Below are 117,046 nucleotides of genomic sequence, written 5' to 3' on the forward strand. Positions count from 1 at the left end.
GTGATATTGTACTACGCACCTTTTTTCTATCGCCTATCAATATCATAAACCTCATCACTATAACCATGCTCTAATAGACATGTTTACACATTGTATATTTCTCTTTCTCTTTTTTCTCTTCCAAATGACAATCATGGTGTAACATAAGTGACCTTAATTATGACTTTAAAAAACATGTATACCGCAGTTCAGCAAGAGCAAGTTTGGTTTAAATTAACAAATTTATTCATATGGTTGTTGACAACCTGTCAGAAAATATAATTCCTAATTTACAAAATAAAATATCAAAATCCATGTCCATGTTCTAGCTTGATAAGAACTGAGACTGTAGTTGCACGGAACAGACATACAATCTACTTTTATTTTTACATAAAATATTTTTAATGATTGACATTTGATATACATATTAACCTTGTAATTATTTTTACTTATATGTATGACATGAAAGGAAAACTATTGGCACTTTTCTATAAGATACAAAAAATATATCAATTACGATGTCATTTTTAATACAATTGCGAACTTGGTATACCTACATGCATAAAAGATAAAATTTTCAACAATATATTTTTCCTGGCCACAAGGCTACAAGTAATTAGGAAACAAATGTTGATGTTCTCAATTTGTTTTTGAGATGGAGTGTTAATTTGGACAGCTAAATAATATTCAATCAGAACACATGCAATTCAGATAATTGTTAATTTAGGAAAATTACTGCATGATGAAAAAAAATCCTAAATGAAGCAAACTAAACTCCATAGGTTTTACTTGATGAAATATCCCTCTTGAAGCTCACAACAGCTAATTATGGGTGAAGACTGAGGATTGTGGAATCTTGAAAAGGCTGGTAAGATGGTTGTTTTCTCCCTAAAATTTGCTTGGAGAGTTTAAATAAGAATCAGGCTCCAAACAACCAGATGTGAGGATGGCATCAAGCACGCTATGCTTTATCTGTTTAAAAAAAAGGAACAAAATATATAGATATGGTTAGAGGAAAAGGATTTAATTCTCTCATCATTCAAAGTCAGAAAATGAGAACTAAAGGGACCACATATAGTTAACAGATTTCATTAGAAAGATATATCCACTGTCAAACAATTAAATTGCTAGCTTACTGAAAATTTAATATCCATTCTCAAACAGGAATACCACAGAATGAATAGGAAGAGAGAGGCATGTTGAAGATACTTACATGAAGGTTTAGCAAGTTGAACCAACTCCAGCTCTTCTGGTTCTGGTGTCTAGGTAGGATACAAAAAAATAATCTTTGGAAATCATGCAATGTTTTTTATTTTAAAATCCCTCGAAGTTGATGCCCCAAATCTACTTAGGGAAAGTCTCCCTAAAAAATCACATACAAAGAAACAAAACAAGTGCTTTTAGGTCAAATGATCAAGTTAATGACCCCTGTAAAATCATTGAAGCAAGTCAAATCACACTCATTGAATAAAATGCGAGTTACATTACTCCTCAGCTCGCCTCTTTTTAGTGTTAAAAAATGCCACCTGAAATGTGCAATAGATCAAATTTTTCATTCAGATGACTTCGTAAAAGCTTTCTAAATTGTTGATTAAGAAAGCTTTTCGGACATCACCTGAAAGAATCCGGTGCAGAGTATTTTGTAAACTTTTCAAATTTAAGAAAAATAGGCATGGCAGATTGGGAGGGGGCTGGACTGTTGCTTTTTCTATTTGTTATGAGCAGCCATGACAAACTATTCTGTACAAGGATCAAACCAACTTACCACTGTTCTAGTTTCTTCAACTTTAGACAATTCCACCTGAAAGTCAGCTCCCATGAAGGCAAGGCGTACCTATGTGGGAAATTCGAACACACGATTACAAATCTCTTCCGTTTGAAATCTATAAAAGGAGCGACAGAATTTTAACAGAATTCAGGAATACATATAGCCATAATTCTTACCAAATTTTCCTGTTCTTGCTGTCTTTAAGGGTCAATTCAGACATAAAATGAACCAATTCATGGAAGTTGGAAATAAAATGTCATGTTCCGACATTTATCACAGTAGTAAATCAGCCAACTGGGCTTCTCAGCCAATTGAAATGATGGATAGTTGTCTGACAACTTACCAGACAACTAATGTTGATGATACACTGCCCTGATCATCAATAAGTAAAGAAGAGCACAAATATGACCCATAACAATTAATTATAATGTAATTATTTAGATCTTTAGTTAAAGTTAAGAAAAAGGATAAGGAGGAGGAGGAAAAGATAAAGAAGAAAAAAAAAATCTTACCTCCGGATTGCAGACACCATAAAATATTGCTATGAATAATCCCTGGAGTAAGAAGAATAAAAAAAAAAAAAATGATGACTTTTAATACATTAAATATGAAAACAATTACTAGGAGAACAAATTATAATTCGCTTCGCAGAGTAATCCTAAACCTCATTAATACTCTATGAGTCTGCTCAAAAGGGGCTTAAAATTTTATTCCAGTGCAAAAAATGACTGCTCTATATTTGAACCCTATTTCAATTGGGCCATTTCAAACCAGGGTTTTATCCCCCTCCCCTCAGATCTTGGTCACTTGCCCCCCCCCCCCCCCATGAGAAGTAAAAAAAGTTTTTCTGTTATTCAAGCTAGACACCAGAATTGAGTCAACAAAAGAAATACATTTGTAGGCCCTATAAACCATTTCAGGCTTTTCAGAGAAATTAATGTGTGATAGGCTAATAAAGTGAAAGACACATGACTACACCCACAGAGCGAGTAAAGAAATGAAATCCGTCTACTGACCTGCAATGCATGCAATGCAGTGAACACATAGGTAAGTTCAATGAGACCATATTTGACTTCAACGACAGACAGTGACCATGTGATACCAAGTAGGGGTAGCACGATGGCTGTGGCTCGTAAGCTTGCCCTGAAAAATAAAACAATAATGACGATAATAAAAGGACATTTTTAATGCACACATGGGTGCATGAGGCACTTTTATATAACTGACTAAGCTAGGTAACTGACTGACTTCCGGTGACCTTTTAACTCATCTGGGTCAAGTGAAGATCGATATGGATGAATTTCTTGCTGAAGGAAATTAACGTACACCATGGCTAGGATTCAAACCCATGGTCCATGAGTCCGAACCACTAGATCACGACACTTCCACAAATGAGTGGTAGATATCAATGTTTGCCCAATTAGATATTAATTTCAATCCATTAACTAGTTTACATTTGACTTTTCAATCAACTTATATGTTTGATGATCAATATTAATTCAACTGACCTCAAAATGAAGGGAGCATAATCATACGAATTGAAGTAATAACTTCCAATCAATACAATCATACAAATCCCAATTTCATTTTCCATTTCTGTATGTGTATTTTAGCAAACTTGCAAATATATGTAACTTCTGAAGGTTTCCATGGCGAAGAAGAAAAGTGTAGTTTTTTTCATGGTACACCATGTATTCTTTCGTTGACATATGTTGGTCCTGAAAAGGACCACCCAAACTTGACGTTTCGACAAGTGTGTTCTTGTCGTCTTCAGGAGAATGAATGTTGAGTTTGGGTGGTCCTTTTCAGGACTAGCGTATGCCCACCAAAGAATACATGGTGTACTGTGAGACAACTACACTCACTTGCAAACATAATTAGCTTGTCTACAATTAATTTTCCTCTTATACCAGTACGAGTTTTACTGCATTAAATTTTGGTTGTCAAATAAAAATAATTTGCCCGTTTGTAACTAGCTTGTCTACTATTAGTTTCCATCAAATACCAGTACGATGAGTTTCACATGCATCATTATTTTGGTTGTCAAATAAAATTAGGTTGCCTCTTAGTTTACCATCACATGCAGGTCCCAATCTGAAAAAAGACAATTCCCCAAATCTCTTGATAATAATACTGAGTAGGTTAAAGTCGATTAGAAAGGGAAATCGGGGGAGCATTTCATGAAACAAATACTCAGTGATCTTAACTGACAACTACAATAAGCTACTGAAATCCTTGTATCTGATTGGCTAAGAACAAATCAGTCATTGGGAATCATGCATCATGAAACACTACCCTGATTATGTACCACATATTATGGTTGAAGGCAATTCTCTTGATATGATTATTCTAATTTCTCCTTTTCACCATAAATCAAGCCCAATTTTCAAGTTAAACTTACTTTCTTGCTTTCAGTGGGTCTGAACGTCTTGATTGTTTAGAGGTCGTACAGTAAACAAACACCACAATTATCATGTTGATCTAAAGAAAGAAAAGAGGATGATAATGAAATAACAATTAATGAAAATGATGATGGGGCATTATGTAGGATGAGATGACAATAGAGGCTATCTAATTTATTGCTCGATAAGGATGCAAGTTTTTTGCAAGCCCTTAGATTTGAATCGTCATTAACTTTAGAATGTTGCTGACATAAGAATTGTAGCATATATATTAAGTAGAAAGTAGAAGTAATTCAAATTAGTGCCCACACACGATTCACGCCCATACCAAATTTTTTGGGGAAGGGGGTTCATTTGTCAAAAACTTGGTCCTCATTGACAACCATGGAGGTAGAACGGGTTGGTATTTGCCTCGAAGAGAATTTATGAAACGCAAAAAGATATTATGTCTCAAACTAGCTCATGTTTGCCTCAAAAATTAGACAAGCAAAACATTGAAAGAAAAAGGTTTCACTTAGATTCAATACAATTTACCATTTGTATTCATACTTACGAATATTATTGACAGACTTGTACCCAGAAAGATCCATAATGCATTATTTTGAAAGGTCAACCAGCATCTGGATATTGAAAAGGAAAATAAATTAAAAGGTTTTCATACTAAAATATTTGGCATGGGAGGTATGGAAGCAGAAATTTCACTTTATAGCATTGTTTATAAATCGATATTCCTTCCTATATTCTCTTCTAACAAGTTTATTTTCATGCATAAAGACATCACACACAATGTAATCAGTACTCCAATTCTATATCAAACAAAATATCCTTTTGGGTGTACATTTTAGTCCAGTATTTGATGGGAGAATCATAGTATTTCACTATGATGATGAGAAGCCATATTTCAACCTCGAATATAATCACAAAGTATAAACAGGACCTATGCAACCATAATTGGAGATGTTACTTTTTATAGAGATCGGTTGTACATCTGGATAAAGAATTAATTTTGTTTACAAGCGAGACTTCAAGAAACTGTTTGTCAGAGAATTTATATTTATGCTGCTTAATGATACCAAAAGGCTCAGAATTATTTTTCCCAGGCTATTGTCCAAGATATGGGGTGATGATTCTTTTTTTAAATAAAGAAATATAGACTTACTCCTCTGTTGTACCATAACCTTGATGTGCCAGGGCAAATGAGGTACCAACAATCATGAAGGGAATACCTGCAAAATAAATTGGTAATATTTCATTAGAATTCATTAGTCTATGTTATTGATCAAGTAGCATATTAAAAGCATGGCAAATATGTAGTACATATTAATAAAATGCTGAACTACTACCACCACCACTAATGTAATATTTGATTAGAATTCATTCATCTATATTATCGATGAAGTAGCATATCAAAAGCAGGCAAATATGTGGTACAATTTTAATAAAATGCTTCCACCACCACCACCACCACCACTACTACTAATGTACTACTAGCCTACAAATTTCCTTTTCTTTTCACTACTATACAAACAATAAATTGCTGAAAGTGATAATCCAAATTGTATTAAAGAAAATATTAATAGGGCTTTGATGGAGATAGGATTGTGATGGTGTAGATGGTATATGTTGTTAACGTTTTTGTTGTTGTTGATGACGATGATGAATGAATGATGAATGATTATGATGATGATAATGGTGATAAAACAATGAAGATGATGAAGAGAGAGGATTATGACGATGATGATCATGATGGTGATGAATGACTATGGCGATGATGATGATGACTATAATGATGGTGATGACTATGGCGGTGATGATGACAATAATGATAACTCCTTTTCAAATAGTCTCACCCCATGCAATAAGAAAGTAGTATCTGAACTTCTCCTTGTAGGGGATATTCTTAGGGTTGCAAGTCTCCACCAATAGATGAACACCTTGGATTAGCATCCAGCTGAATACACCTGTATAGAAAAACTGCATCACACAGGCAATCGCCTTACAGGTAATCTGGATAACAAAAAAAAAAATCCACATTAAAGAGAATTCTGATATTTGTGAGAATTATTGTATACACAATTAATAAAGTTTTTTCAAAAATATAATCAATAACGGTTTGGGAAACAAATTTGGAACAATAAGATAATTATCACAATTATAAGGACATGAAAGAGCATTTTTAAGGCCTGGTCCCACTGGTCAATGGATTTTGACAATTTTTTTCTAAACTGCTTTGCAAATTTCACCAAGATTGTTCAGTTTGCACAACTCATGTTGGAGGGAACCTTCAACTTCAAACCTTGTCTTCTCCTTATTCTTTTCACGCACTTTATGTGGTTTATTATTGATAAATATTTACAAGACATAATTTTGTAATTTAGTATCTGCCTTTTCAAACGTTTATAAGAAAAATCAAAATTAACTTTTGGCGACTTATTGTGGGATTAGGGATGGAGGGGTTACAAAAAGTAACAAAGGACAAATGTGTGGAAAAAAACCAAATGATAACAGAGGTAGGCCTATAGCAAAGGAGGTTGCATTTTCAAATAAGGAGGATGCACTGGAAATGACCAATATAATAGATAACAGTCATGATGCTTAAGGAATATATCTATTTCCTAAAAGCAAAGCAGCGAGTCAATGAGAAATTCCAGTTTCGGGAAATAATGAAATCGTTATCGTAAGCTTATGCGACTTTCATGTTGGACACTTTTGTAACTTACATAAATTTAACCAGTATAGGTGCATTGTAAAATCATTATCATAAGCTTATGTGCCTTTCATGTTGGACACTTTTGTAACTTACATCAATTTTAACCAGTATAGGCGCATTGTTATTATCCTTCTTTTATATCAAACTTACGACAGCGGCCTAACTTCATCTCTAAACTTAACATGAGTAGCCATAAACTCTACCCTTTACTGTGATTTTATACCACAGTTTAGACAGATGGACACAATAATTTTTGAACTCACCCAATCTATAGCTGAGGGGTCTAGAAAATCAAGGACTATATAGGTGATCTTGGCAAAAACCATTGATAAGATCATGTTGATGTGGATGGAGTTACGGATGTTATGGATATCTCTGTGAACGGAAATGAACGAGAGTGGAAATTAGATAAAGATAATGAAAAATTGATATCACATATGATGTAACTGTATCTATCTGTTAAACATGATGAAGACTGATTTTGCTAAAAAACATGTTTTCCATAGACTACAGCCCATACGCTCAGTTCTCAATGGATTAAGGATATACACGTATCATATACTGTACAAATCTTCAAGATAAAAAAATCTTAAAACAACAGGATTTATATTTCCTTCAGCGCTGTGCGCTTCATGAAAATATAATCCCTTGGGAAAATATGAATCCGGCAGTCCAAAGTATTACACGCCCCATCAGTCAATATCTGTATATGATCAACACATAAGGCTTGTACTATGGAAAATATGTTCAACGACTGTGCAATCAAGAAAACGGATTGATTCCAACAGATATATATTTAACATCCTCAAAATACCTACATTCAAACATATCATTGATGAAATATAAAGAAGATCAATATTAAATAGAAACTCGTCAGACGATAAGCTGAAAAAATACTGTACAAAGTTTAACTTTTGATAAAGCAAATTATCCACAAACATGCCACATCAAAAAAACTATTGTACGATTTCCCTTGAAAAGTAATTCACCATGCAAATCTTATATATTGAAAATTGGGCATAGATGAGAAATGCATTTTAGTCTGATGAATTTACAGATTAATAAACTTGAAAATAAAAATAAACACCCAATTAGCACTTAGGTAAACTTCATAAAGAACTACAGATGCTTTACCCAAATCGGACTATACACTAAAGATAGTTTCTATTTTGTAAGAATAGAATAGAACTGTACATTTTCAATTTTGTAGATACTTACCCAACAGATATGAAGATGAGTAGAAGAAGGATAAGGGCAATCAGAGACAAGACAATACCTCCCCATGTGATATACTGCAAGTACTTAGCATGAATTGACACGACCTGAAAGATAAATGCAAACCATATGATAGCCCCAACAAGTAAGTACATCATATAACCAACTTTTTTGTTTTTCATGCAAATAAATTTCAAGTGTTTCACATCTCCCTTTGCCGAGGTGTTGTGGCTCAGTGGATAAGTCTCCGGACTTTGAACCACAAGATCCAGAGTTCAAATCCCACGGCAGCACTTGCATCCTTTGACAAGACATTTATTGCCACTTTACAGCCAGGTGTAATAAATGGGTACCCAGAAGAAAGGAATTCCTTGAATTCTCGATCGTCCGATCAGGATAGCCGTGCTAAAGCCGGGGTAATAGTATGCAACCCTTAGAAACATTTGTATTAAGCGCAATATAAATGTTGCATGTTATCCATTATCTCCCAAAGAGCACAAGACAAAAGAAGCATCATGAAGCATCTTATCAGTTATTTAACAGATTATATTTTGTTCTGAGCAAATCAGATGGAAGGATATCAGTATCTTGTAACAACTGCCAGTGAAATCACAGAAGATTTTTTCATAAAATGCTCCCCTTATCTATAACATTGAATAACAAGCATATGAGGAGTCTTATAAAGCACAATATAATATATTCTTAAGTGAACTTTTGCACTCTATAAATCTTTATTATAATTACTATTAAAATGTCAGGTACATGTCATCTCGGTTTAAAGACAAGTTTACAGTATGACGCTCATATGTTACATAATATAGGATTGGACAAGACATTGAGAGCCTTCTATATGAACAGCTACTGTCAAGCATAGCCAGTCTATCACGTGATACGTACCACAGGGTCTTTATCCTGTGTCAGGATGGCAAAGTGTGTCAGGTGATCACAATGACATGTGGTATGAGTATCGTTACTTTCTTCCAGTGTACACCCTCTCATACTCCAAGCCCCTTCCTTGGTGTACCTATTGGTCAGTGATAAAACATACAATGTCAATTCAGATACATCTTTTATGCCATTGTATATGATAGTTTGAGATTCTGATGGTCTTATTTCATAATTCAAATACATTGTACAAAGCTACATCTTTCATACCATTGAACATAATAGTATTAAATGTCAAATTCTAGATTTCAGATTTGGAGTTTATAATGTCATATTTCAAATTTCAAATGTCAAGTTGCTAATTATTTCAAATTGTCTCCAAACTGGGTGGCCGTGGTTCGGAACCAATTGATGCACTAGTGTCGTTTTATTTGGTGAGTAATAAAAACAATGTACGTCAGTTTAGATAGCTACATTTATATCTCTGTACCATGTGGAACATTGTGGACTAGTGGATTAGTCTCTGGACCTTGGCACAAAAGGTTATGGGTTCAAATTCCGGGCATGGTGATATTTCTTTCCAGCAAGAAATTGCTCCACATTGTGCTGCAATCTACTCGGGTGAGGTAAATGGATACCAGGCAGGAATCAATTCCATGAAATGCTTTTGCGCTGTAACAAGCTTTCCAGGCTAATGCAAGTGTATTTAATATGCAAAGTCCGTTTGGGAATGCATAGATATGTTATATAACGACAACAGGGTAGTCTTATGTGCGATACAAGAACTGAATAGTATCAATGCAACAATTTTTAATTCCTATTCTAACAGCTCTTAATTTCACATTTCAAATGTCAAATTCCAGATTTAAGGCTCATCTTCTGTTCTGGTGAATCCCCCAAAGGTGTGAATTTTGTGATTTTTAGTCACACACCAAAATATCTTTAGACAAGATTTAAGATTTCAAATTCAGAATTTTAATTTCAAACTTAGAATTCAAATTACAAAAAAAAAAATCAAATTCTACATCTGAGATTTCAAATGTCACATTCAACTCTTTGATGGTTCAGTGTTGTTTGTGTGCTTTCCATGTGGTTTTCTTATTTAATGATTTCTAATTTTTCTTTTTGTTACTTACCGAACACTAAAATCCCAAAAGACACAGTATGGTTCATCGCTGTCAGTTAGAGGCTGCAATTTGTAAAGAAAATATAGAAAGAGAGTTAACTTCTATTAGCTATGCAATTTATCAAATATATCTAGCAAAACATTTACAACAGTTTTTTTTAGTTTAATGAGGATCATGAGATTTTCAACAGGTTTGGACAGGATGGTAGGATGATAGGATAAGTCATTTGGAAAATTATCAATCGCGCCATTTAACAGTGACATTCCAGGTTTTAACACAGCATACTTGTCAGTGTAAAGATATAAGTAAATTCAATCACTTTAATCATACAATTTTGCGGATCCGATACATTTGAAAATTAACTCACCTTCTTATGTTCAAACTGCATGACAATCTTGTTGTATAGACTCTTGCGGAGAGGAGGATTAATTCGAAGGAATATGATGCGACTATTTACTTTCATAGAGTCCTTATAGATTTCACTGAAATTACACAATCGTAAGGAATTAACATAAAAAATTGGTGAAATATCTAAGCACCTTAACTGAAGAAAAAAAGAAGAAAAAGTAGTTTTGAATAAAAATGTGACTGTAGACTTATATTAAACAGACTCACCCCTCTGGAAAATCTCAGTGTACAAACATGCTTGAAATGGTATTACTTAAAATTTAACTCTTTGTCTGCCACAGACAGAATCACTCCTGCGCCACATTAAATATCACGGTGCAACCTGAAGAGGGGTTTTGCACGGACTATGCTTAATTGGATCACAATAGCTTTGATAGGTTTATTGTAAAGAAAAGCTTTGTGTCAACACAGTAAAATGCGATGCACACATCATTATTGTGTATGTGTGTATGAACAATAGATTCAATGCACTCTGTGTATATTGTGAATAGAATGTGACTTAGTCGAACTTGGCAGACTGCTGTATGTGACTCTAGATGAACAAAGCGGACAAAGAGTTAACTTTAGAAGGATCACAATTGTGTTGTTGCATACTTAATTTTTCCAGAACTTTCTTGAAATATCTTGAAGTGGTCTTTGTGCACCCTCCTTTGTTTAAGCTCTTTTTTTTTTTTTTTTTAAGTATTATCGCTAAAACTCTTCATGCAAACGTGATGCAATTCATTTCAGAAAGGTGGTTGACATTTACGTTTCTGGTTTCTTTATGTTTTCTCATCAATGATAACACAACTGGGCGTTGTGACGTCAGCCTTTTAACCGAGCTACATGGGGAAAGCTTCAGATTAATGCAGAGGTCCTATTTCCAAGCCTTGGTCATGTCTTTTGGATGGTGACGTTAAAGGACGGTAGATAAGAGATGTTAATAATCAAATCTACATTAATTGATGCATGTCTGTAAAAAACACAATCACACAAACACACCCATTTCATTCCAGGATTATTTGAAAATTGATCAATTACAAAGAGTAGGATCAGTATAGCTCTGCAATATCATTTAGAAAGTACTTACTCTTCACTGCTGATGATTGGGAGAATCTCATCCAAGGTATGGAACATGATACCAACCATGGTAATTATTCCATTGTTATCTGTTAAAGAAGGAAAAGATTTCCATCTTAGTTCCAATTTCCTCCAAAAAACCCCAGCATAAATGATTGTAAAATATACAAGGGACAGTAACACGCAGCTTTAATTGTGACTAATACATTGCAGACTTGAATTACATGACTGATGGCAAATAATATTCAATGCAATATATTATTAAAAAATAAGCTCTATGATCAGCCAAATGGCTGCGTCTACAAAGCATAGAATACCATATTATCTGTGCTCTAGCATGCAATAATTATTTCCTGTATTCATTTTTATAAGGAATATGTCATTTTTTACAAATAAGTTAAAGTAAACAAAATTTGAGTATAATATCAATACAAGTTGGATAAAATATATCATAAACTAAACATGAACAGCCATATACTAACCTCGCTTTGCTGGAATGTAGTCATATACATTGCTTGGTAAAGTAATCTGATCTGCTGCGAGGGGTATGGATGAACTATTTGGGCCTGGATCATACTGGAACTCTGATTTGGTATAGTCAGGGAATTGATAGATGGTGCCTGGAATGACATCATCGGCTCGATATCTGTCCACCTGAATGACTGAAAATTGAGAGGGTTGGTGGGAGAGAATAACATAAGACTGGAATTCAGTGTTTGGTCATGGAACCTCTCCAAGCAAGACAACATCGTCACCCCAGTCACATTTGTCAACTTAGTCACATTTGTCATCCCAGTCACATTGTCATCCAAGTGACATTTTCCCCCAGAATCAAAGTCGTCACCCCAGTCGAATTTGTCACCCCAGTCACATATGTCACCTCTGTCGCATTTATCTCCATAGTCACATTCGCCACTCCAGTCACACTTGTCACCCTAGTCAAACAGGTAACACAAGTCACCTTCATCACCCCAGTCACATTCCTCACCCCAGTCACTTTGGTCACCACGGTCACATTCGTCACCCCAGTCACACCCCGTCACGTTCATCAGGCCTTGTCACATTTGTCATTCCAGTCACATCCAAATCCTAGTCCCATTCGTCATCACCCTAATTATCCTCATCAATGTTATGTACATGTACCAGTAGTCATAATTTGTAGCATCCTCATTTATAATAAAAATTCCCGGAATTCTAGGCACAATTGAATTTCAATATCCCCTTTCCCCTCTAAATGTCATCATCATCATCATTGCCATTATCATGACAAAAATCATGACAAAAACCTTTGAATAATTTCTAAACAGAAATAAGATCCTACCAATGTTGTCTGTAGAAATAGTCATATTGACTCCAGTCCAAGTCCCGTTCTCCCCTTCAACAATCTTGGCCATTCCCATGAGATAGTCTTCAAGTTTAACAGCAATTCCCAAAGCACTGTCTGTTGTGAAGCTACTTCGACGTCGACGGGCCTAGGGAGTTGAATGACGTTGAAAACTGTTAGTATCATCTTATCATATAAAAAAACCCAAAACAAGTGGAGCACCTCTGGCACTTTGCCTGCATTATGCGATTCAATATAGCAGCAGTGCTGAATTTGAAAACGACTATAGAATAATTATTCACAAAAACGCCATTCACATGATAATAAAACACTACATTCATCTACCCTGTCAGAAAAGCGGCACCTACAAAAACTAGATGTCTCCAAGTTAGATCAAATTTATTGATACAAAGAGTATTTAAAGTTGGTAAACTATTTAGGTAAGGAATAGGATAGCTGTGATCAAATGGTATAGGTATGCAATGTACAAATCAAGCAGAGCGATATCACTTTATTAGGGAAAAAGTTAAGATGGAAAAATATGAGAAACAATGTACCTCCAGTCCATATGATTATTCAAAGCCACAAAGGTTTATTTTTTATTCAAATCTACAATTGTTACATATTATTTCATCTTACTCGAAAGACTTATGTATGAGACTTTATCTTTCATTGCATTTTACACTGGGCCCCGTCTTTCAAACAGTTACAATTGATCTGATCAATCTCAAGTATATGGAAATCCATCAATGTCATAATTTTTTCTTTAGAAATATGCTCAATGTCTTATGAAAACAAAGAGAAGCATACTGAATTGTCCAGAAAACAGTGAATGTATGAATAAACATCATCTCAAAAATATTTTGAACAAACGTGTTCAGTTCAGTTTATTTCCATAATTCACATATATACAAACATGTTACATTGGTTGACATGGGTATAACATATCATGAAAAGAAATAAATGGTTCTTGAGACAAAAAGGAGTTTATACACAATAAGAATTAAAACCAGTGAAGAATGGAGGGGCCTAAGTTGAAAGCATAGCCTGTGAGTTATAGGCCCCAGAGGAGAATAGAACAAACAAGTATTGTAGATGTTGACGTTGCTGGCTTTTCATAGTTGCGATTGATTAGATCGATTGCAACTCTTTGTAAGACGGGCCCCTGGAAACTAACACACCATACTTTCAGGTTATAGGATAACTGAATTTAAATACCTGATGAATAGTAGTCCAGCGCCGCTGACGTTCCTCACTGAATAAGTTGCTAGTCACGGTTAGAAGATCCTGAATAAAGACAAGGCAAAAAGAAATGGCATTCGCTGCAAACATGGACACTGCGGCACACACGTTCTTTCAAGACCATGGATGGATAAAAGCTGGTATTGAGGCCTAAACATTGTTTGTTTGCCTTGATGGTGGCCTTTTTTTTAGATCTGTACAATGAAGGTCGGTTGTTCTGTTTTTAAAGTATGATATGAAAAAGCTCCTAGTTCTGCTTTCATATAAAGAATGAGATTTATTCAGACACAAGTGTCATTAACTTTGGATTACTTCATCAACTTAAAAAATAAATATATAGAATAATGTATGAAAATTAGGGTTGGTCGCCACTTAAGTTTTTTCCAAAACAATGAAGTACTAAATGTTGGTAGGTTATAATGGGGTTGGTCGGGTAACAGGAACATTCATTTTTTCATGCCTCATTGCATACTTGCAGTAGTATATAGGTTCCACATCAGACAAACGATCAACTTGCCGATCATTAATATCTTCTTAGATACCAAGGATCATTGAATCAATGTCGCTTGTCAAAAGTTAGTGCAATGTCTTTAAGCAGGAATCCTGCTCTAAAGGTATTATGTGTCTTTTCATAGCGGCTTTCCATATTGGCTTTCCTGCATCCCCATTGCATGTCTATGATGAAATTAAAGAATTGGCAATGAAAGGCTGCTTGTTGGATTCTCGCATTAAAAGCATAGCTCTGACTGTTGACTAGGTATCTAAATATTGCTCCTACAAAACAAGAATTGTTCCATAATAGTCAGTATTAGTATCATGCACATTTGATTTTATGACACAAGATGAATTTGTTCTGAAAAAAAATGGCTGAAACTTATAACAAATTCAAAATGTATCAACAGAACAGGGATCACCAAATAAATCAAACGTCTTGCCAATGGGTCACCCCTCCTATGCATAATATGAGAATGTTTCAGCATTGCTGATCACCACTGTGATGTATTGCTTTTAATCCACATCAAATTTGACACCCCCTCACACTCATAGGCATGCTGCCCAACTTGATGATGTAACAATCACTCTCTAATGGAAACAAGAAAAGCCCACAGAGGTAGTATCAATAAACCCTCACTCTTACTCTGCACATCTCCTGAGTCAGGCGTCTTCTTTGTCTCTCTTATAGCACTATATCAAAAGTATGTATGAAAGAATCTTAGCGTATACTGACCTCCATATCACTCTGTGCTTCCTCAGGCATCATCGTCTCAGGCAAAGTCCTCGTCAGGGCCTTCTCTAGAAGAACCGTTGTCATCTTGATCTGATCTACCGTCATGTAGGTACCAGTATGGGTATAGTTCTTCAGACGAACCTTTGCAATCTCATAGACGGTCGGATCTTCAAACGATGCCTTTGAGACCTGAGGTGATGACAGATATATAAAAGCTTTTCATTTAAGAGCAATAGTGATTCCCATGATTCATGCTTTTTGTTTTCTTCTATTTAAAAATGATAAAAATTCAAAGACTTTAAAAAAAATATTCACTTTTTATACATTACTATTTTATCTTTTATTACTTTATGTAGACATGAAGGTGTTCGAAAAAAGGCCTTCGAAATATGAAAGGTTGATAAATGGATAAATAGCTATAATAATAAAGATTTTGATTTCTTATACATAGTACACATTTTAATTTTCTAAAATCTATACATGAGAAAAACACTTAACTTCAAAGAAATTATATAACTGTCTGGTAATGATAAACACTAATATCCACCTCTACTTTAGGGATACAAATTGAATTCCAAGGAGAAGAAACTATCACCTTGTCAGAATGCAAACTTCTTACATCCTTTGGAGAATTGTAAGACACATACAGAATTAATCACAACTAGCTGCTCAAAAGTGAATCTAAATGAAATGTGTATGCATGTTTGAACCTTTACTTGCATGAATAATTTAATCATTTCAGAACAAAATAAGAAAGCAACAAAATACAGGGAAGATCACGATTTTCAATAGGCTTGTTCATTTTCTATTCATTTTTTTAAATATAGACCTCTCAAATCTTTTCAATTTATAAAAGGCATTTCAAGGAATCTTCAATCAATCACAAGAAAGTTGTAATCAATCAAAATCTAATTCAAGTCAAGAAACTGTGCACAAGTCTTGAAGCTGATTAAAGACGAGTGTTGGCCTGCTACTTGCATCACAATGTATAGAACGATATGCTGAAGCTTAGAATTGATCAATTACTAGCAATTGCAATGTTTCTGTTTGCAATCACTTCACCCGCTTGCAACACCCGCCGAGACTACCTACCACTTCAAAGAAACTGTCAAGGTTGTCAGTGCAGTCTGCAAGATGGCGGTCATCGCATTCAATGGTCCCAGTCCATACTTCATAACCTGCTAATTCTTCATGGTTGTCAGTCACCACTGTGGATGATAGCAAATTGAGGGAAGAAATTACAGCCAATTTTTAAACCAAGCAGAAAATTAGTGGTTAATGGTGGGGTAGACTTGATGCAAATTTGCTAGAAACCTTTGGTTTTAATGTTGGTCATCGCATTTTGCATCAGGGGCATGTTGCATAAAACTTTTTACCTGAAAAAAACTCTGGTGAAAACTGAAAACTAAGGTTAGTCTGATTTCTGCCATTGACTTTAACACAAGGCAAAAACTCCGGTAAAAACAACCTCAGTTTTCTCAGGTAAAAAGTTTTATGCAATGGGCCCCTGATGGTTCCAGTTCAAACTTCATAACCTACAAGTTTTGCTTGGAAGTCAATCACCGCTGCAGACATGCAAACGTAGTACATTAAAAATGTGACCCTCAACAACAAAACAACGGACAAGTTCTAATTGGAGTGTTGGTGTAGAGATCCTATAGAGATGAGTTGGGATGAAAAGTCAGTTTTTGGTGCATGCTATTTCTGAAAGATATCATATCCATTATCTGTCAAAATGTAAGGATCAATTGTGGTCTACAAGTTACACTTTTTGGGGTTTAAAAAATTATGTGCTTTTCCATGTATACTCTCATAAGATAGAAGAAATTCACAATACTTTGTTGATGAGCTTAGGTTTGAAACAACTGACCATAACTTTTAAACATAGGATATGGAAACGATGACTCATATTCACAAAGTAAATTCATATAATCAAACCATTAATCAAGGAGTTTCTGTAATGGGAATAGTTATCCTTATGAAGGAATGAATGATAAAAAGGGAAATAATTAAATAGTGAAAAATGATAGAGGGAGAAATACAGAGAAAAGAATGAAAATCAAATTACATTTGATTTTCAGAGTTGCATTTGATTATATATCTTCCTGTAACACACATCTAACACTATTACCTACCAATTTCATGACATTCTTGCCCCATGACCATCTTCGCCAGCTCTGGATTTAACATATCAATGGCATCATACCAGACAGCCAGATCGGCAAACTCCGCTCTGGTGTAACCCTCGTTGAGATCATTCCTAGCCCCAAGCACGAGATGAGAATAAGTGTCGTTCTCCCGTGTGCTCCATCGATAAGGCGTGGTCCAGATGGGCGTGGTTGTCACCTCCAGAGTGGTTTCCCGCTCAATGAAGGGCGTGGTCGTTTGGTCAGTGGTGTATTGGAAAGTTACATTGCCTGGAGTGGTGCCGTTGGTGATGTTCCCTACCGTGGTCATAGGTTGAGTGGTAACGACCGTTGTTGTCGCTTCGGTGGTCGTTGGGATGGGTGTTGTGGTCGGAGCGTTCGTCGTCGTGGCGTTGTACGTGGAATTGTAGGTACTGATTGTCGTTGGGAGATCGTATTCATCTGGAATAATAAGAACAAAGTGTGTTTAATATATATTTGTTGAGAGAAATAGCAGCAAAAATATCAATTTTATGCTTTGGAGATCATCTTTTGGATAATTGAAAGTTATCTATTGTGAATATAATCTGGCAAATTGAGGACATGAAATGTAATATTCATGCGGAAACGATGATTTCAAATTATTGAAAATGCTCCTAGATAATACCTATTTAAAACATTTCTCTCTTTACTAAGGGATTGTACTAAACAGAAGACCAATTTTGCTTGGTTGGTAAAATGCTCAATAAGTTCATTAATCATATTCTTAATGATACATAAAATTTACATTCTTAACAAAATTGAGAGGTCAATTCAATTCATTTATTTAATTCCAATAAAACATACATATATCACACAATTGCTTGAACACTTATTTAAACTTGAGCAATAAAAATTAAAATATAATATACAATATACAATATAAAATTAAAAGAACACATCAGTATTGAAATAGGGTGGTCATAAAAACCAAATGGAATTGTCAAGAAAACCACCCTTGATAATAATACAGTATAGAATTAGATTAAATCCATTTATAAATCAAATTTAAGTATAGATAACTTATAATAGGTAATGGGCAAACAATTGTACAATGAAAACAAAGCAGAACACAACAAAACAAATACAAAGTCCGCACAAACCCAACACAAAACAAGCAGTGCAGTAAAGACAAAATTTAAGTACCGTTGATCAAATAAAATTTCAATTTTCTTTTAAAAGCATCCATTTAGCTGAGAGACTTTATTGCACAACTAGTGCATTATGTCTAAATGAAAATGATATATAAAGTTTATTTACAGTCCGGAAATGATGATTTATGAAGTAAATTATGTTTATGTTTAAAAAGTAAAAATTCAGTTGAAATACAGTAAGAATATTGAACTTGATAAATAATTCTTTTGAATGGGCAAATCTAAATGAGAATGAACTTATGCACAAAATATTTTTTTTTGTAACAAATATATTGGGCTCAATTTTGTGGGATATGAGATAGCCCATACTATATTTATATAAAATTTCAAAAAATTAATCTTATTGAGAATTTTGTAGCTTTCTCAGTTTTAAAGTTTTTGCACATTACATATTCAAATGTGTCCCATTATTGTACTCATGTTAGATTGACCAATGTGTCTGCAGAAGAAAAGTCTGTTGACCGAGGTACATGTAGGCCCTGTGCTTAAATAAATATTAAATGGAATGAAATTCTTTATGAAACTGAGTGCATTATCGTTTTTGAGTAAGTTAAACATGCCCTTCTTCATTAAAAAAAAAAAAAAAAAAACTACTCAAATCCTATTTCATCCAATTATACACATCTGTCATAATGTAAACATACTGATCTATACTTACATTGGTATTCTCCATTCACAAAGAAAGATAGTCCATCTTGCCTACTCCACGTCAAAGCCAGGTTTGTCCACTCATCAATGAAACCGAGCAAGAAGTGTTTCTTCCAATGACGATGCTCGGTTCTAACTTCAACCGTGGTCGTCTCGTTGTTTGTCAAGATAACGAAGCCTGTGGAATTGATGTCCTGTGCACCAGAACTGCGTATTCAAGAGATAATGAATAGAGAACAATATTAATTGATCTCCATGTCAATTTTGAACATTTCAATTAATGTATGTATGTATTTAGTAATCCTGTAGAACATTGTTGAACGAGTCTGAGCATTTCTTATCACATTATACGATAACTGTGGTGGTATACAGCTTGCCCGGATAATAAAACAGAGAAGACAAGACTGGGAATATCAGTGAATGTATTAAAAAAAAAAAAACTACTTAATGCATGTGTAAAAAGAAACTGTAACATGCATTCTCAAGTAAGGCAATTATGGTTTTTCCAAAGATGAAAAAAAAGCTTATAAAAAACTTTGACCAAAAGCAAAAGTGCCACTACAACACACATTCCGATGAGTGATGCAAAAACAATGTAAAAGCAAATGTTTGTAAACTTTGTATAAAATTACTTAATTTCTATAAAGGTCTTTAGGATAATTTTCAGATTTGTTTTATTAGAAGCTTTTTTAAGTACAAGAGAACTATTTGCTGAGATAGTGCCATGTATGGTGTCTTTGGATGGTGTGTGCACTTAACAAATCTACACTATTATTATTATTACTATTATTGTAATTATAGTGGTTGCCTATGTCACATCCACGTAATACAGTATGTACCTGAGAATATAGGCCTTTCTTTGTGGATTAAGAACAGGATCATCAAGGTTGTCAATGTTCAGAAGTCTCATCCAAAATGAGATGGTCACCCCTCTGAGACAGCTAGAAGGAGAGCTCAAACAGCCCTGCCGGAAATTACCTGCCAAAAGAAGAAATAGATGGTGTAACTGCATGTCTTTAATATCAGCAGTAAGGTTAAAAGCCTTGACAGTTGCACCTCATAAAACAGTTGATTTGAATAAAAAGACCAAGTGGAACGCCTCTGGCAGTCTCGCCTGCATTACGCGATTTAATATAGCAGCAGTGCTAACTTTGAAAACTACAATAAAATAATCATTCACAAAAACACCATTCATATAATGACATAATACCACGTTCATTGACCATAAATGACATTTGAACGGTGACTTAAGACTTGTCAACTACACCCATGTCCACATTTCATTCACTCTATCCATAAACTTTCAAAGTTATGATGGCAATTCAACAATTACCCCAACATGGCCTAAGTTTATTGACCTTAACTGACCTTTGAACTTGGTTTTGTGACCTGAAACTCACAGGGGATGTTCAGTGATACTTGATTACTCTTATATCCCAAGTTTTATGAACTAGATCTATAAACTTTCAGAGTTAGGATGGTAATTCAACAAATACCCCCAACATGGCCAAAGTTCATTGACCTTTAATGACCTTTGACCATGGTCATGTGACCTGAAACTCGTACAGGATGTTCAGTGATACTTGATTACTCTTATGTCCAAGTTTTATGAACTAGATCCATAAACTTTCAGAGTTAGGATGGTAATTTAACAAATACCCCCAACACGGCCAAAGTTCATTGACCTTAAATGACCATTGACCATGGTCATGTGACCTGAAACTCGCACAGGATATTCAGTGGTACTTGATTAACCTAATGTCCAAGTTTCATGAACTAGATCCATAAGTTTTTAAAGTTATGATGGTAATTCAACAAATACCCCCAACTTGGCCAAAGTTCATTGACCCTAAATGACCTTTGACCTTGGTCATGTGACCTGAAACTCAGGCAGGATGTTCACTCATACTTGATTAACCTTATGTCCAAGTTTCATAAACTAGATCCATACATTTTCAAAGTTATGATAGTAATTCAACAAATACCCCCAACTTGACCAAAGTTCATTGACCCTAAATGACCTTTGACCTTGGTCACGTGACCAGAAACTCGAGCAGGATATTCACTAATACTTGATTAACCTTATGCCCAAGTTTCATGAACTAGGTCCATATACTTTCTAAGTTATGATGTCATTTCAAAAACTTAACCTTCGGTTAAGATTTTGAAAATAATTTTCCCAACATGGTCTAAGTTCATTGACCCTAAATGACCTTTGACCTTGGTCATGTGACCTGAAACTCAGGTAGGATGTTCAGTAATACTTGATTATCCTTATGGCCAAGTTTCATGAACTAGGTCCATATACTTTTTAAGTTATGATGTCATTTCAAAAACTTAACCTTAGGTTAAGATTTGATGTTGACGCCGCCGCCGCCGCCGTCGGAAAAGCGGCGCCTATAGTCTCGCTCTGCTATGCAGGCGAGACAAAAACCACAAAAATAAAGAAAAATGCAAGGTGGAAAAGGCCATCAAAATTGGATGTTTAATAATAGTTATGAAATTTTAAAATTTTGTTTTAAAATGGTAACTGTCAGGGAAGCAGTAACCAATTAAGATCAAGGTTTACATGTACATGGTAGTTAAAGTAATAGCAAAGTTACCATCACTAAAACTTTTTAATGAAGCAGAACCCAATAGTGAGACCAAATTGGCATTGTGCACTTTCCAATTGGGTTATTTCAAGCTTATATTATGAGATGAATAAAAACTTAATATTAAAAGCTAAACAGAAAATTCATCAGATTTTGCAGATATAAATGCGTGGTGTACTTACCAACATCTACTAAGCCTCGACTGGTGGACCTGTGGAACAAAGAAACACCTCTCTTGTCACCTCCATACTTGGTGAATCTCTTGACAGCCTTGGTATCATAGAGCGTCACTCCACTATCAGGTGAGGTCAAGTTGAAATAGAGATCAGGGGTTACATATCCAGTGCAGACTAGAAAAAAAAAGATTTTTTTTATGAAAGTTTTAGAAAAGCTTATATTTTCTATATGGATGAGACAATGTTTTTTTTTTGTCTCTGGCTTACTTCTGAAAATGCGTTTACACTTGCTAAAATAATTACGTTTTATTTGCAAGGATAAAATGCTATTATTGCAGTATCGAATTGCATCCACTATGAATAAATATTTTGCATCACTCTCTTACACCATAAAAACTTCATAATTATCATGTTGAGTTTCAAAATTAAAATCAATTGGTAGATGTAAGATAGCATTATTCAGGGGAGAAAATGCATTCATTTTGCATACAATACAAACATGGTTTTATATGCAATAGTGCATTTCCAATTTACTGCATAAGCCAACAATTTACAGTAAAAAAATATATAATATCAATTGCAACTTTCTCGGCATATAAACTGGTTTTTATGTTTGCGATTTGATGTCTTGTATCATGCAGCAACATGATAGCCACTTGCATATACGGTTAGATATCACGGAAGTTGGTTTTGCGAAATTGGCAAAGTTAAAAACTGGTGATGACCTACTTGGATCACCATGGAGCTCGGAAGCCCCGGGCTGTGATTGGTCAGCAGATGGTATGATGATAACGACATCATCGTAATGTGCCTCGAGGTAGCCATTAGATGAAGCACTGTAACTACACCGACCAAGAAGAAGTTCGGTCTGGACCAACGAAGATCGTTCATCTTCTGTACCCGACTCCTGAGAAGGGGAAGAAAATGATTTCATTTATGAAAGGATCACATAATGGGCGCTATAGAATGATGATCTTTGAAGGATGGCAGTGTGGCTTATGGGTAGAAAAGGATGAGCATTTAATTAGGTAGTAGGAAAAAGAAGGGGACAGACAGGAAAGAACATAGTATTCTCTTTTTTTAAGATCATCCAATCATGTCCATCCAATAATACGTACATCTTTTGTATCTTTAGGGAGAAAGAATTATAAAGTATGTATTTACAAATATTGTGGAAATTTGCCAGTCTCTAATTTCAACCCAATTGTTTCCAGCAATGGTATTAGAAATATATATATTATGGAAATCATTATAAAACTAGGGGGATTTAATGAGGAACCAAACAAGCTGATTACCAGATTCCTTCGATTTACTTTTTAAAATATTTCATTTTTTAAATTAAAGCATCCATTTTACAACCACTCCATCCGATTAATCAAGTTTGGCAGCTAGTGTGTAGGAAAAGCATATTGGTACCATATTTATTTTGAAAACATAATTGAATAATTTACCTTTTCGCCTTCATTGCGTCCATTGATGAACAACTTAAGACCAGATTCTGAATGCCACCGGAATGCAAGGTATAGCCATACGCCAAAGAGATCTTTGTCTAAGAACTTCTCCACCAGCCAAGATTGTCGGCCATCACTGACCATGACCTTGAGATAGTCCGGTGTTTGGATGAAGGCCACACCACGTTCTCCTGAAAAAAAAAGAGTAAATAAGTAATTTAAAAATGCATTCAATATGCATGTGGCCATAAATTCCCTACAATTTTGCGACCACAATTTGATTTAAGATGATGCACAGATCTTCTTTGAAAATATCTTTCAATGTATTCTTCCAAGACACCAATTATTTCAAGCACAATAAATAGAGCAATGCAACTTTTTCAAACTGACTTGGTGTGAATTTAACCCAGTATTCTCGCATTATCATGATTTATCTTAACTTTGATCATGGCAAATGGTTTTGACCGCCCAGCTGAAACATGTACATTACCTCTCCTATGAGGAAGAATAAAATTCTACTTAACTTCGTTTCTTGGTGAAAACATGGACCTATGAACAGGGGTATAATCAAACTACTACTAGGTTAAGCTACAGTGCTTTATAGTGTTTATATTAATAATAAAATCAATTTCTAAGCCCTTTACATGAAAAAAAATAAGCAGATGAGAACTGTTCATTCAAAGTTCATTTCAGGGCGAAGAAATGACATTTGAGTGCTTTCTTTCATTTGCAAATTAAACAATACTCCACTTTCTTCCTTTTCTTTTCTCAGCTGGCTTCATTTTTACATCATTTGCTATGTCACAGGGAAGGGGGAACAAAGGCCCCATTGCTCTTTGTGATGCTGCTCCCATCTTCTCTCATAATAACTATAATGATACAGTTTTAAGAATTAAGCATGAAATTGATGTAATCATCATTTGTCTTTTACCATAAAAACAAAATTAAGTGGCCCAAGTGGCTGGGACGAACTGACAAATATAATAAAGAAACAAACCTGCAACGTCTGCACCAGAAGTGAGGAGGCACTTCTCGCTGCTGGGGATATCCCTCAACTTCACCCACATGCCCATGGCCATACCGTTGACACACCTAGCTGGGTTTGTCACGCAATGTGACTTGCCGAAGTCGCGCAGTCTCACATAGTCGTTCTTGCCGTCCAGGTAAGCGCTGCGACCGAAGTGATGGCGATCGTCCATCAGGCGAGTTCCGCCTTCAAAGCCAAGCACCGGGAAGGGGAAATCCGCCGGTGGATCAAAGGGCCAGTAAAAGTCAGACAAGTCCATGTAGTATTTCTCTGTACCTAGAATAGGGAAATTGATTGAAGAAATTAGCAGATGGTTGATGTGCTCTCGCCTCACTATTTCTTGTTTATTTCCTTTCCTAAAGCTTGAAAGTAAATTTACAATCCTTATGAGCCCTTCTCATTTGAACGAATCTTCCTTCATTAAACATACAATTCTCACATCAGATTTGATTGGATTGATGGAAATATTGTCTTTCGTTTGAATCTCAATCAAATGATGGTCATTTTTAAAATAGCACGGTTATCTGATAATTGATGAATGAATACAAAGAAATATCAAATAATCACACAATAAAATGTATTTTTTTTTTTATTCATTTGCATTAAACCAAAAGTGATAAATCTACAAGGTAATCATTAAAGAGTAATTATTAATCGAACAATTTGTACTCTAATACCCATCATATCCTTCATCATGCATTCTATCATATTTCATTCTGATGATTTACAATTCTGAGTATATGACAATTGTAAATATTAGCCCTCTTGTTTGTTTTATATGGGACATATCTAAAGAAAGTTGTATTGATGTATGCTTACTAGTCACTCCTAATAGTCTATGCACATGCTGCGGATGTATGTATTTTTCCCAGATCACAAGATTATGAAGTTTGAAGGTGGCATATTCCGAATTCTCTTTCATTCCTCGTCCAATGGTAAAGAGTGTCTGGTTGCCTGGGCAACAGGAGGACACACTGACGATGGTATCGGTTGGTGTGATTTCCTTTCCGTTGATGTAGATAATGAACTTCTCGCTTCGATGCCACGTGAAGGCAATGTTCGTCCATGCATCAGATGATATCGTCTTTAAAGATACAGATAAGTAGTTTTATATTGTCAGCTTGAATAAAAATATGACTCTCAGACGGAACAATCTTGTTAAAATAAGTAGCTCAAAGCAACTTCTATTCAAGCTCGCTATTGTAGATAGCTTCATTTTTAGAGTACATGTACGAGAGCATCATAAATTTTGGTTATGGATTCCAATGTTAAATTACTAACTTTGTTTTCCTAAAGTAATTTAATGTATTTGCTAATTTCCTCTCTAAAAATGAGAGAAGCCTATGGCCAAATTATTGAAAAACCAAATGACAAAGGGAAATATTAAAAATACATTTAATTTGAAATTCTAATTCACTATCGGAATGGAAAGTTGTGCACACTGTACCCGTAGTCTGGGAGTCAAGCATACAGGTCATAGATCATCTTCACTTGATGGATATTGATACATACAAAATTGAAATCAGAGACCTCAAATCAAGAGTCTGCGATCTCACAAGAAACTACAGCATACAAATTCAGCTAGAAGACCAAGAGCAAAATAGCTGAAGGAATATCCTATGGTTCTATGGTATCTAGGAAAATGTAGCTACAGGATAGCGAGTCAACACCCTGGCCAAGACACCACATTGGGAGGGACTTCGGAAAGACCACGAGGGATCATCGTCAAATTTGCCACCTACAATGCCAGACGAGCAGTCTTCAGCGCGAAGCCGAAGCTCAATCGAAAACCTCTGTACATTAACAAGTCTCTTTATACTTCTCTGAGACAGTATCTGATGAGTACAGCTTAGAAGAACCTCATCCATACCTGGTCACTCGATGGACGGAACACGTCACTCATCAAAGACCACAGGAAGATTGTCATACGATGTGAAGCCCGTGAGAGACTCAAGTAAATTTTTTTATGATGTTGGAGTATCTCAATACTGTCTGAGTATAGCATTTCATGCCAGGTTCATATCCGTGTCTGGTGTGTCCTCGTGTGTAAAAGGGAAGAGCAACCAGAACGGATTACTAAGTGTGATCTTTGGAGCCACCTGAAAAGTACCCCCTCTGTAGACCAAAAGCTTCAGTCTCAGTACATTGATTGTTCTGCTGAACTACGTTGGCTCCACTCTCCAATACAGAGACTGAAGTCATAGAGGCCCGTATGCAAAAACAGTGGTTTACCGAACTAACTTAAAAAAAAAAATTTAAACTAACTTGTTTTTAAGTGAATATACAATCCCATAATTTCCATTGTTAGGAGAAATACAAATACCTTAATAAGTAATTGCGTACCTTGGACCGGAGTTGTTGAAAAAAATCATCTGGATGATTGAGAAAATTTCATATAAGACAATTTCACCTAGGTTAACAGTCTTACAAGTTGCCATATGGAATGATGTCATTATCCCTGTAAACATTTTATGTCCTGGTACATCGCAATTATAATTAGTACCGTTTGTCTTCGCATCGTACCGTATTCGAAATGCCTTTGCGCGGGTTCTGAAGTTGCATGTCGCTAACATGATCGCATCAACATGATGCTGGTGGTAGGGACACTTTTTTTAAATTCAATTCATCAATTTCTTTCAGTGACGATGGCTGACTACTGATGTTGCAATTGTAACTGTCATTTATATGATTATACTAAAAGGAAAACTTTAAATGCCAAAATGAAGCACAGAGAATTTACAGCTGCAGATCAAACAATCAAATCATTAGGCATTGAAATGAGCCCGGATCAAGGATAAATGAATTACATTTGCGTTAGATGCTCACAGATAATCTTAAAATTAGCAGAATGTAATTCCAATGTAATAAAAAACAAATCAAAACTAAAGAAAATCAGCGAAATAAATGCATATTGAGGGAGGAAGGTGAATAGAGTTCATATGTCGCATTATCTGAGGAAGAAGAGAAAACTGAATGTGACGACAAGTCCACAGACACCTCTGCAAAAAGATGTTACTACACAAACGGGACCACAGAAACGGCGGTTAAGTCTCTGTTAAACCACACCTTTCGAAACTTGATTATCCATAGGTCGTAGGGAACTGGGACCGATGACCATGATGCTATTACAAGAGAGGAGACCACTTTTGCTGATAACATAAATAATCCTCAATATTAGAACAGTCCGTTTAGACTTTGTCACTCCAAAAGTAAGACAAACCCATGCTAATCCAAGCTAAGGTTTCTTTCTTATAGAGGGGTCAAAGTCTGGAATAGCTTGCCAAGAAATTTAAAATTATGCCAACCCTTGAATGTTTCTGAACTATTGTGCAGGCTACTGAAATCTAGTGTGTGCGCGTCTTTGTGTTATGTGTGTGTGTGTATGGTTCCCCCCTTTTTACTTTTTTATTAAAACAGTATATTTGTCCACAAATTATGCATTTCCTTCTTTAATTTGTTTATTAACCCATGTATAATTTTTCTTATTTGTTGTACTTACGCTTTTAAATTTTAGAAAAATTACGTGTTTTTTGTTCTGATTATGCTGGGTTCTTTTTCTTTATGACTTCATATTGTCTTTGTCCATATTTTTACTCTTTTAACCTTTTAATTTTTATTCACGGACCTATCGAAAAACATTTTTTGCTGAATAGCTCTTGCCGTGTTGAAATAAATATATGAAATGAAAAAAAAAGTATTATAAATGTCTTATGTGTCTATGTTCAATGTAATTATCTTATTTATGTTGTGTTGATATTTTGTGTTGTTGCTTTTCTCTGTAAGGGAGCACCTTACTCCACAAGCTACATGTACCAGTTTTTTCATCTTTGTACATTTTATATCGTAACATCTGAAATTAAATAAATGATTTGAATTGAATTAAAAATAATTGAGAGGTCTGCATATTTCTCCTTTCACTGTGTTTAAAAGTTTTTTTACAGATTTGAAGCAAAATAATTCACATACAACCTGAATGAATGGTCTATTTGATACAATTGGTTGAATTTTTTTAGTGTTCGAAACAAAACTCATCTTAATAATCTCTTGTCACTTTAGGATTAATCAAGGAAGAATTAATGAAACTCACATCTGTGTTTATTCGTTTCCATGACATTGTCTCACCGTCATCGATCACAAAGTTCAAGCCCTTTCCCTCTAAGAATATGTTAAATCCTTTATGGGAACCTTGTCCCCCAGAACTGTGAAAAAAGAGAAAATAGGAACGATCATAAGATAACACGAAATAGATGTACATGTATATGACTTTCACGAGTAAGATTGAATATTCATTTAAGACATGAAAGAAATATGACATTTTTAAAATGTTAGAAACAGAATTACTTCTTTCATTTTTCACACAAGACTTTTCCTCTTTCAAAAAGTGATTATACTTCTTAATACCTCAGTCACATTTGCTCTACGATGGCCGTACGGCAAGTGGAAAACAGCCGTTTTAACATTTTTTGTACCAGCTACATATACAGGGTTCCCACAGAAATTTGAAAACAGAATTCCATGACTACATTGCTGCTTTCCATGACTTCCTGTGATGTCCCGAGAGTTGGGATGTCACAAAACTGGGTAAAATGGAAATCATGAACACAAATTATAATAGCAGAGTATGATCACAGAGTACAAGAGCTGCGAGACACAAAAGACTGGAAAGCTGCCATAGCCAACAGGTAAATGCAATTCCATGACTTTTCACAAATTTTCCAAATTCTCTGACTTTCCAAGACCACAAATTTTTCCAGGATTTTCCATGACTGTGGAAACCCTGATATAGGTGGTTTGAATAAAAATGAAGAAAATGTCTGTTTTCGACTTGCCCTACGGCTGCCGTCGAGCAAATGTGACTGAGGTATAACCTGTATAAAAACCCAATTTTTTAATAAAGAAGAAGAAAAAAAACAAAAACATGTACACAGCCATGCCAGTATAGACTTTTACGTATGATACTTATGTTGTTTTTATTGTTGTCAATGTACCCACCTCATAAGATACTGCTTTTCTGCCGGCGGGGATGGGGTTGTGGGTGGCGGCAATGTGGTTGTGTCATTCGCTGATGGCGGGTTGACCACCACGTTGTGTGCATCGTTTTGCGATGGTTCGGCTTCAAAATGGAGCTTGGCCCAGAATGATACACTGAGACCTTTACCGGTAGGTTTGCTGATGAATGTCTCCCTGAAATCGCCTGGGGAAAGAACCATGAGAGATACGAGTGAGATGTGACACAGGAGATAATTATCAGACATGCATTTTACACAATATCAAGTTTACATTGTTTGATAAAATGTTTTTTTGTTGTTAATTGCTTTTGTTTGGTTTCTGTTCATCCATAAAATTTTCCAGGTAAACAAAGAAGAGTGTTGCGAAGAAAGGTTTGAGTCAAGGAATCATGGAATCATAGTATACCCCCTTATATCCTATATTCCATTGGTAACAACTTACATGCATTATCTTAAAGGACAAGTCCACCCCAATAAAAAGTTGAAATATTGTATAATTCAAACAATAAAAAACAAAAGAAATAGTGAGTAAGGGACATCATTGACTCTCTCATTTGCCTATCACTGAGTTGTGCATATAACTGTTTTGTTTAAAAAAATAAGCGAATTTAAAATGTCATATCTTTCTTATTTTACATCTGATTTTGATGAAATTTTCAGCGTTATGCTTGTTTGATTTTTCTCTATCATTCCCAATCAACAATATTCGTCCCTGTAGAAATTCAAATGACCATCATTAAACCATCAAACCAGCAACTTGTAAAACTGAAAAAACATGATTGAATGATCAAATACATGAAAAAAAAAAAATCAAAAATCAAAAATCAAATCAAGAATCATCAAGTGCCACTTACCCAGTGTGATGTAGTCTGGGTAACCAGGCAGGTTGACGGTCCAATCGTCTTCAAGGGTTATATTTGAGGTGGGACCTATGTAACCTTGACGTGGGTAAGCGGTGCCGTTAAAGACAAAGCCTTGTGGGAGATTATGAGTACTAAGAACATGAGGATTTCCACTGATGAGATCCAGTGGAGTCCATTTGTATGATGCATCCATATATTGGAGATTGTCTGAATGAAACAAAGACAAAATTAAATAATTATGAATTTTGGATATACTTTGTGAATTTATTATTCAAATAATTACAAATTATAATTATAAAAGGTAATCTATGATGGATCAAAGATGCATAGATTACACGCACATCTTAATGGTTTTAAGCCAGACTGGGAAACCAATATAAAGACCCCAGCTTTTTGTTTCCTATTATACCATTTCCATGTTATATGAACAAAACATAAGTCTTTATCTCGATTGAAGCTTGGCAAACACAAGCGAAAGAATGCAAACAGGTTTGATGGGCAGATTTTTCACTTATGCATGATTCTGTTTTAGGCAATTTGTCAAAAGTCTATGCAACGTCTTTTGGCAGGAACCCCCCCCTGCCCTGCTTATGAAGACAAAATAAACAGAGTTGTCCTTTCACAGCGGCTAACCTGCATTCCCATTTAATTGTCTATGTTGAAGTGTTAGGATTGCTACTGAAAAGCCACTTGTGGGATACCTGCTGAAAAAGCATCTAGGCTCTAACTTTTGTGAAGGTGCTTTATTGGATAAAAAAAAAGAAGATTTTTACTGCATTTTTCATAATTCATATAAAGTTCCTGCCAGGCTTTTCCAGGTCAAGCATAGCTTACCACCTAATGGTGAATCTCAAATCAATCATTATTATGATGATAGCTTTGCTCAACAACTTATCAGAACCAAAGTTTTCATTGATACTGTCATTGCTGGTAGGACAGATGACATTATTCAACAGTCGCCAAAATTAGCTTATTGTTTCGTCTGCAACCAAAGGTCTAACTTATGACAACTAGATTTGAATTGAACGCAGAGAAAGAATATTTACCCATTTTGGCAAAGGCATCGCGGTATTCATAGGGCTCCATCTTTCTTTCGGCGATGACCAACTCATCAAAGGAGATATTACTTGCGTGGCCCAGGAAGTCGTTCCTCCTGCCCAGGATCAGTAAGGTCTCAAAATCACTGTTGCGGAACTTCTGGTAGCCGATGGGATCGTGGGCCACCACCCGTCCATTCATGTAGAAGAATAGACCCTGGTCTTTTGTCCATGTCAACCCAAGGTTGGTCCATTCTCCCATGAAGTCAAACATTGGTGCATCGGTCACTGTCATGTTGTCTGCGGTGGTTAGAGGTATCGGAATGTAAAGAAGATTAGGTGATGTATAGGCCAGGGCAGACTGAGTAATTTTGGAAATGTTAAGTTTCTATCAATATCATAATCATCACCAACACTAGCCCCATCATCACCATCAAAATCACCCCCACTATGATCATTATGAGTAGCATCATCATCATCATCATGACCATAATAATCACCATAAATACTATCATCATTACAAGCATCATCATTATCGTTATCAACATTATCATAATCATATTACTACCACCACCATGACCACACTACCACCATCACCACTGCCACCACTATTATCATCATCATCATCATCATCAACATAATCATTATGATCATCATCAACATAATCATCATCATCATCATCAACATCCCACTTAATAATCACCATAATTACTATCATCATTACAAGCATCATCATTATTGTTATCAACATTATCATAATCATACTACTACCACCATCATGATCACACTACCACCATCACCCCGACCACCACTATCATCATCATCATCATCATCATCACCACCATCACCATCACCATCACCATCATCACCATCACCATCATCACCATCATCACCATCATCATCATCATCACCATCATAATCATCATCAACATAATCATCATCATCAACATAATCATCATCATCATCAACATAATCATCATCATCAACATAATCATCCCCATAATCATTATCATCATTCTAAGATGTTAAAGTAATCTCCATACTTTTTTTTGCCAAGCTATAGTCTTGACCAACAGATGCAGGTTTATAAAAATAAAATATCCCCTATCATGGACCAAGTCCTTACCACAGCAGCTCCAATAACACATTCTGAATTATATATCATTTCATTTATAAAAATATTTCATAAAAAAAGGAAATGATTCTCACCTTCATACTGGATAAAGGGGATGTGAACAATCTCTGTCACCCATCTGGTGGAGCCGTCAGAGACAGCCGCTCCAAGGCGATCCACGTCTCGCTGGTAGATTGAAAATCCGCGGGTAACCTGCTCTCCCGAACTAATCAAGAAATGAGTTTCGTTGTCGAAGACCTGTGAGAGTCTAACCCAAGTCGATACTGAGATCCCATCGGAGCATTTGTGTGCGTTGCTCAGGCACTGCCCAGCAAAGTCCCCTGTAATGCGGAATCAGCCAGGAATACATGAGTTATTTATTTCAGTCTATAACTGTCAAGAAGTAACAATCTATAATTGTATAATCATAGATAACCATATTCTTGATGACTTTGTCTAATGAAAATAAATAGGAAAACAATGCATAAGCCAGATTGCGTCCTTCCCATCTGCGACTATGATATTTAACGGTTTCCCCAATACATCCGCAACCAAGTTGATTTCACAAGAATGTCTTGCTGCCAAACTTAAATATCTGACTTAAAATGACATTTGACCTCACCATGTGACCTCGGACAGTATTGCAACATGATGTCTCGCCTTCACCTCCGGTGGGCGAAACAAAAATATCAAAGCATTCATGTGTCACACCAGAAAAAGCAAAATCAAAGATTTTATTATTAGATGCCAATAATATATTCCATAACAGAATGCAATTTGAATAATAAACTGCGCTGGAGAAAAAAAAATTATCAAGCATATTGGATGATGCGATTGATAGCATAGTGAGGGAAAAAAAAGTATGGATAGATAGAATGATTAATCGATTGATGGAAAGATGGGTGGAAACATAAATGAATCAATAAATAAACCAAAGTACCAAAAAACAGCCAGCCGTCTCCATCGCCAAGTACCATAACTGACTGTCCCTTCTCATCTCGTCCATGTCCCAAGATGACATCAGCCTCACCAGCTCGGTCCATGGGGTGGATGTTGGCTGCATACTCGGGCATGTAATCGGCAAGCGTTGTCCAATCACGCCGCACATACCCATCACTCGTCCAGTAGTGGTCCGAAGTCTCGATCATTGCAAACTCTCGATCTGTGACAATTATAAAAAGGCATGATTAAAAAGCAGGTTTTCAAGTAGAGTATAAAATGGCGACAAATAATTTGAGGATGGTCCAATGTAAACGTCCCAATTTCCATGCTTTGATGACAGGGAATCAAATAACTGTTGGTTGTTAGAATGAATCTATGTCACATTTGCTAGCCAAAATACTGAACAAAAGAGTTAAAATAAAACCCTTCATCCAGTCTATAGGTATATTCACTGCAAAAAAGGTCTGTGCTTATAAGACTGCACCACCTACATGTAGAGAGGACCATATCAAGCATTTTTAAACGTATATTGGTGTTAGTTCAACACCCATTGTGATCATGTTTGTTTTTCTAACACTATCTATTTGGTGTAGTGTTATGATCAAACTCCATGGTATATTTTCAACACTAAAGCGTGTGGTCTTCCCTGAACACTGAAGGTGTTTTTAACATGTTACACACAACATTTGTTACAGTATTTAAATACATATGATTAGCTTTGCACTGTTCTTATCTTCTTTTTTTCTCTTCTATCAATCTCATCTCTTGCTTTTTCTTCTCAAACATTTTGTGCAATACATACATGCATGCTAACGGTTATGGTTGTTTGGCAAATGTATTAATATGTATGTCAATGTATATGTGGTATTTACTTTTTATATGCCAAAATTCAAATTATGTCTATTTTTCATGCATGACAATAAATTATTTTGAATCACTTACGTGTCATTCCAAAGAGAATGTGTCTCTCATATGGTTTGACCGCACATCCCCAGATAACTAGATCATTGAACACAACAGAGACCGCTGAACCTTTAGAGCCGAACAAGGAGCCAAGGGTCATGGTGTCGTAAGTATTAACTGCATTTGCGCTCTGTAGAGATAAAAATATCAACACCCGGCAATAAAAATAAGTACTCAGTCGACATGGGAGAAAGACGATTCGGTGGGAGGATGGGAAAGGTAAAGAATTGGGAGGGAATTGTTGGAGGATGGATTGCGATGAATTTAGGCAAAGTGGAAGAAGGGAAAGAGGGTGCTTGTCTCGAGTGTGGATTAATCTTCGTGAGCATTAAATGAAATATATACTCTGAGCTTTTCACTGACAATTGTTATAATCTACTGTAAACCCTTGCATCTGATTGGCTGAGACCTTACTAGTCAGTGATAATCACTGATAAATTTTTCTCATGAAACATTCACAGAGTAACCCTAACTACCGATGAAATAAAATTGAACTCAAAACACATTATTTGTATAACTGTTTGTTAAGATGGAGTAGTTCTTGAATAAAAAGGAGTTAAAGCAAATAATAATTTTTTTGGGGAAAAAAATGTTTGATTTATAATGGATTTCTAATACAGGCATACCATTCTATTCTCCCAATAGAGGTATAACCACAATGCAAGAAAGAACTTCAATCGTGAAAAGGAACCACTTGCTGGTTTCATTATGATGTCATTTGAGGGTATTGGTATATTAAAAAAAGAATTGATGGAGACTTGGTTAAAACCTCTATTCAATTTCAAATCGTTTTTCTCATGAATTTGCATCCCTCAAATAACTTTGCATCCCTTTTTTGGACTGCTTTGTTGTTGTTTAGGGTTACATGGATCACATTAACAGTACGAATATTGAACAATTGAGAATGAAATAATGACATAAATCAGAACAGAGTGGTTATTAAAATCGTCAATCATCAAAGACTTCTTACAGTTACTGTCGGTTCTGTAGAATACGTCTTCCCACCAAGATACACGATCAAGCCCTGACCATCAGACCAGGAAACCCCCAAATGAAGCCAGTTCTTGAATGCGAGTGCCGTCCTGGGTATTGTCACTTTACTGAGAGTTGAGCCATCGCACACTGGTGATATGAACATAAAATATCAGGTAAAAACAAACAATGCAATAACCATGGCAACGTGACATTTTCTTAAATTATTCAACAACTATAATGTCTCAAAAAGTAACTTTTAATTGGGGGCCAATAGTGGACACTTAAAACGGGGTGATGAATAAAACATTCAAAAGGTTTCACTGATAAACTGAAGATAAGACAATGAAAAGTACTTCATGATTTTAATAATAATTATGATAATAATAATAATAAATAACATTAATAAAGCTTGCCAGACATAGCAACAAAATAAGTATATACATAACTGGATTCTAAATACAGTGTAATTTCATTGAAGTTGGAATCCAGTAGGAATACAAGTGAAATTAGAATCCAGTTAAAAACGCAATTATAGCTAATGCCTCCTTATAATTAAATAATGTTAACCCTAAAAAGACTGGGGGGGGGGGGCTGATTCAGCCCCCCCCTCAACATTTTTCGCGATAAATCTGTAACGCGAAAAGCTGGCGCCGCGCCGTTCCATGACTTTTTTCTTTCAAGTCTTGCGCAACTTTTGAGACCAAATTTGCGACGCCCGGGTACGTGGTTCCGAAATTACTCAACATTTTGTAAGTGCATGTCGACCTGAAATTGCTCAAAAACGTGAATTTGTGTACAAATCCAATGCAAATTGTGTTTTTAGCCAAAATTCATAAATGTATCATTATTTTCAATTTTACTAATCAAACTCAATTAATTTCATCTTGTTTATGGTCAAAATAAAGTAGCGGACAATTTCCATTGAAAAAACAATAAAAAACAAAAAGTCGAAAAACAAAGAAATACATAAGAAATTTGAAAAACAATAAAATACATAAGAAAAGAATTGTGATATTGAATTTTTTTTTAAATACATTTGATCAGAATCGTTCAAAGAGTCTGTGAATAAAAAATTAGCAGTTTAGAGGCCTCATTTAGTTAATTAGAGCAAATCTTGGATTTTACGCATAAATTAGCATAATTAATGAATTATGAGATTTTTCGGAACATTTGATCCTACAGTCTTGGAGATTATGCCATGGGTAATGCACGTGCCAATTTTCGTTGCGATCGCGCAGTCGACGGTCGAGATCATAGGGGGGGGGGCTGAATCAGCCCCCCCCCCCAGTCTTCTTAGGCATCGAAATAGCCCAGTCTATTTAGGGTTAAGGGAGTACATCTGTAACCAAGTCCCCAGGAAGAAACATCTTTGAATGTAATCACTAAGCAATCAGACCTGTTTCAGGACAATTATGATGTTGGAAAAAGCTACGCAATGTTGCTGTTTTTCTCAAAAGTGTACATACCCTCTATAACAACCTCCTTCTTGCCAGAGAGTGCAATGTTGATCCCAACCCTCTCCCCGTTGACCGGGCCGGCAGTGGAGAAGATCATTCCTTCCTGCATATCTGTCGGCTTTTCATTCATGTGAAACCAGAAGGCCAGCGTGAACCCAAGCGGGCATAGGCTAGGGTCGCTCAGGCACCCGTCTGTAAAGTTCGCGATCTCAACATAGGTGTCTGCTCCATCAATGGATGGGTAGAGGCCTAGCTCAGCACGTCCAAAGGCAGCAGAGACGTTGAGGCCAGTGATGTCCAACTCACCAAGGTTGTTGAGGGGAAAGTAGTGATCGGCTACCGTCGCGTAGTACGGATTGATCTCTGGTGTGATCACTACAAAGTGAAAATAATGCATTTAAAGGGATTACGATTTACCACTGAACTGGAATTATCGTAATTATCATAACTATCAGGAATCAAGGAATTAAACAATAAATTTACTAAATTAGGAGGAGAATTTGAACCTTGATGCTGTTATATGTTAAGTACATTTGACATCAAATTAAATTTTTCTCATACTTGATTTTCACTGATATTGCAACAAATCGGCAAGTCCTCTGAAACATGCCAAGGCCTACCTTCTGCATAACTTGCACTTAAAACAACAAAATAGTGTTGTAATGATTTGCGCTGGAAAATGCAAACATATACTTACAAAGAAATTGTGCTTTCAAGCTCTTGACGTTAGAATAATCGTAGTTGGGAGACAAATCTGCAGACAACCAACATAAAAATGAAAATACATTGTGTTACAAGAGAACATTTTAAAGAAATGCTGCTGCTACAGGTACTACTACTACTACTACTACTGCTACTATTACTACTACTACTACTACTACTACTACTACTACTACTACTACGACTACTACTATCACTACTACCACTACTACTACGTCTAGTACTACCACTATTACTACTACTACTACTACTACTACTACTACTACAACTACTACTACTGCTTCTACTACTGTCGTCATCATCACTAACACAATCACCTGAAAAAAATCTTCCACTCGCAAAGACAATTATGGTCTCATCTCTGAAAAGTACAAGCTGCTTAAAAAGTAATTCTTCCATACAAGTACCTTCACACTGAAATAGCTTTTTTTTATAACACTATCACTAACTTTCCATCAAATTTAATATAGTCAAAATTTCAATTAATCTCAACTTATATTTGATATTGTTTGTTTGTTTTTTGTGCTTATTACTGCATTTAAAATAATACAATACATAATATCAAAATGAAATATTGAAATGGAACAGTAAATACCTTTCTCACAGCTATAGCCAGTGTATCCAAATGCACACTCGCATGTGTAGTAGGCTACCCAGTCTGTGCATGTACCTCCATTCTGGCATGGGAAGGATTCGCATTCATCAATTTCTGGAAGAAAATAACACAACAAAATGAATACTACATACATTTAGGTATCTTGATGTGTGTGGCTGTTTTTTAAAACAATACACGTCTCTGCATAATTTCTGTTTTAGATACACCTGGCAATGGCGAGATTTGGAGTATTAAGTACTGTGAATACTTCAGGACTGATTTATATGGTCTATATTGGCTATATGGCTTAAATGATTTATATGTTCAGCACAGATGAGAATCTTGGGGGAATTGGAGCACTATAGAATCATGGACAAAATATTATCCTGTATGAATGATGTATCTGATATTTTGTACCTAATGTAGAAAATATTACAAGCAATTGCAATTAGAACATTATGAAGTTGGTCATTCATGGCAATCATTTATAAACAGACGCCATCTTCCTTCTGCAAATCATTGATCAAATAAGTATCAACTTGGTCTCAATTCCTACATAATTAGGATGTGTTGCAAGAAATATAGTCTATATCAATTGCAAATTTCCAATTGTAGCTCAATTTAAACCAAAGCAAATCAATATTGTATTCTTAATGCAGGGAGCAGACTAGCTGGGAATCAACTCCAAATTTTCAAATAGTGGGAATAATTGAGATTAAATTGTGGACTTGAAATTAAATTGCAACAGATATAACCGAGTGCAATATTCTTAATGCAACTTAGACTAGGGATACACAGGTAGGATCAATCTTCAATCATGTAACTAACTTTGTAGAGAATTGTAACTCTGAAAGATGAACCCCGAGATGTATTAATATGACTATCTGGAATATGCCCATTATTATAAAATGAACGGAACTATATTCTGACATGAAGACATCTGTTAGTCAGTCAGAAACCCAAAGTTTTGAATCTGGTTTTGTTATCATGAATGGGATGGCTGGATGATTCATCGAATTCTTGCCCCTGACCGATTTTCCACTCCGCCTGATTCAAAATATTCTTCAACCTCAATAGAACTCTCCTACCCCATTCAAGACTTGGCCTCCATGTCTTCTTTGGTTGCCCCCCCCCCATTCTTTTTCTGTCTCACCGTGACCCACATACACTACTTAATATTTTAAATACAGAACTTCAATCAGTTCAGTCTTGGATTAGAGCTAACAAGTTGTCACTTACTGTTAAGAAAACCAATTTTATGATTTTTAGTACTTCTCTTAAAAGTTTACCTGGTCAAGTAGTCATGGATAATGTAAATTTATTACAGGTAGAATCCACCAAATTTCTTGGGCTCTATATCGATCATGATTTGTCTTGGAAGTGTCACATTAATTACTTGAGTAAATTGACTTCTAGAAGTATCGGTATTTTAAGCAAGCTAAAATTCTTTTTTCCTGATTACATACTATTAAACTTATATATAACTCTCATTTCATCACGACTAAATTATGGTATATTAGCTTGGGGTAATACAAACAAGACGGTATTAGAAATGTTATTTAAATTACAAAAGCGGGCTATTAGGTTGATTAACCAATCTGACTTTTATGCACACACAAATCCATTATTTATAAAAAATAAAATCCTGAAAATTCATGATCTTTACGAATTTCATTTGGGTACATTCATGTTTCAACTCTCAAAAGATGATCTACCGGAAATTTTCTCTTCCTTGTTTCAAAGAAACGACCTCATCCATTCTTATCCAACCCGCCAAAGGGACTCATTTCACCTTCCACGTACTCGAACGTTATTTGCTCAAAGAACAATTGTATTTGAAGGACCAAGGTTTTGGAATCATCTTCCAAACGAAATATCTAGCTGTTTATCCTTAAGTATGTTTAAATGTAAACTGAAATCATTTCTTTTGTCCAGTTATGGACCCCGTTAAGACGCACTGGCTGAATATATATAATGTATTTGATTTGTACCTTTTTAAAGGTATACTGCCTAGTTTGAATTTTTTCATTCTTCGCTCATCCCCCCCTTCTATTTCACATTTGTCCACTTTCCCTCTCATTCTTTACCCCGCGATTTTCCGCTAATCTTTGGCTTTTCCTTTGTAGTCTGATTTTTTTTGTGTGTCCGATCTCCTTGATTACTAATTTCATAATTACTTTAAGGAACCTGCAGACATTACAAGCTCTGCTTTTTATGCAGGTTCCTTCATATTTCACTTTATTTACTGCCACTATACATGTTATATATATTGTATTTTGTATGTAATCAAATGTATTTCTCAATTGTATTATGTTATTATTTTGCTATCTTGTGAAGTATGAAAATAAATTCAATTCAATTCAATTCAATTCATTTACCCGTATCACAATGAGTTTCATTGTATCCAGGGTAGCAGTCACAGATATAAGCAGCCATCCCCGCATCATAGCAGTCTCCATAGACACACGGCTCAATCACACAGTTGTCCTCGTCTAAATGAAAAAAAGGGAAAAGGCCACACTTTATCATTTATTTCATTCTAAATAAATTTCTCAGTATGAGTTTATATACCACTGACATATTTTCAAGAAAATCTATATTTTCTTACATGTTTGTTTTGACAATTCTTTGATATATGTGTTCGAGATATGCAAGGGCATTCTGTAAATTATTTCTCAGGGCGGATACACATTATATCTAACACATCGTCTCATTTTTAAATGTTTTTTTAATTTCTAAGGAATAAAAGGTCAATTCCTTTGAGATTACATTTTTATTCTTTCTTTAGGATCCAGAATTTGATTGGTTCCTATCATAGTCAACCTAGAATTATTTCAAAGATGTGCAATTTATAATGCGCTACTCTGGATAACGTTGAGCTCGTTAAATCCTGCAATCGAGCACATGAATATAAAAACAACCCAAGTTCATGATCATTCATTTGGGCAAATCAAGAAAAGCAAAATGATGTTCGTGTGTGTTCATTGAGGATTTGGTAAGGTTTACATTCATTTCAGACAATTCTGGGTAGAATTCCAAGATCTAATTTACACACAAGATAGACTCATGCAGTAACTCAATTTGTCCAAGAGATGGATGCGGTTCGTCCCCGCATTCATGCTCATGTTATCAGTAGTTTGAATTAAAGTGCTTCTACTCACCCCATCCACCCATGAGCCAGATAAGTTCATTTGTTGTATTGATCCATCTCGGGAGAAGGAAGAGTTCATCAAACATACCGGTGGAGTGAGCAGTAAAGGCACCCCCGTTATACCGGCAACCCAAGGTCATCGTGTTGAGAACATCACTCAGACCGGTGGAGCTACCGGAGGGGTCATTTCCTACTCTTGCTCTATCAAGAAACACCTGGGTTGACAAGATGTTAACAGAAATAAAAAAAAGTGATAGAAACATGGATTGCTCAGTATCACCAAGACCAGTTGAAGTACGGGAGGGGCGTTTCCATCTCATGCTCTCTCAAGAGACATCTCTGTGTTTTCAGAAAAAAATGGGACAAATGTGGATTGCGCAGTTTAGGAACCACCATCATACAGGCAACGCAAGGTCATTGTGTTGATAACATCACAAGGACCAGTGGACGTACCAGAAGGGTTGTTTCTTATTCTTGTTCTTTAAAGGAACACTGTGGTTGAATAAATGTGCACAAAAAAGGACATGATACAAATGCCATGGTGCCAACCAATTATTTTTTAAATTTTATTAATTTATTTCATTTAATTCATTTATTTATTTTATATTATTTATTTATTCATTTTTTTTTTTTTTTTTTTTTTTTTTGGGGGGGGGTTACACATAAATATACAGTGTGACTTACAGACAAACCGTGGGTAGAACTCCAAGCAAATCCTAAATTCTTCCAAAGGTCTGCAGGCATCAGGTTATTTAACTCTACAGAGAATGTGGTGGATCCGTCATTCACTTTCACAGTTATCTTCCTGGTTTCACGGTAGATACCAAATCCACGAGCATCAGGCAATCCTGGAGTGAAAATTATCAAATGTGATTAGTTGGCAATGAACCACAATTCAATATCATAGCGGTGTCTATGACATCATGCATTTCTCCTCCTCCTTCTAACCTGAACTAGTTGTTCCTCTAATTACAACCTGATTTAGTACCTTTCAATTCACCTTTCATTGATGATTCCTTGTGCAAATAAACCCTGTAACAATGGAAGAACATGTGGGGAGGATAGACATAAGTTCACTTCTGTATTTCTTCTTCTAATCTATCTTCACGTCTCTCTTTCTTCAATAGAGAATTCCAGCACTAATAATATCTTAATTAATATATATGTGCACGGGGAATTAGGATAGATTCATGTGCGTGTGGCTTCCGAGGTAAGGCATGCCAAACAGGTACGCATTACTTGATGATAAGGGTGGAAGGGAAGTTCTTTCCTTTTCTCCTTCTCCTACTTTATAGGATCCTTCCTCCGCAAAAAGGTAGCCTAGCTTAATAGCCGGGTAATGATAATAGCAGGGCCCGCTGGGAGAACAGTTTTCGGAACTGAAGTGGCTACCCTGGGTAAATATACCGTTATAATTATTATTATTATTACTATGCTCACAGTTCTGACAAATAAGTTTTAATGCTCTCAAAATATCCAGTTTTGAGCAAAACTAGAATGGACAAAGAGGGAGGTTGGGCATACAAAAAAGGTAGTTTCTTTTAAGGAATTGTCCTGGACTTTCTTAATTTTGTGTCCAGATTACACATATGTGATGAAAAGTGAAAGTGACAAAAAGAAGTTCATCAGAAAAGGAAAGGATAAGTGGTGAAAAATTAAAGCCATGAAGAGAAGAAATTACGAAGGGGAAAAAGAGAATGAACAAAAAGGAAGGGCCATGAATGAAATGATGATATCAAAACCTGCTAGAAAGCATGGTCAATACATTGTTTGAATTGTTTGGAAATTCCCAGCTTATCTTACCACTACTCATGATATACACTGGACCGGATTCCTTTATTTCATCCTCAGTTAGACGGATCCAGATTGACATGGCAAAACCTTCTGTGCAGAGACTAGGATCGCTGTAGCATGAACCAGTAAAATCTCCAAAGTCTATGCAATCGTCGGTGCCGTTAAAACGGGTTCGAATGGAATTACCCGAGATGGAGTAGTTCTGTAGTACGGCCAATCCAGGGATGGCGTTGTACATGCTCATGTTGACATTTTGGTTTGGGTAACTACTATCGCCAGTTTCATTGAAGGTATCAAAAGACCAGTATAGAGAACCGGAAAAGTAATTCGAAGTATATAGGTAGGCCGCATCTAGAAAGGTAATAATCAGGGGTAAAAGAAAATGAGCATGCATGTACTACTCGTTTCTTATTAAATTTGTTTTCAGAGCAGCGCCCTCAGTCGCATAAAATGTTACTATTCTGGTAACTTTGCCATCCAATGATAGTTACTATGGTATCTATGCTAAAGAGCAAATTTCATGAAAGTTACCGTTGGATACCATAATCATAAAAATGACCATAATGCAGTGGGGTAATTAAACCATCTGATAAATTAAGGTATTATTGGATTAAGGCACTGTATCAACGACGAAGTAAAATAAACATAGTTCTTAATGTGATTTAAATGGCAAAGGAGCCCCTTGGATCAAGTTAAATTGTGTTTTTTCTTAAAGTAGAATCACCTGAACTAAACTGCAACATGTATAACAAGCAGCCAATCATTTAGTACAGTAGTTTATCATACAACCCAATAGGGAAAAAATCCATGAAGTTGAAAAAAAAAGGTAAAAAATGATTTATAACTATATATAAGAAAAGAATGAAGAGCCAGAGCATGTTCAAGGCTTATAGAATGTTTACTGTCCAACAATGAAGCCTTCATCTAAAAATTTTCACATAAAAAAGGCAGTCATCTATAAAAACATGTAATCAATGAGGAAGATTTCATTATAGTATACCCTTCAAAATAAACTGGTCAGGAAAAGCTTGGCCTTTCTTGTTTATAATACATACCTTTGTCGCAGTTTTTGTCCCAGTAGCCATATTCACAATCACATATGTAGTCATCGATGAGATCAATGCAAGTTCCCACAAAAGAGCATGTCACGTTGTAATCTATGCATTCATTGATCTCTGCAAAGGAATCATCAAGAAGTAAATTACATATTGTCTTTCAAAATCTCTCAATTTTGCCTGACTATCATTTCCCCCTCAATTCAATTCCCATGGACAGAATAAATATTTCTTTTGTTTATTTTGATCAATTGTTTCTTGAAGACACATATTAGGAAAAAAGGCAAAATCTAATACTTCTGATATTCAAATTTGTTTGTTTGCTTTCTATCCACTTTACACATCATTCATTGTCTGTTTCTGTTTCATAAAATTAGAATCAAATAAAAGGAGGACAAGTGGTTTCAGATCTAGTGTTGGTATTAGATCTAAAATTAAGTGCAGAACAGAGGTAGAATACAAACTTTGGATTCAAGTTTATAACTTCATTTTTGTTTTGAGGTTATGATTATTGTTTTGAGGTTATGTTCTTTGTCAGCTTTAAACACTTTGATAGCTGAACAGAAATTAAAGCTAATTTGAACAGCAGCATTGGTTCAAATTTATCCTGTGTCCAGCAACATACTTGAAATCATCCACGGTTACATGTAAGTAGTTTTGACATACCTTCACATCTGACTCCATTTCCAGAGTAACCAGCAAAACAGGTACAGATGAAGTCTCCGATGGTATTGTTGCAATTGGCAAAGGTTGGGTGACAGTTATCGATTTCTTCCACACATTCATTAGTGTCTTTACAAGAAATTTACAGAAATATTAACCGTTCAATAAGATAGTAATACAGGCATCATCATCAATCATATTGGACTTTTATCATAAAATTATAGAATGATAAATTTATGGACATCATTATAATCATCGTCATGGACATCATCATTATAGCTTGCATCACGTCATTGTCACATTTTGTTTCATAATCATAAAAAAGAACATCAATGAATATCATCTTCATCATCATCATCAACACTACCATCATCATCATCACCACCACCATCCGATCCATCGTTATCATACTCAAAATCTTCATAATCATAAATGTCATCATCATTATCATTATCTTCTTTCCATGTACCCCGTCCTATCTCTGCTCATATTGCCTTACCATTGCAATAAGTGACACCATCACCATGATATCCGCTATTGCAAGCGCAATCAAAGGATCCGTATGTGTTGGTGCAGTTCCCAGTATTGTTCAGACAGTTATGAGTACCTAATGTACACTCATCGTTATCTGAAAAGCAAGTAGTCAAATGTGAGTGTTAAAACATTCAACTCTAGTTTAGCCATGTTCTATTCTGGAGCATGAATGACTAAATGTTTCAAATATGCTCCATGATGGGAATTAGTAAGAATCTCGTTTCACAGGCCGTTTAATAAGTGTAAGGAGATAAAGGGTGTTGCGGCAGGCCTATCACATATACCTCTTCAAAATACAATGGTAACATTTTGCACTTTACAATAATGACATCAATTAAACTGGCCTTAATTTTCCTCTACACCTTAAATGTATTACAAAATTATCAACTAATTGAATAACACACACAATATTTTGGACCTCTAATTTCCCTAAATACTAGTATTCCTCCACATCCAAGCATTAGTCACCTATCGGTCTTGCCGAGCTATGCCACTGAATGAAATAAACCATTCTCTTAACAAACATAACCTACTTTGAACAAAATATGTGAACAAAGTACATGAGCCACATTATCCCACACACAAGTTGTTGGAGAGTGCAAGTAAAACGAGTGAAAATATTATTTCTTTTCAGATATCCTTTCTATACCAATATGATTATTACTAAAAATCAATTGAATTGTGGGACTCATATCCAACCCTAGTATTTATGAGCTATGATGTCACTTCCTGGAGAGTGAAAGAAGAGTGATTATAATTCATGCTGGTTTCATCCTTTTTTTCCCTGATTTCTCATCATCATAACTACATGCCATATCAATGAACATTTACTAGTAACCACTCTGTTACAAAATAAAACAAAGTAGTGAAACAACATGAAATGAAGAAGAGGAAACTCACCGCTGCATACCCAGCCTGATCCAGAGAACCCGTCATTACATGTGCAGACGTATGAACCAACTGTGTTATTACACATGGCCTGGGAGTGGCAGGAATCAGTGCCTCCACCACATTCATCGATATCTGAAAAATGAATATGGAAAATAATAAAGGGGATTTACAATTTAAGATTGAACTTTAGGAGACTGTAGCACGGTTCTGATCGAACACCCCTCTAGAAGGGGGGGGGGGTCACTACTGCTTATGTTTTTTCTAGCTTCCATGACATCAACAATGATTTAAAGGTAACTGTAAAAGACAGTAATTGCAGCAAACAATTATTTCATGAGAAAGTCTTTTAAATCAAGGTTAATTGTCAAAATATCATTATCATACATCTAGATCTGGTACATTAATGTAAACTTATCTTTGTAAAATCATGAAATCTCAGCTCAAAATTGACAGATCTGATGATCACTTACACAGAAAAGCATATGTGGGACAGTGTATTAATATTGCTTCGAAAAATACCTGATATTTGACAGAATTCTGTGCTTATTTTGCTAAATTCTCAGCAATTATGCATTTTCTTCCAGAGCTGTTTGGCACACATTTTTTTATTTATACATACAAACACATTGGTGATAATTTCGTTGGATTCTCTTTTAACCAGTGAGATCGTTACCACAACTGGTATTTATCTTTAGAGTGTGTGGTATGTTATAGAAAGGAGATACATGTATGCTGATGTGTTTAAGTTACATCATTAGTTTAGATTGTCTCCCTTTGCCTACAAAATGAGACCACTTTTCCTTTTCACTTTCATTATCCAAGTAATTTGCTCTATTCTTTGCTGTGCTTCCATTTAATATCTATGTGTGATCATCATCATTATGATTTCACTTAGAATATTCAGTTAGTGCATATGACTGACAGTGTTCCAAGAGGTGATACATTCATCATTGCTACTTCAGATAAACTGAGGTGGCCATTTACTTCGACTTCCAGGTTTTAACTGAATATTTATTTGATATCATTAAAGAAGAACCAAAAACAAAGAACTAATAAGATACCTGTACAATTGTTGACACCATCACCGTCGTAACCGTTGACACACGCACATGAGAAAGTGCCGATACCATTTTGGCATTGAGAAAGACCAGACAGGCAGTTGTCAATTCCAAGATTACATTCATCCATGTCTGTTGAAAACATTATCATAAAACAGTTAATGTTGATTTATTGTGGACATTTAACTGTTTCTGTGGTTGAGGCATCATTGCTGTTTGTTTTCAATCACCCATAAAATTGTTGATAATATCTAAACATAATCATCAGTGCCACTGCTGAAAAATAATGTTTTCCTTGAAACCACAATCAACACCATCATCATCATCATCATCATCATCATCATCTTCATCATCACCATCATCATCATCTACAAGTTATCATAACCATTATTATTGTTGTCATTATCATTATTAATTTATCATCACCACCACCATCACCTAACTACCACTATCGAGGCATCAACACCTGTTCACTACAACCCACATAACAATCATCACGACTATCATCATCATAGGTCTCATCAACATCATTGTTATCATCATGATTGAAATTGACATTACCAGCATGACCATCTTCATCATTCACCACAGATCTTATAATCATCATTATTGTTATCACCACAATTGAAATTAAACATCACATCATCATCACCACCACCACCACAAACACTTTCATCATCATCATCCCAGCCAAAATAACTATTCCCACCAGCACCATTAACATCATCATCCTCAATCATTATCATCGTCCTCTTAGTCATCATCACCATCATCACCATTATCATCACCATCCTAAGTTTCGTCACTTATTACTTACCGCTACATGATTCACCATCTCCGGTGTATCCAGCATTGCATACGCATACGTAGCTCCCTACGCTGTCTGTACACGACGCTCTGTAGTGACAGGTATCCGTTCCTTCAGAGCATTCATCAATATCTGGCGGGGAAAAAAAATTATTTCATGAATAAGAAACTTTGTTTTAACACATGATATCGAGTTGTGAGTAAGTGATATTGCAAAAATAATGTAAGGATGAAATACTGGAAGTTTGAGGTCTACGGGGCATAGTTAAAAGTGAGCCTGGCTCATAAACCAATGGCAATGAACCTCTAAATATTTCAGTGATAACTATATCAGGATCATGGCAGTGTAGATTTCCACAACAAAAATGCGATTAAAATCATTTAACCTTTATTTCTTATTTTGAACTTTCACAATTTTTAAGACAACTTTAATGATTTTTTTTAAATTGTGTCCTCTCGTATTTATGCACATAAAGTTCAACTTCGTCTATCATACATAGTAAAGATAATAAGTATAAGTGGCCAGATGATCAAATCAACACATCTATAAATGAATGAATGAATCATGTGATCGAATCATATGAATGAATTATCGGAATGAAAGAATGAAACTGAACAACAAACTTACTGCTACACCCGGTGCCGCTGTTACGGCCATCTCCCTCATAGCCTGCGTCACAGTCGCACGTATAATTCCCCGGTATGTTTACACACGTAACTTGTGACGACAAGCAATCGTCAGTTCCATCAGTACACTCATTGATATCTAAAATGGATGATGAGAAATTATTTCTTATGAATGTAAAAACTTTCATAAAGGAGACAGAGTGGAACTAAATTTAACAATAAAAAGAAAGGGTCATTTTGCCTCCGACGAAGATTCTGCTAGGATCGAAAGCTTAGGCCCCTTTTTTACTTTCTAATTTACTCCATTGGCTCTCTTTTATTAGATAAGCAGTTCTCAGCAGCTTCTTTTTGCCAATAAAAAGAAAGGTGTAAATAGATGAAAAGATAAATACATTTCAAAGGATAGAGTCAGAAGTCCACAAATGAAGAAACTTGACAAAAACATATTTATTATTGTGATTGCCTTGCCTTCATTTGACTTGAATTGAGAGTATAGGGATGTCATGAGCACAAGTTTGTCCAAGGCAAATGAGAGCTAAAAGTGGAAAGGCCTATTTTTTTAAAAGAGTAGATTGTCTAGTTTTCTTTTTAAATCGTCACTGTTTATCAAATGACTTCTTGCATCCATAATGTATACATTCATACTTTCGAGGCTATATATTTATCGGAAATGAAATGATTTATAAAATTCATTGATTACGGATCAAATGAAATCGATCTCTTATTGATTAATAATTTCTCAATTTACCATCGCAAGTTCCACTATTATCTTCAAAGCCAGGTGCACACACGCAGTCATAAGAACCGATTGTATTCGAACATCTCTCAGAGACGGGATCACAGGAATGGTCATCATTTGCGCATTCATCGTAATCTGAAATGGGATACAATTACAGTTACACCTTAAACATACTGGACATATCATAGGCATTTACTATAACTTGTAACATAGTTTAGCCATTCTTTGTACATGTAACTAGATGCTATTAAAAACAAATATTCAATATCGCAAGTCACAAGAACATGATATATCTTCTTCAAGCATGACTATACATCAAAAATTCATGTTTAACAACGGTCATAGCTTGACTGAATAGACTGTGAAGAAATAAGTCAAATTTCAAATTACTCAACCTTAAAAATGCAAAATTCTAAAATCATTGTCACACAAGTTACAATAAAGAGTTGGGATTTATTTTCACTTAATGGCATCAGGTAATTCCTGGTGAGCAAAGGAACAGTTATGTGACTAATAATGTGAGATGTGTGGTTGTCTGCTATGCTGAAAGAGCTATATATCAATGCAAAAGGCATGGTTCATGATGGGAAAACAGAGTCTGGACTCTGGGGTAGGTGGACAGGTTGCTGCACCACAGGGGCCCACAAGCTGGAAAGGGAATAAAAACTTCTCTTCATGTAACAGCTATTTGGGGCCGCAAACGGTAGCGTAAGAGACAGGGGTCGCTAAATATGAACATGAAGGGCCTCAGGTATCAGGGGCGTTTATCATCAGGGAGTTGGTGACATCTAAAGTAGATGGCAAGTTGTTGGATGGAAGTGGTCTAGGATGACAACATCTGTTTTGGGAGAATCAGGAGATGGTATTTGGTTTTTGATGGGAATATCTACATGTATATGCAGGTTGTTGATGATTGTGCATAGGTGGCGGAAGCAGGGGGGGACGTGACCCCCCCTAAATTTGAGGTGGGGGGACAATCCCCCCCTAAATTTTTAGTTGATAACCTTTTTTTTTTTGCTTGTCAAAATTTTTTTGTGATCCCTCCCTGAAATCCTTTTTTTTTCCTGCGTCCCCCCTAAAATTTTAGGTTGATAACCTTTTTTTTTTTGCTTGTCCAAATTTTGGTGGTCCCCCCCTGAAATTTTTGACTTCCACCGCCAATGTGATTGTGTACATGTCATCAACCTAGCCAGTTGGTGATGAGCAATCGGGTGAACATACGTTACGTTGATGAAGTGGGCAGGAGTTGGAGAATATTGCCTATCTAGCTCTAGGAGGCCATTTGGGTCTGTATGACTGCCAGTGGATAGATATTTGGTTTTTGATGGGGATATCTACATGTATATATATGCAGGTTGTTGATGATTGTGCATAGGTGGTGATTAGTATTGGTTGATCTCCGATGCCGAGTATGTCACCTTGTGAAAGTAAGGGTACGTGGTGTTGCTGTTTGGTTGTGTTTAAACTACGGTGGCAAGATCGATCTGCAATCAATTTGATGGGGATCGAGTAACAAATGGGGCGAGGTAGTTGGGGGATTATTACAAAAGAAATAGTAATAATAGTTAATATATAAAATAATTGAATGTAAGTTTTGTCTCTCTAGAATTCTAGTTTCAATCTCTCTCTCCCATTTCTTCGAAATTTAAATGAAAGACTGAATTATTAGAATGACAGCAGTTTTTGCCTTGATGAAAGGTGGCACAAAAAGTGACAATCAATTGCATTTCAACACCATAATCAAATTGAGCTCTGTCTTGATTGGATTCACACCATTGACCCAATTCGATAACAATCCATTCTTTGAATTATCCTCATTAAATCATAATCCACTCTTCAAACCCACTTTCGCAATATACAGAACACCTTACATGCCTTATAACACCGATTAGACAGATTCATTAAAAAAAATCTGACTCAAAATGTTGGGAAAATATTGTATTTTAGGCATTTCATGAAACAGCCTCAACTAATACAGCCTGGCTATCTCATCAAAATCCCTGAATATAAATCGTTTGTAAAATGAAACTGGTTTTAATTAACATCTTCATGAAATTCCCATCGTTTGGTGGACTATGTAAGCTGCCATCTTGGTTCTGAAAGTGACGACAGACTAAACCTCTTGACCTTATACATCATTTACAGTAAACGGATGTTTCCGTGGTTGAACGTTTGTCGCTTGCGTACGATCGACAAGCCATCCAACCCGATTTAGAAGCGATGATCTGATTGGCCAATGGTTTCAACCCTGAAGAGAAGTTCTTCCAATGGCCATACATGTATGTTTGTGTATTATATCAACTTCGGATAGTGTAGATGAGAGAAGTGGAAGCTACACGACGTCCGAGACAGGCTGAGGTAAGTCACGGCTTTTGTTCCTTTTACCTTGATTTTTTTCCCGTTTTGGTGCAGTTAGATAAATGCCAAGTCAGAATATTTAAAAAACTTTACAATTTTAGGTCCTGTTATTTTTATAAATTTTCTTTAATTTAGACAAAATCGAAGAGCCCCGTCTGGTTTTTATTGTATTGTTAACCTCCTAATGGCGGCTGCATGATAGCGAGCCGTCTGTTTATGAGGAGAAATTAAAAAATGTTGAAAAAACTCCTCGAAACAGACGGCTGCCAGCTGTCTAACTTTATCTAGCATAAGTCATAAGAATATAAGGAAAATTATAAACTATAATTTTCTTATGAATAAAAAGAAATTCAGATTTTTTTTCTTCTTTAGAGTGTTCGGACAACGTCAACGGACCTATCTAGTATAGTCTAGAAGAGTTAAAATCGAGGCCAAGTAACGGGAGCACGGGGGAGCGGCTCCCCGGCAAACCTCCCGCCACACTCTCAGCGAGCCCGGTCCACAGCCATGGCACTGGTTCAGCCGCTGCCAAAGCAAAGCCACCCTGATGCTTAACGTTAAACTTAAACCTTGAATCAGCTCCTCTTCCATGCTAAACAGAAGTTATCAAAATATGCAAATATACAGCCTTAACTAATAGGTAAGATTACCTGTAGACTGGGCGGTTAGAAAGCTTTTTAGGCCTCTAGTCCGAACCATCCACCAGGGAAATACGACAGCCGCCAATTCAATTCCACAGTGTTTACGTTTTGTGGTACTGCTGCTGCATGATAATATCATGATATGCATATGCCGCGCCGTCGGGCGCCCGGGCTGCTGGGGTCTAGTCTGCGGCTGCCACACAGTGATCGATGAAGAGCTGCCAAGTTTAATCACAGCTCGATGGCATTGCATTAACCCCCCCCCCCCCCCCCCCATCACCCACTGACCCACTCACATTTGAAGAAAAAAAATCTCTGTATATTATGGATAATTGTATTTTAAAAATGTGGTGTTGGGGATTCTTATTTGATATTAATTGACTATTGATTTTTTTTTAAGTAAAGTTATATTATCCAACTATACAGTGCATGGCGGATCCAGGCATAGGGCACATCCGGCCCATTTTGTCCCCCTATTGAGAGCCACATCAAAATAATTGTTACCGTATGGGAAAATATGTCGTGCATACGCAAGTGGGGACCATTTTGACATTTTTTTTCAGTGGGGCGGCTTGTCAAATTTGTCCGGATATAAATCACATTAATTAGAAGTGATGACTTTTTGGTTTGTCAAATTTTCCCTGACAGTCCTTTTTTGAGGGGGGGGGGTGGCTTATTATTTTTTCTGACAAAAATGGCCCCTTCTGGAAAATCCTTGACAACATTGTTTTGGTGCTGTCCCAATAATTATTTGTTTTTATTAAAACGTACGTCATGTCACATACTTCCATTGTTGATCAAGTATACATGGTATAGGGACCAGTAGTTTTTAGGGACAAAATATAGCGAATAATAAACGTACTTTCTCCTTCTTCATTATCCTCTATTTCTCCTTTTTTATCATTTTTTTTTTTTTTTTTAACAGTGGAACAGTTTTATCACCAGTTCATTTTCACATTCATTTTTTTAAATATTTATTTACTTTTCCATTAATATCATCGCTAAGTTGGTGGAATGGGTGCATGGGGACTCCCATCTCACACAAATGATGTTGATATAAAGATATAAGGTATAAGTTCTTAGTTTGCCATCTTAAATTTGGCGATCGACGAACTGTATTTCAAACTTTCCAAATAGAACCACTGAAAAAAAACCTTTTAATTTCTATGAACCTGCTGCTCCCTTTGAACGTTTAAACGCACCCCATCACTTGAAACGAGCTAGTGATCAAAATATCCAAAGAAGATAATTTTCAAGTCAGTCCCAATAATGGGTACAAATCAGAAAAAGAGGCTTAAAAAACCCGGTTAAAAAGAGAAAATGCAAATTGAAGTTACGTTACCTGTAGTGCAGTTTATTCCTTGGTAACCAGTCCCAGTACAGTCGCATTGAAAGTCATCTGTCCCGAAATCATCACCGCTACAAGTACCGCGCACACATGGATTATCCAAGATACAAATTGGCGGCCCTAAATTTGGCGGGAAAATACACTAATGTATGAATTTGATAATATATTACGCCTTTACGTCGTTGCTTTCACAAGTAACAAAAACCAATGCTCATATTTTTAACAATATTAAAAATGAATCGAAGCCATGTTAATTACGTAAAAAAATATGTCAACCAGATTAAGATAGCAATAGAGTAGATTACATGAATTATTTTGGTATATGAATTTTGGTCATTATATTCTACCGTATCGTGTAATATTTTGTAAGATTATAATTTCATAATTATGCTATTATTTTGAAATCATTTTTTTTTCGCCAATTGTAATTCATAAAAATTAAATATTAAGGAAAAAAGAACAATGGAATAAAACTTACCGATTTCGATGGACATACTTAAAAGTCAATATATTTGTTAAAAGAGATAACATGCAAAAGTAAATCGACTCTCGCATGGATGACGCAATGCGCTATTTTAAGCAGCGGAATTGGCAATGCTGGAGGATGGGAATGAAGGGGTAAAGAAAGAATGATAAGAACATAGAAAATAAAAATGCATGATAATGAACATAATTGGTTAAAATATAGTCAATAGCCAATAATTATCGTTACAATATCATTAAAGAATATGAAAATAAATCGAAACCACAATGAATATATATGGAAATATTTACATAACTTGAAAAAAATTGACAAAACTATATAATGCAGCAATGATAATGAGAACGTAATAATCATCAATAAGGGGGATTGGGCGGATGTGATACTGTAAATGAGAGGAAAAAAGATGAAAGAAAATGATCATCATCAGCTGCCGATGCAGCAGTGATAGGTTGCCATCGCTTAGGTTGGTCGATGGTCGTCAACAGGGAACGATCATGCATCTGCCCATCTTCAACATCGAGAAAAATCGTTTGGGTTTGGCAATCCGTCGTTAAATCACTAAACAGTCACGGTACACCCTAAAGAGGAAGTAAACAAAATTTATATAAAAAATAAACATGATAAATAATATGAGTGTTTTCATTCTAGATCTCATGTACGGTACTACAAATCACGTGCTTTAATTTATCCATCGATGTAGCATAAATAGGCCTATGATAATAATAATAATGATAATAATAAATAATAATAATGATAAAATAATAATAATAATAAGTTACATTTTTATAGCGATTCATACGTTGGTTTCTAAGCGCTTTACATTGTAATTATAATTATTATTCTCCCGGTCATAGGACCCATCACTGTTCCACACAAAAAGTGCACCATCTTTACTCCCTGGAGAGTAGAATGGCCAGGCAACTTTTATGGGTGCACACATGCCAATCTAATCACATTGACGTTAACATCCTATCATCCTCCACCCATTTAACATGGGTGGAGAGTGACAAACTGATACATGTAAGTGCCTTGCCAAAGGACATAGGACAAAGGACGCCGGGCGGGATTCGAAATCTCGACCCTTGGTTTAAGAGTCAAGTGACTGAACTACTACACCACAACACCTATGTTATTCGCCAGAGTTAAATTATAATTGCTATACAAAAATATGTAGGACGAATAAGTTAATATAACATTGTTGTTTGTATTGAGCGGCGAAGCATGATTAACCTGATGGATATAGTATAAAGTATTAATACAAAACACTCTCAGATCCTTTTTATTTTGTTTCAATACATGTACATGGTGATTTTATGGGCTAGATTCTTTGGGAAATTGTGAGATCATTATTTCAAGATTCAAGATTTTAAAAGAATATAGTAAGACAGTTATCTACCATTTGGGAAAATGTTACCACTCCCTGATACAAACAGATTAGGTCCTACCCGCTCGGAAGCCCAACGAGTCTTTAATACAAAATCCAACATTGCATATGATTATTTCATTTATTTTCTTAGGATGGCCTTTTCAGTTTAATATATAACTGATTTACAAAGGGGCCTGCATGTATAACGGTAAAAAGAGATATTGTACCAATTGAATCTAGATATCTTTGTATGATGTTCTGAAAAATTAAAAACTTCCATTCCAGAAACATGAATATAAAAATACACAGAATAGTTCAGGAAGACTAAAAAAAAGAAAGAGGGAAAGGGGAGAGAAAGAAAGAAAGAAATAAAGAGAGACATAATAGTTATAGATAGAAAAAAAACTTGAAGAAAGAAAGATAGATAGATCATGTAGATAGATAAACAAAATGGGAGAAAGGAACAAAAGAAAAGACAATAAAAGAAAACGGAAGACAATGCAAAAGAGATAAAAAGAAATGGAAAGAGAGAGAGAGAGAGAGAGAGAGACAGAGAAGGGAGGGGGGGGGTATGATTCATGAAATTCACCATACTCCGTATGGGTAGTATTCCAGGTTCAACTTTTTTTTTCACTTATAACCCAAAGCTAAACCTTAAAGTGTCGAATATAAAAGAGGTGACCATGATGACGTACGTCTAACAAAAAAATAATAAATGGTGGCATATAAGCCTTTAAAAAACCTAAAAAAAAGTTCGCAAGCTCTTTTCAGTGTTCACTTAACAACCCGTCGTACATTTTGTAAATTTTGTTAAACTTAAACATGTTTGTCAGCATGTAAAGAATGTATTATTTTCAACAACCAACTCTTTAAACAGAGATCAACCCGTTAACTATCGATATGGAAGTCTGAAATTCAGACTTCCACTCTGAATCGTGTTAAAGAGTGGACGAAAAAAAATCATTTTAAACACAACAAAGATTCTTACCTTTCCATTTCAGTAAAACTGGTTAGCCTGGTCAGTTTTCACCAATCTTGCTCTCTCAGAGGATCAGAAAAAGGTCCATTCTCCATTGCATTCACGAGGCCAATAATATCAACTGAATGGATATCATAAAGTAAAGTCATTGTTTTCATCAGGTAACTGTCCAACGTGATAATTTGTGTTATTTTGTCTTTCCGTAAGATGGGCCTTAAAAACAAAATGGCGACTGCGGTTGTGGTGCAAGAGGTTTTATCAATACGATTTAGTGTTCAGCCCCTCCTCGTAAGTTCTTGAACAGATCGATATTCGACAACTTCGTTTTCATTGTTCAACACCAGGATAACGGAGGTGATTTGGGATTAAGCCTGGTCCCACTGGCCGATGGACACAAAACGTAAGCATAATGGATACAGCGAACTAGCAACTTTTCGGGGGATGGCTCTATCCGTTTTCATCCGCTCCAGATATAGACAAAAGTGGCGAAAATTTGCGAAAACAGAACGGAAAAAACTGACGTGAGTTGTATGTAGCGGGAATGTTAAAGGGATGCTCCGGGCTGAAAATATTTATATCTAAATAAATCAAGTAAAATTCACAAAGCAAAATGCTGAAAATTTGATCAAAATCGGATAACAAACAACAAAGTTATTGCATTTTAAAGATTTGCATTATTCCAGTGAAACAGTTCTATAGGCATGTCTTCACGAATATTAGGTGGGCTGATGATGTCACATCCCCACTTTCTTTTTTCTTATGTTATTACATGAAATCATAATTGTTACATTTTTTCATAAATTTATAAAATGATGTGTCACCATTATTATGAACTAAATTGCAGCAAGAAATAACCAATGCACTTAATCAATTATCAATCCAATCGTTTAAAGTTCTTGGTAGAATTTTTTTGAATAAACCTAATTTCATATAATAAAAATACAAAAGAACAAGTGGGGATAAAATTATGACATCATCAGCCCACCTAATGAATATTAATTTTATGAAGACATGCCTAGAACTGTTTCACCGGAATAATGCAAATCTTTAAAATTCAATAACTTTGTTATCCGATTTTGATCAAATTTTCAGTATTTTGCTCTGTGAATTTTACTCTATTTATTGAGATATAAATATCTTCAGCCCGGAGCATCCCTTTAAATGGATGTTTATTGGAAGCCTAGAGAATGAAAGTGGGGTTAATGGTGGTTTAAATACTTTATATACTGCATTTCTATTTCCGTGTAACTAACGATGTATAAACGTTCCATGTACCGTATCTTTCCTCCCTCTTTTTCGTTTTCAGCTGCAGTGGATGTTAGTTTGCAGGATGCAATGTCCAGAGGAAGCAAAGAGGATAAAGCGGACGTTTAAGGGATGATAACGGACATAGAACGTTTGTTGCTCCTATATGTCGCGGATTTACATCGTACACGGCGAAAAGTTCATCCTTTCTGAAAGTTTTGTGCAGCTCAAAACTTTTTGCGCGGATGAATTCACAGTGGACGGATGCCCAATGGATAGAGCGTATGAAACAAGTATTGCAATGAGTACACAGCGGATACATAGCGTTTCCCAACGGATGGCAAGATTCTTTTTTTACGTTTTACATTTGCATCCGTAAGTGCAGAGGGGCCTTTACTGAAGATAATAAACACCGTTGTCCTGGGAACGAATTTGGTAAACTAATGAGGAATTGCAGGGGAAAAGGAAAAGTTAAATGCTCGCTACCATTTTAAAAATACATTTTTAAACGGAAGAATTAATTGTACATTGGACATGTTGGAGGGAGCAGGAATTAAGATGATCGGGTGTATGGCATTGAAGATCAGAGAGAATGAACAGGGGAGAGAAAATGAAAAGGAGCGTCAAGGAAGGCGGCAGTTTATTTTGATGGGGCCAGGGGGGGGGGGGGGCAAGATGACCTTTAGAAGATGACGAACGTCATTTTTTGTCCTCAACTGAATGATCGGAATATTTTCAATCTTACACACCTCAGACACCCATTTCTATATATGTGCCCTTTCGTTCATTATCTGGGAGTTTTCGCTCAACGACGTACGGTTGATTAAAAAACAAAGAAAATGTCAAATGCCCTCCATGACAAAGAACAACCAAGGAGTCTTTGTCGAAAAGTGGTTAAGCGAAACAGCGGTTAAGTCCTTGACTCTGGACAAGCGATAATCAATTTTCGTCAGCTACAACTTAGAGTGAATTAAACTGCTGTTCCTGTTTTCGACAAAGATCTCCCAGCTGTTCTTTATCATTTTTGACGGGCCTTTTTGATACATTTACTGTTTTCTTGAATCATCCGTACCTCGTGGAGCGAAAATCCCCCGTTATTTTTCTTTACTATATACTTGAAGATACATAAGGGCTGTCGTCCCTGCATGCCCCATCTCATCCTGTAATGCGGCCCATTTAAAGCGATGCGGGGTGCTTGGGGGCAGCCTATAAACGATAAAAAACACAAGTGAATAATAAAGAAAATAATTATAAGCGATTGTATTGATGTATGGTGAACAGAGGTAGCGAGACATGCAGACAGTCGGAGAGAATGGAGAAGACAAAATTAGAGATAAATGCAAACATGGCTACAGGGCCGCGGAAGCGGGGGGGGGGGGGGGGGGGGGGCTGGGGGGCTTCAGCCCCCCCCACTTTTTTCCAAAACCGTGTACAAAAACGTAAAAATGACCATATGATTGTGATTTTTTGCATGGTCAGCCCCCCCACTTTTGGCTCAGCCCCCCACTTTGAAATCCGTTCCGCGGCCCCTGACTGCTATTTTGGCGAAACCGACCCCAGGCCGATCCAATCTATTCCGTTACTTCCAATGACCTGTCATCATTTCGTATGGAGTTTGGTTCGTTGGTGTGCCTGGGATTGGATTAGAGTATACTTGGGTATACACTATACATCCACGGTGAGACAATGGCACTATCATAGAAAAGAAAGCAAGTGCGTTAAGGGGGGGGGGGGAGGGGATCAGTCAAGAAGTATCTCGCTGAACATGCTGAAGGGAAAAATACTCTCTCTTCTCAGAAAAAAATGTCCTCAAACTTACGTCAGATGGATATTGATTTTACACCTTCGCCATTCGTTCCCAAACACACCCTCACACATGCACACACACACGCACACACCCCCACCCACACACAGGCAAGTCCTGAAACATGACAACACGACTGATCTTCTAAAAGGGCCTTTATCGATTAGTGGACACACGGATATTATCGATCGCGGTTATTGACTATTTCCTCGCCAGACTTAAAATGAAGCGGTTCAAATTATGTCAATTTGCCTAACTCTAAACTATATAATTGTATAGTAGAAGTTAGGCTATCAAATGAAAACTTCTTTTTGTTTGTTTCATTGTTTTTACTTTGTTTGTCACCGTTCTGTGTCAATTCTTTTGGGGGTTTTTTGTGTGTGATTTAATCATATCCATGTCGTTACATGCATTTAGTAAAGGATTTTTTTTACAAAAGTTATTTGCAAAAAGGGAAGTTTATCTACAAGCATTCTGCTTGTAATACAGGGGCCGCGGAAGCGGGGGGGGGGGGAGGGCTTCAGCCCCCCACTTTTTTTCCAAAACCGTGTACAAAAGCGTAAAAATGACCGTATGATTGTGATTTTTTGCTTGGACAGCCCCCCCCCCCACTTTGAAAACCGTTCCGCGGCCCCTGTAATATTTCTTCAACTTTATTCACTTCTCATTCACATTGTGTATTATGAATGATTAATTATATTTAATATTATCGTATGTATTTAAATGGTGTTCAGCATAGTTTTGTCATTATATCAAAGTTCTACGTTACGGATTTGTGGAAATAAAATCTACATGAAATTAAAAGAAGAACATACGCATGCATGTTTTAATGAATGATAATCTAGGTCTTCGATCATAAATAAAGGATTTCGTTCCAGAAAAAAATTGACAAAAAAAAAAAAAAAAAAAAAAAAAAAAAAAAAAAAAAAAAGGTCTTCAAGCTCGTCAGGGGGGCATTAAAGGTCTTAAAGCTCGCCAGGGGGGCAAAAAAGGTTTTTCAAGTCCGTCAGGGGGGGCAAAGATACGTTTTTGCATGGGTTGTGACTCGTCAGGGGGGCAGAGTGCCCCCCCTGCCCCCCCCCCCCGTAGGTACGCTAGTGCCGGGAAACATGTATGCCTGACTTGTGTTCAATACGCACTCAGTGATCTTGGTGATGATGTTCCCGATTTTAACATTCATGATGCACCAATTACTAATTGGCAATATTAATTGTTTTGAGGAATGTCTAAAAGGAACACCGGCCCTAAAATTTACAGCCAATTGATACTGAATTAATATTTGGAGATTGTGACGTTGATGGTCAATGATACCGAGTACTGTACAGGGGCGGATCCAGCTTTTTATAAAGGGGGGGTTGGGGTGGTATGTGAGGGAGCGTAGCGACCGAGTCCAAGCGAGCGGAGCGAGCGAGGGGGGAGGGTGTGGGGGGGGGGTGTCCCCCCTCCCACAGTAGGGAAAATTTTTGAAAATCTGTGTGTGAAAATGGCGTTTCCCCCCCCCCCTCCCCCAAAAAGAAATAATAATAATAATAATAATAATAATAATAATAATAATAATAATAATAATAAATGAAATAAATACATAAAAATAGAATAAAATAAAATTACAAGTTTAAAAAAAAGATAAGATTTAAAAAAATGGTCCCCGGATTTTTTTTTTTTGGGGGGGGGTTGCAACCCCCCCAACCCCCCCTCTAGATCCGCTTCTGCTGTAATTTGAAAACATGATAAAGGCCATGTTGTCCCTTCATGTGGCCAGCTGGAACACAAAAGTTATATTGACCTGAAATGGGCCTGACATTATTATCATCATCACTTCGTATTGTCATCATCCCTGCCATCATCATCACCAGCATCATCGTCAACTTCGCTATCATCATCATCATCAGTAGCAGCAGCATCATTATCGTCATCTACAAGTTATCATTACCAATATCATTGTCATTATCATTATTAATATATCATCACCACCAACGCCGCCGCCACCACCACCACCACCACCACCACCATCATCATCATCATCATCATCATCATCATCATCATCATCATCATCATCATCATCATCATCATCAACATCATCCCCAACACCACCACCACCATCATCATCATTATCCGCCAACATTGTCATCGTTTTTTTTTAGCCAGGCGCGGTTCCACGGGAGGGGGATTCTTTAAAAATGCCCCCTGCTAAATCTTTGACCCGCTCTTGGTTTTCGCCAAACTATACCGGCAATACCACCTTCAATACCATCATCCGTTTTGTATATTGAATTTACACCATCATTAGCAATTGAAATGCGTGTTTCGGGGGTAGGAAAAGAAAATAATATATGGCACTATTCTTTGCACACTCTTTATTTTAAATGCTTTCGAATTAAAGATACAGAAAATGACACATATAGATCGAAGTCGGAGTCAAAACAAAACAGCTAGAAGTAGTTGATACATTCCATATACTATAGAATCTTGCGAAAGCTAAATCACGTGATAGAGTTTCGTTTCCCTATACATCATCATGAACCTACCGATTCAATGCGAAGTTGGAAAGGGGAAATACACGACACAATAGTGCATTTTGACCAAATAGTCACTTGTTTTAAGTTATTCATAACTTAAGTGCAAAATAAAATGAATCTCTATTGTTTGAATTTGGGTCACATTCAGCTACCCATACAGTTTACATTTAAACCAGTTTTGGAAACAAGTCTTTTTTTTATTATCAAACTTCTAAGTTCGTAATTGTTGTTCCCTAACATTCCGAATTAACATGTAAATTACCAAATATTTTAAAGCTTCTAAAGAATGATCATTTTTGGAGGTACGATAGCTCAGTGGGTAGAGTGGGGGTCTTGGATTCCGGTGACCCGGGTTCGATTCCCACTTGGTGCGCTAGTGCCCTTTGGGTAAGGCACTGGTTGCTTGTTTACAAACATTCATTCTTTCTTACCATATTCCATTAAAATCATCGAATTGAAATTCATCCTCTTATCTATAGATTTACTTATTTCTGTTCTTACTTTTTTACAAACAGGTATTGTTGCCTATAGGTGTAATGAATATTATATAATTAAATATCAACCTAAATGGAGAGAATATATTTCAGTCGAAGAGAGTCCGTATACTGTATACATAAGATTAACTTTTTTATTTCTATCAGAATAATTAGAAGATGAATTTCACATGATTGATAATAATTCATACAAATCTGAAAATTTATGTAAAAGTTACATTTTTAAACACTTCCATTAAAGAAAGATAACTTGAAATAAAGAAACACCAATTTCACGACACAACCGCCATTTTAATGGTTGATATTAAGATATCTCGCTTCACGCACAGGTTGGGAAAATCAATTACACAAACGTTTCATTTTATTGCTCTTGACTGATGCCAACTTCAATAGGACTTATACAGACTGATTATCTCCTAGGAAAGGATAATTTTCTTTTCGATGTCAGCTCTTGGTTGAATCCTAACCGAGGCGTTTGTTCTGCCAGGTAGCTTGGACGACTCGCGTGACCAATGGTCCTTCCCGCCAGATACATCTGAAGAAAAAACCCATAAAACATAATCAGTGACAGCATACAGGTTGATAATATGCATAGCATTTCATCAACATTTGCCGTCTGACAAATTGTCTGATCTGTCAACTTTCCCTGGTTGTATATTAGTTTAGTACGGATAGAACTACAAAAGAAGGACTTGAACATGGGTGTCCCTTTGTCCACGGCGGCGTATAACCATGTACACTTTAGATTAGTGTATACTATAGTGTCAATGAAATAGAGTGTGCTTGAAAACAGATCCACTTTAGGTGGCAGACGGTTAAATTGTGCTTTATCAATTCACAATTTCCCAGATACGAGCCAGTAAAAGAATTAGTTTACTTAAAGGTCAAGTCCACCCCAGAAAATGATGATTTGAATAAATAGAGAAAAATCACACTAGCATAACGCTGAAAATTTTATCAAAATCGGATGAAAAATAGGAAAGTTATGACAATTCAAAGTTTCGCTATTTTTCACAAAACAGTGATATGCACAACTCAGTGACATGCAAATGAGACAGTCGATTATGTCCCTCACTCACTATTTATTTTGTTTCATATTGTTTGAACTATAGAATATTTCATATTTTACAGATATGACAATAAGGACCAACTTGACTGAACCATATAATATTAAACAATACTAATTCCACATGTTCAGGGAGGAATTAATTGTTGTTTCACTTGACAATGAGGAGAAAATTAGAATATTTCATATCTCATATAATAAAATACAAAATAAATAGTGAGTGGATGATATCAGTCTCCTCATTTGCATACCGACCAGGATGTACATATAACTGTTTTGTGAAATTCAGCGAATATTCATAACCTTCTTATTTTACATCCGATTTTGATGACATTTTCAGTGTTATGCTTGTTTAATTTTTCTCTTTTTATTCAAACCAACTTTTTGTTGAGGTGGACTTGTCCTTTAAATCATGGGCGGCGCATGTTAGGTTGTAGGGGCAAGGCCGCCTATAAACATGATAAAGATGATCGATTTTTTTTTCTCAAATGAATAACATGATTAATAAAGGGTTACACGATCGGAACCTTCTTCTCGGTACTCTTCTTTCTTCATTCTTTCTCTTTCCTGTCTATTCTCCCCTTTCTTCAAAACTTGAAAAAAAAAAACACCAAGGGTTGGTTGCACCCCACGCTCCCAGTATCATCACGTGACTATATAGTAATAACCATTATATTGTAGCAGTTTTAAAACTTACATGTGACTGGCTTCTTCCCTTTCTTCTTTTTCTTCCTCTTCTTGCCCGTATTGTCATGGTCTTGTGTCTGTTAATATCAGTTTAATCATGATACAAAATATGTACTTCAATGATTTGATTTTTATTGTCAAAACTAATTAAATACATCTACATCAAATAATAATGCAAGTACTAGCAAACTGGATATTATGACAATCATATTCTAACATCATGTAAATATGTATGTTTATTTGCTATTTTAAAGATGGAACGAAAATTTTGGATGAGAACTCTCTTTCAAATATCTTTTTTTATTACATCCATCAGCATAAATGACAGACTAATACCAATTTTGCAGTATTTTACAAGCACACTAGAAGCACCACAATACAGGCATGATTCAGTTGGGTCATTGATGAAATATCAATGTTGATATTTTTAATGAGATACTATGGTGACTGAAGCTTTCAATATACGGTGAACTAATTCTGAAAATTGTCACCCGAAACCAGCAAGCTAGAAATCAACATTTCAAAACAAAATGATTCTTTAAAATAGAATTAAGAGATTAAAGTATCATTTACACTCACGATAGCAATCTTCTCAACAGGGGTGTTTCTTCCATTTCCAATGCCTCTGATTTTACGATGCTCGTTGATATTATTCCCAAATATGAGCTTTAACTGATTCGGCAATTTATAGAAATACCATCAAATCGAAAAGAAAGAAAGAAAAAAAAAGAAAGAAAATGTAACAATTAACGAAAAGAGAATCAAGACCAATTGCTTAACAGACAGTACTGTTATGTACTAGTACTCTCGCCCAGTTTCAAAACCTTACGATTTTAAAGTGCAGTCGCTTTCTTGATACGTTATAAGAAAATTGAACCAACTAATACTTGGAAGTGCGTCAGGGCTTTATCAACATCTTTTTCTTTTTTTTACCCCCAACTACATTTTAATAGCGCATCCTTTCAACGATATCAATTTGTATCATCCATAGGGCCATTTGCATGAGAATAATCCCAATGTCTTTTAACCGATATTTCCTCCAATCCTTCTGGGTTGGTTCTGTTTGAGGGGAGGGGGTGGGCTGATTCAGAATGGTTGATTATCAGGATTGGGGTATGATGGTTTCAATGCCTGCAGATATTTCACTGCGGCAATTGTTTGCGAAGCAAATATGGAATAATTAAGCATTGCACAATGTAAAACATCAAAATTATCATTTCAAAGAATTCACAAACAAAATACACGTTTTTCAGGACCCTTACGGCATTGGCGCGAAACATGGCCATGCCATTTATATACTCGCCGTGGCTGGAAAGTTCATGTGCCATATGCAGGGCTGGGCCAGGTTTTTCGATAGCCTGTAGGAATGGAGGGGGGGGGGGGTCCCGGCGACAACTGTTTCGCTATAAATTACAAGCACTAATAGAATGCCTATTAAACTTCGACTCTGGATTTAACAAAATACCATACCGTAGACCTAATCCTAAATCTAGCATGAAACAATATTGCAACCATAACCCTACATTTTAGTCGAAATAAAGCCTGGAGCAATTGTCGCAGGTGCAATTATAGCAGGATCAAATGTTGTGTCACTGGGGGGGGGGGGGGGCGACCCAGGCGCGGATCCAAGATTTCGTGGGGAGGGGGGCCCAAATTTGACCTGATTTTTGGCGCCCATGTGTACTTTTCGAAAAATGGCGCCCCTCCCTCCCGGCCAGGCTAACTTAAATGCAGGGGCGGAAATCTCTCCCAAAAGGTAGGGGCGGATCCAGCCTTCGCCAATAAGGGGGGGGGGGGTGGAAATTTGTTTCAGCCATATTTTCCCCGATCGGCAACTCGAAGATGATTTTTGTTTGTTTCTTTGAAGGGGTAGTCCTCATTAGTCACTTCTTAGCTTTATTCTTATAAATTAATATATAATATCATAATCCTTATTCATATGATGCGAGCGCGAAGCGCGAGTTCATTTTTTGGGAAATTTTATGTATTTTTCCCTAAATTTGAACTGATTCTGGGCAATGTTTGTTATCCTGAAAAAGATGTGTAACTTAATAATTACTACAAACGCAAAGCGCGAGCAGAAATGAACTGATGGAAAATATACCTGTTCAAGTAGCATTTAAAAATCAAATAATGCGAGCGCGAAGCGCGAGCTGAATTTTTTTTACATTTTCACCTAAAGAATGGAAATTCTAAGCACTTTTTGTAACTCAAGCAGAATAGGTATATAGCATATAACAATTAATGCGAGCGCGAAGCGCGAGCGGAAAATTTCGAGATTTAGTCCTATAATATTTACTGAACGAGACACTCTATTCGTGTTTTGTAAATCCTGAAAAGGATGAATATTAATAATGCGAGCGCAAAGCGCGAGCAGAAAATTTTTATATACGTTTTGAACTGGCACCTGTTGAAAGGGTACCTGTTAAGGACTGCTTGCACTTAGCCATGAAGGCGTTACATATTTCAACAATGAAAAAATGCGAGCTGAAAATTTTTGAACTTTCTAAAGAAAGAATGGAAAATTTTAATCAGTTTTTGTAATCGTGAACAGGATAGCTATATAATTTAACGACGCGCGAGCAGAATTTTTTTTTCGAGATTTAGACCTAAAAATGGGCCACTCTGTTCATGTTTTGCAAATCATCAAAAGGATGAGTAATATGGGGTTAATAATGCGAGCACAAAGTGCAAGCAGAAAAATTTTGATATTGTGATCTAAAACTGGATAATGATTTAAATTAGAGAACAAGTTGAGTATCTGAATAAACATGCGCGAGCGTGTTTCATATTTAGACCTAGAATCTAGGCATTCTAAATACAACTTTAATCATGAAAATCATGAAACTTTGATATTCCGATCTGAAAAAAAGAGTCAATTTCAGCTTCATATTTCAAGCACTTTGTAGAAAAATTGTAAGGTGGATATGGATCGCACTTAAAAAAGAGCTGATATTATTATTACTTTGAGTTTTGAAATAGGACCGGGGCATCCTTACGACATGTCATCACATTAAAATGATGACTATCCTCTTATTCCTCTTGCTAAGCGCGAGATGAAACAAAAGGGACAATTTAATTATTAAATTAATATATTTATTAATGCCTAATGAGGGCGCGAAATCTGATGATATCATGGCATAAAAACTGGACATTTCACTCTTGTGATTATGAATAGGGTGCATCAGGAAATATATTTTTAACCATTAATGCGAGCGCAAATCGCGAGCTTAAATTTTTGATAAACTGTCATGATTTTAAGTAGTTTGTTGTATAATCAATATTGAAACATTTATATAACTCGCCAATCAAAACGCGAGCGTGCAGCGCGCTAGCTGATACGTCTTGACAATCAGACCTGAAAACTTTATGGAATACACGAAAATAATAAGTACCTGATAAATCAAAATTTGCGAGCGCGCAGCGCAAGCAGCAAATGTTAACATTCAGACCATAAAACTAACATTTTTACAGAGCACTTTTTAAAAACCCTGATTGGTAAATTACACAAAATAATGAAAGTTCGATTTCCGAGGTGAAATATGTTTTGTATATTGACTTCCAAACTTGATATTCGAACTCCATATTGAACAATATATGTAAATCACCTAACAGGCAATGCGAGCGCGAAGCGCGAGCGAAAATTTTATATAGTGGCACGAAAGATTCTTTTTATTTTCCAAGTCTTCCCCTCATCTTAGTTTATGCTCTCTTCGTCCTTCTCTTCTTTTTCTCCTCTCTTTTCCCTCCTTTTTCCTTCTTTCTTTCCCTTTTTTCTTTTTTTGCTCCGCCAAGAGGGGGGGGGGGGGGGGCGGACCCCTCGGCTCCCTGGATCCGATATGGGGACAAGGGGCGGGAAAATTTGACAAGCAAAAAAAAAAAAGGTTATCATCGCCAAAGTAAGGTCATCTCGTCCCAAAATACATGTTTTATTTCGATTTAGAATGATGTATTTCTTACCATCATAAAAGACCAAAAAAATAGTAGGGGGGACATTTGATATTGTGTCCCCCCTACTATTTTGAGTAGGGGGGACACGTACCCCCTGTGCCCCCTGGGATTTCCGCCGATGCTTAAATGTATTTTGAATTATGTTATTACATAATCACATTAAAAAAAAAGGCAATTAAAGACCACTTTTTTAATGTGTTCTTGAAAAAAAATCCATGAATATATAATGTAATATCAATGGGAGCGCGAAGCGCGAGCGATTTTGGGGGGTCTCAATTTGGTTTAACTTCTCACCAGAGTAGGCCCTACAAGAGTATTGTGTGAACGGGAGCTGTAGTTTCTTTACTAGTTGTTTAGAATAGCCTTCAATAATATCAATGATAACCTCTTGGGAATAATGCAATCTCGAAGCAATCGACTCAATCTCCTCATCAGTGGCGAAGCTGTAATTTATTCAGCAGGGTTGCACGGGGGGGGGGGGGGTGGGGGGGGGGGCTTGTTGAACTTTTGTAGAGGGCACCAAGAAAAAAAATAAAAATAAAATGGGGGGGGGGTATAAGTTAAAGAAATTCCGAAATTTTATTCTTAAAAACACATTGAGGTATCTCACAAGGCCTAAATAAATAATGATAACGCGAAGCGCGATATATTTGACATAATTGGAAAATAATATTATATTTCACCTTAATCCCTTTCCTTTTCTCTCTTTTTTTTCTTGGTCGTGATTTTTTTTTTTTTTTTGGGGGGGGGGGCAAAACGCCCATGTCCTAACAGTCATTTCCTAGCCTTACTTTATAAACAACATTAATGTGCAATAATCTCATAAGCCCTATGCGAGATTAAAAAAATAATTAAATTTCATGTATTTTGACCTGAAAATTTAACATTCTGGGCAATGTTTGTGAACCTGAACAAGATGCGTATGTAACTAGATAATTACTACGAGCGCGAAGCGCGAGCAGAAATTTTTAATTTGCGTTCTGGCCTGGTCGAAAAGGGAACTCTTAAGGAAGTTTTGCAGTTAGCCATTAAGACGATACATATTTCAACGATTAAATAATGCGAGCGCGAAGCGCGAGCTGAACATTTTTTATATTCCAACCTAAAAAATTAGATTTCAAACCCCCAACGGGACACTCGATTCATGTTCTGTCGCTCATGAAAAATGATGGGTAGTTTTTGGTATCTTCCTACATAAATAATGCGAGCGCAAAGCGCGAGCAGAAAATTTTTGATATTCAGATTTTAGGCCTAAGGACATTTGTCATTATATAAAAATGATGCCTATCTTCTATTCCTCTTTCTAAAACTTGTCGATATTTTTTTCTGAAAAAGGGACAATTTAGTTATGAATTCATAAAAAAAAAAATTTCATATTTATTAATCTAATAAGCCTAATGAGTGCGTGAAGTTTGTTGACAGTGCATGAGGCCTGAAAAACTGGATATTTTATATTTTTTGTAATCATGAACAGCATTCATGGGTTGATACATTTATAGCAAATAATGAAAGCGCAAATCGCGATCCGAAATTTTTAAATGGGGGGGGGGGATTCAAGTAGTTGTTATAGAATATATAGGTACAGTGGCGTACCGTGGGTCACGGCAATGGGGGGGGGGGGGGCACCACCACAAATTTGGTGTCACTTAGGGAGCGCGCTCAGTTGCCAGGTATGCTGACCTAATAGAGAAATTTTAAGGACATGCAATGCCATTAAATGGATAAGTATCTCACTGATTATATAATGCGAGCGCAAGCTGAAATTTTTTGATATTCAGACCTAAAAGGGCCATTATAAGCAAATTTTTTGTAATCGTGATACGTACCTGTCTCGCTAAACAAGCAATGCGAGCGCGAAGCGCGAGCTGAAATTTTTGTATATATTGACCCCAAACAGGGACATTTTAAGGACTATATTTTATGTATCCATTAAGAGTATAAATATCTCAGCATAGTCATCTAATAATTGTGGCATCCTTTGCTGATTTTGTTAGAATTACATCTAAAAATATGAAGCACTTTTTGTAGTCATTGTAATCATGATTATCATACGCATCTCACTAATCAAATACTGAAAATTTATGAAATTCAGATCTGAAGAGGGGCATTCTAATGCTTGTTTGTAGGAATTCACTAAGTCCTTACGTATTTCATTAACCAAATGATGCGAGCGCGAAGCGCGAGCTAAAAATTTGTGATATTCAGATAAGAAAAATTGACATTTTAAGGACTGATTTTAGGAATTCATGAAGAGCAGACATCTCACCAATCAACTAATGCGAACGTTAGCACGGACAGGAAATGTTTCATATTAAGACCTTAAAATTGGGCAATCACTTTAAGTAGTCATGAAAAAAAAGCAGATGTCACTACATAAAACAATAATAACTCGAATTGCGAGGAAATATATTTGGTGTATATTGATTTGAAAACGGGAGGTTTTAGTACAACAGGATTATACATCTCGTTAAACAGTCTATGCGAGCACCAGGAACAATGAAGACATAGGCCCTGAGCAAACTGTTTCATAAAGTCATGAAAAAAAATGCTTCTTATGTAACATAATTATGATATAATATAACATTATTATAAACAATAATTTCTTCTTTCCCCATTACGTTTCTCTTCCTTTCTCCCTCTTTTTCTAGTTACGCCACTGTATAGGTATACAGAACTCACCAATCAAAATGCGAGCGCACAGCGCTAGCTCATAGGCCTTCATTTTTGACAATCGAGACACCTGAAAAGGAATATTTTGATAATCTTATATGAAATACACAAAGATAATAGGTAGGCCCACAACATTTTAAAGTTTCGCTATATTTCACAAACCAGTTATATTCACATCCTTGTCGGTATGCAAATGAGGAGACTGATGACATCACTCACTCACTACTTCTTTTTGTATTTCAGTATATGAAATGTGAAATATTCCATTTTTCTCCGTTGTCGTGTGAAACAACGATTAATTCCTCCCTGAACATGAGCAATTAGCATTGTTTAATACTAAATGGTTCAATCAAGTTGGTCCATATTGTAAAATCTGTAAAAAATGAAATATTGTATAATTCTAACAATAAAAAACAAAGGAATTAGTGAGTGAGGGACATCATCGACTGTCTCATTTGCATGTCACTGAGTTGTGCATATAACTGTTATGTGAAAAATAAGCAAAATTTTAAAATGTCATAATATTCTTATTTTACATCCGATTTTGATGTAATTTTCAGCATAAAGCTTGTTTGATTTTTCTCTATTTATTCAAATCAACATTTTTTTTTTGGGGGGGGGTGGACTTGTCCTTTAAGAAATGAATGCGAGTGCGAAGCGCTAGCTGAAAACTTTTTTAATGATGAAATGAAATTTTCAGTTGTTAGATTAGAATATAAAATATTTTCAGCTTGAGCTTCTCGTTCGCATAAAAAAAACTGTCAGGTCAGGATGCGTATATAACTAAACAGTGATGCAAGCGCGAAGCGCGAGCTCAATTTTTTTATATACTGACTTAAGAAGGACTCTTTTAAGGTATAATTCCTATTCTTAAAGTTTTTCCCTTTTCTCTTTGTCTCTTTTTCTTTTTCTTTCCTTTTTTTTGCGCCCCCTGGATCGGCCTATGTATATTGACTTGAAAAACACTAAGATTTTAAGGACTTATGTACGTGTGATCGATGGAGAGGATACACACCTCACTAGTCAAATATTGCGAGCGCGTAGAGCCAGCTGAATTTGATATTAACCCCTTTTCTGACTAGGAACAGGATACCTATCTCGCCAAACAAACTTCAAACTCGAGCACATTGATTTTTGTCTATTATCGTAAAACTGGGATATTTTAAATCAGCCGCATTAATTTAACCTTTTTGGGCAGGAAATAAATTTCACTATAAACAGGCAATACGAGCAATGTTGCGCCCCCGGTCGAACATGAATTTGCATGGAGCCCCCTAAGTTCAAGGTCAATTTGGCGCCCTCGGTTGAACATGAATTTGGCGCCATGTGAAATATCACTTTGCCCTCCCCCTTCTAAACGCCTTATGGTCAAACATCAAATTAGCGCTTCCCTAGTTCGAACATCAATTTGGCGCCCCTCCCAGTTCAAACATCAATTTGGCGCCCCCATCTAGTTCGAAAATTAATTCGCCCCCTCCCCCTTGTTCAAACATCAATTCAGCACCCCATAGTTCGAACGTCAGTTTGGCGCCGCCTAGTTCTAACATCAATTTGGCGCCCCCCTCGTTCGAACATCAGTTTGGCGCCCCAAGTTCGAATAGCAATTCGGCGCCCCCTAGTTCGAACATCAATTTGGCGCCCCTAGTTCGAACATTCAATCGGCGCCCCCCCCCCGATGTCGAACATAAATTTTGCGCCCCTACGTCGAACATCAATCCGGCGCAACCCCCCCCCCTACGTCGAACATCTACTATTTGGCCTCCCTAGGTCGAACATCAATTTGGCGCCCCCAGTTGGAACATCACATTGGCGCCCCTAGTTCGAATAACAATTCGGCGCCCCCTAGTTCAAACATCAATGTGTTGCCCCTAGTTCGAACATCAATTCGGCGCCCCCCTAGTTTGAGTATCGATTCGGCGCCCCTACATGTAGGTCGATCATCAATACGCCCCCCCCCCCCCGTTCAAACATCAATTCGCCCCCAGTTCGAACATCATTTAGGCATCCCTTCGAACTCAATTTGGCTTCCCTAGTTCAAATATCATTTCGCCCTCCTAGCTCGAGTATCAATTTGGCGCCCCCCCTAGCTCGAACATCGATTCGGCGCCCCCCTAGTTTGAGTATCAGTTTGGCGCCCCTACGTCGAACATCAATTCGGCGCAACCCCCCCCCTACGTCGAACATCTATTTGGCCTCCCTAGGTCGAACATCAATTTGGCGCCCCCAGTTGGAACATCAAATTGGCGCCCCTAGTTCGAACATTCAATCGGCGCCCCCCCCCCCCGATGTCGAACATAAATTTTGCGCCCCTACGTCGAACATCAATTCGGCGCAACCCCCCCCCCCTACGTCGAACATCTATTTGGCCTCCCTAGGTCGAACATCAATTTGGCGCCCCCAGTTGGAACATCAAATTGGCGCCCCTAGTTCGAATAACAATTCGGCGCCCCCTAGTTCAAACATCAATGTGTTGCCCCTAGTTCGAACATCAATTCGGCGCCCCCCTAGTTTGAGTATCGATTCGGCGCCCCTACATGTAGGTCGATCATCAATACGCCCCCCCCCCCGTTCAAACATCAATTCGCCCCCAGTTCGAACATCATTTAGGCATCCCTTCGAACTCAATTTGGCTTCCCTAGTTCAAATATCATTTCGCCCTCCTAGCTCGAGTATCAATTTGGCGCCCCCCCCTAGCTCGAACATCGATTCGGCGCCCCCCTAGTTTGAGTATCAGTTTGGCGCCCCTACGTCGAACATCAATTCGGCGCAACCCCCCCCCCCTACGTCGAACATCTATTTGGCCTCCCTAGGTCGAACATCAATTTGGCGCCCCCAATTGGAACATCAAATTGGCGCCCCTAGTTCGAATATCAATTCGGCGCCCCCTAGTTCAAACATCAATGTGTTACCCCTAGTTCGAACATCAATTCGGCGCCCCCCTAGTTCGAGTATCGATTCGGCGCCCCTACATGTAGGTCGATCATCAATACGCCCCCCCCGTTCAAACATCAATTCGCCCCCAGTTCGAACATCATTTTGGCATCCCTTCGAACTCAATTTGGCTTCCCTAGTTCGAATATCATTTCGCCCTCCTAGCTCGAGTATCAATTTGGCGCCCCCTAGCTCGAACATCGATTCGGCGCCCCCCTAGTTTGAGTATCAGTTTGGCGCCCCCTAGCTCGAACATCGATTCGCCCCCCCCCCTAGTTCGAGTATCAATTTGGCGCCCCCAGTTCGAACATCATTTTAACATCCCTTCGAACATCATTTTGGCGCCCTCCTAGATCGAATATCAATTCGGCGCCCCTACATGTAGGTCCAACATCAATTTGGCGCCCCATAGTTCGAGTATCAATTTGGCGCCCCCTAGTTCCAACATCAATTCAGAGCCCCCCTAGTTCGAGTATCAATTTGGCGCCCCCCTAGTTCAAACATCGATTCGGCCCCCTCCCCCCTAGTTCGAGTATCAATCTGGCGCCCCCAGTTCGAACATCATTTTAACATCCCTTCGAACATCCTTTCGTCGCCCTCCTAGTTCGAATATCAATTCGGCGCCCCTACATGTAGGTCTCTTTTTTCTCATTTTCCTTTCCCTCTCTTTTTCCTTTTTCTTCATTTCTTTCCCCCTTTCCTCTCTCTTTTTCTCCTCTTTTTCCTTCCCCCTCTTCCTCTCTCTTTTCCCCTCTTCTTTTCCCCTTTCTCTCTCTTCTCTTCTTTCCTCCTTCTTCCTCTCTTTTTTTTCTTTTTCCTTTCCCCCTCTCCCTCTCTCCTTTCCTCTTTTCTTTCCCCCCTTTTCCTCTCTCTTTTTTCTTCCCTTCTTCCCCCTCTTCCTTTCTCTTTTTTTTCTTTTCTTTCCCCTCTTTTTTCTCTTTCTTTTCCTCTCTTTTTTTTTAAGCCGAAGGGGGGGGGGCCAAGGCCCCCTCGGCCCCCCCCCCCATGGATCCGCGCCTGGGGCGACCTAAAGTTAGGCCCTAATGTCATTTTCTTGCGTGAATAATAGGGGTATTGTAAAGGTGTTACTCTATATTTGCCACTCTCGACCCATGCAGGTGAGGTCAATGGGTACCCGACATAAATTTATTTCTAGAAAAAAGCGCCTTATACTGTGCATAAGCCGGGGTAAAAATTTGTAAGGCGGCAGGAGTGTTAGATCTTACAGACATGAAGACAATATCCCACTATTTTTGTTATTATCATGGTAACATCTAAACCAATCTAAAATTCATAGTTTTAGTAACATGACGATACAGCCTTGGAGATTGTGATACATTGAAGTTATCAAAAGTGCGAAGCGGAAAGGGAATCTTTAAAGAAAATTGACTGATTGATTTTACCTGTCCAGCTTTGATTCCAAACATCACAAATATGAAAATCCCCTGGATAAAATGTTGGAAAAGAAGAGAATGAACGAAAGAATAAACAAGATATGTAAGTTAATAATCTTAATACTTAATACATAATCTGGTGTAAATATCTTGACATTGGTGTTTTGTTTTGTCATTTTGTTTTCATTAAACACGTATCATTCGCGATTAATTAATCTTAAATTTAAGCAACGGGCCAATGGACGTCATTATGTCACTATGTAGCAAAGAGAAATAAAAAGTTTATATACAATTCTCCTAACATAATATGATGCCTATACATGTACACTAATTATAAAGTTTTTTTTTGGGGGGGGGGTGGGTGGGGTAGGGTCTTACAAAAAGAAGAATAACTTCAAGTCATCAGATAGATTATGCAATTGGTATTCTAAAATGACTCGGAATTTTAGAAAATTGCAATCAATTTCAAGTTAGTTTTAGGTCCCAAATTGATCATCATAGGTCTTGATATCAATTGTAGTCTGCAATTTATTGTTGGCCTTTGCTTGTAACAGGAAGTATGTATATTGATTTCTTGTATATATGATCATACAATATCCATAGGCGCTTGCTCATCCAGTTACTACACTAATTAATAATTGATACACTACTGCTAAAATTAGTAAGTTTTGAGTAATGATTTGAAAAGTTCAATGCTGTCGATTTCACGGAGCGAATAAGGGAGGGAGGCGTGGACCAATTTAGACGAAAAGGCACATGAAAATTTGATTTGAAATCAATTACAAATTGCTTTCTCGAAACACACTTAGTCTTAAAATTCAATGAAAGAATACAAACTTACGTCCGATTCTTTGTTGAACAATGTGAATTCGGAAAACCTTTGCAATATATTAGGATATTTATTTCATCAATTTACTTGGTTTTTTTTTAATGGCACAACCCCCTTGCTTACCTGTCTATTTAATTAATTACACAAATCTTAACTACGCAATTATGGTTATGACTACAAATTAAGCCTTGACACGTCAAGGTCGGAAATTGGCACCAGGCCAGTCCCCAAATTCCTAAAATGCTGAAATATCTTTGTTACTACTATAATTATGTTAGAATACTGTACAATGATAAACATACACATACCATGGAAGCATATGTCAGGAGGAAGATGTAATAAGGAACGATTGTCGGTCCGTAAAAGCCCAAATAACCAGCCGCCCAGGCTCCGACGTTAACTATGGAAATGACACAAGTCGCAAGCATACTTGAACTGTAGGGGAGGACAGAGGGGTGATAGATAGAAATAATCCATGATAAATTTTAATCAACTTGTTTCTCGAAATAGGAATAAAAAAGTGATATGATGTGATAGGGGCTTTCGCCAGCAAGAAAACAAATAATGAAAAAAAAGAACACATAATCTGAAAAAACACAAATAACTGTATATAAAATACCCCCTTATATTGAGGCAATATAGATGAGAAATATTGTAAGGCAAGATCCTCTTCCCTTCAGAAAATTACAGAAATATGAATAATAAATAGTGGGGGAAATTACACATTCCCTTTACAAGCGCTTTATCGGAATTGGTCGAGCAAGCAGAACTTCTTATTTTTGCTTTGTCTCCAATAAACCAACAATATATGTCATTCGAATCCTACAGCATGATATTGGCTTTACATGCCAACAAGTTGGTTCATTTTTCGGAGATAGATAAAAGGCAACATTAGAAAGCAATACATTATACATTAAAAAATAAAATGATAAAAAAGAATAAAATCACATTCTTACCTGAGTGTCTCTGTATTGAAAAATTTGTCCACGCCCCGTCTTACGATGAAAATAAACAACATCGTGAGCTTTGAGAAAGAGACAGTAAAACTTTATAAATGATAATTATAAGTATCAAGACTTTTTTAAATACTTTGTTTTAAAAATGAATATCGACAGTTAAAGGTAAATGTTTTGTATGCATCATGCTTTACTTGATTTTGCTTCTAAGAATTATCTCTCCAGTGGCGTAGGGAGCACAGACTTTTGTTGGGCCAGGCATGGCGTATACAGCCACATTTCAACAAGAACAAAAGAATCTGCGAGAGAGCGACCAAATAAATTTACCCTTATAATACAAAATATAATTTTGTGATAGATTTTGTTTTTTTACAAAATAATGTTCAGAAAATGATATCAATTTTTTTTACAATTTTCCCCTTCCTTTTCCTTTTTTCTTGGTTGTGAAACCTTTTATTTCATTTTTTTTTTTGGGGGGGGGCATGCCCCCAAGCCCCCCTCCTTACACCGGTGCTATAAATGTAACAAGGTAATGTATTGGGACAGCATGTGACATGTAAATTCAATATAACCTCGAAGGTAATACACAGTTAGTTAGATCCGGTCATATCAGGGAATTTTCTTCGACCCGTATTTAATTGAGGTCATAAATATTATGTCCATACAAAGACAATGATGCGCATCGGAGAAACCTTATTCATATGAATGTAAATTTGGACTATTGCTTCATCGGATAAGTCAAAGGAGTCCCATTATTCAGTAGGGACTTAATAAGTTGCCTAAAAATAATTACCAGCCCTGTTGATGCGGCCAAGATTCGGAGTATTTTGTGTTTCAGACCCCCTACTGGTAAACAGGCTGGAAAATATATCTTAACATTATCAGGCAATGAAGACTTGATGAGTTACTACATAACAAGGGTATGAATTGTCTCATTATCAGCAATTTTTTGTGACTTTTGTGATTTATTCCCAAATTTAATTTTGAATACTTAGCTTTTGAATAATCAGCATGATCAGGGGTGTGTGCCCCTTATTCTCAAGCACGTGTTTTTTTTTCTTACTTACACCGAAGCAAACACCAAGCGGTCCATAAAATGATAGGTATAGGTCATGTTCATCAGTAACCCAGCATCTAGTATTGAACATAAAATTATCAGAAAGGAAATGATAAAACATTCTGGTATTCATATGTTGGTTAGCTGAATATATTTATATCAAGATTCCTAGCTAGTGACACATACAAAATATATCGAAGTCGAACCATTTTTTCTTAACCAGGGCGAGTAACATTTACTCACACACCAGTTTTTTCCGAGTCTTTATCCGAATTGTATCACCACCCCATAATTTTTTATAGTCACGAATAAGGTTTAATTAATGACACAACTCAAACATCGTAAAACTGTAAGATATTCATTTAAATTGGCTTCATTTTTATTACGTAAACTTCATAAGATATGCTGAAGCATATTGAAGTTATTTTCTTACGACCGGCTTCAACGAAAAAATATGTCTATCTTAGAATATCATATTCCCTTACATAACAAGTGCATTTTATTTTTGAAAATTATCTTTTTTTTTCCATCTGATTTTGCTTGCTTGTCAGAATATTCTTGAAGAATCGACACACTTAATACGATATTTTTGTGTGATTTCACCTGATTTTATAGATTTTATAGAATCCCTATCCGAGTCCCTGTCTATAATATACTCACAAGCCACTGTTGAGTTCTTGGAATGCATTAATGTTGATTGCTATGGTAACACCTACAACAAGGCCGGGAGCACCTGAAATGAAAGGAGACAAAAATGAAGGATGTTTCGAAAATGGCAAACACTTTTCGATTATTTTTCCTCCGACCTTGATGATTACACGCTGTAAATACTGTAGACTGATTATCAGTAAGTAAAATCGAATCGAAGAAAAAATAGTGTGAGCTCTTTTGAAAATGATCATAATATGAAGAAGCGGGTTTGAATATTAATTTTTTGGGAAAAAAATATGTGCTGAATATGTTTTTTTATCCGATTGCTAAAAATGCATGAATGCCTGTAAGCAAGCAACAAGACGATCGACGTCTTGAGGTCATCTTCGATTGACCTAGTAATGAGGATTAATGCCTTACCAAACATGCCAAAGGACACTAGTGCACGAAGTGGGAATCGAACCCGGGTCACCAGAATCCGAAACCCCCGCTCTACCGACTAAGCTATCGCGCCTCCAAGATTAAAATTTATTCAGTGAAGAACTCGAGTGATTGCAAAAGAAGAACACACTATATTTATTGATTAAATTTGACAATATATTTGTGTACATACCCCATGCAAGGCACATGTACCCGTAGTATCTCTCTGGCACAGGGCAAGAGGTGATGATGCGGTCAGCTTGTTTGTAGCCGAAGTGGACATCGCTCAGTCCTTGGATAGATTCGATCAGAAGCCAAAAGGCAAAAACAAGGCAGAAGTACTCAAACAATGCACCCATCACCAGGCAGATCAACTGAAAAAATGATCAAAATCAGAATGATATTGAGAAGCGGAATGTCATTACTTTGAATGAGGAATGAGTTGTGTTGTGATACAGAGCATGATTTCTGACAAAAAACTTAGAGTGAGCAAATATATTTGTACTTTCAATGCTTTGTTATAGATACGCATATATATATAAAATATATATATTTACAAACTTATATAAAATCATCTCACCGGTGTCCACTCGAGTGTTGCCAAGCACAAAAACTGGATTGATAACATGCACGACAACGCTACGTGTGCGTGAATCAGATGACGAAGTGAGCGAACACGACTATGAGAAAAAAAGAAGATGGAGTTTAATTACATATCATCAGCTCATGAATTGATTTATTGAATTCAAGCCATTTTCAAAAGTTTCAATCTTAAATAATTGCTTAATGGTGACAGAAGACTGGTTTCAACAAAGATGAAGGATAAAGGATTCTGAAGCAGCATCTGAATAGTTATAATGAATTACAACAATTGCATATAGCGTTGCTTAACTAACCAAGATTTGTTGAAGAAAAAGTCAGGTGAGTTTAGATTGCATTACAGTAGAGGGAGCTTGTTCATAAAGCGTGAACCAAGAGTTAAAAAAAAAAGAATAAAAATAAGTCCAATTGATTTTATTAATCACTGCATCCATTTACGGACAGACCAATTATCTCAATGGATGGACAGACTGTCGTTTCTGTAAGCTTTGAATATTTTCAATCATATATTGATATATCTGATGAATATCCCTTCCGGAAAAAACACAATATCCCACAGTGAGTCTCACAATGTGCTGACTGTGTGAGACACAACGTGAAGTCACATTCACACTATTAAATTGACCGTTTTCGCAGTGCTGATCACATTTTCACATAGTACAACATGTGAACACACTGTGAACACACCATGAACACACTGTGGACATAATGCGTGACAATGTGTTCGTTCAAATGCTAAACATACGTGCAACAGACGAAGACACAGATGAGAAGAAAAAGCAATGTTTCTGAGACTCCAGCTAGTGCTCTCGCAGACCAAACAAACACCATATCCACAATATCAGGAGGCTGAAAGAAATAAGATGAGAAAATATAAATCGTTATTATCGCTAATCATTAAAGGGGAATCCAGCCTTGGCCATAAAATGTTTTGTTGGGAAGGAGAAAAATAATTTAAACAGATTGGTGAAAGTTTGAAAGAAATCGGACAAGCAATAAGAAAGTTATAGCTGCTTTAAAATTGAGATCACTAATAGTATGTACATTTCAAATTGGCAACTGGGTAAGTAAATTATGACAAGGGGCAAGGACAACTTTCCCATAGGCCATGTACTTTATTATCAGGGATTTGTGGTTTTCTCCTAAGTACCCATTCCCCTGGGGCAGTAATCTAAATATAACCCAGGTAGTATATTGTTTAATGTCCTCATGAAAGAAAAATATAATTTGAAATAAAACTTTTGGGAAAAATGACATTTTAGCCATAATATGTATTGGAGTACATGGAAGAGTAGTCCTTGCCTTACATCACTATGACATCCCATAGGCGGCCAATTTGAAGTCTCCATGAGTATAGTGATTACCAATATTTACATTTTTTTTAATTCATGACTTTCTTGGTGTTTGTCCAATATTGTTCAAACTTTCACCTATCAACTTGTCTGATTTTTCTTTTTCTTATAAAAACAAGTTTTTATTTGGGTTGGATTTCCCTTTAAGTGTAGTTCAGGGCCCCATCTAACATAGAGTTACGATTGATCCAATCAATCTCAACTGTATAGAAATCCATCCATACCATAATTTTTTCTACAGGAAATTTGCGCAATTTCCTTAATACACAAAGAGAATAACACTGAGTCTTCAACAGAACGATGATTGTATGAATACACATCATATCTTGGCAATATTTTGAACAAATCTGCATGTTGGATGTTGACGGTGCTCAGTGGCCGTCCATAGTTGTGATTGATCAGATCAATCGTAACTCTTTGTAAGACGGGGCCCAGGGTTGGTGCCAGTGTTTTTTCAGAAAAAGGGGGGGGGGGGGTTGACGACTTAAACGTGACGTCATTTCTTTCCGCGACTGAATGACAGGGGTATTATCAGAGAGTTATCTGACCCAAAATAATGCATTTGTAATGTTCTTCTTTCTTCTTCATTACGTTTCTTCCCCCTTTCCATGCTTTTATTACTTAAACAATCATAGGGGACAGTTGTCGTCCCGTCCCCTTGGTAGCGCTGCCCCGTTGTAGTTTTACTTTGGAGACATCTCTACCATGTCTACCTGGGGGTAGTGCCAACTAGATATTTGATGTGTAAGGCGGAGACCACCTAAGGGTGATGCTTTTTTTCTCAATTGAGAAGTAGGGGTATTATAGAGTGTATTCTCCTTTTTTTCTAGATTCTTCTCTTCGAATTTGTAGCATAGGTGTGACAGTTATTTTTTAAAGATATACCCAATCCTATTTAAATTGTGGTAAGCGTGGTAATAAGAACTCCACGGTAGTGTACTTAAATAACCGAGACACCAATGTTGCTTTCAATGTTGCTTGCAATTTCTTCACGTTTGTTTTGTTTAATTGAACAAATGATCTCTGACAAATTTCTTTTACGAAAAGCCCCCGATTGCCAAAACATTGTGTCGGGATATAATTCGAATTATACATGTAGTTTTACCTAAATAACTACGCCATGCATGTAATGAAGTATTACTTAATACAGCGACACTAATTCATTTAAAGACGCGGTGTTGAATCGTAGGATAGAAATTAATTCAGAGCTATGCTGTGTTGCAACCTTTCATAGCAAATTGTCTTGTTAAGCCTCTTGAAATTTTTCTTTCCATCATAATCACAGTCACAATAAAATTCAAACGTATACATTGCCATCTGTACCAAAAAAATCTAGTCGCAGCAGTAACTTTGTTCATGCTTGTGCATTTACTGCATCGTAAATTTTGTCAAGTTTGCCCAACGGATTTGGACAAAAGTATTTAAAACTTACAACGATATAAAAAGATCAAGAAAAATCAAATTCGAGTTTAAAAGTAGAGGTGTGAAAGTTTACCGGTGGAGGCGGTGGTTCCATGAGGATAGCGAAATGAGTGAAGTGTACGCATTCGCAGGTTGTATGAGTCCTATTGGTGGATACCGTTTGACAACCTTTTTTATCCCAAGATCCTCCGATCGTGTCACTAAATAATAAAGAAGAGAGATGATAGTTCCAGCGAAGGATGATTATGCTTGTAATTTTCTCCTCAAGCAAACAATATTTTTACAGGTACATATCGACAGATTTATCAATCTATACAAAATATTCACGAAACCTTATGTTGCATTTATGTTCATTATTTTGTTCTCTATTGCAAAGGGAATTGGTTATTGCAAAAGAGAAGTTGCATGCCATTCTGAAATGGATCTATTTGTCGTCATATAGGCCTTCCACCAAATATTGGTTGGCAATATGTTATATTTTATTGACCAGTGATCAACCAGGAGTACATAGAAAACCTCACTTACGGCAAGTAGTAATTCCAGAAGGCACAAACTGGAGTATCCACATCTTGCTCAGAAATGCCCTAAAATTGCAAGAAATAATGAATATTTGTTGTTTACATATAACATGGAAGCTAATTGAATATTTTCCCATCATAGATAAAAATTATAGGAGAGACCGGAATTGAAAAGGGCGTTGAATTATTTATAATGAAAACATATGCATCATAGTCGGCTAATAGTCGCGGTAGTAGTCATTTCCGTATAGAAAAAAAAGTTAAGTGTGGATGTACACATTTTCAGTTGCATAATTTTATGACGTAAATGTTAAGTTTATGCATTTTCACATTACTTTAATAGAAAACCTGTTTTTTTATATTCAATGTCAATTCTCTAGCATAAATCTAAAACTTATGGAATACGTATCTGATTTTTAGTTTCCGGCTTATCTTATCATTTTTTCTTATCATTGTAATGTGTTTATTTCTCCATCTACCATTTTGCAACTGTGTACCATAGATTTTTTTTTTACATCTCCCTAACATGTTAACATGGGTTGCAATATGTGGTCATTGCATTTGTTCCCCTTATCCATGTGGCTTCTGTTCATATTGAGGTTAGAAATGTAAAAAAATCAATCAATTCAAGAATCAATGATTCAATCAATCAAATTATTTAATCACCAACCAATAAATCATTCTGTTCATCAATCAATCAATCAATCAATTAGCCAATCAGGTAGCAATCAAATAATCAACAAACAAATCTGGTATCCAATCAATACAGTCCCAAATCAATACATTAATGGATTAAACAGTTATCCAAGAGGAACATACCCTGTTGTGTACAAACACCATGCTAACAGGATTGTAGAGGTCCCGACGCAGAGATGGGTAGACTTTCAGCGATATCACACGACTGTTCACCCAAGGTTCATTTGTCGACGTCGAAACAAACCTGTCCATTACGGATAAAAAAAACGTTTTATTATCATAAATAAGGATAATATTATAAGAGATATTGTCAGAAGATCGATTTATCACCACATTTGGAACTCAGAGCAACGCAAAACATCTTGAAATAATGAATACAATAGTTTTTTTAAAACCATTAACATGGGAAAGGTCAAAATATCTCACAAGAAGCATACAGTATAAACACTAGCGTACCTACGGGGGGGGGGGGCAGTCTGCCCCCCCTGACGAGCCACAACCCATGCAAAGGACGTATCCTTGCCCCCCCTGACGAGATTGAAATACCATTTTTGCCCCCCTGACGAGCTTGAAGACCTTTATTGCCCCCCTGACGATCTGGAAGACCTTTTTTTTTTGTTTTTTTGCTTGTCATTTTTTTTTCTGGTACGAAATCCTTTATTTGTGATTGAGGACCTTTTTTTTTTTTTTTACGAAATCCTTTATTTGTGATTGAAGGCCTTTTTTTTTTTTTTTTTTTTTGCTTGTCAATTTTTTTTCTGGTACGAAATCCTTTATTTGTAATATTGAAGAGCTTTTTTTTTTTTTTTTTTGCTTGTCAAATTTTTGGGCGGACGGTTTTGCCCCCCCTGTGAAAATCCTAGGTACGCCACTGAGTATAAACGAATATTTGACATTTCTAGCTTCCTATCCTTATAGTCCAGACACTGGCCGTGGTTCAATTACAACTGGTGTTTAAATTACGAGCCCTTGCCTTGGTGTCAATGCTTTTTCTCGTTCGAGACTATATTGGACCCCACACTGCAACCACTTCACAACGTGTAAGGTGTTTGTGTTGTGTTAGATTTAAAAAAAATTAATAAAAATAATCCTTTTCTGAGCTTACTCTTCAGATGCGTTTCGAGGAATGACCTCATCAAGGGCATCATAGATGGAGAGAACAAGAATCCCCTCATCTCCTATTCGTGACAAAATAAAACAAAATAGACAAATGAAATGTTGAGATAAGCAATGCGACGTTAAGCTATGAAGTGGAACGCTTATAATATTTTTTTTATAATATCACAAACACTATCGATTCAAAGCAGGTGAAATAAAAAAAAATACCCGTTTCTAATTTCTAAAAAAAGATGTTATTAACTGACTGCCAGCAACTTGATCAAAATAAAAAATACAAGGCTAACCTAAATGGTTTAGGTAATAACTGATAATTGAGATACTGTTGATATCCGACTTGCTTTATCGCAAAATGAATCAGTCACTACTCCACCATAAAATTATGGTACAGGCTTATGGCCTATGGATATAGCCCAAACCATGTAGGCCCTACCACAATTAGGTAAACCTATACGCTAATGTCTGGATCTCAAATTAATTTTTTCATTAGAATTCATTAATTAAAATTACACCAATTTCAAATATAAGAAAAGAGCATTAAAAGTATCAAAGTAACGACAAAAAAAGTACCATCACGAGTAAAATCGAATAGATTTTGGGGCAAGGTGACTTCTTCCTTAAGATTGTTCCATCTTGCTTCTACTCCATTCCATTCAGATTCGTTCCCGTAGATAGGTAGAGTAACAGGCCCGTCAGAACCAAACGAATCGGCCATGAATTTATCAACACATGTAGCTAAGGGACAAAAATAAATGAATTTCGAAACTTTTTTACGTAATTCCATTGTTATTGTTCAACAAAAACAAACGAAAACTAACATAAAGTATTATTAAGTTGATTACAAAATAATGATAGGCAGTCTTTCCATTAAGAAATAAAAAGACCAGCACGAAACCTCAGACGGCAATTTCCTGGACGTTTCATCGGATTGATCTTTTGATGTAATAATGTTATACATTAATTACCGAAAAATAATAAATTCAATACTAGAATGAGCTAATCTGGTCCATAATCACTCCCCTCTGGGAGAATAGCGATATCATTCCTTTTAGAGCGACATTTGATTATTTTGAGAGTGGATGTTATCTCTTTTGGAAGTGAAAATTAAAAAAAAGATGCGCAGTTCACTCCAGAGGAGCTATAACATGTATAATGCATTCTAGAAGGATTTACAATTCAGTCCAGACTGGTCCATACAGTATCACCCCAAGACAAATATGATTAGGGAATCTTTTCCTCATTAAAAAAGACAAGGGATGTAAAATGTCTATGGCCTCATGAAAAACGTTGATAATAATGAAGCTTCAACTCATTGGAATTTATGAAATGTATCTATGATAGATAATATTTATCATTCTTATTGCGTTATTCTAAGAGAAGGGGAACATTTGTCTTCTTTTCATGCCTTGCATCCATAAAACGAAAGAGAAAGTATTTAAAGCATGTACCAATGTTTGCTGTTTCATAGAATTCCTGACATCCTAGAAAAGTGTCGCTTGTTTCTAAATCTCTGGCAGCTTGAGCGATGTAGTCTTCGAGACTATGAACCAATTCAGTCGATCCTGGTTTAGTCTGGCAACAAAGGGAACATTATACAAACGTTGTCATCAGTATCAAACCAGCATTATATTGGGCTCATGAAAAGCCCCGTTTACATAGCATTTCCGCCCCTTTGTCATCAAACATTTAAATTATTCTTTTTCTTCCTCCTCCTCTTTTTTTTATTCATCTGACACGCCTTCTTCTTATTCTTCCTCTTTTACCCAATTTTCACGTCTCTTTCTTCCATCTATCAGCCATGAACCCATGTAGCAATAAAACCCTGTAACGATAGAGATATATCTATTAAAGATGAATCTAGGTTAGTACTTTTATTTTTCTTCTTCAAGCCTATTTTCACGGCTATTTCTGGTATCTATTGGAGTGGGGGAACCCGTGTAGTACTAAACCCTGTGTCAATGGAGAGATGTGTATGGAGGGTGGATAAAAGTCTACTTCTTTTGTTTCTTCTTCTAACATATTTTTACGCCTATTCTAACATATTTTCACACCTATTTCATGGTTTCTTTCAGTAATGAATCCATGCAGTAATAAACCCTGTATCAACGGAGAGACGTGCATGGAAGATTAAAATAACTTGTATTACATAAGCTCACTTTTCTTTTCTTATTCTTACCTATTTTCAAACCCATGTCATTTATTTTCTGGTATTTGCCAATAGTGAATCCACGTGCTGGTAAACCCTGTAGCAATGGTGAAACGTGGATGGAGGATAGACAAAGGTACATTTGTGTGTGTGTTTTTCTTAGTGCTTTCCTATTCTTCCACTCCTCATCCTTGGTCATTTCAATATGCTTCTTTGGAATCGAATCTTCTCTAAAAACTCAATTTAAGTATATTTACCTTTTGTAATTCTTGCCATTCTTCTTTTCTCTCTTTATCCAAAAGTGCGTCTACGGTTTCAAGAAACTCCTGTAACAAATAAAAAAATGACAATGGCAAAAACTTGACCAAACATACCCACAAAACAAACCAATGGGATCACAACGCTTCTAACACAACATGACGTCACGATTTCGTGGTCGGTGAAAGCACGTACAAGAAAGCCTATTTCCGAAGCCAGATAATTATTGGAGCTATTCTGAAGCAAAATACTCACATGGAAGGCAGTGAAAACGCGTTAAGCATGCATTTCTGTGTTAAATAGTTTCTAAGTTTTAGATTGCTATATGATTTGTCAATTTCACTTTTGGGTCTAGTCTGGGTCTTTAAACGTAAAAGAAATTATACAATTTCTAACTGTTGTAAGAGATATTGTCAGCAATATTCAAGTGCTTTTTCATTAGCCCCCCTAATAGTCATGATGTTCATAAACAAGTAAAATATTACAGCTGGAAATGTTTCTTCTACTTTCGTACCTCTATAGCATTTACAGCTTGAGTTTTGTTGTTGAATGGTTGGACAAACAGAGCTAGGGTAGAAGCAACATTCACTGCAGCGGCTAACTCGTTTCTTGACAATGAATCTTCTGTTTGTGCCAGATGGAGCATTCGTCTGCGCATGCTCGTGGCAGCGTCAAGACCGAAAATCAGCTCTTCATTAGCCTATAAAGAATGATAATAATATAATAATAGTGTATACAATTAGGTATACATTTTGTCTCTACTGTCCCCCGTGATTTCCCCCTCTCTCCCTCTCTGTCACAACACGCACGCACACGCGACACACACACCCTTACTCACAAACAGACCCTGACAGACAGACTCCCTCTCCTCCCTGCCTCCTGTTTCTCTTCAGTTCTTCCCCTTTTCCAATTTATCTTTAAAATCTGAGTTTTCTTCATTCTCTCTTTCCTTAGAAAATTATTATCCTCTTGGGGAAAGCAATATGGCCTTCATATTCACAAAAAATGATACAGACGATGGACATTGCGACAATGATAATGACAATTTACTGCTGGTAGAGTATTCAAATTATTATGTTGATAATAGTGGTCTATGTGGAAAATGTGATTCACACTGTTTGAATTGAAAAGTCTAGGGCTGATTTTACACCGATGACACTTAGACAGTGTGAGTGTTATCAGTGTGGCAAAGTAGAAAATGTGAAAATGCAAAGCGCACTTTGAAAGTTTAAACTTAAGGAGTATGGAGGTGATTTCAGATCGTCTTCTACAATGTGAACACACTGTGGACACACTGTTCATCATTACAGGAAACGACAAAGACAACGATTTACTTACAATATCATCGAGTTCCATCAGTGATCTAGCGCAGTCCGCTTCATGAAGGACTCTACATTCTTTTTTTCCTGTAGTGGGTCCGGAGTTTAGCAATTGAGTATAATCATCGGTGATAACTGTGAAAAATATAGATATCTAAAATATTTACTAAATATGAATGTGTAAGATGGTAGGGAAACACCGCCGCCCGCTCCCCGCCTTCCAAATTCCAACATTCGGCTCGTTATCTCAGAGCGACAATTCTTATGCTCAATCACACTGTCGAATCAGTATCCAGACTGACAAAATCTAATGCATCATAGCCAATAACACGCGATTGTTAGGTTTCGAGTCGATTTCGTTGGTGTGAGAGTATCATAAGACACATACTAAATGTATTTTACTCTTCACCTTCAATATTGCATCATGGTCTACACTAGATTGTTTTACGTATGATAAAAAGTAGATATAAAAGTTTGTCTTCGTCTGCATATCAATACCATAAATATGAATTCAGAGCATAACAGTATCATACTCGGACAGAATATAATTTTTTTTTTACAAACGACAGTTGCAAAGAATACAGTTAATTAAATGCACTTCATGTAATGATGAAGGTATCATACAAAGTTAACAAAATGTTAAAGATTTAAACAGCAATGTCGATTTTCTGATAATCATTGCCTAAACGTTGAAATTGTTTAAAATTAAAAAAAACATGTGTTTAAAACCTCATTGATATATCAAGGAACCAAAGTATTATAATAAACCAGATTGTGTATACATACATGTTGTTTAACTTGGATTTTTTTTTTACTGTGAGGGACTCTTGTTGACTAGTCAAGCATCACCTCCCGCCAGATCCAAATGAAACCATGTAGATTCCCTTCTTTTTCATCACATTTACGAAGAGACAGAACCGGAAAAATGTATGTTGATAAAATAGACATAAAATAAAAAGCTTACAAATGTCATCAAGTCCCAGCTCGCCCATCAACTGACTGAGCTCATCGTCGTCCTCGTAATTGATTGTGTATATCCACACGGCGACGTCATCGAAAGCGCCTCCCAGGTACCCGCTGTCTTGATCGTTACGTTTGCCGAGATGAACAACGGTGTGTGTGTCCGTTGTTGTACTGGACAATGGCGTTCCAAGTGCGTCAGTGGCTATGCAAATGAGAATACAATAATACAATATATATGAATATGGTGCTGGTTTCATAAATGATCTCTTTTTTATTTTGCTTTTATTGCAACTACAACAGTGACAGGATTTAACAACCAATTAGAACCAATGTTTACATGCGTCAGTGGCTATGGAAATGGGAATAGAATATGATTATACAGATATGGTGCTAGTTTCATAAATGCTTATAGTTTTTTTCTTTTATTTTAATAGGAACAGGATTTAACAGCCAATTAAAGTCACTGTTTCTATTGAAGTTACATCTTGAAGTTACGATTTTGACAAGGGGCTGTACAGAGCAGGGGACAACCAACCCTTATGATTTTCCGAGTAATGAAAAGAAAAAAAAAATGAGAAAATAAAAGGAAGAATGAAATTGGACGAGCATAAAAGAGGCGTATGTCATCGTATATATATATATATATATATATATATATATATATATATATAGTACCCATGTACTCAAATTGATAAAATATCTCTGGTCGTCTTGCCCCCCTCAGTATTTACTACGTGGCACATCCCACGTAAATCGAAAAGGCTGTGATGGTCAGCAAAAGTTTTCATTACCTCTGAGTTTGCCATCAGTTAAGATTTCAAGACCAGAGACCGAGCTCCAAGTTATGGCGAAGTTAGTCCAATTTCTCCCAAAATTAGCATCGTCGAAAGATGCAGTCCACATTATGGTTGAACCAACTACTTCAGTAGTAAGTGTTTCGCCATCGTAAGTGACTGAAAAGCCACGGCTGTTCGCAACCTGGGCACCAGAGCTGCATAATATAATGAAGACGAAAAAATAACACGAAAGAGAGAGGCTTATTTTCGGCGTTTGCTCGTTATACATTTATTGACCACCATTGTCATGATATTCAAACTTGGGAAGTGTACCTAAACAAAAAGAGGGGTCGCTTTAAGTAATAATTGGCCCTATCAGAGTTAAGATATCATCACCGATCATTTAGCTTCATGGCGAATTCTCTTCCAAGATTCATATTTGCATTTAAGCTAATCTCGACAGTCTTATAAACTCAAAGTGCAGGATTATTCAAAGAAAGACCTAGAAAAAATGAATCATTAGATTTTGAATTTAGGCCCAAAATTCAAATATATACATTATACAAACGAGTAAATAGACATCACACCTTTACAAAACATGATGCAAGGTTACTACATTGAAAAGATGGAATGGTTTACTGACAATAAGCAAGGAAATTAGAAATTTGGGAATTTTAAGAAAAACTTGGCATAAAACTGTAAATAATAAATAAATGAATTAACATAATCAGACAACGCATTAATAGAGTTTACATGACAGATTACGCGCGTCGAGGTTTGGTCAGGATACTTGGGCAAAATATTGCCGACATTTTACGAGGAAGGTGCCGAGTTAGTCCCAAACTTTCTTCGGCGTTAAACATTACATTAAAGGGGAATCCAACCCAAACCAAAACCTGTTTTTTTAAGGAAAAGAAAAATCAGACAAGTAGATATGTGAAAGTTTGAACAATATTGGACAAACAACAAGAAAGTTATGAATTTTTCAAAGTTGTAAATATAGGTAATCACTATACCCATGGAGACTTCAAATTGGCCGCATATGGGATGTCATAGTGACGTAAGGCAAGGACTACTCTTCCATGTACTCCAATACATATTATGGCTAAAATGTCATTTTTCCCCAAAGTTTTATTTCAAATTATATTTTTATTTCATGAGGACATAAAACAATATACTACCTGGGTTATATTTAGATTACTGCCCCAGAGGAATGGGTACTTAGGAGAAAACCACAAATCCCTGATAATAAAGTACATGGCCTATGGGAAAGTTGTCCTTGCCCCTTGTCATAATTTACTTACTCATTTGCCAATTTGAAATCTACATAGTATTAGTGATCTCAATTTTAAACCAGCTATAACTTTCTTATTGCTTGTCTGATTTCTTTCAAACTTTCACCATTCTGTTTAATTTATTTTTCTCCTTCCCAACACAACATTTTATGGCCAAGGCTGGATTCCCCTTTAATGGTTCTTTCATCAATCTTCATCAATCTCCAATAAAGATCTTTCCCCGAATCTTTCGTTTCCATGACGGATATATATTGCGATTAAACAAATGTCCATGCGCCAACTCTACGGTCTCACCGATCCTACCGTTCTTACGACTATTTTCAATGTCACTTATCGTTGTGTTGTTAACGGCAACTTGACAATGTGTTTTGGTCACGTGATAAATACGTCACCTCGAGTATACTGTCATGTCCGTTGGAAATTCGTAGCACAGATATACTCCAGCACCTGACTCCGATCCTTTCCAACTGTCGTAGAAACACTCGTCTGTTCAAAAAGAAATTTCCTTCATATCGGTTCCTTACCTTAGAATATACCCAATTCCTTCAGGGTTGGTGGCTACGTCTTGAAAATGGTCGATGGTACCGAGTTCAATCCAGAAACTGACTGTCATACCAGCTGGACTGCAAACGGATGGATCACTCAAACATTTACCTGCGTAATCACCTGATATCAAAACAGATAAAAAGGACCCAACAATGGCGCATGGATTATGATCTTTTTGAATATTCAATGAATTTTGGTGTTACGCCAAGCTGCTGAATGGGGTTATATTGAGCTTTTCTATGTGCACTTCCAGTGATGACGCACAAATATACTGCCAACTCCCTCAATAACGTATACAATTAAAGAATGAATAGTTGCAACGTTTGGTAATAACTTTTGTCTATTGTGATGTCTATTAGTAGCCTATGCATTTGACCCTCTTCAATGCAAAGAAACGTATAACTCCAATATAATAGCGTAATATTTTTAGATGTGCTGTAATATAGACTTTTAAAGATTTACTTCATTTTCTTTGGCAGCAGGAAGTAAAATCAATCAAACTGGAATAAAATCGATTTAACATACTTTTTTTTCCAAATAAAACAATACAAAAGTTGCTGAAAACAAAGGTATACGAAAATATCACAATCTAAAATTTTGTATACCACTAGTTTCGCAGAAAAGTTAATACAAGCTTTAATATCAATTTGATGAATATATATTTATACATATGTATATTTTCTCACAAAACGAATGAGATTACCGATTGATACGTATCCAAAGTTGTGCTTTGCTGGGTTGCCTGTGGAAATAGCCCCATTCTCAGAATGGAAGCGATCCTCAATCAGTGATGTGTTGACTGCCTCTATCGGACCGCTTGGGTCTGTCACGTCGAAATACTCATCAGCGGAACGGTAACGCACGCCTAATGAAAAAAAATACAGACAGTGAGTGTGAGGGTGAGAAGGATGTGGGGGGTAAGAGAAGATATAGAGATCGGGAGAAGAGAGAGAGTGCGAGAGAGAGAGGGAGAGATTGGAAGAGAGATGGGAAAAGAAAGAGAGAGGGAGAAAGAATGAGAGGGAAAGGGGATGTATAATGTATATTGATCATGTTGATTGGATCTCTTCTATCAGTCTATTTCACGTAAGCCACAATAATATATATTTCTATTCTCTCCAGGTGGGTATTTCGTAAAGCTTTTCGTAAGCTAAGAGCGACTTTAAGAACGACTGGTGAACTTTTTTTATTCTTACGCGCTAAATATTCACCAATGAACATTTAATGGTGAATATCATTTACCAAAAGAAAGGATCACTAGTCGTTCTTAACATTGCTTAAAGTCACTCTTAACTTACGAACAGCTTTATGATGGGGGATGGGGGGCATTGTCAGTTAAGTAAGTTTAAATTATGTTTACTTGGAAACTAATGAGGGAAATACATATGAATACTTTCGCTCTTATTTAACCGCATTCATCTCCTTAATTCTTTAATTTATATTTGTGATTAAATCATATTCTTATTTGGGTTTTCTGCACATTTTGTGGACTGCCGGAAAAACCAAATTTGGGTGTTTCTATATTCGGATGTTGGCGGAACCTAATAGATAATCACTAATCTTTCAGGCCTATCACAATAACAACATCTGTACAGATACTTTGATATATTCGATGGCCATCGATGGGTTAATGGTTTATTTTATGACAGGTGGGATGATTCGAACCGACAACCCCACAACTATAAAAAAATCTAAACAAGCAAGCAAAATCATAATGATAAATAGTTATCCGGTGAAATTATAGAGTAAAAATGACTTTGGTTCTAAATCACGACTACTAAACTACAAAAACGTGTTTCGTTTTAATAATTGTGACATCTCCGAAAACTTACTTCCGACTCCATTCAGGTCTTCTGGTACTGGAATATCATTGACAGTTTCCGGTACAACTATCATAATGTCATCGTATGCTCCCGCTTGGTACCCAATAGGATAAACTGCTGATTTACCCACGGTGATGACAGAGTAGGCCTCATTGTTTCTTGTGCTTACCGTTCCCGCTTTCTGTATCATGATATGAAAATGAAAATCCCTTGCGGTATTAATTATTACTTACATTGATATCTAAATGCGAATTGAAGGACGTTACAGTTATATCCCTTGTTTTGTTTTCTTGTCCACTTTAGGAACTTTTAAATGATCAACCTTCCGTAATTCTACATTCTATAATTATATCAACCATGACTTTAGTGGAAAAAGCAACTCTTACTAGGTAAGTAATACAACTGTACAATATCATGCAATACGTCGAAAATTGGCGACTTGGAACTCTGTACCTCTCATATAGATCATTAAGAAAGTTCCCCCCCCTGTATTTATGTCAATAATAACGCAAGTTCTCAATGCTCTTTGTCCTTGAAAGTTTATGGATTCTATTGGGTGGGATTTCTGTTTTACCCAACATTTATAAATCCTACTTCTCTTTATTTCATTAAAAAATATCTTTATCACTTTCTCCTCCCTTCTATTCCCCTCCATCCTGTCTAGTTTGTATCCCTGATACATGAGAAGCAGCATATAATACACTGAATTTCTATACCTTCTCTGCCGTCTGTACCCCATCGAAGGCGATCTGGAGTCCGTTGGTTGCTTCCCAGATCATCCCAATGTACATCCATTTGTTATAGGTGACGTTGTGATCCAAGGTGTCCACCTCCCATCTTTTGGTGCCGTCTGCAACAATAGCCCGGATGTTCCCCTCGGCGTGTATAAGGGCCATACCTTTCTCTCCTGCCGGAGAAATGATTTCGTTTTGTCAAAAGGTATAATTGTAGAATCGGAGTTTAGACATATAATCCACTTTGTTCAATTTGTTTGTTTGCTCACATTATTAATGTCCGTGTCAATCATAAGTATTGGCACACGGTCAGTGACCCTTACTAATGTTTTTAAACATGATGAGCTTTAAATACCATAACCTAGCTGGTCTATTCGCATGACCTGCTCTTCCTTAATGTTGCGCTCTACTCCTTATTCATGCGCATTACGGCCGATTTAAGAAATCTAAAGTTCTTTAAATAAAGCCATATTCAAAGAAGTAATGTTGAAATTACAATATGGATATATTTCGAATACTAAGCAAATGTAGAACAAATCCTTTTCCACCTCCGTTGGGTCTGTGTTCGAAAGAAATAATACTCACCATTTTTGTCAGCGCCAAGACTAATGATGTGCTTCACAGAACTATCCGAAGTCTCCGGGGGTTCCAAGTTCACCCACAACCCGAGTGCGAAACCGTACTCGCACTCCGATGGATCGCTTGGACACATGCCCGCGTAGTCGCCGAGTGTGAGGACACCTTCGATTCCGTCAGTGACCACGGATTTCCCGGTGTAGTTCGAGCTCGTAGTGTATGAGACGCCCGTTTCAGATGCCACGAAGGGATTGACGCGATTGAGGGGTGGTTGGAATGTCCAGCAGTAACGACCGAAACTCTGACAGTAGCCTTCGGGATCTTTTCAAAGAAAGGAAAGCGAGTTTATTTTAATTGTATTTGATTGCTTATTCATATATGTACTTATTTAGAGGATAGTTTGGCGTATGTTTTTCATAACTTTTTATGAGCATGGTGGTAATTAGGCCTAATCATTAACTGATTATTCCTTTGATCACTTATCTTTATCACAGTGACCTATTTAACATTGTCTTCTTCTATAACAACGTTGTCTCTCTGTCCCTCCTCCTTTGAATAGTGTTCTTTCTTTTTCATTCTAATAGGAAATTTGCATTTAAAATCAATCACACACACACATCCTCACACACCCTCACCCTCGCACAAAAGTCACTTTTACATAAATATGATAACCCAAACTTCACGTCATGTGCACAGTCATCAAATGATATGAAATTAATGACCTTTTTAAATGAAGAAACCACTCAATTGAATATCGTTTCAATATAATCTTAAAACGAAGGGGAAATGCTCTTTAAACCGAAAGAGAGCAAAATATACAAAAAATAGATCAGATAAGCCTAAATCATAAAGATTTTTGTCAAGTCCAATATTCGATTAAATTAAAAGGAACAGAGTATTTTTGTTGAAAGACAATTAACATTTAAAAGGTAATCCAGAATCTGCTCCAGTTTTAAACGTTTTATTTGGGAAATCTGGGCCTGAAGAGCTTTTTCAACTGAAATTGTACTCATAAACTTGGATCCACTTCTGCATTAATTATTCTGCAATCATGTCAGTAGTTATGGGAGAGACCTCATACCAATTTTGGTGACCTTTGACCGCATGACCTTTGACCCCAACTTCCGGTCACTGTTGACCCCGTGACCCCACCTTCCGGTCAATCATGACCTTTGACCTTTGGGTACGCGGTAAACAGGAAATTGGATAATGGAGCGAGGGAAGCGATTTTAATTGGATAATGGAGCGCGGGACGCGATTTTAATTGGATAATGAAGCGCGGGACGCGATTTTAATTGGATAATGACTCCGCGTGGGGACGCCATCTTAATTGGATAATGGAGCGCGGGACGCGATTTTAATTGGATAATGAAGCGCGGGACGCGATTTTAATTGGATAATGACTCCGCGTGGGGACGCGATTTTAATTGGATAATGATATGTCAACCGCCTCGCATGACGTCACCGGCTACGCAAGCACCGTGATGTCATCCCAGGGAATTCCCCTTATCCCATCGTATCGGTATTGCACCACCGTGGCGCAATCGTCACGTATAGGATACGATGCACGAAACAGACGTATGATTTCTACACAGTTTCCTATTGAAAAAATTATCTTTCTTTGCCTACCAGCAGATATGTCGAACCCGATATGTCAAGTGCCTCGCGGTTCACGAATCGATCACCCCACTCACGACCAACGCCCGTCATTGAACTTGGGATATCCTATTCAAGGTGAAAGCCGGCTCTCTCTGCCTCTTATTACAACAATTATTGGTAATCCAACGTGTGATTATAATCCTGATAACAGTGGCATCTCAAGCTCTACTCATTCCAGACTTTCCCCCATCAGAACTCTCTGACTTTTCCATACTGTTTTGTACATACCTCCATACTTTTCATTTTAACTCACATGACCTGCACGGCTCTCTGACCCGCAAAAGTATACTATATTGAAACCCGTAGACGACTCCTTTCAATCAACTTCATTCATCCGCAGTAAAGATGGTGATAACATGAAACACTATACAGTCAAGGATGATTCTTTATTATTACTATCATTTATTCTATTCCATTTCAATGTAGATAGGTTCAATTAGTGTATAAACAGCAGATTTTGATACAAAGGTAAAAATAATGTAAGATATGTTCTCAAATTACGTTGTCACAACAAAATAATTAACTGTTCATTGTTAATATTAAAGTGAAGTTCTCGTTTTTTTTTTCTTTTCCTTCGCTTAACTTAATGGATTGTAACACATGTCTATGGATGGCATTCAGAAAATATGAACACAATGAAGTTCAAACTGTCATTTATGCCCGCATTTATGTTGACGGCGTTTTCTTGGATTATTCGACAAGCTGATGTTTGGGCCTTTAGTTGTAGGTTCCATCTTCACCCTCCGTTTCTTCTCCACCATCATCATTATCGTCATCGTCACCTTGATACTGGAATAAACCATCGAATTGTGAACCATGCCTGGCTAACACTCTCTGTACGGCTTTCCGGAATTCCATGCCATTCTCTAATCTTTCCGTGAGATCGGACACGATTTCATGATTGATGTCAGCGTCTTCGAGGTACACGTTCTGCTGCAAGAACTGAGAGTACAGATCGAAAAAGATGCGTTTGACTGCCCACATTAGTTTCACGTGAGCCTTTGCTTTAGCGTCTTCTTCTTCCATTCCTTCTGAGATGTATTTCTGATATTTTTCGTCTCTCAAGTCCTTGGTGGCCGTCATGGCTTGCTCTAACCATCCTCGATAAGCGAGGTTGTCTTCAGTTTCTTCCATGTTTGCTGTCATTGACGATTCGTGTCCATCGCTTTCTGATACGCTCGTTTCGGAATCACCGTTGGATTCTTCAACTCTTTGCATTTGAGAGGATGGGTCGGATTCTTCATCTTCACTCGTTTCCTCTCCAGTATCATGCTCAATTTGTTCATGCCTCTGCATGTTATATTTCCTACTAAAAGTTTTATCGCATCGTGAACAAGCGTAACGGTTGGACATATCCAATATATTCATGCTGACTCGATGATTATTTGTTGGGAAATGAAGAAAATTAACGTTCAAACTTGTAATTATACGTAATCATGAAACGCGCGCGAAGGTACTTTGATTCTTACGGATGTTTACGGATTCTTACGGATGTTTACTCATTCTTACTCATTCTTACGGATTTTGTACGGATTCTTACGGATGTTTACTCATTCTTACTCATTCTTACTCATTCTTACTCATTCTTACTCATTCTTACGGATTTTTTACGGATTCTTACGGATGTTTACGGATTCTTACGGATGTTTACGGATTCTTACGGATTCTTACGGATGTTTACTCATTCTTACTCATTCTTACTCATTCTTACTCATTCTTACTCATTCTTACGGATGTTTACGGATTCTTACGGATTCTTTTTAGCGTGGATGAACATATTTTCCTTGAGATTATATGAAGGTATTGATTAATCCGTAAAAATCCGTAAGAATGAGTAAGAATGAGTAAGAATGAGTAAGAATGAGTAAGAATGAGTAAGAATGAGTAAGAATGAGTAAACATCCGTAAGAATCCGTAAACATCCGTAAGAATCAAAGTACCTTCGCGCGCGTTTCATGATTACGTATAATTACAAGTTTGAACGTTAATTTTCTTCATTTCCCAACAAATAATCATCGAGTCAGCATGAATATATTGGATATGTCCAACCGTTACGCTTGTTCACGATGCGATAAAACTTTTAGTAGGAAATATAACATGCAGAGGCATGAACAAATTGAGCATGATACTGGAGAGGAAACGAGTGAAGATGAAGAATCCGACCCATCCTCTCAAATGCAAAGAGTTGAAGAATCCAACGGTGATTCCGAAACGAGCGTATCAGAAAGCGATGGACACGAATCGTCAATGACAGCAAACATGGAAGAAACTGAAGACAACCTCGCTTATCGAGGATGGTTAGAGCAAGCCATGACGGCCACCAAGGACTTGAGAGACGAAAAATATCAGAAATACATCTCAGAAGGAATGGAAGAAGAAGACGCTAAAGCAAAGGCTCACGTGAAACTAATGTGGGCAGTCAAACGCATCTTTTTCGATCTGTACTCTCAGTTCTTGCAGCAGAACGTGTACCTCGAAGACGCTGACATCAATCATGAAATCGTGTCCGATCTCACGGAAAGATTAGAGAATGGCATGGAATTCCGGAAAGCCGTACAGAGAGTGTTAGCCAGGCATGGTTCACAATTCGATGGTTTATTCCAGTATCAAGGTGACGATGACGATAATGATGATGGTGGAGAAGAAACGGAGGGTGAAGATGGAACCTACAACTAAAGGCCCAAACATCAGCTTGTCGAATAATCCAAGAAAACGCCGTCAACATAAATGCGGGCATAAATGACAGTTTGAACTTCATTGTGTTCATATTTTCTGAATGCCATCCATAGACATGTGTTACAATCCATTAAGTTAAGCGAAGGAAAAGAAAAAAAAAACGAGAACTTCACTTTAATATTAACAATGAACAGTTAATTATTTTGTTGTGACAACGTAATTTGAGAACATATCTTACATTATTTTTACCTTTGTATCAAAATCTGCTGTTTATACACTAATTGAACCTATCTACATTGAAATGGAATAGAATAAATGATAGTAATAATAAAGAATCATCCTTGACTGTATAGTGTTTCATGTTATCACCATCTTTACTGCGGATGAATGAAGTTGATTGAAAGGAGTCGTCTACGGGTTTCAATATAGTATACTTTTGCGGGTCAGAGAGCCGTGCAGGTCATGTGAGTTAAAATGAAAAGTATGGAGGTATGTACAAAACAGTATGGAAAAGTCAGAGAGTTCTGATGGGGGAAAGTCTGGAATGAGTAGAGCTTGAGATGCCACTGTTATCAGGATTATAATCACACGTTGGATTACCAATAATTGTTGTAATAAGAGGCAGAGAGAGCCGGCTTTCACCTTGAATAGGATATCCCAAGTTCAATGACGGGCGTTGGTCGTGAGTGGGGTGATCGATTCGTGAACCGCGAGGCACTTGACATATCGGGTTCGACATATCTGCTGGTAGGCAAAGAAAGATAATTTTTTCAATAGGAAACTGTGTAGAAATCATACGTCTGTTTCGTGCATCGTATCCTATACGTGACGATTGCGCCACGGTGGTGCAATACCGATACGATGGGATAAGGGGAATTCCCTGGGATGACATCACGGTGCTTGCGTAGCCGGTGACGTCATGCGAGGCGGTTGACATATCATTATCCAATTAAAATCGCGTCCCCACGCGGAGTCATTATCCAATTAAAATCGCGTCCCGCGCTTCATTATCCAATTAAAATCGCGTCCCGCGCTCCATTATCCAATTAAGATGGCGTCCCCACGCGGAGTCATTATCCAATTAAAATCGCGTCCCGCGCTTCATTATCCAATTAAAATCGCGTCCCGCGCTCCATTATCCAATTAAAATCGCTTCCCTCGCTCCATTATCCAATTTCCTGTTTACCGCGTACCCAAAGGTCAAAGGTCATGATTGACCGGAAGGTGGGGTCACGGGGTCAACAGTGACCGGAAGTTGGGGTCAAAGGTCATGCGGTCAAAGGTCACCAAAATTGGTATGAGGTCTCTCCCATAACTACTCATGTCCCATTCCTATAAACTCTTCTAATGATATATCATTTTGAATATACATGTTTTACGTCTCAGTATTATTATAAAATTCATATATTACAATAAATAAATCACCTGTTAATCCCATGAGCGTGAAGGCTTTCCGAGGGTAGGTAAACTGGTACCAGACCGCGAGATCCGTGATCAACGTCCCTTCCGTTGTCGAGCTGATACCGACTTCCGTCACCGATGAGGGCTGCACGTCCAGGTTCGTTTCTGTGGTCGATGTGGTCCCTTCAGGCTCGATCCCATCCACGTACACCGCTAGTCTTTCAAAGCGGTTCCACGTCATGGCGATATTATACCACGACCCACGTTTCTGAATAATATAATGACTTTAAATGCTGAACATGCTTAAAGTGTAAGTTGAACAAATAACTTAGGTAAAAAAAAAAACGATCCCGACCATGATCCGGATTATTTTGTTTTCATTGTTCTTTTTAAAGATAAAGTAACGATTAAAAGTACATGTAAATCTACTGCAACAGAAGCATCTGATTGGCTATAAAAAGCGAATTCATCATAAAAATTAGGAACTAAACTTAAATTTGAATTTGAACCTAAATTCAGTTAAATGGCTTACGTTGAACCATCGCGTCGGGCCATATAATCACGTAACCCAACCTTTCGTGAAAACATCCCACGTCAGTAACTAAAGTTCGGTCTACCATTTCGGAAGTATAAAAACCCGACGCTTGTAATTAAAGAGTGACGCTGTCATAAACGGTCTCGTTACACGATCGGGGGGGGGGGGTGGACGTTGTAGAAAGAATTTCATTTTTAGGTCAAGTTATAATTTTTTTTTCTGTTCGGTTGAAAATCAGACCCCGTTTGATTTTTAGAGACGAGTTTGATTGTAGCCCCCTCTGTAACGGACTCCAGGTGAGATGACCCGATCAATGGATCGGAGAAATTCGGAATGGTTGATGACTTACTTCAATGGGCACTGTTGTTGTCCAAACCAGGTCAGAAGTCTTCACTATGGCAACGGCTGTGTAGTACGTCACAGTGAGCGTAAAACTGCGAGACCTGCAATCGATCAAATAAAATAATTAATATCAAGTTAACATGTCATTTGTGTGAGTAAACTAGTGCTTAAGTCAAGGATGCTATCGATCTGTATAGAATAATCGATCTGTCTTTTACGAGTTGCTGCTTGGAGAAGCTAGTGCATAGTGTTTTATCATGACAAATATCCCCAGAAATTACAAATTAGTTTGTGATAATTGAATATTTTCAAAATATCATCATCACCATCATCATCACGTATTATATCTAAAGACTAATCGTATTTCAGCAATGAAATGTTTGAAAGGTGCAATTTTAAAACCTATATTTACCTGTAAATGACTAAGATTTACAGGTAAATATAGGTTTGAATAATAGATTTCTAGCACCTTCAGGCTTTGTCTGTTTCATCTTTTGGTATATTACATTCTGATTTGTGGTCCTTTTGTTTTTCAAGCACTAAAACCATTGTTCATTTGGTTGGGGTGATAATGCCCCACCATTCGTCGATTTTTAGATGAATTTGATTATATGAATTGTGGAGAAAAATTGAATAAATAATTTCTTTGAAAGAAAAATGAAACCCCTGCCCGTGCATAGGATAACATCTTAATTTCATAAAATCACATGAACACATTACATCAAGCTTACTCGATATTAAGATGACTCCCAGTGATGGGTGCATTAATAGGTGTTTGAAGCCAGATCGAGAGCGAAAACCCGCTAAGGCAGGTGTCTGTTTCGATTAGACAGGAGTCTGGAAAGGATCCTAAAATCAACGGAAAAGGCAATATTATAATTTCGAAAGTTCAATCAAATTCAATTTCGTTTTTTAGGTGTCGTTCATTACCTACCTCTTGTTAGTAAATCAAGGTATCTTCCCACCAAAATATCATTCATTTCGTCTAGTATGTTTTGGTCGGGACCAGGGCAAAAAAAAAAATGACTACGTATATGTTTCCCACTTGGTATCATCCATTTTTCAAGCAGGAAATAGGCTGAAAACCTCGGGGAATTGTTTTTGTAGCCCTCGGATATACAATTGTTTAATATATAAAAGTGTTCCTTTTAATGAGAAAGAAGAAGAATATTTGCGACTTTAATTCGTATGATTGAATCTTTACCAAAGCTGTGGAAGCCTTAATACCTCCATTCCGCCCTTATCATGTTTAGATGTGAAGCTGTTGATGCAACATCTTATGATAAAACATTGTTTTGTGAACAGTGAAGGAGTGAAGGGGTGAACACTCATTGCATGGCAAAGTGGGGGGGGGGGGGGTCAGCATTTATGCAAGTTATTATCATAGTCCAACATACCAAGGTTTAGGTAGGAATTGGGATGTAATTCAACGAATGTATCATCATCTTCCGTTGCTATGGTAACATCTGAGTTTGGTCCTGGTATAATACCATCAGTTTTACCGGTCTCAAGAAGGTCAAACATACTCGAAAGCAATGTTTCACCTGCCCAATAAATTGCCGCTTTACTGTACACCGAGTTTTCTGCAGAGGGGTAAAGAAAGGTAATTGTTTGATGAGAACATGGATGGAATGTTATTTCGAAAATAAGAGGTTGCATTATCAGATAAGTGGTAGCGTATACAATTGATCGATTCCACTTGCCAGTTTATCGAAAATTACTTAAATTCACAAGAAGACCATCATTAATTGTGTAATCAGATTTTTTTTGTTACGAGTTTTATGGCAGGACAAAAAAGCTATTAGATACATACCAAACAAATATCTACATCCACTCACCCATCTGCCCATATCCGCCCCAACACACAAATACACATGCTTGGTGTCAATTTACTCAATTCAGATAATAATCTTTCACTTCATGTATATCCTTTAACATCACTTTGAATTGAAAAAAAATATTCATAACCATTAAAAAAAGCCTCGACGGTGGGATATCAATGAAACCAAACTCCATAGAATGACAAGGGATTATCATTATCATACCGAACATGCCAAAGACATGTCTGGCTTCCCACGGCTCGACGAATCGTTCCCAGATCGCAAGTTCCTCGAACCCCAATCTGGCGAAGTCGCTGAGGAAGTCGTTCCTTCTGCCCACGATGAGCTTGTTGTCCAGGTCGGCTTCACGCACCCTGTAGACACCCTTCAAGTCAATACCACGGGTATCTCCGTCTAGGTATAGGTATAGACCGGTCGTTAGATTCCATGTCAGGGCGATGTGACTCCATTCTGTATAATGATTGAGAAAGGATTGAAGAGTAATGTCAACAGTATTGATGATATTCATACTTCCTTGTCTTGTCTCAGTTTGAGTTATTTAAATTCCATTTGCAATCATCCTTCTGTTTTCACAAAGGCAGCGCTGAGGTAGAGGCGACCCCTCCCCTCGATTTTTTAATTAGTGAAAAATAAAAACGACGAAAGAAAAGAAGGAAGAAATCGGAAGAAGATTATGAAAAAGATAGAAATTGATGACATCACTCTTTTAATATATTTAATACTAATGAATAATAGGGTTAAACCCTATTATTCATTTGAGAAATAGGGCACCACCTCTATTCGTCTCGCCTTCTTTATTAAATTCCCCGTATTGCCATGCCTATTGTAAATCATAATGTATGTATACTGATTAAGTTACGCCAAGCCGCAGCAAAATAGTTACCACCAAACTCTTCATAGGGAGCCTCGACAATCCACTGCCGTTCTCCGTTTGCCACCATGGCGCGTATCTTCTGTCCCGTCTGGTAGATAGCAAAACCTCGTGTCGTCTGTCCACCCGAACTCAAGAGGCAATGAAACTCGTTGTCATGGTATTCTGTTAGCCTCATCCATGTGGCTACTGTGATGCCATCAACACAAAGGCTGGGATCGCTGGTGCACGTTCCGTCATGATCTCCTGTTTAAAGGGAGATAATCATACTTGAATGGATGATGGGAAAACGGGACATGAATATGGAGAAGGGCGGAATCAGAAGAAAATAAGGCATTATCTCCACTGTGACTCAATATTGGAGTACTTTGATTTTTTTAGTTTGGTCTAACTGATAAAGAAGATTCTTGAAGATCTAGAATTAATGGCTTTTTTGTGTGACTCTGTTGATATATAAACTTTCCAGCAAAGTAGTCAATCTTTATTTTCTGTCCGATCCCAACTTTCCCCAATGCTTACTTTGCTTCCCTCATATTATAGGGGATCGGACATACATCCTTAATGGAATTGTCCTCTTAAGGGAATATTAAGCGTTACATCGTTTTGTCAAAATTGAGCAAATTTATTTTCTCTGAGAGAATGAACGATACCGTATTCTCGTTGGACGTGGTATTTTTCGAAAAGGGCTAATAATTTTAATTCAAATGTTGCCTACCAAAATATAACCAGAATCCGTCCTCTCCATTGACATCTAGAGCCTTTCCCTTTCCATCTCTTCCAGTCGTCAGGACGACCACTGCATTTTCGTCCGTACGAATGGGCGTGGTCAATGCAACTTGGTTGTGATAGTCGTCCAATAGGAGATGATCCCTGCGTGTAAAGCCGTCTACAGTCCACCAAAGATCGGCATTGAAAAGCAAATGCCTTTCTTCATCTTTATACAATAGCAGGAGAGATAGAGTGGGTATTTTTATATCAAATAGTTTGTTATATCCGACAATAATAGAATGTCTGACAATTAGTTGAATCACGGTGATCAGTGATATCTTAATTTATAATTCATACAATTATGACAAAATATTGATCCATTGAATTTCTGAATATTCATTCTACTCGTCAAAACCTGCAACCAATCCTCTACCTCAACATTATGAATCCATATCAGAACCAAAACATTGAGCCATGTGTGGAGGCTGAACTAAGCCAGGGTGAATAAGATATTAAGGGCATGTAACGCTGATTAGAACGATGGATATAAGGTATGATTATTATCATCAATGATGAATATTGATTGCTTCTTCCAGATTCAACAACAAGCAGTATGTAAACTAAATCAAATGTAATCACTTTTAGGGAAGTATTATGATTGATGCAAATAACCTTACAGTTTCAAATTGAATAATTCAATACCGGTTATTCCCAGGAAGCGGTGATTTTCAAAATCGAACAGGAAGCGATCCCAGTACACAAAATCGGATACAGTAACAGGCGCCGAGGAATCTGCGGTTTCCTGCGAACCGATCCACACCTTCCGGTTTGTTGACGTGTCCATGGGTTCTGTGACATCACTCTGTGAACTTTGACCTCGAGGTTTAGAGTTAATGAACAAGAGAGGGACAGATCCTGGTTTCCAGCTTGCACCAAAATTAAACCATTGATTCCATCTAACCTTTCCCGCAGCAATTTTTGACCTGAAGATGGTTGTTCCATCGTTTACTGAAATAAGAGAGAAATAGCTCTGTGAGAAGCGCTTAAAATCATTATTGGAATGTTTTTTTCCGACACATCTCTAGACTTTTCATAACACACATACGCTATTTTAACGAAGTAAGCAGTTTACATGAAACAATAAAAAAAATTGTTTTGACAAAATGAAACGTATGAAATTATGATCCGAAACTTAAAAACGTATAAAAATATATAAAAGTTAAGGTACTGAACTTTAGATATCTCACATCTGGAGTTGTTAATCAAAGTCAAAATGGCATATACTGCCATGTAGAAGTTTGAATTGTCTCTCTTCAAAGGCTTTCTATATAAAACGATGATCGCCGGAGATTTCCAAACATGTATCAGTATTTAAGTAAGAGTACCTGAAAATTCTATAGCTCTCTGGGCAGTAATCATCAGTCTGACATAAGGAACATTGAGGGTTCCATCTTCGACCGAGAGCAGCTTGGAAGGTACGCCATCAATTGCTTCTGTTTCCAGGAAGAGCCACAATGATATGGCAAACCCTTGAGGACAGTTCTCGACCTGATGCAAACAGGTACCTGTTATCGACGTCATCGGATTCAGTCGTGACGTGGCCCCTAAAAAATGAAATAACATGAACATTTGTCATGGGAGAGTGGTGGTGGATTGCACATGTTGCTCGAACATGTTTAAAACCCCTCCAGTCTCCTCGGGTATTTGCCAATCAAGAGGAAATAACGTATCAAACATCAAAAATGTACAACGCCACTATGTGTTAATTGTTTGTGATTCGTATGGCGTTCCATACTTTATGGTTGACTCGGTCACGGTAATAAACTACCTTCACCCCTAACCTGAGATCGTCCGGGTTTTCCTTTATTTGCGTAATGGCGTGGTGGCACCGTCGGGATCTGAACCTAGACCATTCGACTCAGTGTTATTCCAGGCTCCTAGGGAACTTTATCCAATCCGTGGGACCGGGCGCTCGAATGTAACTTTTTCGTGATAATGTCAGGTTAGCTCTTTTTCTTAGGTGAATCGTAGTCCCACATACTTCTGAAGATGTATGGATTTGCATCAACGCAGCGATGCGCCATTGCCGTGACCGGGCCCATTTTTGGTGATGCGTCGAAGAGGCGGCGCGCTCCAGACCCCCATTTTCCAGCTGTCGTGCAGGGGCAGCAGGAGAGTGATTGCTTCGTACAAGTAGAGGTACGAAGTGGTTGTACCATTAATATGGTGAGCAAATCAGTTGTTGATCATTGTGTTATTGAATTCGATGTTGTTGATTATGACAGTGTTGATTTTTCCGAGTCTGATGCTGATGATAACATTCCTTCGGTTGGGGGATTCCCCATTCCCAGGTCGAGTGTGATTGGCAGTAGTTCTTTTGTGCTATCTTACGAAGATTATAACCTATGGTTTGATGGTTTAGTGATTGCAGATGACGCGTTTGTAGGTCTAGGTCTCAGAGGTGATATCCTCGTTGGTGCACCGTTCATGGAGCACAATGATGTAATGGTTAGGCCTTCCAAAGGTTTAATAACATTTGGTGACTTTGGACTTGAGTTCATTTACCACGATTCCAATGAACACCAGCCTACAGATCTCACACAACCACAGCATACAAACGGTAGCTTTATACAATACAAACATGAGAGAGAGCGGGATAATCCAACAGTTTGTCTTCATGACAAGACTGAGAACGAGATTGAATGTGCGATTGTTGATACATCCAATAATGCATGCCTGTTGAGTGAAGCTTTCTCTCATTGTGATGTGACAGTGAGTGAACATGAGTGTGATGCACCCCTCAGTGTCAGTAACCATGGTTACCAGGATTCTGGATATGAGAGTGATGATAATATCTTACATGAACATGAAGGTGACACGAGTATTGATAACATCTCACTTGAGAATGAAGGTGACACAAGTGATGATATCTTACATGAGAATGAAGGTGACAGGATGAGTGATGATAATATCTTACATGAGAATGAAGTTGACACGATGAGTGATGATAACATCTTACATGAGAATGAAGGTGACACAATGCGTGATGATAACATCTTACATGAGAATGAAGGTGACACGATGAATGATGATTATATCTTACATGAGAATGAAGGTGACACGATGAGTGATGATAACATCTTACATGAGAATGAAGTTGACATGATGAGTGATGATAACATCTTACATGAGAATGAAGGTGACACAATGAGTGATGATAACATCTTACATGAGAATGAAGGTGACACGATGAGTGACGTTAACATCTTGCATGAAAATGAAGGTGACACTATGAGTGATAACATCTTACACGAGAATGAAGGTGACACAATGAGTGATAACATCTTACATGAGAATGAAGGTGACACGATGAGTGACGTTAACATCTTACATGAAAATGAAGGTGACACGATGAGTGATAACATCTTACATGTGAATGAAGGTGACACAATGAGTGATAACATCTTACATGAGTATGAAGGTGACATGATGAGTGATGATAACATCTTACATGAGAATGAAGGTGACATGATGAGTGAAAGTGACATGATATGTCATAACATCTTACATGGGATTGTTGGTGATATGATAAGTGACAACCTCTCACATGAAACCATGAATGAAGATGAAAGTGAGGTTGATTCAGTACTTAACCTCAATAAAATGTCTAAGAAAATACATGAGTACAACAATGCCAAAATCTTACAAGGTATAAGTAATGACATCATGCCTAACACTGAACACGATCTCTCAGACACATATCATTACATCAATTGCAAACCAAATTGTGTTTCAAGCACCCCCAATGCCTATGAACTCCCTCATACAGTTATTGATGTTTACAGCAATCCTGTTGCTGTTGGTTTCTTGGCTGTGTATTGTCGGTTTGCTAGCATGTGTCGAGAGGAACATGTCAATGTTCCAAGTCCTCCGGTCTTTCTTACTGAGCATAGCTCTGGGTCTGTTAGTTCGTCACATGACGGTGTTGAGCACTCCGATGTTGTGGCTTTCCCTGAAGGTTACTCGCAAAAGAATCGTACAACAGATCTTTGCATGCCTAAGTGTTCGGTTACTACATACAATATCGATGATAAGACCATAGCCGATTCGCATCGCGACAGTCGTGCCAAACACGCTTCGGTATCCAATTCGTCTTGCAGAAGCGCATCATATCGCAGCTACTATGCCAATCGCAGACTAGCATTCGAGTCGTACTGTCGTAACCATGTTGTTGATCGTACACGAACAACAGGTCTCTTCGCGGTCAACACACCGGTCGTTGAATCGTATCATGGCAGCTCGAACGGATGTAAACTCTCTGACAACTCCATAGCCGCTTTGAGTACTTACAAAGTATACTCCAGCATTGACTGTTCGTATGGGACATCTCCAGAGATGAATAGCCGACGTGACCCCGTCACTACTAGGTCCGTGTCGATGTCCATAGATCGCGACTCGCACGCCTCTCGTGTCGTTGAGCCCGTGTGCTCAGTTCCCGGCATTCGTTACCATGACAACTATGCCACGCTTAAGCCGACATATCCTCCTGATGCCAACAATGTTCCTGCTTCAACTACTGACCCCATTCGTGGTAGCTATCTTGATCCATTTGGTCCATGTTCGGGAGATACAGATCTTCACTGTACTAGACAGCCTTTAGTTAAGTACAATGGCAAGTCCGATCTTGTGATGGGCGTTCATTCATTGCCTTCTCCGGTGACTAGCCACATGGTCACTCTTAATGACAGAACCTATGATTGTCATCGGCAGGCCTCTTTCACTGGTCATTCTATGCTAGACCTTGGCCTGTCTTCCTTGCCTGGTCCTACCTGCTGTGACGCCTACCTTACCTGGAGTCTTACCCCTTGGAACCGTGGACCCCGACCGCCCTCACTAGAAGCCGGATTGGATCCTTTGTCTGAGAGAACTCTGGCTGCCCTTCCCCATGCAGGTCCAGGTCATCTCGTACCCAATAGACATTCAGGAATCTTCCATGTTTATCGTTGGCCTCACCTTGTTGAAGAGCCCCTTCCCCACATTCTACTGGACTTTGACCCCACTTGATTGATGCCTATACTAGGCAGCCAAAAGGACTGATACTTTGTCATCTGGACTTTGATGATTTGGACTTGAATTTTTAACTTTTGTTTCCCAGTTATTTTGCTTTTACATGTCTCGCTCATTAATTATCTTATTTTTAGATTTTTGGTTTCTGTTTGATGATCATTTGTGATATGTGACTTATTGCTGATGTTTGTTGGTTACATTTGGTGTGTGTTCATGTGGGTTTGCATTACCTTGGTTGTGAGGTTGGTGCGTTTGTTACTTCTTGGTTGCACTTGCGAATGAAAGGTTGTGTAATTGCTGATGTCTTGTTTTAATGGATGCACTTGTTTGTTGATTGCGTCTATCTCTTGTATTTTTTATAACGATGATACCATTGTGTTTTTTTTTTAATCATGGTTTTTTTACTGAGAATATAATTGATAGGATTGCCTTTTTTCTCTGCCTTTATTACCCAATGCCTTTGTTATACACTTGCATTTATGACATGACTTTGATGATGTTATATGTTGATGGTGTTGACAGTGCCTGTTATCCTTTTCATATGCAGTATTTTACATGTTTTATAGCATAGTGCCCTCTTTGCGGATCGAGTGTAGTGATTAATTTCGTTTAGACACAGTATAGTTATATTGATTGCTTTTCTCCAGTCAGTTCCCTGAAGTCAGCAGTTATTTTCTGCCTGGTTAATTATGTTTGTTTCCTATCTTACTTTGTGTCCCCTTTTTGGAACGCGTATGTTTGTTTTTGATTTTTCCTTTATTTTTTAAGTGAATTGATATTTGATCGTATGGACATTGTTTATCATATGTTTTTAAGTATTGCTACAGGCTTTTTTATACATGTATACATGCTAGGTTGTGTAGAGTGTGCGGATCTCTTCTTTTCGGGAAGAAGGAGAGAAATGGTGACTTATAGTATATTTTGATTGTTGAGTTGCTCATACATGTATTTATCTTTTGTTTGAAATCTAGGCGTATATGCATTTTGTTAAACGAATAACATGCTTGTTGATATTGTTTGTGCACCTTGTTACTTGGCATATTAGTTTATGTAGTATGTCTTATTGAAATTTTGAACTGACAACTGTTTAAGTTGTAATGGTGTAAAAGTTTTAGCCAGGTATAGAGTTTAGGTATGTTACCATGTATTGCCTATCAATGTGCATTTTCAGTTGTCAGTTGAAAGATATTTATGTCACAAGAGGCTATTCCCATTAGCAGGTGTTTTAATTTACATTTTAAAGATGATAGTTCAGTTGGTACTTGTTGAAGGAAAAGTAAGATTGAAATGATTGTTGTTAAGTAAATGCCTGTTTTGTCATTGAGGTGTAGAGCTGTATTATGTTTTAATTAGATAGTTAGCTGTCAGTAGAAATTTTTGGATTTGCTTGTATAAATGTATTCAATCTTAAATAATCACGGGAAGGAGAAAAAGTGGTCACGCCACTATGTGTTAATTGTTTGTGATTCGTATGGCGTTCCATACTTTATGGTTGACTCGGTCACGGTAATAAACTACCTTCACCCCTAACCTGAGATCGTCCGGGTTTTCCTTTATTTGCGTAATGGCGCAATGTAAACAAAGTTTTAGGATTTTGGGTTTCCCATAGCGCAGAGTTATATTGGGAATACCACAGTAAACCCGAGAAGTTAACAATGGCGGCAAAGTCTAAACATTTTTATTTCTACTTTTGGCACAGAAATAGATGGTAGCAAATCAGACTTTAGAATACGGACCGATATCATATTGATGAGTACTTGCAAGAAAAAAATATAATATTGATAATATAGCAAACCAGTGAGCTTAATACAGTCCATCATGTTATTGCGGCAAGGTTCGTTGACAATTTCTTGATGATCATTTCCTTGCTTCATCTGTAAAGTATTGTAGTGATCTGCCAGCATGTAATAAGGCTGAGGCGAGCTTCTATCCACACCTAATCATGGCAGATAAAGAGAAAGGTAATGGGGGTGGGGTAGAGAAAAGGGATGGGAAGAGAGAAGGGAGGGAGTAAAAAAACCCTGCTCATATTCCATTTATGAAGAGAAAAATGCTTAATGCTTAAATCCTTAATTTTGGGGGAGAAACCGAGATGTCCATTAATCTTTTCTTTCATCTTGTCTCTTATTTCGTTATCATTTTAGTCAGGAGTGGTGAACTGGTATTCATACCGGTGTAAATGTGCGTAACAAAAAGGCACGAATATTAGGGATCATTTTAACGCGAATCATTCTTAATTGATATTGGAAAAATTTAAAAATACTAATTATTAAATTTCGCTGAATCATACTTATCATCATTTAAGTGCAATATAAACCTGTCAGATTATCATCTAAACTAATGCGAACTCAGATGTCTCTGGTTGGGATTGCCATGGGATAACCAGATAAGGATTATTGAATACGATTTTACCCTTTCTCAAGGGTTTGTAGGGAATCAAGAAAAATAAATTTAAGCTATAATAAATTTTGATAAACCATCTAAAACTAATGATACCCTTAATGACGCAGTCAGATGTATTGTTCATTCTTAACCGATCAGGCTCCATTGGACTTACCAAAGTCAGCGGGGTTCAAGACACGTGCTTGGGAGAAATTGAAATTCGGCGTCAAATCTGGAAGGAAGACAAAGAAGAACTGAATATTGATCCCAGAAGAACCGATCTGCTATTAAATGATCACAGACTAAGAAAATTTTGCCCAGGTTTTATCCCCAAAATAACAGAATGAGAACAATAATAAACTTCTGTATCGAGTGCGTCTCTCTGTATACGATGATGAGTCGACTGTCGGCACCAAACCACTCCCGGCGGGTATTTCATGAAGCTGTCCGTAAATTACGAATGACTTACGAACTACTGGTGACCCTTTCATGTTCTTAATAATCCATTTTTTAACTGTCTTAGCACTTTCCATAATATATTGCATAAAGGTGTGCGCAACCTTACAAACAGCTAAATGAAACAGGGACAACGTTATGATGTAAAGAGCAATCAAATCGCTATCATTGTGGAATGATCTGAGAGATGGTGGTATCATAACTCCACGAATATTGTTAAATCCATATTGCCTGATTGTATTCGTTTATTTATAATGCTTATTTGGTGTAAACCTAGAAGGTGTAGGGCTCGTTGCACAAAAGGATCACGTTTAAACACAATTTAATAAATCGCAAATGCGTGCATCTGATTTCAGGGCAATGTATATCAAAGAGTTGCGATCGATCCTATCAACCACAACTATGGAAAGCCAGCAAAGCCAACAGATATAATGCATGTTTTTTAATTTTTATTCTAGATGTAATGTGTATTCAAGCATTTGTCGCTTTCTTGACAATTCAGTAGGTTTACACAATGACAATGGGCAAATTTCCCTTAAGAAAAATATGATATTGATGGATTTCCATATCGTTGAGGGGGGTCAGATCAATCACAATTCTTTGTAAGACGGGAACCTGAGCCAAAACATAAGGCCAAATTGAAGGTAGACAGATTGTGTACCTAATTCACAGTGAATTCCCTCGTAACCAAAAGGACATTGACATACGGCTCCTTCTGTACCCTCCTCGCAGGTTGCTCCATTCAGACAGGTGTGACTGCTACAGGAGTTTACCACTGTCAGAGGACAACGAGAAAGAGAGGATGAAGCAGAAAAAAGGGGTATAGAAAGAAAGATACAATGAGACAGGAGAGAGAGAGAGAGAGAGGGAGAGGGGGGGGGGGCATGTTATCTTCAAACTTCTAATACACCTTTTCAAATATCACATGTTTCTATGATATTAATTTTAGTGTCATATTTCTTGTGATAGTTTTATCATCATCATCATCATCGATTTTATTACATTTTATTCAATTCTCCAATGATTCTCCAGCTATTTGACAAATATTGATATTAAAACGACCCCCAAAATAGTAAATACGAATCATGGCTGCGAGTTTTGTGATGGGTAGAAAGTAAATATTTTTCATGAATTTCTCGAAATTTATTGGGAATCAGAACATAACAGCTAGCCTGAAGACAAAATAAACCTACACATACCTGTTTGGCATGTTGTACCTTGGAAACCCGACGGGCATTGGCATGTGAAAACTTCTCCATCTTCCACACACGTTCCACCATTGGTGCAGGGATTATTGGTACATGGATGCATCACTGATAAAGATATAAACGTGGAAATACGTTGGAAGAAATAAAAGGAAACGAACTATAGCCATTCTTCAGACGTGTCTCTCCTTTAATGTGGGGTTTACTAGCACGTTCACGGATTCACCACTGATCGATAAAATAAAAAGAGACGTAAACTTAGAAAAACCAGTAGGTGGAAAGGAGGAGAAAAAGAAGAAACAGAAGAAGAAAAGAAGAACGAGGAGGGGAAATGAGAAGAAGAAAGGGGGATGGTGGCGAGAAATAAGTGGTAGTAGCAAAGCAGCAGAAGAAGAAAAAGAACAAGAACTTAAGTAAACACTAAATTATACAATGATTATTTTTTATCCATACCCCGAGGACAATAGAATGTACAGAATTACAAGACAGTCATTAGCGTGATAATAAAGGGTAAAATAAAAAACAATATTTTGAAACGAATATAGAATAAAGAACAGGATACACACGAAAGCTCTCACCTTCAGTTGTCGTGTGGCAAGAACCGTTGAAGCAGGTCGATGATGTCGATATGGATTGAGTAGAAACCATGGTTACGGGAGGAGTGGTTGGAGACATGGTAGTAACCGGTGTCGTCTGCAGGTCTAATACTATTTTGATCAATAAAATTAAATCACTTTGTGAATCTCTAAAAGAAAAATATCTTACATCAAGAGTTAGGCGAAAAGGAGTTTTACACAGGTTGATTTAACAACATTGGCACTAATTGCTATCCGATTAAATACATATTATATGCAATATACACATTTCGATGTATAAAAACACCTAGTTTTTCTTTCCTATTTCGTCATCCAGCCATATATACACATAATCGTTGAGGCAAATGGGTACCGGCAGGACCTCAAAAAGCTGTGAGCACCGGAATCGGTATTCTATTGAATTTCGTGCTTAAAAAAATTTATAACAAAATATAATAACACAATACAAGAAATACATTTGATTATATACTGAATACAGAAGATTATGACAATGGCAGTAAATGAAAGTGAATTGTAAGGGATCATGCAACAACAAAAAAGCAGAGTTTGTAATGTCCGCAGGATCCTTAAAAATAATTATGAAATTAGCAATCAAGGTAGACTAGCTTAGCGGGGGTAATATAGGCAGATAGGGAAATTGTGCTATCTTGCTTAGTTATTCCACGCTTCTTCGTTTTGAAACGTTTTTATTTTACCATTGTTTGGTAAAACAAAAACTAAAATACAAATATACCCTTTGTTGTCATGCTGCAAGAACCGGAACAAGAAGATGTCGATGTCTGGTCAGTGGTAACCATGGGTAAGGAAGTGGTGGCGGGAACCGTCTCGGTAACTGGTGTCGTCTGCTGGGCTATCAATATTTGATCAATGATATTGAGCAATTTTGTTTAATGATATGAAAAGGAGTATACTGTCAGCTAGGAGAAGTACGAATAGAAAATATTTATCATCCGTGTGTATTCTTATGAAATAGACATATGAAACATAATATATGGAAACCTAAAAACATATTTCATATAAGCGTTTTTTGTAAAATAATGAATTTTGATTATTTCAATTAGAAATTATCCAAAACAGGCGTCCAAATAATTATGTAAAACAAATTTTATACAAAAATTGTCATTTTTACAAGCTATTGACCGCGGTCCAATATTGACTACGGTAAAATCCATAACCTTAACGGTGACACCACATTTGCTCCGTCGAAATTGGTCCAGGCTTTATTTCGTCTAAGATATAGGGTAAGTGTAATATAAGGGTTGCAGTGGGTTTTATGATAGATTTATAGGGTAGGGTATGGTGTTAAATCTGGCGCTGAAGTTATTACATCATCCTGTAATTTTTATCACTATCTTATTCCATAAAAAATGAAAGTCATTCATTAACTTGCAATCTGTAATATAGAGAAGAATTATCACAGAAACACATACATACATAACAGTCACTAAGGTAACACGATGTCATATTAAATGACAACCAAACAGTTTCGCGCCGCGCACCTCCTGGTCATCAAAACAAAACGCAATTATCATAAAACTATCAAGTGTTAAAGGAGACATCAGAATAAAATAAAAGAATAAATATATCACGTATCTGTATCAATGACACTTAACAGATGACCACTAAACGACGTTACAAACGAAATGTTTCAATTATTTAGCAGACATAGGTCATGGATACTATTTATCAATTAGAAACCACACATTTTTTTAGGAACAAAAATAAATTTAATGTGCTTATCACTGAGAAAGTCTACTACGTCTT

At 36.9% G+C, this 117,046-nt stretch overlaps 2 protein-coding genes across 3 annotated transcripts; both read right to left on the bottom strand.

The window, feature by feature from the left end:
* Positions 1 to 202: 202 nt before the first annotated feature.
* Positions 203 to 57,009, bottom strand: LOC135153166 (uncharacterized). Of its 2 annotated transcripts, XM_064095257.1 has the most exons (54): positions 56,742 to 57,009; positions 54,382 to 54,965; positions 53,898 to 54,023; positions 49,566 to 49,691; positions 48,819 to 48,956; positions 48,201 to 48,323; positions 47,387 to 47,515; positions 46,335 to 46,457; positions 45,400 to 45,528; positions 44,904 to 45,029; positions 44,238 to 44,357; positions 43,192 to 43,533; positions 42,073 to 42,236; positions 41,399 to 41,603; positions 40,616 to 40,729; positions 38,238 to 38,351; positions 37,620 to 37,676; positions 36,932 to 37,297; positions 35,461 to 35,612; positions 34,470 to 34,620; positions 33,526 to 33,747; positions 32,681 to 32,926; positions 31,481 to 31,771; positions 30,426 to 30,641; positions 29,555 to 29,756; positions 28,650 to 28,761; positions 25,382 to 25,646; positions 24,533 to 24,838; positions 23,536 to 23,726; positions 22,814 to 22,991; positions 22,091 to 22,258; positions 20,154 to 20,292; positions 19,325 to 19,521; positions 17,483 to 17,935; positions 16,440 to 16,555; positions 15,348 to 15,536; positions 14,096 to 14,164; positions 12,875 to 13,025; positions 12,036 to 12,215; positions 11,564 to 11,642; positions 10,454 to 10,568; positions 10,096 to 10,148; positions 8,972 to 9,098; positions 8,078 to 8,181; positions 7,123 to 7,234; positions 6,000 to 6,156; positions 5,309 to 5,375; positions 4,703 to 4,769; positions 4,149 to 4,228; positions 2,764 to 2,890; positions 2,260 to 2,301; positions 1,745 to 1,813; positions 1,193 to 1,241; positions 203 to 951 (listed from the first exon to the last, which is right to left on the bottom strand). In XM_064095257.1, the coding sequence occupies exons 2-54, from the start codon at positions 54,395 to 54,397 to the stop codon at positions 941 to 943; spliced, it is 7,971 nt and encodes a 2,656-aa protein (XP_063951327.1). In that variant the 5' UTR covers positions 54,398 to 54,965; positions 56,742 to 57,009; the 3' UTR covers positions 203 to 940. The 2 variants fall into 2 exon arrangements, with proteins under 2 accessions (XP_063951327.1, XP_063951328.1); XM_064095258.1 differs by lacking the exons at positions 53,898 to 54,023; positions 54,382 to 54,965; positions 56,742 to 57,009 and adding an exon at positions 52,565 to 52,665.
* Positions 57,010 to 62,126: 5,117 nt separating this feature from the next.
* LOC129276953 (uncharacterized) lies at positions 62,127 to 116,146 on the bottom strand. The gene is made up of 42 exons (XM_064095704.1): positions 116,016 to 116,146; positions 115,265 to 115,393; positions 114,681 to 114,794; positions 114,143 to 114,256; positions 113,201 to 113,257; positions 112,439 to 112,579; positions 106,962 to 107,180; positions 106,279 to 106,584; positions 105,584 to 105,802; positions 104,881 to 105,114; positions 104,202 to 104,447; positions 103,554 to 103,739; positions 102,888 to 103,005; positions 102,164 to 102,257; positions 101,304 to 101,547; positions 95,553 to 95,864; positions 94,950 to 95,140; positions 94,243 to 94,414; positions 93,114 to 93,275; positions 92,389 to 92,530; positions 90,585 to 90,784; positions 89,795 to 89,995; positions 88,850 to 88,965; positions 88,026 to 88,211; positions 87,511 to 87,579; positions 86,556 to 86,679; positions 85,678 to 85,842; positions 85,097 to 85,169; positions 84,115 to 84,235; positions 83,303 to 83,361; positions 82,851 to 82,977; positions 80,749 to 80,852; positions 79,984 to 80,083; positions 79,597 to 79,777; positions 78,993 to 79,065; positions 78,343 to 78,409; positions 77,276 to 77,343; positions 76,628 to 76,754; positions 75,434 to 75,541; positions 65,124 to 65,216; positions 64,555 to 64,621; positions 62,127 to 63,326 (listed from the first exon to the last, which is right to left on the bottom strand). The coding sequence occupies exons 1-42, from the start codon at positions 116,077 to 116,079 to the stop codon at positions 63,208 to 63,210; spliced, it is 6,012 nt and encodes a 2,003-aa protein (XP_063951774.1). The 5' UTR covers positions 116,080 to 116,146; the 3' UTR covers positions 62,127 to 63,207.
* Positions 116,147 to 117,046: the final 900 nt, after the last annotated feature.

The sequence above is a fragment of the Lytechinus pictus genome, chromosome 2 (assembly GCF_037042905.1).
Source record: "Lytechinus pictus isolate F3 Inbred chromosome 2, Lp3.0, whole genome shotgun sequence".
NCBI classification, from domain to species: Eukaryota; Metazoa; Echinodermata; class Echinoidea; order Temnopleuroida; family Toxopneustidae; genus Lytechinus; species Lytechinus pictus.

Coding starts and splice junctions, on each gene's coding strand:
- LOC129276953 (XM_064095704.1), bottom strand. CDS start 116,079: ATGGTTACCACTGACCAGACATCGACATCTTCTTGTTCCGGTTCTTGC. Junction 86,680..87,510: donor AATGGCAAGAATTACAAAAG/GTAAATATACTT, acceptor CTTTGTTGCCAG/ACTAAACCAGGATCGACTGA. Junction 63,327..64,554: donor AGGGAAGAAGCCAGTCACAT/GTAAGTTTTAAA, acceptor TTTTTTCTTCAG/ATGTATCTGGCGGGAAGGAC.
- LOC135153166 (XM_064095257.1), bottom strand. Junction 45,030..45,399: donor TGGTGTCACTTATTGCAATG/GTAAGGCAATAT, acceptor TTTCTTGTAAAG/ACACTAATGAATGTGTGGAA. Junction 10,569..11,563: donor CCAATCATCAGCAGTGAAGA/GTAAGTACTTTC, acceptor GTGTAATTTCAG/TGAAATCTATAAGGACTCTA.